Source organism: Phoxinus phoxinus (assembly GCF_949152265.1).
Source record: "Phoxinus phoxinus genome assembly, chromosome: 20".
Taxonomy (NCBI): Eukaryota; Metazoa; Chordata; class Actinopteri; order Cypriniformes; family Leuciscidae; genus Phoxinus; species Phoxinus phoxinus.
Window position 1 is genome coordinate 12832735 of NC_136895.1, and position 143338 is coordinate 12976072.

Consider the following 143338-nt stretch of genomic DNA (forward strand, 5'->3'; position numbering starts at 1 on the left):
GTTTACATGTCAACATCATCAGATATGTCTAAAGTCTATCAAGTAAAACATCAAATTTCATCAAATGTAGTCTAATTGATCTTCCATTTTATTTATTTAGTAGTTATTTATTCTGTAGACTGGTTAAAAATATGAATCTAATATCATTGCCTTATCAGAACATGTGGAAAAATGGCACTTTTTGTTTTCATTAATCTTGGCAAAGTTTAATTTTTGCTGAAGTACTTCCACCAGCTTAATTTGTTTAGACAAAGCCAAACGCTGCTGTTTTGATTGACACATCAAGATATCGTCCTTATGAGCAATTTCTGTTACTATTTATTCAAACAAGCTAAAAATATCAGTCATTTATATAAATCATATTCAAAGATGAAAGCCATAATATTAATGTTGTCCACTAGAGGGAGCCAAAGGATAGCAAATCATTTTAAGATCTCAGTTTAAAGGGGTCATGACATGGTTTTTTTTATTTCATTATTATGTTCCCTTAGGTGCAAATATAGTATTACTATAGTTTTTTTTACCAAAAACTTTAAAAATTTTGTGATTTATGACCTTTTCCCACCCGGTTTCTCATCCTCTGATTCAAACAGTCTGTTTTGGGGGTGTTTCCCCTTTAAGAGTTCAGTGTTAACGCCCACTGTTATGATTGGCTAACGTCAGTGCCTATGCATCAATTATTAACGCCCCCAGCCAGAACGTTTGCGGATTCGGCGTAACTGTTTAATAGCGGGTGATGCATGAGAAGCGATGGCTCTTGCAATGATAAAACCTTATTATGTTTGAGCCAGAATCAGAGGAAAATGAACGATCACCACAACAACGAAGACTGGATCAGCCCGTGTCCACATGGAAAGTGAAACTATTCAGCCCGTGTCCACATGGAAAGTGAAACTATTTTGAATTAATAAAAAAAAATTAACCCGAGACACTTGAAAACAGATTATTGTTGCATAATTATCATATAGCCTAATTTGCTAACAGTTTAACATTATTTAACTAATTCCAATGAAATGATAGGGTGTACCACGGACAAAAATGCATGCACAGGCCATATTTGAAGATGCAGCATTGATAAAGGCAACATTTTTAATTTTCTATCACATGTAGGCCTACTAGAAAGGCGACATATTTTCAAGATTCTCTTATACAAATGTGTTTATATTAGCCATGGTAAAAAGTAAGTTTGCGTCGCCGTTATTGAGCCCATAGTCGGCACGGACTTATCTTTGAGCAACAGTTTTCTGGCAAAGCCAAGCATCATATTGGGATTTTTTCCTCAAAACAGTCATCCTTAAATGTATAGAACAAACGCTTAAACTAACACTGCCGTGACTGAGACGTCCGCAAAAAATAAAGTGCATCCATTTTTTTCCCCTGACGACTGGATCTTTCAGCGTATTTAAAAAGTAGTTTAAAGTTTTAAATACATTACTTACAGTTTGCGTCGTCGATGTTGAGCCCAGAACAGTCGGCACGGACTTATCTTTGAGCAACAGTTTTCTGGCAAAGCTCAAAACAGTCATCCTTCACATGTATAGAACACACGCTTAAACTAACACTGCCGTGACTGAGACGTCTGCAAAAAATAAAGTGCATCCATTTTCCCTGACGACTGGATCTTTCGCAGCGTATTCAAAGATGTTGTTTGTCCACAGCCAGGAACAGCACATCTGCGGCATCGTAATTTCCCTGTACACAGACCCACTCGCTGTCCGTCGACTGAACACTAGTGAGGCGCGCGACAATGATACGAAATGAGCGTAGTTGCCTTGCGCTTTAAGCGTAGTTGTCTTGTGCCGGAGGCGGTCTATATGCAAACGCTGGTACGTCACTTCGTACCGTGACGTCACTTCTTACCATGGATCCAGAACGAGCTGTATTTAGAGCTTGATTAAATAAATGATTCGTTTATAATGGGGAGGAAGTCTTAAGCTATGAAACTTGCAGGACGTTTTAATGGTACAAAGACCTCTTATATACCAAAAGATCAAGGCAAATTTGGTTTCTCATGTCATGACCCCTTTAAAGACAATTTGTTCAATACATTTACTTGTAGTAAAAAAATGCATATCAATTTATTATAGTTTTATAAAGTTTATTAAAGCCCAATATAACTTTGTAAAAACTGTGATCTCAAAAAGACCATTAACTTAATCCTAATGATATTGACAACATATTTGTCAAGTTGCAGACATGACTGAATGTATGTCCAATTAAAGAAGAGACACTAGATTATTTGTCTAATTTAATAGAGTATATATAATAATCCTTGCACAAAGAGTTAAAGATAAGACGTATATTTTATTTGAAAAGAGACATGTCCATTGAATAACTATACCACCTACACAAGCCATTGTGCTTGGACCCCGATGATTGTCTCAAGTTAAACTGCATTGTTTGATTTACCTTCTGTGTCGTTGCCCACAACACTTCGGTGACAGGACTTTGAAATAGCAAACAGGGAAAACAATAAAAATGTATTTGCAAGCTAGCCAACTTCGTCCAATCTCCATGATCCTTGTTTTTTTCTTCTTCATTTGAATGCCTTGTGAAAGGACTTTTTGTAATATAAAAGACTGGTGCTGACCCACCAAAGGCTGTCTGATTAGAGACGAAACGAAGACGCAGCTACTTGTTTTCTCGGAATAAGTAACCCATCTATTGTCACCACTCAACATACTGATTTGTATGGTTGAGGTTGTGTTTGTGAATTATACTTTTTGGTCCCACTTTATATTAAGTGGCTTTAAGTACTATGTACTTACATAGAAAAATAAGTACAATGTACTTATTGTGTTCAAGTTTTATTGTAAAACACTTTGGCTGATATTGTGGTGTGATACGGGTAAGGTTAGGGACAGGTGTGCTGGTATGGTTAAGTTTAAGGGTGGGTTAAGGTGTAAGGGAAGGGTCAACTGTGTAATTACAAATGTAATTACATACATTAATTACAGCTGTAATTACATTCAGGTATTTTAAAAATATAAGTACAATGTAAAAACATGTATGTACACAATAAGTCCATTGTATCAAATTATTAATTTCAATGTAAGTACATAGTACTTAAAGCCACTTAATATTGCATTTACGCACAGCACTCCAAAATGCGATCTATAAACAGTTTATACTGCAGTAACTGCACCGTCTGTCTCCATGTCCCGCTGCAATGAACCAGGTAAGTTAGCTGATTACCATAGATATCGACATCAGTCCATACTGCTGTTAAAGGAACACTCCGCTTTTTTTGGAAATAGGCTCATTTTCCAACTCCCCTAGAGTTAAACAGTTTTACCATTTTCGAATCCATTCAGCCGATCTCCGGGTCTGGCGGTAGCACTTTTAGCATAGCTTAGCATAGATCATTGAATCTGATTAGATCGTTAATTAGCATCTCTCAAAAAAATGACCAAAGAGTTACGATATTTTTCCTATTTAAAACTTGACTCCTCTGTAGTTACATTATGTACTAAGACCGACAGAAAATGAAAAGTTGCGATTTTCTAGGCCAATATGACTAGGAACTATACTCTCATTCCTGCGTAATAATCAAGGAACTTGAAATGTTCACCTGAAATGTTTGTCTTTTCATCCTGAAATGCGAGGCAAATGTTGGATCACAATGATTAGGAACCACAGTTTCCACAAATCCCTTCACTCGAAGGGGATGTTCTCTTTTATTCTGGACGGCAAGGGCAGTTACTGTAACATCGACCGTATTTTGCAGTATTACACGTAAATTTATACCGATTTCATCAGGTTCCAAAATTCTTCAAAATGAACACAAAGAATGTCCTTTTCAGCTGCCATAGTTGCAACTCTTGCGTCATCAGAACAGGGTGTTCAACGCACAACCGTTTCAGTTTAAAAAACGTTTTGCAACTAGTATTCCGGTTTGGTCATGAGATGCGCTCTGTGCCCCGAGGGCAATCTGAAACAAGGCAATCAGAGCTCAGAGTCAAGTCACAAGATTTTCAAAAGTTTGTTGACAACAATTTGTCCGGCGCCCCACACACACAAAACAAACAGAATACAATAAAAAAAAAATTAAGAGGTGCTATGATTACCAGTCGAATATTATGACTATTATGACTATAAATAATGTTATTTCATTATTATTTAGCAATATAAAGTTATCTTATTTTTAACATGTTGAAGTAGCCTTCTTCTCTGGCTAACTTGAAGGGGACGGCACCCCAGCACCCTCTACTGACCGGGCCGCCACTGGTTCTTTCACTTTTTAATACGAGGTGCCAAGCTCATATGCAGTGTTCTGCTGTTGAATACTTTGCAGTTTTTCTTTGTAGGTTGCACTAATAGTTTTTCTTAATTTGTTTAACAAATATTACTTGCATTAACAATTATAATACTGTCCACAGTTCACTCCACGTCTAGTTCCAAAGTTCATCCAATGTTATTTCACCAGTCTTTACATAAAATGTATAAATATGGACTTTAACAAGTTTTTAGATTAAAGGCCAGGGTAACCTAACCCAAAACTGATAGCTAAGATTTGCCTTCAATCCAAGGCTGTTAACCACAATTATTATTTGTATAAAAATGTACAATAATATAAAAAAATAAAATTGTAATATACCCCTGTAAAATATTTTTGTTGCTTCAGCATTATTTTATATGATAGAAAAAAAATCACCTTTTTGAACATAAAAGAGAAATGATCAGCATGATTTCACATGTGGACATTGGCTGATGAATGATGGCAGGCCAGGGTAACCTAACCTTTACTGATATTTATATTCAAAGAAGTTGACATAAGTCTTGTCTTGTGTACAATTTGATATTCCTTTAAAGACATCGCTAATAATTAATTTAAGAATTAGTACTAGGTCAGCAAGAAAATGCTATAAAAGGTCTGTTTCTCTGAGAAAATCTTCACACACCATTAGCCATGAGAGCTGTTGTGCTTGCCCTGACTGTAGCCCTTGTGGGTAAGTAAAAAATATATTTATATATTTTCCCTTCTATCTCTTTTTAGCTCTATAGAAGAACTTGTTTGGAAAATTAAAAACCTCTTGAAAACCAAATTTAAAAAAAAGATTTTCATAGAATGTTCTATCTGTTTCTTTCAGTGAGTCAACAGATCAACCTTGGTAAGTAATAAGATATGGCAAATTATTTTTAAGTGGTAATTTAGACTGCATTATTGCTTAAAAATAATTACCCTAACAATTGACTAAGATCACAAATACTGTACATTTTTCAGTTCCTGAGTTTGCCCCTGATAAGACCTACGTGTACAAGTATGAGGGTCTGCTCTTGGGTGGTCTTCCTCAAGAAGGTCTGGCCAGAGCAGGAATAAAAGTCAGCAGCAAGGTTCACCTTAGTGCCGTGTCACAGAACACCTTCATGATGCAGGTAATGACCATTATGAACTGTAAACTTTGTAGGTTTAACACTATGGAAAAACTAAAACTGCGTTAGCAAGCATTGACTGTTAATAGCAACAATTCCCTTGTTTTAAGAGAAAATATTCCTTTACAGCTCATGGATCCTCAACTCCACGAGTATGCTGGTATTTGGCCCAAGGATCCATTTGTTCCTGCCACTAAGCTCACCTCAGCTCTGGCTACTCAGCTTCAAATTCCCATCAAGTTTGAGTATGCTAATGGTGTGGTCGGAAAGGTATTCGCCCCTGCAGAAGTCTCCCCTACAGTACTGAACCTGCACAGAGGAATCCTCAACATCCTTCAGCTCAACCTCAAGAAGACCCAGAACATCTATGAGCTGCAAGAGGTGAGAAAGTGATCCTAGTACGTTTTTTTTTTTATCTATTTTGAGTTCTGTCAGGACCACTATCGTCAAATACGTTTGACAATTAGCATATAGTTTGGATTGGCGGTATGGTTCCGTTCTGGGCGAGAACTCCCTGCGTATCCATGCAGCCTAGCATGGATAAGAGCAGGGAGAGCAGCAATAACCCCCCTTGGGGTAAACAGAACAGAACCAACATGAATGTATGCAAATATAATTAATTCAAGATTTTAAAGTACAACATAATTCGAGAATTTATTCTGATTCAAGGGGAGTCAGAATGCTAAATCCTGATTGGATGAGAGGTGGAGCTGGGGATGGAGGAGGGTAATTAAATAAAAAATAAATGGACTGCATTTATATAGCGCTTTCACAGACCCAATGGCCACCAAAGCGCTTTACAATATTGCCTCACATTCACCCATTCTCTCACTCATTCATACACCGACGGCGGTGTCAGCCATGCAAGGCGATCCAGCTCGTCGGGAGCAGCTGGGGTTAGGTGTCTTGCTCAAGGACACCTCGACACTTCAGGTGGAACCAGGGATTGAACCACCAACCTTCCAGTTTGTAGACAATCTACATGAACCACTGAGCCACTGCCGCCCCTGAGAATTAGCTCCTGAGAAACGTGATAGCTGCTGATAATACTGAAGGAGCTTATACAGTGATAGGTGTCATATTCCTATAGGTAGATGTGGATCAGCTGAGAGTCAGCTGATGCGAGCTGATGTCAGCTGACTAACGTGACCTGCCAGAACTACGCTACGCTTGATTTCTGCAATCTAATTTTTTTTATTTATCCTTCAAGGATGGAGTTCAGGGAGTTTGCAGGACCCACTACGTCATCAGTGAGGATCCAAAGGCCAACCACATTATTGTCACCAAGTCTAAGGATCTGAACCACTGTCAGGAGAGAATCATGAAGGACGTTGGTTTGGCGTACACTGAGAGTTGTTCTGAATGCACAAAGGTATGATGAAGAAGAATGGAAAGAATTGAAATATTTACTCAATATAATGAAAATGCCATGAATCAAATGCTCACATACCTTTCTCCCAACAGAGGGTCAAGAGTCTGATTGAAACGGCATCTTACAACTACATCATGAAACCATCTGCCGCCGGTGTACTGATCTCTGAAGCAACAGTTCAGGAAGTGCATCAGTTTTCACCCTTCAATGAGATCCATGGTGCTGCCCAGATGGAAGCAAAGTAAGATTGATCCTCTGTGAGATTTCTCTTTAAAATATGAAGTAACAATATTACTAATAAATAAATAAAAATATTTTTTCAGTCAAACCTTGACTTTTGTTGAGATGGAGAAGACGCCTGTTGTTCCAATCAAATCTAATTACTTGGCCCGTGGATCTTTGCAGTATGAGTTTTCAACTGAAATTCTTCAGACCCCCATTCAACTCCTAAAGATCAGTGATGCACCAGCCCAGGTATAATTCATTACTTAACATCTTTAACAGTCTCCTCAAAGCCTTTGATCCATGAAGACGTCATCTGAGTGTTGCCCCCACTCTCTCTAGATTACCGAGGTCTTAAAGCACCTTGTTGAAAACAATGTGGCCATGGTCCATGATGATGCTCCACTTAAGTTTCTTGAGCTTATCCAGCTCCTGCGTGCTGCCACCTTGGAGAATATTGAGGCCATCTGGGCTCAGTTCAAAGACAAACCAGTTTACAGGTACAAGTTCATAGGAATATAGTTCAAGGGCAATTTTTTATTATGAATATATTTTGAAAACCATGAATCTGTTAGGCGCTGGCTTCTGGATGCTCTTCCTGCTGTTGGCACACCAGTCATTGTCAAATTCATCAAGGAGAAGTTTCTGGCTGGTGAACTTACCATTCCTGAGTTCATTCAGGCTCTTGTGGTTGCTCTGCAAATGGTCACTGCTGATTTGGACACCATCCAGTTGACAGCTGTGGGTACATCTTACTATACTCAAAGTGCTGTTCTTCAAATCTTACCTAAATCAAATGAATAATTTCTGAATGTCACTGAACAGAGTTTGGCTATGCACGAGAAAATCGCCACAATCCCTGCTCTTCGTGAAGTCGTCATGCTTGGATATGGTTCCATGATTGCCAAACACTGTGTTGCAGTTCCCACTTGCCCCGCCGAGCTCCTCAAGGTAAACACCTTAAGACCCACATTTCTGTCATCTACCTGAAACGTTTTAATATTTGTCTAAATGTATGCCTAAAACTCCTCAGCCCATCCATGATATTGCTGCAGAGGCTATTTCCAAGAATGACATTCCTGAAATAACTTTGGCTCTGAAAGTTATGGGCAATGCTGGTCACCCTGCTAGTCTTAAAACCATCATGAAGCACCTACCTGGACTGAGCACTGCAGCTACTTCTCTGCCTCTTAGAGTCCAGGTTGATGCCGTCTTGGCCCTGAGGAACATTGCCAAGAAAGAGCACAAACTGGTAAGTGTCAGACATTGTAGAAATAAAATGCTGTAAAAGATTATACACATTTTCTTCCAATAATTTACTAAACTTGTTTCATGCCTCAGGTTCAGCCAGTGGCCCTGCAGCTTGTATTGGACAGGGCTCTCCACCCTGAAGTGCGTATGGTTGCTTGTATTGTGTTGTTTGAGTCCAAGCCCTCAGTGGCTCTCGTCTCCAATCTTGCTGGTGCCTTGAAGACTGAGACTAACATGCATGTTGCGAGCTTTGCCTATTCTCATATGAAGTCCCTGACCAGAATCACTGCTCCAGATATGGCATCTGTGTAAGAACAAATAATTTCTCACATATTTTACTTCATCACATAAAATGAGCACAAGCCAGAGCTAATCATGGTTGTCCATTTCAGTGCGGGTGCAGCTAATGTTGCCATCAAGCTCATGAGTCGCAAACTGAACAGGCTTAGCTTCCGTTTCAGCAGAGCAATTCAGCTGGACTTCTATCATAGTAAGTCTAGACATTTTTTATAATAGAGCTAAACAAATGGTGTCTTTGGGTGTTTCTTAAAATGTAGAAATTTATAAAAAAAAATCTCCTGACATAAAATATAACATTATTTGGATTCTTACCTCTGTCCCGGTGCAGCTCCTCTTATGATTGGAGCTGCTGGTAGTGCCTACATGATCAATGATGCCGCAACTATCCTGCCGAGAGCTGTTGTAGCTAAAGCACGTGCTTACCTGGCTGGAGCTGCTGCTGATGTTCTTGAGGTGGGACAACCAAGACTTAAAAAAAAAATCCGATTCATGGTTTTGAAATGTCTTGATTCATTTTATTTTGATGGTCCCTTTAACACATACTGTTGACTATAAGTAATGTTGCACCTACATATAAACTATCTCTCATCACAATAAAGAGTTAGCAGATATTAAGCAGACAGTCTACTAATACTCTACTGAGAGTAAGTTGACATGTAGTTGCAAAGTTACTTATAGTGAACAGAATGTTCAAAAGTAACCATCAAAATAAAGTGTTACCAAATGTTTTCAGTCTTCACTCAGTTGATTCTCTTATACAGATCGGTGTGAGAACTGAAGGAATCCAGGAGGCTCTTCTGAAATCTCCTGCTGCAGACGAAAGTGTTGACCGTATCACACAGATCAAGCGCACTCTAGGAGCTGTAAGTTTTCATGTCCAGTGTATTATAAAATGGTGTTTTTCTAAGTAATATTATAAGCATGACATAGGCACATGTATATGACTTTTCTGTTTTAACTCCTCAAGCTCGCAAACTGGAAGAACTTGCCAACAAATCAGCCATGGGCTTCAGCCTATATCAAATTACTTGGACAAGAAGTGGCTTATTTCAACATTGACAAGACCCTCATTGAAGAAGCAATACCGGTACTGTGTTGTACTTGATGTCTTCTTTCTCATTAACATATTTGTTTGTGATCTGTCTCAAAAATAGTTCTCACAATTAGAATAAAGTTCTCACAAACACTATCCCCAGATGGTCACTGGACCCAAACCACGTGAACAGTTGAAGCGTGCCCTTAAAGCTTTGCAGGAAGGAGTTGCCTTCCAGTATGCCAAACCTCTGCTTGCATCTGAAGTGCGTCGTATCTTGCCAACAGCAGTTGGTATGCCCATGGAGCTCAGTTTGTACACTTCTGCAGTTGCTGCTGCAAGTCTCAATGGTATGTTTTTTTCTTAGAATTGTTTATCTTTTCTTGGATATGAGGGTGTCACTTCGAAGTTTGATGTTGCTCTGTTCATCCTTCTAGTTAAGGCCACCATTACACCTCCTCTCCCTGAGCAGATTGAGACTATGACATTTGAGCAGCTCAAGAAGACTGATGTTCAACTCCAAGCTGAAGCTAGACCAAGGTAGACCTTTGCAGCTACATTCATGAAGATGAGATATAAATGTACATGACAACTATTTAAAAAAATGTATATTCTTATTTCAGTGTTGCTCTCCAGACCTTTGCTGTGATGGGAGTGAACACTGCCTTGATCCAAGCCTCTGTTATCGCAAGAGGAAAGGTCCGTACAATTGTCCCTGGAAAAGTGGTCGCAAGAGCAGACATTCTCAAGGGCAACTACAAGGTGGAGGCTCTGCCTGTTGAGCTTCCTGAACACATCGCTGATGTGAGGTAATGAAATCAGACCATTGTAGCAAACATTCTGAATTAATTCATAAACAATTCAAAAGGTTTCTGAAAGTGAGATGTGACCCACCTTTTTCTTGTTCCAACAGCTTTGAGACTTTTGCTGTGGTCAGAAACATTGAAGAGCCCAACGCTGAGAGGACTGTTCCCTTAGTACCCGAGTCGGCCATGCAAAATGCCCAGAATCCTTCTGATTCTTCGGTAAATTTTGAACACACATGATAGATATTTGTTTGTATGCAGAGCATTCATTTGCTTAAAGTTTTCAAATTGCAAGGCTTGTTCTAATATTTAATTTTTCTTTTCAGTCCTCTGAAATACCAGATGAGACTCGTGCGAGATCTGCTGCTCCATACCACAAGACTCTCTGTCTTGCTGTCCCATACATTGAAATCAAGGGGTGCGTTGAGGTGCACTCTCACAATGCTGCTTTTATCAGAAATTCTCCTCTCTTCTACATAATTGGACAACACTCAGCCCGTGCTGCACTGACAAGAGGTATTCATTCAGAGAAGATTATTAATTACAGAGAAAATAACTACAAATATTGCAGACAAAATAATAATTGTCATTTTGGCTTTAGCTGAAGGTCCTGCAGTTGAAAGACTGGAGCTTGAAGTCCAAGTTGGTCCTAGAGCTGCTCAGAGGCTCCTTAAGCAAATCAGCCTCATTGATGAGGAGACTCCAGAAGGAAAGGCCTTCCTGTTGAAACTGAGGGAAATCCTGGAGACTGAACACAAAAATGCGACCAGCTCTTCTGAAAGCAGCAGTAGCAGCCGCAGGAGCCGCAGAAGCAGGAGCAGCAGCAGCAGCAGCAGCAGCAGTTCAAGCTCATCCATGTCCAACTCTCGTATGAGTAAGGTGAGGACGTGGAATCTAGTGTGTTGGTTAGGTAGCCAATATTTTTGTCATTAATATTAATTTACACTTAGTCATTTTATATGGATTTTTAGACTGCCACCATCATGGAGCCCTTCAGGAAGTTCCACAAAGACCGGGTAACTATACTAAAAAATAATATTGTTAAAAATCTTGATTCTTTGGATCATCAATTATCATGTCTATAATGCATTTTGCTTGCAGTTCTTGGCACCCCATGGCGCCTCAAAGGCAGTAAGCAGTGGAAGCACTGCATCTAGCTTTGAGACTCTCCAGAAACAGGTGAATCAATTAGTGTCATTAATAACATATAACCCAAGGGTGACATTTTGTAATAAAATCCACTTAAATTGATTATGGTTTATGCTTTCAGGCTAAGTTCCTCGGAAATAATCTTCCACCTGTTTTTGCTGTCATTGCCCGTGCTGTGAGAGTTGACCACAAGCTGCTGGGCTACCAACTTGCTGCTTACTTTGACAAGCCAACAGCAAGAGTGCAGCTCGTTGTTTCCTCCATCGCTGAAAATGACAACATGAAGATCTGTGCTGATGGTGCCCTGCTGAGCAAGCACAAAGTCACTGTAAGACTGGAACTATTATCAAAATTAATTTCTCAAGTGAAATAATTTACATCAATACCATCCTTTGAACACAAATGTCCTTCAGGCCAAGGTTGCTTGGGGTCAAGAATGCCAACAGTATGCAGTCACTGCTAAAGCTGAAGCCGGTGTCCTGGGTGAATTCCCTGCTGCACGTCTAGAGCTGGAATGGGAGAGGCTGCCAATAATTGTCTCCACATACGCCAAAAAGTAATGTTCAGCAACACCGAATGACAAATGTATGGTGTAATGTATTTTTAAAAAGTCAATGATTTAATGGTTATTATTTGTGTATCACGTCCCAATTAGGCTGTCTAAGCACATCCCTATGGCAGCTTTCCAGACGGGCTTTAGACTTGAAGGAGCAAAGAACAGTGAGAAAGAGATTGAACTGACTGCAGCCTTGCCAAATCAGAGATCCTTTAATGTCATTGCTAGGATTCCAGAGGTGAAATATATTTCAGTTAAATCATGACTCTCACAGAGATATAAAAAGAAAACTCAACAAATTATTTTTGTTCCTGCTGCTCTAGATGACACTGTCAAGGATGAATATTCGTCTCCCTGTCGCTGTTCCCATCAATCCAGACGGAACTCTTTCCATTCATATCGATGAGGACATTCTCTCCTGGATCCAGAAACATTTCAAAGAACAATAAGACATGAAGAATTACATTTCACATTTTCTTAAGAAAATGTGAGCAGTGTGGAATTGATCATGTGGATTTGATTGTTCTTAGACAATTTATTTCATTTGAATTTTACCGCTGTTGTAATGCAAGTAACACTAATAAACTGCCTGCAAGTTACTGATGTGTGGATTGTTTTATCCTATAATAATGCCCTTTAACGGGGTCCTATAATAATGCCCTTTTACGAAGTCTTGGTTTTGTTTTTGGGGTGTACTAAAATATGCTTTCATGCTTGATTGTTCAAAAGACACATTATTTTTTCACATATTTTACATTATTGCAGCACCTCTCCCCCTAGTCTGGCTAGAACACACTGTTTATTTCCTGTTTCGATGAAGCCCCTCCTTCCGAAATACAAAATATGCTGTGATTGTTTAGCTGGCCCTGTGTTGTAACTGGCACCACAGACATAATAAATACATAGACGTATTGTATTGGCTGTTTGATCGTACATCAACGGCGCAGCCATATTTCTCCAGGCAACTTGCCGAAACTCTCATAAGTGAACTGAAGAAATGGTGCCTGACTATTTTGAGGTTTTACCAACTGTCGTACGATCCAAACCAGATCTCGGCGAATTACCTTTCACCAGACTGAACAGTTGTTTTTGGTCGTATTTGTTCATTATAACATTATGTTGACAGCTAGGTGGCCACCAAAGTCAAACTATTAGCCTAATAGCTATTAGCCTAAATTTCTGCATTTCCAAGAGACTGTACCTCTTCTGTCTATTATTACTGTACGACTTTTACTTTTATATTATTGTACTATTCATATATACTCAATTGCATTGTGCTCCTCACATGTTACAACACCTATGGGGCATGTTGTCACATTCCAAGTATACACTGTATTAATGAAACAAAACCACCTAACTGTACTAGATGTGTGAAATTAATGTAGGAAAAAATATATACTCGGAAGCCCAAGTGGATTTACACAAGCTGAGAAAGTCAAAAAGTGTTCCCTGCTCTCCCTTACTATGTACAATTACAATAAAGTCTCAATCTAAATTTTTAGACCCCAATAAAACACATTTTTAAATCTTTCTTTAAAACAGGAGACACTTTTATTTATTTTTCACTATATTATACAATTTTTATGAACACATTTATTGTGTACATATGAATAATAAAACAAACTCTTGTGTGTTAAATACTCAACATACTCTTGTTGTGATGGTTCTGAGGGTCTAGGCACATACCCTGGCCTAGGGGGTTGTTCCTTGCTGGGTCACTGTACTGGGTGTGAATGTGCTCCTGTAGTTCTTCTTTGGAGATATCCAGGGTTCCACTTGTTTTCTCCAGAAGGAGCCCGCATGCGTGCCGAAATGGATTCCTGAAGAAGCTTGATCTTTCCTTCTCCTTCCTTTTTCTCCGTCTTCTAATGCGTTCTGCCCTACGGAGGTTAGCAAGGCGTCTTCTGATCTCATCCCAGAGAGCTTTCAGGCCCTCCTTCTCAGACTCATCTGCCTTCCTCCAACGCTTGCGAACCAGCCTTCTGCTTGCTACCAGGTCATCAATCTCTTTCTCCCTCCTTACCTTTGATCTTATTGCGGCTTCTCTGATGGTCACCTCGCCATACCTGTTGCTGCATTCTTCATACAGGATTTCCCCGACCAGATTTAGCTTGGCTACCACTGACCCGCGCAGAGCTTTTTGCAGCAGCCCGCTCAGGCGTTCGTCCAACTTTCTCCACTCCTCAGCTTCGTTGGCCTTTGGCCACTTGATCTTATTCCTTCGGAATGGGTTCTTCAGGTTCCTGGCCCTTTGGCTCGACTCCGTTCTTGAGTCACTCGGGGGTGCTACTGGGTTCACCTCTTGGGGTTCATCAACATCCCCTTCTTCCTCCTCCCTTTCCACCTGCTCTACCTCTGCAACATTGGGCCCGTTGGCACTGTGGTTGTCAACCCAGCCTTGGATCCCATTTGTCTGACCTGCCCTTACCAGGGCAGTGCAAGGTTGCATCAGGCTACCACCACCACACTTCTTCTTTCCCATGTGGATGTGAAGTCCCCTCAAAGTTGTTGTTTTTTCCCAACCGCACCCACACTTCCTTGGGATCTTCTCTTTTGCCGATATCATTGCGTTCGTTACCGTGTGGTCCATCCTTTTTGGCCCTTCTTTCATCCCGCCTCTCGAAGGGCCGTCGGGTTGTTTTCTTTGTTTCTTCGTAGTAGTAGGCTTTGGGTGTCTTGCTCTTGGAAAACTAGAGGGTAGGGTCACTAGCCCGCTGCTCCCGGAGCAGTCTATCCTGCTGCCACCAGTCTCTCCTGGTTGTCCTCCAGTTTTCCCTGGACTCCAACTGCTCTATTCACAATAGCCACTGTCTCCAGAAATACATTCTTCATTACAGCGAGATGGTCTTTCTGCTGGGCCTTAGGCCTGTCGCACCTCCAATGGTGCCTTTGGTGGACTATGCATGGCAGAGGCGTCCTTTTCTCTGAGGCAGGCCTAAACCTGACCGCATACCACACGATTTTGCTGCAGGGTCTTCAGCTGGGAACCACCGCTCATTGACGTTTCGCCCCTTAACCCAGAACGTCTCATGCTCAAACTTCTAATTGGAACTGTTAATAGAAAACACAGCTTCAAATAATAAGACAAACTTACAAGTTGTTGTCCACAAACAGTGGGAACTGCTCCATTTCAGGAGAAGCTTTTCTGCGTAGCCTGCATTATACATTCTTAGGTTCTGGAAGCTGTTCTCCGTAAAAAATGTTCAGGAACAGTGTTCTCTAAGCTCATCAGCCTTAGGAAGGGTCAAACAAATGAGTTTTGGGAACGGGGTGGAAAAAACAATGTCTCTTCGATATAGCGACAACACTTCTTCTCTAATGCAGCTCAACCAGACCTCGCACCTTTTTTCCCCGTATTTCATGGGCGTGGATTATTTAAATGAGTAACACAGTGTCACAAGCACAATTTGTGCTGCTGTTTACATTCCACCAACTGCAAACCCAGAGGCAGCGTGTGACGTCATACATGCTGTTACGGCCAAACTTCAAACAAATCAGCCAAATGCCTTCATAATAATTTCTGGAGATTTTAATTATGTTTCTCTCTCATTAATACTGCCAACCTACCATCAATTTGTGAAGTGTTCAACAAGATATAACAGAACACTAGATCTATTATATGCCAATGTTAAAGAGGCTTATAATTCCACTACCCTCCCCCACTTGGCAGATCTGACCACAGCCTTGTCCTGCTTACACCACATTACAGGCCTATTGTTCAACATCAGCCTGTGACCATAAGGATAGTGAGGAGATGGACTCAGGAGGGGGTGGAGGATCTGCGCGGTGCACTGGATATGGGATGTGCTGTGTGAGTCATATGGGGATGACATCGACAGTATGGTGGTTTGTGTCACTGATTACAAAAAAAACTCGTAAAACTTTGACTAATTGTAAAAACTCGCTGTAGTCCAAACTAGCCGTTCTTGCAGTTCTGTTTAATAAAATTTCTCCATTTGGATTGGACTTTGAGCTTCATAACCTTGCAAAAGTCATCAGACAATGATTTGACTTAACCGGATAACCTCATAATAATGTCGATTAAGAAATAATTTGATGGTAGGAACAGCAATAATACTCTATGCCAAGAATAACCACTTTCAACACATATTAGTTTTTTTAATTGCTTACAATTTTCTTTGCATAGTAACTCTACACACAAACCATCAAATTATTATATATACGTCAAACTACATAAGAATATTAAATGTGTAAAAACCTACATACATCAGGTGACTTGACTTCAGTATTTACAAAATGAACAGAAATGCAAAAGTGAAAAAATTATTGTTATTTATTGTTTCTCAAAATATTACATTTTGATTTCTAAGTGAACAAATTATGTAGCCTAAGCGTTTTAAAATATTGGGTTTATATAATAGGTAAATGATAGTGTGGCATTTAAATGGCAGATTTTAAAAAAAGCTGAAGAACTATGAGAGCCATAAATCGTAACCTACGTTTACCTTACCAAAAAATCAGAAACTCTATAGACTCCTTCGCGAGTTTGCACCATTATCAAATTACTCCATTACAAGTTTTGCACCAACGCACGGTAATTCGATTCAAATGAATCCTTGGCATCAAAGGAAAGGTATTACTTCATCCTTTCATTTTGAAAATGAAAACATAAAATGTAAAAAACATTTAACCAAAAGTAAATTTAAATCCCAACTGACAAGTTACATTTAAATGCTTCAAAACGTGATGTAGGCTAATTTTATTTTTAACATGTTCCATTGCATTGAGACAACAGGAGGTGCAGACCACTTTTGTAGACTATGAATTTGTAATTATTCCACGTTTTTCCACAAGTTACTTTCTTTATTTGAATAAATATTAATTAAAGTATTATGAAACACTGTCTACAGTATTATTCCAGTTTGCCATTTTATATAAACAAAGCATATTCCTTAGTTAATAGCCCATTTAATATCTATACATTAATTTAAGGATCAGCCCCTATTTGTTAGTATGATATATTAAGCACTTTATCCATATGAAACAGGAAAACAAAACTTTGTGGTTTTGGAGGTAATGTAAACAATAATGGTGGTTCACTGATTAACTATAAAAAGTCTAAAAGATCAAATAAATGCAAATGCACAATAAATACAATGGACATAATAAACTACTTGATCTAGATAAGTCAAAATACTTTTTCCTTACAACTTAGATTGAAGGGAATTCACACCATATTCAGTAAAAAAAAGGTTAAAAAAAAGGTGTAACAACACTGTTTAAAATTATGCATAAGATTATCCAAGTACCTACAGGTAAACCATAAAAAAACTATAACTAATACAATTAATTTCTACTAGCAAACCCCAATATGAATAAAATTCTATATGGATTTTCTAAATGAAAATGCAAATTGTTTCAAAAAGTCAACATGGCCATATTTAAAACATTGCTTAATTTTTTCAAAACGTACACAATTCAGAGGCTTATAAGATTCAGCAGGCTTAAGTCTCTGACAATATTATCCAAAATTGACACAATTATGTTAAATACTCATGTCTGGTTGTTGTAAATTCTTCATAAAGATATTGGTGGACTTTAATCACATTCAAACTCATTCATATAGGCTCCGAGTATCTCCTCTGATGTTGGAAGAAAATGTAGCTCCATCTGCAAGCATTTCCATAGGTGGACAGACTAAAGATGAGATTTACTGACTTTACCAGAAATTGAAATGAGTTTCTCCTCATGAGCGGAGTCTGCAAAATCAGAAAACAAATTTCAAGTTTTATTTTGAAGATAAATTAAACTAGTAAAAATAATCACTCACGCTTTGAAAATTCTTCCGCCGTGCGACTTTGTGGTTTCATCTGGTCTGCAAATGATGTGTTCAGAAACTGATGTTTGAGCCACGTTGCACGATCATCCTCAAAAGACTTCCTCTGAAAGAAGAGAACAATGTGGTGAAATCAAGATGAATTAAGAACTGAATTTAGAAGTCCATAAAAAACTGTTCACAGGTCAGAACCTCATGGCCCAATCTGATGGCAGCCTCTGTGAAATTTCTCCTTTCCATTTCAAAGTTTTTCCTCTGTTCTTCAAACACTCTCCACTCTTCTTTCAAGCGTTCCTTCTCTTCCAGCATGTAGGAATCATTCAGAACAGCTGCAGTCTCCTCATCACAGGGTGTGTTGAGCTGTTGCTGTAAAAAAAAAAAAAAAAGCTAGGAAAGCAGCTGTGTTTACAAAAAATACAGTGATCGGGTTGATGGGCACAATTATATGTCACAATCGTTTATTTTTTGACTGTGCCTCTACTTACTTGCAGAAGTTGTTGTTGAGTCTGAATAAACTCTTTGCACTGCTGAATTTCTTGTTTGAGCCTCTCTATCTCCTCTTCATGGAGTTGTTTGGCGATCATCTCTTCACTGTCTCCAGCTTGCACCATTGATGTTGCATAACAAAATATAATAACAGCATCTGTATATTTATTTTACAATAGCTTTGTGTGTCTAAGTCGTGTGTATTGGCTGATAAAGCCACAAAAGAAATAAATCAGAAAAGGCGGTTATGAACAAAAAGGTTCAGACTTAGGGTGTGTTTTGCACTTGTAGTTCTTGGTTCTTTTGGTCCGGACCAAAACGTGAGGCTGATGAAAATGTAATGGAAATGATAAAGATATAGTTCTAAAAATCATTCTAAACTTAAAGTAAAATAATAGCAGAGTCCACACTTCAATATCGTTCAATTCGATATTGTTGGAATCATTTTCAGAACGATAAAAACATTGACAGCCAATCAGAATCCATTCTTTTTTATGAGCTTGAGCATTTAAAGTGGCAAAGTTTGTAGTTATCGATTTTGGTGTGAACGGCCCTTTAGACCTGGTTTGCTTAGCGTTCACATTGTAATTTTTACTACTAAACATGAAACAAAACAAATAACAGCATTTATGATGTATATTTTGCGACAGGCTTTACCAAACATCCAAAACAAGCTGGACTAAATGCGCTCGTTGTATGTGCGTACAAATTATGGTACTTTTACCAGCCGAGAGTTTATCAAATGTGTAAACACACCCTTAATTCTAATCCTCTACCTTGGCTGTCCAGTCTCTCAACATGATGTTTGAGTTTCCTCCACTGCTGACGAATGCTGTTGGTGAGTTTCTCCCGAGCGTGATCACAGGACATCTCAGGATGTCCTTTCAAAGGTTCCTCGTCATCTGAATTTGTCTGCAGAGTCAACTGAAATATGACCAAAAAAACATTTCAATAGCTTAAAAATATGAATGAAAGAAATGGTGTAGCGCCAAATGTATATGGACAGTCCAATGTCACAAAACTTACTGGGCCCTATTTTAACGATCTGAAACGCAAGTATCAAACGCAAAACGCAAGTAACTTTGTGGGCGGACCCCGACGCAAATCTAAAAGGGGTTGGTCTGAAGTAGCTTCATTATTCATAGGTGTGGTTTGGGCGTAACGTGAAATAAACCAATCAGAACGTCATCTCACATTCCCTTTAAGAGCAGGCGCGCTTGTTCCATGGCGGATTGCTATTATAACGACGGGTTTGCCAGCGCACGCCAGGAGCGGTTCACAGCCGAGGAGACCGACGTTCTCGTCAGGGCTGTAAAAGACAGAGAAGTGACATTGTATGAGGATGGGAGAAACCCACCCAAATAAGCTTCGGTTGAACAGGCGTATAATAATTTGGGTAAATGTGTAAGCTAGATTTATGCTTATTTTGTTCACATCTTCACGGACACAACAATGATTTCCCTCGTGTGTTAATATTTTTCCTTGTAATAATGTATGATTTGCAAAAATAAAAACTGCTGCGTCTGTTTAGATTAGAGAATCAAAGTGTATGCGCGTTGTTCACACGCTACATAATGGCCAAGCATGCGCGCTAAAAATAGCATATCACTAACGCGCAACGCGCCACTGTCTTTAGACTAGGTTTTTTCTGGTCAGTGGCGGAATTGCTTTTTGAAACTGCAAAATAGCACCAGGGAATGTTTGCGCCGGAGCACGCCTCCTCTTTGCGCTGAACAGCCCCCGCGAGCACAAGTTCATTCCCTAATTTACCGACGTGCGTCTGTGGAGGGAAAAGCCCGCTGTGCGCGGGTGCAAAATAGGAATAATACATGCGTCGGTGTACAAAGTCAATTGCGCTGGGTGCAAGATAGGGTGAATAATTCAAAAAGAAAAAAAAGGATCTTTACACAACTAATAGGGAAGAGGCTCTCCAACTGTTTGTTTATTATACTTCAACAGAGGCAACAAAAAGACGTGCAAAAAAGGTGCTATAAAGTGCAAAACGTTTGAGAGATCATCTCATCATCTTAAAAATAAAAATAACACGTATACAGCAAGCACATAAAACGTAAAAGTCTTGTCAAACCTGATCCATATTATTGCTTTGTTTCTCTTCCTTTTGGCATGTCTTCTTTGAATTTAAAACCACCACCATTTCTCGTTTCATTTGTTGAAGCACTTTCTTCAGCTCTATGTTCTCCATCATTAGCTCCCTCTGACGGTTATCAAATTCATTGAGAAGAGTTTTGTACATCTCTTCCTCATGTCTGAAAAAACAAAACAAAAAGAATGTTTTTTATATGATATTATACTGAAGGGGAACAATTAAAACGACCAAAAAAAAAAAGATAATGGGCCCTATTTTAACGATCTGAAACGCAAGTGTCAAAGTGCAAAGCGCAAGTAAATTTGTTGGCGGATCCCGGCACTGTTGCTATTTTCCCGGCGGTATAAATGACTCTTGCGCCCGACGCAAATCTAAAAGGGGTTGGTCTGAAGTAGCTTCATTATTCATAGGTGTGGTTTGGGCGTAACGTGAAATAAACCAATCAGAGCGTCCTCTCACATTCCCTTTAAGAGCAGGCGCGCTTGTTCCATGGCGGATTGCTATTATAACGACGGGTTTGCCAGCGCACACCAGGAGCGGTTCACAGCCGAGGAAACCGACGTTCTCGTCAGGGCCGTAAAACACAGAGAAGTGACATTGGGGATGATGGGAGAAACACACCCAAATTAGCTTCGGTTAAACAGGCGTATAATTTGGGTAGTAAATGTGTAGCCTAATCTAGATTTTTTTATTTTTTTTTATCTAGATAGATCTTTTTCACATCTTCACGGACACAACAATGATTTCCCTCGTGTGTTAATATTTTTCCTTGTAATAATGTATGATTTGCAAAAATGAAAACTGCTGCATCTGTTTATATTAGAGAATCAAAGTGGATGCGAGTTAACATTATGGCCAAGCACGCGCCCTTAAAATACCATATCACTAACGTGCAACGCGCCACTGTCTTTAGACTGTTTTTTTCCTCCTCTTTGCGCTGAACCGCCCCCGCGAGCGCAAGTTCATTCCCTAATTTACCGATGTGCGTCTGTGGAGGGAAAAGTCCGCTGTGCGCGGGTGCAAAATAGGAATGATACATGCGTCGGTGTTCAAAGTCAATTGCGCTGGGTGCAAGATAGGGCCCCAAGTATTTTACCTGGATTCAGTTTTTCCAGTTTTCCAAAGACATCTCCTCCCGTCCGACCTTCCAACATAATTCAAAACTTCCATTCCTGGCAAAGTACAGTAGTACAGTAATTGTAATAATATTTCACAATTACTGTTTTTGATCGAATAAATGCCTTGGTGACGCAGCCTTCCTAATATTGTATCTATTATTAAAAATATAGACTATAAATACAGTAATATTATTGGTTGATATATAAGTAATACATATTACCTTGTTTATTTTCCTTTTTGGCAATGAGTAGTTGATTGAGGCGCTCCTTTACTCTGTTGTGCTCCCTTTCTCTTCTTTTGATGTCATGGTTGTATTGTGTGGCACGGCTTGCAATGATACCCTGCAGCCTTTGCACCTATTAAAGTTTTAAAGAGCATATCTTATTTGACAAAAGTCTGAGTATCACCACCACTGTAGAACCAAAAGGAAAAAAACTTTGCAGTTTTTTTCATTCAATTTTCATACCTCTTCTTTTGCATCTTTTAGGCAATTTTGCAAAGTCTTTATATTTGTTTCCAGCTGACGCTCTCTCTCGTGCAAGCGCATGTTTTCCTTTTTCGAAAGATCAAGCTGGTCCTACAAAACAGTGAAAAGTGTTTTTTTGTTTCACTGGAAAAACTATGGAAGCTTGTTTCCGCTAAAAAATAAAATTGTGATTTCTCACAATTCTTGCGTGATACAAACTTGCAATTATTACATTTTTTTCGCAATTGTAACACACAATTCTGCGAAAAAAGTCATAATTGCAAATTTGTATCTCACAACTCTGATTTTACAACTCGCGATTGCGAGTTTATATCACACATTCTGAGAAAAAAGTCAGAATTGCACGTTTATATCACAATTCTGAGGGAAAAAAAGTCAGAATAGCAAGTTTAAAGTCTGAGATTGTGAAAAAAATTAAGAAAAAAGTCTGAATTGTGAGAAAAAAAGTCATAATAATTTAGTCATAAATTAATCATGGAGCTTAATTTCGCGCAACTGCAAGTTTATATTTTCCATCATTTATAACTCGTAATAGTGATAGAAAAAAATTGTGAGAGAAAAAGTTGCGATTATCTTTTTTTTTTTAAATTATTCCATAGCGAAAACAAGCTTCCATAAAAATGTTTTATTAATTTGTTTGTAATGTATGTAGTAACAAAGCCAAACCTTTAGTCTGGAGTTGGTGAGGTGTTGGTAGTGGAGGTCGCTGCTGGACTTAAGCTGCTCCACCTCCATCTCCTCCATCATTCCAACAGCTCGACGGTGTAGCTGAAGCAAGTCATGCATGTTGTTTAGGGCAACCACAGCATCCAGATCACGAATGCCGTCTGAGTTTCGGAAAATTGGCGGAAAGCACAGGGATGACAACTCCTGTGAATGTAAAGAGTGGCAAATGTACTCATGCCATTGCCACGCGAGTCCATTTATAATACGAGATTCAAGTTTGCTCAAGATTCTTCTTCTTCTGAACCCACAAGACAAGCTGCAGACAAATATAAGAGCACCTACCTGATTGATGTACAGAATGCACTCAGAGATATTCTCTTCAGTGCAGAAGTTGCTCGAGAGACTGAAAGAACTTAAAGGCAGAGGAGGCATCACAGATGCTGTGAAGAGTCTTGAAGGAGACATTCTAGTCAATAATGCGTATAAGTTCTGGAAAAGAACAACGTACACATACATAAAATAATCCACAATCAAAAAAACGCACTAATAAGTGTAAAGATTTCTCTCAAGATTACTTGTGCATGCTGTTACGGTTACAACAAGTGAATGTGAATACTGCTCTAAATGAGGTTAGGAGGGGAACATGTCCTTAAAATAACTTTCCACAGTATTTTGAGTCGCCTAATCTTTCCCTTTTCCCACAAGACTTTGGTTATCTGGAGCACGGATGTGAAATCTCTGTTACTAATGTCAATTATGTTCTAAGTAATGCCTTAATATCCCAAATGCAATTGTTTTAAATGAATAGTTTGTCCATTGTCATTATTTACTTGCCTTGGTTCAAGCCATGTCATAATTACCATAAATAAAGAGCTCTGTATGCTTTTGAATTGCTCTCACGGTACTTTGATGTCAAAAATCGATTGGTCTGCACAGCGTCACTTCGTTTGTGCACGAAGGCCCCTCGCAAAACGGATATCGGACAGACTTCTGAGGCAGCGTAACTGTTTAATGGTCTACACAGCAAAATAGAGCGAGGTTTGGTGATAACTAAGCGAATATTTAATTACTACAATAGTATTGTTCTAGCTAGAAATTACATCAAAAGTGGAAAACTTTGGTCAAAAATGTATATTTACACACAAACTGACCACCAACCTCAACTTTCAGACGCCATCTTTATTTTTTAACTGTCACGGAATGGACAGCACAAGATTTTGGGAAATCAAAGGCAGCGAAGGATAGCCTACATCTATGCTGCCTTCAAAAATCGATCAGATGAAGGGATCTCAGGAGACAGGAAGTGAAGCTAACATTGAATTCAGACATTCCTTGATGCCTTCCTACCTTGCAATGCGTCCTCCGAAGGCAGCATTTTTAAGATTTTAATTACACAAGTTCTACAAGCACGTGAAGGAATTACTATTGTAATTACGACATGGCGTGAACGCATCTATGTTACCACATTTGCCAAGCTCAAAAATGGAGAAAAAAATAAATGAAAACACTCTAGATAAAAACTATGACTTGTGCACCATATCCAAAGTCTGAATTATAAACTTAAGCGATAGATTTTTCTAAAAAACAGACTGAAATTTTGGTTAAGAATTAAAAACTTTCCCATCCATTACCAAAGTTCTCAAGTAAAATACTGTATGGTGTCGTAGAAGTCAGGTTTAAGGTCATAACATAGGGTAGCTATGTTTCCACGACGCCGACAACTGAAAACTGAAAACCTTTTATGTGTTTTTTTTTTTTTTTAGCCGTTCATTTTGATGACAGCGTTTTGGGGGACTGAAAACGCAAACTTTTCAAAACAGGTTTCAAAGTGCAAGGTTTTGAAAATGATGCCTCTACCGTCTCCATGTAAACAACAAAAACGTGAATTTGTGAAAACGGTGACGTCATGTGCATGTGTGCTACATGTTCACGTTCACGTATGCATATTACGTGTTGTTCACAGGGTGTTTCTTGACAAAGTTACATCGCCAACTACAGGCCTGTCAGCATAATACAGCCTTTTTAGTCATTTTTGCAGATCAGTGTGAACTGGAACGTTTTGACAACGTTGTTGTCTGTTTTTAGTGCATAGTTGTCGTGTAAACAGTTACAAAGAATGTGAGAACCAATGTGAGGTGATCCATTGAAAAGCATCATATTAAAGCAACCTTATCATGTGGTATTTGGAATATAGCGCACAAGCTATATGAAGTTTTTTAAAGAGCTCCACAGACATGGTTACTATGAACCATTGTGGAAAAGAACTGAGTGACGATCCTGCAAAATTCTCCATTTAAAAGTCTAGAACAATTTGAGTATAAATAATAAAACTGTCATGTTTAAGTAAATTATAACTTTAAATGACCAAACAACGACTTTTTCCATCTATAAGATTCCACCTAATTTTCAGGGACTTTTCTAGTCCTCTTTTGAAAGAAATTGCACTCATAAAGAGCATTTATAACCAATTATATAGTGATTAAAAATCACTATAGCCATTTCCAATATTTTCAAATATAACATACTCTTCCATGCTTGCTATAAAGCTAGGTTATGTAAATATAAAAAACATCCATATATATATATATGTGTGTGTGTGTGTGTGTGTGTGTGTGTGTGTGTGTGTGTGTGTGTGTGTGTGTGTGTGTGTGTGTGTGTGTGTGTACACAGCAATCCATGAGAAGCTCAATATTACTGGATAGTAGGCAACACACCTAAATGACCAGGTCTAAAGTAGGTTAAGGTGAGAAGAAGGATTTCTGCATTAGGACGCTGAATTTACTCAAAATGTACATGATAATGAGACATAAAAGCGATATTTACATCTTTACTATTTAGGAATAACATACAGATGGTTAACAAACGAGGACTTACCGCGTACCTTTTGGCATTCAAGAAGAGCACTCCTGAGGCTTGTCAGCTTCATTTCCCGACATTTGCACAGACTGATACATTTTCCCGGGAAGTTTGCGTTATAAACCGTCTTATTGTGGCACGTTGTTACATTGATGCAGGCGCGTTCTGCACAGGCTCAACCTTGAACGAAAACACAGTCACAAGCAAACGCGTTGCCATGCAACGAATACGAGGGCGTGTCATTGGCTGTAACTCATGTCCTCCCGCGGAATATCGACCAATAGACTTCGTCGCAGTCAATGCAGGTGCTAAAAACTAAAATAGGCTAGTTATCGTAACAATCTACCAAAATGCAATACTAAATATAAGGACATTTACATCAGAAATGCAACTTTTTTGTCTGCCCATTTTATTTCAGCATATCTAACTTTCAAATACAACTATGTACTGATGAAGATAAAATAACCACAAACATTTTTAATGAAAGGTCTCTACAAACATATTTGCCCTTCCTATGACAAATGCAATTTTTAAATATTCTAGACAAAACATATTTTACAATATTCTAGTCAAATATATAATGAAAGCAGCAACATTTCAGCATAGCAGCAATCAAATAATAGGCTACTTTGCACATACATACACATACAGTGTGATAAACTTCACTGAAATCATATTTGCTAAACAATTGTATTTGTTAAAGTTTCGACTGTGCTTATACTGCAGCGCATAAGTTCATTGCTAACAGGAATGGGAAGACCCAAACGTTCGTCTTCCGGGGACAAAGGGTCTCTTTTGGCCTCCAGCCACCAAGTTGTCATTTCGCCTTTGCCCTGTTTAACAAAAAGTCGTAATCAGTAAATCTCCTAAACACAATGCCCCGAAGGACAGCATCATACAAAAGAAAGAAAGAAAGAGGGAAGAGAGCGCGACTGAGCAGAGGTGTGTATTTGCTTGGACATAATGAACACACAAATGAAAACACAAAAGCCAGCTGAGGCCGAGCCCTAATTGAGAGGCACAGCTGAGCTGAGATCAGAGTTCAGCCTCTGGGGACCATATACCATCATCTCAGGAAGAAAACATCAATAGAAGATTGATTTGGTAGAAGGATCTATAATATACCAGAGCTGTGTTTCCTGAAAGCTTCATTAGCCAACTATAGTCACAAGTTTTGTCGAATTGTGTTGGTAATGATGGAACTTGTGACTTTAGTTGCTTCAGGAAACGCAGCCAAGATCAGTTCGTAAAAACTATTATAAATAGTATAAATATTATAAAAAATATCACTCATTATAATAATAATTTCATAATGTATAATAATAATTGTAAAATAATATATGAATTATTATTAATACATTATATAGACAATAATATACAATCAAATAAATATTTAAAAACATTATGAGGATGAGCACATAAATCATTTTGACAAAAATATTTCTTTCTTCATAAGTGTCGTTGAATTGCTTATTTTTTTTAAACATTGTTTATGTAAGCTATTTTGACCTATTTTTAACCGATAATACAGTGTTTTTATTTTTTCCACAACATGCATCAGCACATTAATCATCTTGTCAAGCCCTAATGCTAAGGTAAAGGTATATGAAGAGTGAAGAAAAATTTGATGGGAGAAAAAAAAAAAAAAAACGTTTCTGCGTTAGCATTCTCTTGCAAATGTATTGCTTTCCCCCAAGAAAAATTGCATTCACTCGCAAAACTTTTGCGTTCTCTCACAAAAGTATTGCGTTCCACCGAGAAAGTATTGCGTTCCACCGAGAAACTTTTGCGTTCTCTTGCGAAACTTTTGCGTTCTCTTGCGAAACTTTTGCGTTCTCTTGCGAAACTTTTGCGTTCTCTTGCGAAACTTTTGCGTTCTCTTGCGAAACTTTTGCGTTCTCTTGCGAAACTTTTGCGTTCTCTTGCGAAACTTTTGCGTTCTCTTGCGAAACTTTTGCGTTCTCTTGCGAAACTTTTGCGTTCTCTTGCGAAACTTTTGCGTTCTCTTGCGAAACTTTTGCGTTCTCTTGCGAAACTTTTGCGTTCTCTTGCGAAACTTTTGCGTTCTCTTGCAAAACTTTTGCATTCTCTTGCGAAACTTTTGCTTTCGAGAAACTCGTTCTTTTAAAAACTTTCTTTTGCGTTCTCTTGCAAAACTTTTTCTTGCGAGAAACTCGTTATTTTAAAAACTTTTGCGTTCTCTCACAAATGTATTTTACAATGTGAATCTTACAAAAATTTATGATTGTTAGAAAACAAATTACACATGAAGAACCCTTAAACATACGTAAGCAGATCGTACATATGAAAACATATGAAAGATTGTATGAATTCGTACAAATTAGCCACCAATTTGCCAAAATATAAATTGTAACAAATTGCCGAAATGTCTCATTTCATCACAAAAGATTAATGTTTGAAGACAACATTTCTAGAGGAAACTGAAGTTTTACGAAAGAATGCAAAATCACTGAAATATAATTTTTCCTCCCATCTCATTTTTTCATCACCAAAACCCTTTAGAGGCTGTGTAGTATGCAAAGTTTGCAAGTTAACCATGGCAACCAGGGGGAATGAACAAAATATTTTGCCACTACATTTACGACAGGCAAAATGATAGCTCTGTGGGTGGCTTCTTTGCATACACAAACACGTGCTCTGAACTGACCTTACCTTCACATTGAGAGACCTACGACACATCAGCACGTATCCGCCAAGTGTGTGTAGAAGGTCTGCTGAAGAGCCACTGCACTGGATCTTTAAAGCTATAAGGATCATAACAACAATACGAAATATAAAGGCATGTGGAATGGAAATGACAAGCCAAGTTTTCAAAAAGTTTTATAATGACCCAAAACACTCTAGAGACTTTTGCTAATAATATCACAGTAGCCCTACTTAGACAGCTTCAGCTTTTTTGATCTCCACAGAAGTTTTAAGAAAGGGAAATATTTGGATCCAACCGTAATAAACATTCAGTTTTATCCCTTTAAATCCAATAAAACAGTGCTCAAGACAAATATTTACAAGATTCCATTCGCCCGAAAGTGTCGGACAGGGTCAGTTACTAATTGACGCTGTGTAAACAGCTTTGTTTGCCCAAATACCTTCACTGGTGGACTCCATACGGGACGCGGTGTTTACAGTGCCACCAAATAAGCAGTATCGTGGCATTTTGGTGCCAACCACCCCAGCTACAACGAGGCCTAAGATAACATAAAATCATTCAAAGTCTACTATGTGTTTAAAATGGTAGACAGCTTGACGCTAATTTCAAGGAAAGATGCTTAATGGAAGCCATGCTGACCCGAGTGAACGCCAGCCCGTATCTCCAGCTGTGTGGTGGGCTTGTGTGGGATTTTAAACGCGTGACAGACGCTGATCAAGTCCAGCGCCATGCTGGCAATTTCCCCTGCGTGATTGATCCCGTTCTCTTTCGGGACTCCTGAGACTACCATATCTGCGGAAGGAGGGGGTTTTCATTGATTTTTGTGCAATTTGATGCGAACGTGTGACGAACAAAGGAAGCAGGATCTCTGTAATCGCACTCACAAGCATCTCCTATAGTTTCCACTTTGTACACATCATAGTTGTCGATGATGTCATCAAATGTGGTGTAAAGCTTGTTGAGGAAATCCACAACCTGGTGAGGAGTGCTGGAGCCTGAGAGTTGGGTGAAGCCCACTATGTCACTGCCCCAAAGAAACACAAAATAATCTATATTTAAATTTATTTATTCATTAATTTAACATATAATAATTTATAATATGCTAATGAGTTCAAGAGTTTGGGATCCTATGTTTTTCTAAAGAACTTTTATTCAGCAGGGATCAACAACTCAAGCCAAGGGGTCTATTTGGAGGGCATATGAACATCCGTAGCCTCAGCCCAAAGTCTGAAGAAGTACATCATCTTCTTATTAACTCCAACTTAGATTTTTTGGGTCTGACAGAATCTTGGTTACATAAAAACTCTCCATCTGCTGCATTACATGTACCAGGGTATAATATTTTTAGACGGGATAGATGTGAGGGAAGAGGGGGAGGGGTAATGATTTACATAAAAGATCACATTAACTGTCAGCAGATATGTTGGCCTTTTGACCATGATTTGGAGTGTATTGGGGTGAATATACTGCTCTCACCTGAAATGTCTTTTGTGTTAATTGTTGTATATCGTCCACCCTCCTCTAATAATGATTTCTATATCACTTTTAAAAAGCTACTTCAAGCATGTGATTTTAAAACTGAGGTAATACTGCTTGGTGATCTTAACTGTAACTGGCTTAATAAAACTAATAGGAAATCCCTTAAACAGATTACAGATAGTCTGGATTTTACTCAATTGTTGGAAGGTCCTACTAGAATAACTACATCGTCTCAGACACAGATAGATTTAATATTCAGTAACAAGCCTGAAAGAATTGTAAAAACATTTAATTTTATTACTGGACTGTCTGATCATAATCTGACTCTACTGTCGAGAAAACTTACAAAAAAGCGATTTCATCATTCTAATAAACCCGTGGAGCAACTTAGGATTCCTAAGAAAGAAATGGATAATTTTCAAAAGGCAGTACAGCAGACTAATTGGATAGATATATTTACTGGGATTAACATAGAAGAAGTTAGCAAAATGTTTTCTACCAAGCTACAAAACCTAGTTAAGGAGTTTACTTGAAAGGTAAAAGGAAAGAAAAAAGCAAATGCACTCCCCTGGCTCAATACTGAAATATTTAATTTGATGAAAGAAAGAGACTCCGCTTTAAAAAGATCATTAAAAACAAAATTAAATAGTGATAGGCATAGGTTCACTTCATTACGTAATCAAGTGATTAAAATGATAAGAAAGGCTAAAGCCAATTTTTTTATGACAATTATTAATGAGGGAAAAGGTAACACAAAACTGATCTGGGAACAGATTAAGAATGTGATGGGAATTAGTCATAAGATTAGAAACCAGTTAGAATTGAACCTGAATGGTAAACTAATTCAAGACCCAGCTCAAATAGCTGTAGCTTTTAATGAATATTTTATTAACTCTGTGAATGAAATCGCACAGAATTTTTCCCTAATAACTGGAAATGTTGTCACAATAGATGAAAGCATGCCTTCTTTTAGCATTCAACCTATCTGTGAAGTAAAAACTCAGGCAATTATCAATTCTCTTAAAATATCATCAACAAAAGATATTTATGGAATGGACTCGAAAATGCTTAAATGCCTGAAAGAACATCTATCTTACCCTATCACACAAATTTTTAATCAGTCAGTATTAGAGGGGATATTTCCGACCACCTGGAAAACTGCAATTGTAATTCCCATATTTAAGTCAAATGACCCACGGAACATATCTAACTACCGCCCAATTAGTATTCTTCCAGTAGTCTCTAAGGTTGCTGAAAAATGTGTGTCAGAGCAGCTTGTCTCTTTTCTTAATAATAGTCCCTTCACACTTCATCCGATGCAGTTTGGTTTCCGGGCCCATCACTCCGCAGAAACGGCTAACTGTTACTTTTTAGAGACTGTTAGAGCAATGGTGGACACCTCCCTTGTTGGCGCTGTGTTTTTAGACCTCCGTAAAGCATTTGACACAGTCAACCATCAGGTCCTTATTGCTAAACTCTCTACTTTTAATTTTCCCCCTCTGCAATTAAATGGTTTGAGTCATATTTAACTGGTAGAACTCAATTTGTTTCTGTGAACACCAATCGTTCACTAGCTCTTAATTTATGCACAGGGGTGCCACAAGGATCAATACTTGGCCCGCTTTTGTTTAGTCTATATATTAATGATCTGCCATCAGTTTGCCCTGACATCAATACAATAATGTATGCGGACGATACTGTAATTTATGTGCATGCCAAGACAAAAAATCTGGCTGCCACAAAATTGACTAAAGCCATGGACCAGATCACCAATTGGCTAAATCGTTCATGTCTTCAATTAAACGGATAAAACTGTGGGAATGTTTTTTACAAAAAGACAATAATAGTGTGTCAAACATATCAATTTCGGGTCAAAACATTACTATTGTGCCACAATTTAAATATCTGGGCGTTATTATTGATTCTGGGCGTTATTATTGATTCTAATCTCTCTTTTAAAACACATATTAAGAAAGTCTGCAATAGAGTCAAGTTTAGTTTAGCTAATTTTAGATATATTAGAAGTGCCCTTACTTTTAATGCTGCTAAATTATTTATGGATGCAATGATTATGTCACATCTAACATATTGTCTGACAAGCTGGGGACAAACTAACAGTTCAGCACTTAAGCCACTAGCAACTATTTATAAAAAAAACTCTTAAAATTTTTGACCAGAAGCCCAACAGTTTACACCATTGTATAATCTTAAAAAATATAAACTGCTGAGCTGGGAAAATGTAATTAAATTCAAAAAAATGTGTCTGGTTTACAAAATTTTACATAATACCGCTCCGCCTCCTTTCAATTCATTTATAATCCAACGCAATAACAGCAGTCATAATACCAGAAGCACCACACGTGGCGATCTAGTAATCCCACTCAGAAAAAGTACATTTGGTCAATTATCATTTTCATTTACTGCAATACATAACTGGAACTCATTGCCCATTACAATTAAAAACATACATATGTATTCGACTTTTACTGTACACCTTAAAAATTGGCTAACCGACAATTACACCTGCTGCTGCACACATTAATATGCTATGTGATGTGCTACTAGATGTGACATGATCATGCTTCTGCCACTTGATCTTTGCTGACTGTTTCAATGCTATGTCCTATATGTGTTTCATGTGGCCTTTGCATGATTATCTTTTGTGTCAATTTTCTCTATTTTATTGCTTGACCTGCTTTTATGTCTCTGTAATTTGTGCTTGCTTGTCTGTCTCAATTTTGTACCACCTTGTCTGTTTGTCTAAGCTCTTGCTTAAGCCTTGTTTTAATTGTAATGTATTTATTGATGTATGCCAATTAACAACTGGCTGGGGACTACAGCTGGAAATTAGCCGTAGAGGCTAAAGCTGCTCTTTTCATTAAAAGAGGTTGTCCACATTACTATAAACCAATACAGTAAAGTAAAGTAAAGAATGCATTAAACTGTTCAAAAGTAACAGGTACAAAGGGTAAAAGCTGTTCTGATTGCGTTTAAAAAATAATAAAATAGAAAAGTTATGTTAAATTGGAATAATATTGCTGGATATTACTGTTTTTACTGTAAATGCAGCCTTGGTGAGCATAGAAGAAATGAAATAATCTGAACAAACCTAAACATTTGAACAGTAGTACAGTATATATAACCCAATGTCACTTGTCTTTGTCAAATATTTATTGTTTCAGTCCTTAATAGTTTTCATTCTTACCTGAAATATACAGTGGCGTTGGAGTAACTCTGGGCCTCTGCTGTGCATCCCTGACGAAGATCATCAGCAACTGGTTTTGGTAACATGCCTGACACAAACATAATAATAATATGTATGTTAATATGTATGTTAATAAATGCCCCAAAAATGTCAATCTGTAGAAACAGTCACAGCACAAGTACTTTAAATGTCCAGTAGGTGGAACCATTTGGATATTAATTTTTTCTTGTCTGAAAATATGATTATGGATAATTAACTTTCATCAGCCATAAACACTTCCATACTGTAGAGTAAACGGTCTGTCTTCTGCTTCTCCTGAAGAAGATCCTGTGTTCTCTCGGCTACAATGGTTTCCAAATGTTTACTGTACTTTTCCATCTAGAAAATAAAGGTGAGAGGTGATTTCAAAATAAATAATACTATCAGAAACATTTATGTTAATTCAAATAAAGCTGAAATAGAATAAAAATATAAATGTTATAGTAAAAACTGAAATAAGTACTAATTATTAACTGTAAATAAATAAAAACTAAAATTATAATAAAAAGTAAAAATTAGACCTAAATAGAAGTAAAAATAATAATAAATGAAAAAAAACATAATAAAATTATTAAACATTCAACTGAAAAGTGAAAATATAAAAGTAAAAGCTTATTCGAAAAGTTAATAAAACATATACAGGTGAAACTCGAAAAAAAATTATATCATGCAAATGTTATTTCAGTAATTCAACTTGAAACTAATATATTATATAGGTTCGTTACATGCAAAGTGAGATATTTCAAGCCTTTATTTGTTATAATTTTGATGATTATGGCTTACGAAAACCTTTTCACAATATTCTTATTTTGAATTTGGGGTTTTCATAAGCTGTAAGTCATAATCATCAAAATTATAACAAATAAAGGCTTAAAATATCTCACTTTGCATGAAATGAGTCTATATAATATATTAGTTTCACCTTTTAAGTTGAAATACTGAAATAAATGAACTTTTGCACGATATTAAAATTTTTCGAGTTTAACCTGTATATACTGTATATATATATACATATATATACAGTACTGTGCAAAAGTCTTGGCCACGCAATTATTTTCGGCCCAATAAAATGGTTTAAGCCATTATTTATATATTTTGCTGCAGTGTGTCGATGGGACATATCAGTTTACATTTCCAAAGATTGATTTTGCCATTAATTGTAATAATTCAGTCTATCTGAGATTACATGCAGATGAAGAAAGACTAAATCCAGAAGAACTGTGGCAACGTCTGCAAAGCTACCGACCTGCATGTTGTAAAACCGACCTGCAAAGCCACCTGACAAACTATGTGCAAGTGTACCGAGGATAAAAAAAACATTTTAAACGCAGAGCGGTTCGCATGAAATATTGATTTGATTTAGTTAATAGAAGCTAAATGATAAATCAAATCTATTTATGACATTATTTTTTGAATGGATAAAACTTGAAAGGCTTGACTACAAAAGATACATACCAGGTTCATCATCATATCCACAGGGCTGACCTTGTGCGGGTTCATTTTTTCAAGAATCTTTTTCACCTGCTCGGACGCCGGCCTCATGGCGACATTGTGGGACCAGCATCTCTTTATCAGCTGCGTGAAATTAGACTATGAACACTGAGTGCTTTTCATTTATCTCATCAAGAGCAAATTAGTCATTCGAAACGAGGAAACGGTAAGTATTTACGTATGGTAAGTAAATAGCGTTCAAGTGCAGTGCATCAGTTAGGTCAATACAAACCTCACAGTAATCATCTGGATCTGGGCAATCATTGTCTGATTTCCCAGCCTCTAGTTTGGGAAGCGATGGGCGCCACATAACATCACGCTTCACTGAATCTGCCTGTTCCTGCTCATATGACAATAATTGCACTTCTTATCATCCCCTCTTATCCAAAACACTGTCTAAAACCCCAAAACCTTCCTGATCCTTGTATACTTACTAAAATGAGGTCACTGCGAGTGGCGATTTCCACCAAAATAACAGAGTAGCTTGAGATACGGGAAGAGAAGAAATGTTTGTTTCATGCTTCTGAGAGATTGTGTTTTATTTGAGGACAAATTGCTGCTCTGGGATGCATCTTTAAAATATACAAAGCATTCCCCTGAGTACAAAGATAAAAACAAATTTTTAAAGTTGGGTCATAACTGTTATACAGTACATTTTATAGTCCCCATCATGGCTATTTATTGATTATTAGCTTATTTATATATTTACAATTTTCTTTTCATTCATTTATTTATTAAACAGAGACGTGAATTAGTGAATTTTAAATATGTTCATACTTTTTTTTTTATTAAAACATATTCCAGATTTTTAACCTCACTTAAAGATATTCCAAACATGTTTTTGTTTGATAAATCATTAAACATAAAAATTTTAAAGGATGTTTAAAACAAAAACATTTCTCCTACCTGTACACATCATCTGCGGCTGTGAAGTGCTGATTCTCAGAAGATCTTCAGGGGCGCAGTAAACGTGATAGACGTTTTGATATTGGTAATTGGTGCTCATGTCCTCCTTTCTGTAGGCCATCAGCCCATAATCTGTATAATTAAATATGTCTTAATTCATAATTGAATCGGGTTTTTTTCACATGCGTTGGAATATGTGTAAGAATCATGTACCTGATATTTTGCAGACCCACCGATCGTCAATCACACAGTTATGCGAATGAAGGCGGCCGTGAAACATTTTGTGCTGGTGCAGGTAAGCCATCCCTCGGGCAATATCAGTAGCAAAAGACAATCTGTAGACAAAAGTGTTCATTTGATTAATACAGTTCCATCATGGAGCTTCTAAAGAGCTTTCCCACATGCCACAAGACATATTTACCGAAAACCCTAGTTGATGGGGATGTCCTCGTTCAACAGCACGTCTGCCAGGCTTCCCTTTGGACAGTACTCAGTGATAATGCTCATGAAAGGAACTTCAATGCAGCCTCCAATGAACTTTGAGAGGTTTGGGTGATCAAGCTAGTTAAGTTAAAAATCGAACAAAGGCATTTAAAGGGGTGGTAAAATGCCCTTTTCACAAGAGGTAAAATAAATATCTGATGTCCCCAGAGTGTGTGTGTGAAGTTTTAGCTCAAAATACCTCACAGATATTTTTATATAGCATGTTAAAGTTGTCCATTTTTGAGTGTGAGCAAAAACGCACCGTTTTGTGTCTGGCCCTTTAAATGCAAATTAGCTTGTGTGTGTGTGTTAGCAGCAGCTGCGATTACCTCACGCAGACACACACTAAAATGACAGAAACTGTTCTGCCTTTTATATTTAAACGGAGTCAGACAAAGATGGAGAGACTCAAGAAGAAGTGACAACATGTAGAATGCAACAGGACGTCTCTGAATGGTTAGTTGATGAATTTATGTTGCTGATGTGGAGTTAACTATCTTCAATTATGATATTCTGTCATGGTAATCTATAAATCGCTCGTATAGGAACTGTTGTGAGATGCACACAGAGACTTTCTACTGCATGTGAAAAGACAGATGCTACAGTTTGAGCTGACTCACAAATGTACTCTTACACAACAACTGTTCCTCTTCTCAACATGGACTGCGTGTTCCCGGGGGCGGGGTTTATGTACATTTTAGGGTTGTTAATGTCACTAACCCGTGAGGAATGTCGTGTAGTCCCTACCAGCCGTTTGTTGTAGTCCTTAAAAAAACTATTTCTTTAAAAGCAAATATCTTCCTTTGCTTTGAACATTGTAACTTTGCAGATGTTGTTTATGCTCAAACAGCAACATTACACACTAACTAAAGTTAGACAAGTGAAATCATACTCAACCACCCCTTTAATGATTTGGTCTGGTTTATGTGATTTCTAAGATTTGTTGCTACAGCTACTCACCTGACCTCTTTGACTTCTTTTCTGATTGTTTTAGTCAGGGTGAAGTGTTTCTTCTGGATGTGTTTAACCGCTACAGTCCTTCCATCACTGAAAAAACAAAACAAAATTGATAAAACAAAAGACAACAAACCAGTCGGGAAAGTCAGGAAAATAAAGCAAAGACAACAAAGCAACAAAAAAAGTCAGCAAAACAAAGACAAGACAATACAATAAAACAAAAACAAAACTTTTTTTTTAGTAAATACATGAGTAGAGATACCCAAGAGGCAGTATCACTGGCAAACACTCACTAGATGCCGGCCTGAATGAAGCCCGGTTTGAAGTTGGCGTTCACTGCAGTGCTGACCGTCACATCTGTAACTCTACTCACACTGGAGTTCCTCTTTACTGTCCAAAGACTTGTGGATGTTCAGTGAGAAAAAAAAAATTATTGGCTTGAAATTATGTATTGTTGTCTCATGCTAAATTAATTTTAAAAAAAATTGTACATTTAAATATTTTTTTATATTTGGCAGTAACATATTTAAAGGTAGTGGATGAGTCTAAAAACTCTTACCAAACATGATATTATTGTAGTTGACTATCCAGCTCTCATCCCAAAACATTTTCTGTTTTTGGTACTGCAGCCACTGGGAAAATTTCACAATTTAAAAAATTCATAATGGGTGTAAGGGTTCTTCCATAAAATTTTCAGGAGACATTCATGGAGTCAACAAAGTGTCATTTTATTGACTGCGTCACTCACGTACTGACCACACATTGTGCAGAAAAAAGATAAATAAAGGGGAAAAACAAAACACTGACTAATAAATGGGACATCAGCACATTACTGAGTTCTGGGTCTCAGATATTTCTCAGGGATCCCTCACCAGAACTAACTCAGCCACAGAAAATGAAGCCCTTTTAACAAACTAGACCAAACCATTGGTATAATTACAGGGGTCTCACAAAATGATCCTCAAACTTAAAAAAGAAAAACATACATATACACATCTCAAATGAACATAGAAAATCACATTTACCCTACAGCAATAATGACAATACACTTAAACATGCGCACACATAAAAATAAACATCCTTTAAACACATTCAAATTAACACACAACCCCAACACATATTGTCTCAAACTACATTTCCCATAATTCCCCAAAAGAGATATAAAGGACATCAGGAAAGGCCGCACCCCTTTAATTCCAAACCTTTGGTCCATGCTGCAGTCATGGATCCCGGCGGAACAACGGGTAAGATGTACACATTCAAACAAACTTAAATAAAATGTTAAACCCATATATTGGTCGTGGTTTCATTTACTACTAGCGTGCACTCTAGAAACAAATGGTTATTGGCTTTGTTGCTCTTTGAGGGTTGAAATGCTAAAGAGACAACGTAGCTCCTCAGTTCCAATGTTTGGGCAACTTATATTTAAAGAAACAAAATAATCACATAATGTACAAATAAACAAACAAATTAAACTAAAACCATGCAAGTGATTTGTTCACTCAGTGTGGCCTTAGCCATCACAATGGGACAAAGCAATACATACAGTATGGTTTGTAACAACATAGGCAGAATAATGCATTACTAACACTGAGCGATGACATTGACGCTACAGGGAACGCTCCTGCATGAGCCGGTGTGTCTGAAGCATGTGTGGAAACACACCAATTCTGTTGTTCAACGGCGTGGTCAGGTGACATAGCGTCAGTGCAAAATGGGGTCAATCCAATGAAATAATATCCATGAATGTGTGTGGAAAGGGCCAGCCTGCCACAACACAAACATTTAATAAATCAAATTAATTCCCGAGAGACACACACTCCTTTTCGATGGAGTGGGCTCTGTTACTCATGGATGAGGCTCACTGTGCGTCAGGTAAACTTGAAATACTGAGGGGGCGCATTCTTAGTATACCTTTTCAAGTTTCTTTGCCTATATAATCATCTGCAAGTTATATTGACTGGGTTTTCTAAATGATCAAATATTTGTCAAGCATTGAACCAGCATTCTCACCACCAATGTTAAGAAAAAAACACAGCAGAACAAGGCAACAGGAAGCCCGATGGCCACTTTGAAGGATGTAGGCATAGGACAAACACCACAGTCAGCAGGACACGTCAGACAATTCTCCTCCAGCTCACAGGTATCGTCTCCACACACTGACACACATGCACAAATGAAAGTCCACATAAACATCTATAGACAAATCGTAATTGTTTTCTAATAAGACACAAATGATTTCCTGGAGCATATTAGAATATGTCAACAATTAGCCTTGCTTAATCGAACACTTTCTATAGTACGTGCACTTAAAGTAGCATCAATATCCTTGATGTACCAGTTGTTTAAAGACATTTTCCATAAATGCCTAAAGTGTTTAACAAGTTGTACTAACCTTGAGCGCTGACTACTAGCACTTTGGACTCTAGTGCTGCATGCATCTGTCCCACTTTGATATGAGCAATAACCGATGTAACTCCTAAATGGACCAGCACCACCTGTGTAAAATAATTAAAATCCCCATAAAATATCAAATGCAACTTATAAATAAAACTCTTAATAATAATACAAAATCTTTATATTTATATACCTTTGCTTGTAACCTTTGACGTCCAGAGCAGTTGGTTCATCTTGCCAGCTTTAGATACCGTGTGTGTTACAATTTCGCCATCGTCTGGAATCCAGGGACCACAAACCCCTCCACCTCTCTAAACAGACAAAATGTAATCGCTTGACTGTTTAAAGGTTTAATGATGTGGAGCAATCAAGGCTAATATTGACTGTCAAACATCATGCACAAAAGTTAATAACAGCTTACCACACTGTAATGAATGGCACCAGTTTAAGTAGAACCTGAATAAGTGCTCATCAAGGTTGGCCCACCTCCCATTGATGAGCGTCTACCCCTTCCTCACACACACACACACACCCTCACACGCACACACACGCACGCACGCACGCGCACACACACTATAGACTTCTACTGTTCTTTATATTACCGGTATATAAAGCTTATTCTGTATAAACATACTCTATCCAAATATCCTGAGTCCTGGGACCCAGGAATAGACTTCTGTCTACTGTAGTGGACATTAATATTTTAGTAAATTCCTCTGACACCATAGCCTACATGTCACATGTCACAACCTGGGTGTCCTGTAAAGAGCACATTCGAGATACCAAATGTTTGGAGGTTTCACCATGAAAACAACTTCTCACTGGTCTCCTAAAAATGTCTGACATTAATTTAGTGATCAAATGTAGCACTCTTATGGAAATATGATATTGTAATTATAATTTAAATCGGACTACTTTTCAAATTGTATTTAATAAACCAACATCTCAGGAAAACATTATGGGGTTTCAAATCCAAAAATGACTTTCTGTTACAGAACAGGGCATTGATTTCATACATGTCCACTGTTGAGGACATCATTCAGGACTTAAATCATGTTTATCAGGCATTTTGGGAGACACAACAAGTGAATATGGAAATAAATTATACATCAATATTCCTATGTAATATTATATATTATTATTAAAATGTTGCTAATTATTTCTCCAATTATTACACTTCTTTTTTCATTAAAATGTTGCTCCAATAACACATTAATGTGCAAATTAGATACAGTGTATAGACACATTAAATTGAATGGGAATATTAATTTACGGCCATTTTACCCACATCTTGCATAAAGTAAAATGGTGTATCAATGCATTCCGTTATATCTTTCATAACATAGTTGAGAATCATCCTTATACAAATTTTGGTTAAAAAAAATCCTGAAACCCCAAAAATGTATTGGTGATTGAAAAAAAAATCCCATTGTTTTTGCCTATACATATAATTTCATGTCATTTTATTTTTTTAAACAACTGAGTCCTGGTGTCCACTATAGAATATAGCATAACATTTGAATAAAATATAATTTTTCAAAAAAATGTAATTTTTTCATTTTTTTTCATTTATGTAATAATTCATTCAATTTAATCACTTTTAGATGACAATATGATATATGTAAAAAAAAAAACGCCACAGGGCATTTTTGGCAATGGTAATTGGTCTACATACTGCAATACTATCATTTTGTGGCCTCTGATATCATGCCACAATGTTCCTTGTTTAGTTGACTTTTTATTTGAAAGATTTCAGCGTCAGTGTGACTAAATCGAAGAGAGCTTGCTGTAGGTTTAACGTCGACCATAACGATACGGACCATGAGCGCAAGAGGACAGGAGTGAATGTTGGCATGGTACACGCAGCAGTTGTCTTCATTGGCGTTGTTCCAGTTTGCGGGGCATTCGTGCTCAAGGCAGAATCTTTTGGCCTCAGATGCATTACTGTGGGAGAAAGTGGAGCGTATAGTGTAACATAAGCCAACATTCATTGTTAACATAATATTACATTCAAGGAAACCTCAATGTGCAATGCGACAACAAAAAGTTCAATGGAGTAAAAAAGTGGTTTCTAAACATAATAAAGCACATTTGAGGAGGCCGGCATTGTGAGTCGCGCTCACCTGAACTGGAAAATCTGGTTTTTAACGGCATATTCATAAAAGGAATCTGTGGCAGTGACAGAATAGGTAACGTTGAACTCCTCCCCATCTGTGACCTTTTCTGGCGGACGTTGAACCCAAGCCATTTCTAAGCCTGTGAAAACATGTGGGTATAAAGTGTTTAAGGAAGCTCAAGGAAGATATATATACAAATATTGATCTTCTTGTATGGTATACGGTATACACACAGAGTTGAATCAACTTTCAAATGAACAGCACTTATTTTGTTGGCCTGCTGATTAGAAACTTCCTAAGTTGTTGGTTTGTAAATTTAAGGTCTTGTCTGCAATTCTTAAAGGGACAGTTCATCAAAAAAAAAATTATGAACGAATCATTTAAGCTGTTTTTTGTGAACTTGATCAATGATTCACTGAAAAGATCTGAATCAAAACAATGATTTGTTCAGGAATTGGACCATATTTTTGAATATGTCGGTAGCACACAAGTCATACCGGTTTATATCGGTGTTAAGATGATGACAGATATTTCATTTTTGGGTGAACTGTCTCTTTAAGGAATTACCATCAACAATGAAAGCAATTGAGTAGCTAATTAGACTCGTTATCTTAAAAAGACGCACTTACCACCACAGCTAATCATGTTGTAATCGTTTGGTTCAACTATGGGCCAGCAGTCATATTCAGTGTTGTCCAGGTCATGCCATCCTTCAACAGTCAGAATCTAAAACATTTCATAATTATTGGTGTTTTTATCTAATAACACATGCCAACTCTTATGAACGATGTCTTGGCCAAGTGCACTTGCGTGGGATTTTATTGTTTGGTGAAATCAATACTTTCGAATGTAATATTGCTAAATTTGATACACAATAGTGTCGGCTATGTTAGCATGTTGGGAGATTAAAAATATAAAATATTATTCTGCCAAACTTGTATTTCAGAGCACATTATATCTATTGTAATTATATATAAATAAAATAGAATGAATGAAATGTTCCTGTTAAACTTGTATCTATGATTAATTATATATATATATATATATATATATATATATATATATATATATATATATATATATATATATATATATATATATATATATATATATATATATATATACCATGATGTGCAAAAATATATAACTAACTCATACATTCTTAGTATATTCCCAGGTCTGTCCTTCACCGCCTAATTCTGGCCACAAGTGTTTCTGACACGGCCACAAAAGCCAAGCGTGATAAACTGTCTGATCCAGTCCATTCACTGACAGTTTCTTGGCAGGAAAGCTGATTACATTTATCACTATAAAACATGGTATCTTAACCAACAAATCACCATCATGTTTTCAGACCTGTCAAAGTGATCAAATAATTCCCTGCATCATTACAATATTGATTAACAGTAAAGGCACAAAATCATGCACTTACCATAAGGAAAAGGACAGGGGAGGTTTCCCACAGACCCATATTGTCTTGCTTGCGTCCGTTTGGATGCACCATGTAGACTGACTTAAGAAGGGGCTGCCTCATGTCCTCTATTTTTTCTTTCTTTCTTTTCTTGTGGCCTCAATAGCCCCCTAATTATTCAATCAGTTGGAGAGCTCACGCTAATCACACTCTCCCAAGGAGATCCAACTCACCTTCAGCCTCCACTTGTTGTCAGCACAGATGCAGAAACCATATGTGGAATAGGCATCGGTTATTTTAGTAATCGAGTATTCCGACGATTATTTCATCGATTAATCGGACAAAAATTGTGGTGATAAAAATAGATCAACGTGAACAACAGCCTTTAAAATGACTTGACAAACATAGCAATAATATTGGTTCAAATAAAGTATCAAAGTAAGTAATCATATTGTTTTTATTGAACAAAACTGTTAAAATACCATGTAAAATAAATTATATAGCCTAGGCTAAACAAATATAGGCTAAACATAACTTAGATTACGTATTATAATGCCTGCTGAAGGCATAACGGCTTGGTGTTACATCACGGAATGATCAAATCCTTGTTTAATTGGCCAAACAAGATTTAATTCAAATGTCCACTTAATCTTTGATATGGACACTTCAGTACGATAGAAATGCAACAGCCGCTGTAATATCTCGAACCAGAGCATGTGCCTGTAGGCTATGCAAATTCAGAGCGTTAAACTTTTATTTTGAAATCGTGATGAACAACAATTTGCATATTTAGAAACATATTTATTATTTAGATACATATTTATGTATTCTCCAGTGTTGGCGTAATTTACAAATTAATTACGTTACAAATCTTGTGAAATTGCAAGCACTGTTCACAGTGCAAACGTTAGCAACACAAAGCTGCAAGCATCCATATTTTTAGAAACCTGAGACGCGCTCCACGCACGATAACAGTGCAACTATGAAACACAAACCGCGTCCGACTTTTTACGTTCCCAAATGCACGTTATTGAAAAACCTAAACAAACGAGTAACCCCAGAGTGCAGTCTGGACGATGGGGCGGGGCGACACTTTGGGGCGGGGCTACACGTGTCGCTCCGCCCACCAATAATTTCATTGGTTTATAATACAGCAATCTTATTGGAGTAGGCATGAGCATGCGCATTCCTTTATGTGCGAGTTTATGAATGATCTTCTACGCAGTTTGGCCGTAGGCTACTACGCATGGCGATTTCAGTAACGATCAATTAAATAATGTTTTTATTAACTTAGTAGGCTACGAGTTACAGTTAATACGACTTAATAAGTTAAATGAAGTTACTGTACAACAAACAATCATTTCAAGGCAAACCGCCGTGTAATATAGCCCTGCTAAATCTGGGGAACGAATTCTTCATTCGTGGCCACGATAGCCTAGGTCTATATCATTATCAAGTGAAGTCAAGTCAAGTCAAAACATTTTGTATAGCGCTCAATTCACGTCGTTTTATAGCAGTTTTTCAAAAAGTAATATAGGCCTATATAAGCTTTATATTGAGTCGTTTTAGAGCTGGGCGATATAAAGAAATATGTTGCTGATATAAATCATACGATGTTTTAGATTTAGCTCAATTATATTTATTAATTTACCCAGCAGATAAGTCAATGGCACTTTAAGTGAGCAATGATCATGACTGCATTAAATTACTAGCATTGCAAGGAGAGATAGCCTATTAAGCTGATAGTAATATTTTCCGAATGTCATGCAGTGCTGCGACATTTACATCATTAATTTATGCTTAATTTTTCCATTAGGATTGGTGAATAAAATAAACTTGGGGTTTTACACTACATACTAATTCACTGTATTTCAGTAAGACACAGTTCCGAAAGTGACAAATAAGACAATAATAGGCTACCAAATAATACAAGCCCTGGACATTGTTTTTTTTTTTTTTTTTTGCGTACAATGGGAATTTAAAAACCTGCAGTGCTGAAAAGTGGAACACAAATACTAAAACAGATTTTAATATGTCGCTCTATAGCAAATATTATTTTTTTATGTGCTCAATTTAAGTAAGTATAAATAAGTAACTATTTGAAGTAGGCTGTTAGGCTATAGGCTATACACAGATTTACAGCGGTGATTTTTTTAATAGTTAGGCTGCAGCTGTAGCCTTTGCCAGTGTTAATATTTGAACCTATTTTTAACAGGTAAACAACAAGGAAATATGAGTTTGCCATTAAACATTTTATTTGCACTTTGTGCCAAAAAATGCAAGCATTGGAGAACAAATCTCGTTTAAAAAAATCAACAAAAAACGGTCGTGCTTTAAATAAAAAAAATATATATATAACATTTAAAATCAGCTGCTTGCGTTCGGGTTTGTCCGATGTCTTTCCTTTAATACAGCGATTTATCATAATTTGCGTAAAATCCCGAGTTTGAGATTATCCACTGACCGACCTGATGGAAATATGAAAACAGCTGAGGTGCTGTCACCAAGCGTTCGTTTTTAAACAATAACTTTGTCTATTCTGTGTCTTAACAATAAAACATTAGCCAATAGATCTTAACTAAAATGACCATGGTAAACCGATAATATACGATTAGAGTTAGCATTTAATATTTCGTTAATATGGACAAATCATTCACAAAAATAGTACATAAAGAATGCGCATGCTCAGGCTTGAATCATCTGGGCCAATAAGATTGCTGTATAATAAGCCAATTAAATTGGGGATGGGCGGAGCGACACGTGTAACCCCGCCCCAAAGTGTCGCCCCGCCCCATCGTCCAGACTGCACTCTGGGGTACTACAAACAAACAGCACGCAGAGACTGAGTTTGCGTGGAGCAGCGTTTACTGTAAACGGAGAGGTAGCCTAGTCTACTTTTAACACGCAATCAGCACTCATTACAAATAATTAAAGCGTTGTGCTTCTCTGTGGAAATAGATTTATTTAATTGAATCGCAGCCTTAGTGATTTCACAATAGCATATGCTAAATTGTTATTTTAAATGGTTTTAGTGTATCGCGTAGCCTAAACATAATGCGGTTCATGGATTCTCGTCGGTGGAACGCGCCACTTCCGGTAAATTTCAATAGAGGATTTCAGCAGGTGGAACGACATAAAACATAGCCTACAAACTATCAGCCAGGAATTATGTGCTTTAAATGTTTAAAAATGTATTAATGAATAACTACACAGGAACAAATGAAAAACACTTTTAACATTCTAGCCTAGGAAGTAGGCTAGTGCTCACCTCTAATTCACTTCAGATCTTAAAAAGCAAATGGTCATAAAGTGAGATAAGATGCAAGTAGCTAAACTAAACATGTCATAATTGACAGCTGTTTTAAGATAGAAATGTTAAATGACCAACAAAAATAATCAGGCAAATTAATAAACTCTTGACTAATTTCACCATTTTGAATTGAAAATATAGGCCAATACAATTTACGTACATTCCTGTATGTAATGAATTTAAGTAACTGTAAATATGAGAGGACAAGATACCTTAATGAAACCATTATTTATCATATTGGACATACGATTAATTATATGAATGTGACTGTGTGCATATTGTGAATGAATTTAATACATTTAGTTAGATTTCCTGGTAGCCTTCAGTAAATTAACTTGTCAGAAAATGAAAATGACATAACAATATCAGTTGACCTTTTTGATCAGTTTGCTTTCTACAATGCCCCAGACAAAAATGAAAATACTATCAGTCAAAGCTCATCTTTAGGAGGGGAAGAGGACAAGATAAAGAGACTGAGAGAAAAAGAATGACTGATGGAGATGAGGAGAGAGCAGGTATTGACAAATAATCTACTGGTTTTATAGCTAGTTCTTATAATTTTCTTTGGCCTTTAAAAGTCTTAAAATGCGCATATGTAGGTCAGAGAAAAATGTTGTCATTTTTTTAAGGGGTCCGTGTTACTGTGTAATATTATAGCCTACTGAGTAATAATAATTAACTACAAGTACTTACTAGGGTGTGGTTGAGGCTATTTGCTTGTACTTAAGCACAATTTATAGTAAGTAACTGCATGTAACATGTGTAACAGACACTGTAAAATAAAATGTTACCTAAATGTATTACAAGCTCTACGATGAAGTGAATGCTTTTTACAGGTTATATAAAACATGGCGTGAATGCATCTTTATCCATCTTGTAGTGCAGTGCGCTTGCTAAATTATTGTGTCATTTGGATGTATTACATTCACCATGTTGTCGTTGTCATGTGACCCACCAGCGTCAGTTGTGTCGCTTCACAACTCCTCTCCCTCCCGTGGACTTATGGGATAGTAAAGTGTCCATCGTATGCACACTTTATAATCTCGCCTGAAGTAGTAGGTCATCTGGGTACTTTTTGACTACTCTTTTATGAGCTCTGTGAATTAGGACACTTCTTTTGTCACATTCTGTTTTTCGCCTATGGAAGAATGCGAATTTGGACGCAGCCTGAGTGTTACAAGCCACTAAAACAAAAGCCACTATGATAGACGATGTGCACTTTCCTGTTTACAGCAGTGAAGTGACATGATTCCAATGTGGTTTATCTTTATGGAATCAGTGCCCTCACCGGAAGAATGAACCGTCCTGTTTGGGCTTGAATACGTGAGTCTCTAAGGACCTGCAGGTGGTCATTGAGAACGTTTTTGTCCAAGTGTCAACAGGAAAAGCTTGTTTCCCAGGATTCACAAACTGAAGCACGGTGGTTTCGTCATGTTGTAATTAGCCTGTGGCGCAACTCCAGGATCTCGACTGTGGAGCTCAGGTGAGACGATGTGCGGCAGCTTGTTGCATCAGAATTGCGTAAGAGAGGGAATATCTGGCTGTTTCAAAGCATTAAGGAAGGAGACCGGTTTATTCTTTACCCCTGACCTAGCAGTTTGTATTTCAGCCTATCATCTTAACGCACAATTGGGAGTGGTTAAGATGAAAACTTCGATAAGAACCCAACAATGTTAACCATTTACTTCATTTTTAAACCCAGTAATAAATTGTTCATATTACGTTTCCACTTCAGAATAAGAGTCAAAATAAAAATGAAGGGGATATTTTATATTTAAGTTTTCATTTTCAATGTAGTTAAAAATTTTAGCAATTTTGATTAATTTAATGTTGTTAATTTTGGTATTTATTTTTATTTCAGATGTAATACTTTCATTTAGTTGACAATGCAACATTTTAAATTTTCATTTAAGTAAAAATACATTATCTACTATTTATTTTATTTCAACTTTATTTAAATTACATTTGGATTCATAACTGCAGGAAAATCTGTATGACAAATTATTAATGTTTTTCATAATTAGAGAACTTAATACTTTCTTTCTCCCACTGAAAGGGAGTCTTCTGTGAGTTTCCGTAAAAAAAAGACTCTTTAAGACTCTCATGAGCACTTTAACAGCTCCAATATAACCACGACTTTACTTTGAACATTTGTTATAAAAGACATTTATCTTTTACACATGAAACCACAGATACAAATTAGCAGTACCGCTATGTATTTACATTGGCATAATTGACCACTTAATCATGTAGGACCACAAAATCATGATAGTAATCGACAATATACAGTACAGACCTTTAAATAGTCATTCTTACACACGAAGACTGTGAAATGCAAATGAAATCACTCAGATGCTTACATTAATATCTACAACATCTACATATGATCTGCGTACATCATTTTAAGATAAAAAAAGAAAGTAAGTCAAGACTCCTTTTAAACAGTACAGTACACTTGAAGTAATCGACAGATTTTACACCAGTACTGTTTCTGATTCTGAAAAACCGTTGTCAAAAGCTGAATTAATGAGCATTGCTATTGTAGATGTGGCCTGGTGGGTAGTGCACATGCTCGGACATGTTTCACGGAGGCGCTTATGTGGGTGACTATCAATGAAAGTTGCACAAGTAAGTGCATTGCTTTGTACTGTCATTAAATTCTCTTTGAGTTCTGGTCTAACTTCTCATCTCTGACAGCAGTCTGCAGGAGCATTTCCGAGCAATGGCAAGCCACGTTGCTAGGAATGGTTTTCGTGGAGTCAAAAAACGAGACTTCACCTTCAGGACTTCAGCATCTCCTGTGTGGAGACTTTGCTGTCCTCTGCCGTGTTCTCTTTCAGGCTGCTGCTCGTCTCCCGACCCGAGCCACGTTGAATGTTGGCTTTGGACGACCTCTGTCGCCTGGTCCCGCCGCGAACGCAGCACATCAGGTTCTTGATGGTGGTCCACATTTCCTCGTCTCTGTAGGAGTAGATGATCGGGTTTATGACGGAGTTGAGGACGGCGAGGAGAAGCAGCCAGCGCTTGAATTGCAGGACTTTGCATCCGTCGCACTTGAGGCCATCAAGGAGCAGAACCACAAGTCCAGGGGTCCAACAGATCACAAAGGCTCCTAAAAAGACATTTTTTAAAAAATGTTAACACACACATATACTTATATATAAAACAGGGTTGACTTTTTACTGGTTTTACATTTATTGGTTAACTTACACTATTGTGTTGTTAAACATCAAGGTACTTTTTTTTTAGGGAAATAAAAACAGTGAAAGTTGTCATTAGTGCAAGCAGGTTGCACAATTTCTCATAAAAAGTATAGCTTTGCTGCACCCCTAAGATAAACCTTTAACACAAATTGCATCTTGCACTGCTGTAGACACTGCAGTGATTTTTCTCATTTGTTTTAATTTAGAGAATGCGTTTCTGCCCCAACATGTTCAATAACCCTTTTCCGAGCATCAATATGGTGACTCACAGCAACAAACCTGCCTTTAGTAAGTTACCATGAAATCCTCCCTGCGCCACAAAACAAGCATAGACAAACAAGACGGCTCTCAGGTGAAGAGCATGTAGCGGCACGTTAGGTCAGAAAACACTCGTGTGACTAAAATGAACAAAAGAGATGGTTGTTTTCAGATGGCAGAGCTTCTCCTGAAAACCCAACTCCGGTTTTACAGAAAAGTCGTTTTCCTAATCAGTATTTTGTAAAAATATTGAAAGATTCTTATATATATATATATATATATATATATAAATTAGGTAATAACGAAAGTATTGGGATAAAAGTTTAGTCTGGTTAACTAAACCAATTTAAACCAAACTAATTTGTTACTCTTCAAATAAAGATTGTATATGTTGGTTACACTTTAGAATACCGTTCCATCATTAAAGACTATCACGGTAACGGTAACAAGAAACTCAGATTAACGAGTTAGTAAATGTAGCGCTCAGTTGATTGTGGTAGTTCACTATTATAGTTGATCAATAACTACTATTTTTTTCATACTTCCCAGAGGACAACTAATAACTACTATACAGGGTCATAATTAATGTGGATAATGTATAATTAGTTCTAAAGTGAAGATCATGGTAACTCAGTAATGACTCAAGTATTAGCACATTTAGCACAGGAATTATAAATTATTTGGATCGGTATTCCAAACCTATTCTAAAGGTTTTTGTAAGGTTGAATTACTCGAGTGTTACATCCTTCTAAAGAAATGACTAATTGTTTGAATCAGTGTTCTAAAGTGAAGATCATGTTAACACATTAGTAATGACTCAAGTGTTACCAAATCCATTGGATGGAATTACTATAAAAAAAAAAACTTGGAATGGCCTCAGTCATTACTAGGGCGTTATCATGATTTTCACTTTAGAATACTGATTTAATCAATTAGTAGATCCCTTTGAAGGATGTAGTAAAGCTCAAGCCATTACTAGTGGGTTACCAGTACCTTCACTTTATAATCAATGATATATTATGCATTATTCAAGTTCATTATGAACCTGTGTATAGTAGTTATTAGTAGTCCTTTGGGAGGTATGAAAAAAAAAAAGAGTTATTGATTAGCTAATATTGAATAGCCCCGCCTTACTTTTGGTACGTTCCATGATCCGCACACACACACACACACACACACACACACACACACACACACACACACACACACACACACACACAGTACTGGGCAAAAGTCTTGGGCACGTTAGTATTTTCATCCTAAAATAAATGGTTAAGCCAGTTATTTATATATTTTGCTGTAGTAGGTCAATAGGAAATATCAGTTAACCTTTTCAAACATTAATTTTGCCATTTATTGTAATAATCCAGTGAAATTTTGATATGCACAAGGAGGAACTAAAGGACTAAATCCAGAAGAACTGTGGCAACGTCTCCAAGACTCTTGAATAAACATTCCTGCATATATGTATATAGATGTTTGCAAACAAGAAATTAATCAATATAAAGATATATTTTTGGAGATAAGCAAAGTTTTTTTTCCCAGGAAAAAAATATCTAAACTTCCTTAAAACACAGATTAAAAGTTTTTGCAAGGTTAAAAGTGTGATAAATGTGCTTATTTGGCTCCAGAAACGCTTACTAGAGAAGGACATGCAGAGGTTATGACAAAACCTCATCAAATGGGGGCTCCTCTGTGGTTTCTAGTAAGTTCCCCATTTAAGGGAACACTCTTTCTCTGTAATCATATTAAACAGCATCTGGAGGAGAACGACATACCACGTTTGTTGCAGATGTGCACAGTGTTATAAGCGGTCTTTGTAATTGCATGCATGAATTTATTACACGGCATGTTTTCTAAGCATAATGAACAGCAGTGGTGAAAGGGCCGGGTACCGCGGGGCCACAGAATCTCAAAGGGGCCACAACTATTTCAAAAGAAGACTTTGAACGTGTGTGAAAACCCCTATGGCAGCACTACAGTCACAGTTACATAACATTATGAAATGTTATAGAAAGTATTTAGCAACAAAAAACCTAAACAATCCTAAACAAAAACTTGTTTGATTATTCATGAACTTTGCTTAATATTTATGCTTTAACACTTCGGCAGCATCCCAAATCACACATTTGGATTCACAGTATTCATCACAAAACAGTAGGATGACCTACTACGTCCGGCGAGATTCTGAAGTGCCCACAAGACGGACACTTTACTATCCCGTGAGGCCACGGGAGAGGATTAGTGAATGGCAGGTGAGCGATGCAACTGATGCTGACAGGTCACATGATAATGAGGATTATAGCCCGTCCTGACTACATTCATAATACACACATATAGAACATTCTTTTGTAATAATCGCAAAATAAGCAACAAGGGACATGGTGTTGGAAAAAATATGAGATGTGAGGATATTTAAATTAGGGATGTACGATATATCGGCCACCATATCGTATCGGTAGATATATGTTCATTTTTAATGTTATCATTATCGGCCCGATAAGAAAATTTGGCCGATATATTAAAGCCGATAAATAATGGGTTATTTCCTTCAGCTGAGACACTTCAGATGCACACTGTTTGCCAAGATGGTTTTTAATTGCTTGAAATATGATTGGAATCACTTCAAAATAGGTATAGGCTACAGTTAAGAGCAACATGTGCAGCGCAAGTCTATATAACATTAAAATTGTGTGATTGGAACATGGCTTTTAATGGTAGGACTTTTGGTTTTGTAATCAGGCTCTCAAAAACGATATAAAAATTTTGATTTTGATTTATCGGACAATATGTCGGTTTCCAGTATCGGCCAACATTTTCATATTTTCAAGACAGGCATCCCTAATTTCAATGCTTTTGCGTTCTCTCACAAATGTTTTGCATTTTCACGAGTTTTGCCGAGAAAATTTGCTAGCAACGTTCTCATGGGAACGCAAAGGTTTTGCGAGCGAACGCAAAGTTTTTCGGGGGAGAGCAAATTGCAATATTTAGATTTTCTCCTCCATCACCATGTTGCTTTAAGGGCACTGGGTTGCCCCGCCCACTATGAAATCTCATTGGTCCAGAATCCTGCTCCTCATAACTGTACATTAAGCATCAAATATTTTCTGATTGGCTGTGATAGTGTCACGTCACTCAGCAGTTTCACGTTCAGTGTGCACAGACTGAAAAGTGGTTGGTGTTTTCAAGAAATGATCCTGTAATGCTTGCAATTTTAATGTCTATACAAGCTGAAGAACAAAACATCTCAAACGGTCAACATTTGCACCGAATGTAAGCAAATATAGCTATGATTAAGTTAATATTTACAAGAAGAAAGTGTTTCACTGGTATGCTTTCTTTTTAAACAAAGAATTTTCTCCCTTTTCAAAAGAAGAGCCATGCAACAGATTAATGTAACCTTTACCTCCAAACATGCCACAAAACAACTAAAGCAAGAATGTAGCGTGCTTCTGAAAGGCAGGCGTCTGTTTTTATAAGCAGTTCGTTCAAGAAAATAACTGATGAGTAACGGACTGTGAATCTTCACATATCTTCATTATACAAAGTCTCCCAGACACGTTTTCTAAACCTTCAAAGCAAACTCGTCTGACCAAAAAACAGGGTTTCACACATGCGAGCAATTGCTTTGAAAGAGAGACACGCATCTACTATGAGGTTCACGTTCTTTCTCTCCAAGGCCACAGGCCACTCGCGCTGGTGGTTTGATTCAGATGCCAGGCAGTGTAAAGAGCGACCTTGTGCAAGATAATTATACAGGCCTGGAGGAAGCCTGTTGTGCTGGGAAGAGACGGCTCCTCCACTTTGGCCCTATCTACAATTTGCACCAGTAAGAGATACTCCTAAAACCTGTCTAAAACCAGCTTTTCTTCTTTGCAACAAGCAAAGATTTAGTTCCGAACATAATTTCTGAATTTCTCAAAAAAGATCAGCTTAGACCAGCATTAACCAACTTTCTGGTTTTGGTGCTGGTCTAATGGTTTTAACCAGGGTCTATAAACAGCCATTCTTACCAGATATGTTTGGGTCAATTACATTTTGGTCCAGATCTATTATATTATTAAAAAAATACAATGAACTTGAATATTATATGAAGAGCATGTTTGTAATGATAGTAATAATAAAAATATTATTGTGTGTGTGTGTGGTAATATTTCAATACAAAATATTTATAACTACGATTATTGGATTATATTAAATGTATTATACTATTTATGTATTATATGTAATGTATTATATTTTAAATATTTTTAATTAATATATTAAATTAGCATGAACTGCCATAAAAATGGCAGGAGGGGGGGGGGGGGTGTCAAAGTAAATAGTGCATTAAAAGAAATAAAAAAATAATGAAAAAATTAAGTTTGGTACAACCTTTTAATATAAATAAATAAATTATATATATATATATATATATATATATATATATATATTGTTTGACTTTCAAATCAAAGTCAAGGTTCATTCAGGTTGTAAAATGTCATGAGGTGCAACTCCACAAAAACAATATTTATGATATTAGAATAAAATGCAAGGTTGTGTCATGAAACTCTAGATGGCACAGGCTGAAAGGTCCGTAACTCAATCTGCTTGTATCATTATCTACAGGGCACAGCTGATTGGCTCCTGCTGTATCAGTAGCGAATGAGCTCGATGCTCAACCTTCAAATACTCGGTTAGCATTTGCCTTAGCAGTTCAGCGCTTTCAGAAACCCTCCACCTTCCCCAGCTCCACCTGTATAGATCTGCTAAAGGTAATTCATGTGTGCTATATTGTACAGCAGCAGTTTGTCTTACTTTCTCACAGCAGCATGTTGTGTATGTATTGGCAGTAGCAAGTCCCGTACTTGCTCTGAAGGAGCAGCAGCGTAGCAGATCTTTTCCGCCAAGATTAAACATATTAACATTGTTCGCAGACAAGACGTCTGGTTGATTGTTTGAACATGAGATTCATAATGAAAGAAAGAAAAACAAAAGGCAAAAGAAACACAACCTTTGAACTTCAGATAGCAACCAGCTAATGCAAGGGTGGGAGGTTTCGTGTTTTGTGTCTCATTGTAAACACTTGCGTCTCGTTGTACGTTAACTCTTCAGTTTCTCGTGTACATCTCATCGAGTTCTCAAATTCTTAAAAGCAAGATGTATTATGTATACATATACTTGATGTCTGCCTGTGGTTAACAGGATATGAGCACATCCTTCCAATCTAAATATTTGCCATGGCTGTAAAAATTCACTAAAATATTTACCCACCCAGTCCCACATCACCCAAAGTTGGGTGGGTTACGAGTTTCTTAAGAAATGTTTCAGACCTCAGTCGCAGGCCTATGTTGTGAGCTAAATTAACATATGCAGCAGTCTGGGAGCGTTTATCATGCTTACAAACCAAAGGCGTGGACTTTGGACAGCTCATCAGAGCTATGAAGGCTTCGGGAAAACTATAAACCAACATATACTGTAATTGCCATTGAACTTTGAGTGACTGAGGAGTGATGGTGCATTCTGACTGATACATATCACAGCTTGGAAAGCATGCGGTGCATCAACATGCTGCAATGACTTCCCATTTTGTCAGGCTGCTTGTATTATATAGTATTGCTATACTACTGGATAGATCACCCATGAAAAAAATCAGTTATTTCCTCAACATCATGTCGTTTTCCCTGAAACACTGAAACCAAAATTTTTATTTAGCTGAAAACCAAAATTAAATCTACAGATTGGCTAATTAAATGTTGGTAGTTGGGTACACTGTAAAAAAAAATTGCTGCGATTATTTGGCACAACTTAAAATCCAACATTGTTTCAACTTTAAAAAGTATGTGTTCAAGCTTGACTTAAAATATTAAGTTTAGTTAACTTAAGTTTAGTTTGGTTAAGTTGGATATTTAAGTTATCTCAACAAATTTTAACTAATCGCAGCCACATTTTTTACAGTGTAGTTTAACTCTTTATGCGGTTCTGGGTGTATAATAAAACCAGTTAAAGTCCTTCGGCTAAGAGTCGTCTCTGGATATTTATTTTACATATTGCTAATCTAACATTATTTGTGTTCACAATGCTGACATGTTCATCTCCTGTAGCTCATCCTCACTTTGTGCAAAAAATAGATGCCGAAATGGTCAAAAAATTATTTATTTTTAAATGATTTCAGCCAAAACTGACAATTAATAAAAAAAATTGCTGTAATTTGCACTGAAATTTCAGTTCATCATTACAAACCAGTATGCATTTTGTTTTTCTATGGAACACAGATATTTTTCATATATATTATATATATATATATATATATATATATATATATATATATATAAATTGTATGAATTTTTCAACTGTTTTGACAATAAAATGAAAGTCAAGGGGTCCAAAACCACAAATTGGACTCCACTGACTTTCAAAATAAATTATTTTGTTTTACAGAAGAAAGTCAGTCATACAGGTTTGGTACGACAGTTGAACTATCCCCTTTCTCAAAAACAAATCTAAAGGAACATCTCTAGTACGTACCAAATCATTTTCCCACAGAATTTTTAATTTAGCTGAAAACCAAAACTAAAAATTAAGTTTGGGTAATTCAACTCTTTATGCTGTTCAGGGTGTATAAAAAAATCATTGTAGTACAGGTCTTTGGCAACGAGTCGCCTCGTTTAAATATTGCTACTCTGGCATAATTTTTGGTCATGGTAAATTGTGCTCACATTGCTGACATTACCTGCTGTAGCGTATCCATGTTGTGTGCGCAAAATGAGTCATCAGAGAATTAGTCTGCCTTCCAAAACTATTAAGGCCAAAAATGACTAAATATCTGCGGTTGATGGAATTTCAGTGCATTAACACAAACTGGTATACAGAAAGATCCAAAAGAAGATATTTTGATAAATGTTTTAACGGTGAAAAAAAATATACCGGTATATATCAAAAACAATTATTTTGTGTTACACGGAAGAAAGAAAAGCATACAGCTTTGGTACGACATGAGTTTTTAGTGACACTTTATTTTACAGTGTCCATGTTACTTACTGTAGTAATAACAGCAAATTATGCATAATTACATGCAACTAACCCTAAACCAAACCCTAATTCTTAACCTATCATACATGTAGTTAATTATTATTACTCAGTTCTTAAATGTATAATTACACTGTAACAGGGACACTTTAAAATAGTGCAAATTTTCATTTTTGGATGTACTATCCCTTTCGGAAGACCAAATCTAAAAGGAACATCTCTAGAACTTACCTAGTACGGTCATCACAGTTTTGATGAGTTTGACTGGTGTCCTCTTACGATTTATAGATCCAGAAGTGTGCGACTTCATGCCGGCAGTCTTTTTCATCACATAGATGTATATCCTCAAATATATGCACACCATAATAAGGAAGAGCACCAGGTTGGACACGGACCAGAAGATCAGGTAGCTCCGGCTAAAGATGGGAGCCAGTATGGAGCACAGGTCAAGACTACAGATACAGTTCCAGCCCAAACTAGGTACGGCCCCCATGAATATCGATACACCCCACACAAAGGCGATCAACAGGGTCACTCGACGTTTGGTGAGGTTACTGTGGACCTTCCAGTTCATGATGGAGATGTAGCGTTCGAGAGCGATCACCAGGAGGTTGGTCAGGGATGCGGAGAGACTCGCATCCAGCAAACCCTGCCGAAAGAAGTAGGCTTGAACGGTCAGATCACGAGATATTTTCCCTGTATTGAACATGAGATACACATAAGCGATCGCGGCGAGAAAGTCTGAGGCGGCGAGATTGGCGAGGAGATAGTAGAAGGGATAGTGAAACCTTCTGTTTGTCACCACCGCTGCAATGATCATGGCGTTGGCCACTAGGATGAAGCAACAGCAGATGGATCCAGCACACTGAACCAGGATGAGCTGCGTTCGGTCCCATTCATCTGAGGTTATGTTGCTGTTGTTGTAGAAAAAGCCCATGGGCTTGTCATAGTTGCAAATGTTATTCTTCGCCATCTTTAGACACAAACCACTATGACTGGAAGGAAAACAACAACATAAGTGTATTGTCTGGAATTATAATGCCTCAATTATTTCAGTTAGTTTTTCATGACTCATTTATAGGAAAACCCATGATTCAAAGACAAAACGCCATCAGGGTAACAGACATGGCATGACAAACACTCAAATGTACAGGATTGATCACCGATAGACTAACTTTTTTCAATAAAATCCAAGTAAATGTGATTATGATGGCCCTTTCTATGGAAGCTTGATTACGCCATGGAATAAAACAATTTTATTTGTTTTACTTTCTCTCACAATTATTGGTATTTATGCTTCCATTTCCACACAAAAAAATTAATGTAAAATAAATAAAATTACATTTTACCATAAAAGTATCTGTATTGCATTATTAAATAAACGTAGGAAGGGTTTAAAAAGTATAACATTTAAGTTCATATAATATTTCATTGTGTTTTTAACATGTTTAAGGTGCTTTATTTTATCGCCATTTTAATCACATTTTGTTTTCACACGTTTGTTTTAAATGGAAATCTAGTCTCTCAATTAGAACAAGCTCAAGAAATGCTGTTTCAAATAGTTTTACATAGCCTACATGTTCCACCTCAGTACACAACCAAAACAAATCAAATCAATCCAAAATTCACGTGAAATCAAGTTTCAGCAGTATTATATCCTTAAAAGCATAACCAAATGTATAAAACTCGACCAATAATGTGCAGTGATAGACAAATCTCTCTTACCTAGACAGACTCGTCAGGTTCTCAGTTCACTCTCCATTAGTAGTCCAAAGTATCGCTCAAATCCGGCGTGACTCCACTAACACTGGGCGACTCTCTCGGTGAAGTATCTGCTGAAGTTTGATCTCGAGAGTTTTAGGGAGGAGAGCGGGAGTCTTGTCTCTGAGGGCGTGGTCAGAGAACACTGACTGCTTTCAATTGTGAAAAAAAACACAACACATTATGAAGTTTTCTTAAAGCGCAATTAGGCGACATTTGCATGTCATCTTATCATGAGCCGAAGAACTGTAGTCATTGTTAGTGTTTGAATAGAAAAAGCTTAATCGTTTTTTTAAAGTTCAAGCGAAGTCAGATTGTAGATATGACGCGTTTATGAGTCTTCTGTGTAAGCGTTTATTGCGTAATGTTGAAGTGTGAATTAAAGGAGAGTCTACATCACTTAACATCTGTAATTTGGTCAAAACAGTCTTTCAGTTTTTAAGATAGCCTATTGATAAAGACTTCATTTATTCTGATACTCAATCTTGGGCTTAATTCTTGAATATTTAATATTTAAACTCAATGACAGTGAAGATCACAAGAAAATATGCATTTTCTAATAGATATGAACATTGATCAAAATCCTATAGCCTATCTATTTATTATTTATAGTCAACTAGTAATTTTTATTTTATTTTGGTGCCATTTTTCAGCGGCTTAATGCTTCATTGCAATTGTAAAATCGATCATGTTCTTCAAAAAAAAAAAAAAAAAAAGTAAATAAAAAGTATAGGCTACAATAAAGTAAATCAGCATCCAGGTAGACCAAGTAAATAACAGATTCCCTGAGTTTCATTTCTTATCGAAAGATGAAGTGAAGCCATCATCCTAGAAACCAAGCATTTCTGATTTAATTGGTTTCTGAGGCAAAAAAATAAATAAAAAATGGGGGAAAACACTGACCATCTATAAATTGATGAAAGGTTGTTCAACCCTTAATACATTGATAACACTTTATTTCAGGGTGCATTTCCCTTGTTGCAGTCCAGAATACATTTAAAGGAGAACTCCGGTGCAAAATGAACCTTTGGTCTAATTACACATTGTTACCTAGTCAACCGTTATCTGAGATTTGTTTTCATGATTATCGAATGTAAATAGTTTTATCTCTAAAAACAGTTTAGCCTATAACGCTAGTATAACGCTAGTATATGGGGCGTAGAGTAATGACAAATAAAAATCGCTTGTTAATACCACTAACAAGGCTCAAAATAGCCCCACACTAACACGGTAGCATAATGAAGGTCCCTACCTTCAAACCGAAGCATTGAGAACTTTGACAGTGTCCAGACAGTTTAATAAGAAGATATTTTATACATACAGTCAACTTCACGTATACAAGCAGAATCCATCTTGGAAAAACAGTCTCTATCAATCGATCTACGAACCACCGATCCAAATGCGCTGAACTGTGTAGAATCTCATATGGTCCAGCGCATTTGGATCGGTGGTTCGTAGATCGATTGATAGAGACTGTTTTTCCAAGATGGATTCTGCTTGTATACGTGAAGTTGACTGTATGTATAAAATATCTTCTTATTAAACTGTTTGGACACTGTCAAAGTTCTCAATGCTTCGGTTTGCATGTAGGGACCCTCATTATGCTACCGTGTTAGTGTGGGGCTATTTTGAGCCTTGTTAGTGGTATTAACAAGCGATTTTTATTTGTCATTACTCCATGCCCCATATACTAGCGTTATACTAGCGTTATAGGCTAAACTGTTTTTAGAGATAAAACTATTTACATTCGATAATCATGAAAACAAATCTCAGATAACGGTTGACTAGGTGACAATGTGTAATTAGACCAAAGGTTCATTTTGCACCGGAGTTCTCCTTTAAGAACTAATATAGATATAATAATGTACTAATATCAATGTTGGGGAAACTTTAAAAAAATAACGTTTTAATTAAACATTTTTAAAAATGCTTTGTTTTAATAAAAAACAGTTCTATTTGGCAAATGTAAAGGTCCTTTTAAAACAAATAAGCCTCAGGTTGAAGAACATATAAATCCATACCTGTACAATAGAGGGCGCACCTCAAACAAACCTTTCAGCTGTGCTGCCGTTCTGGATTGCAGAAGAAGACAGTTTAACACTCTTACTTCAGCAATAAAAACAAAAGAAACACAAATGTGATGTTTATAAGTCATTTTTGGTATGGTTGAATTGGATAATCAAAAGGTCAGCAGCAAAGACATTTGATAATAAAGTGAGATTAAATACACAAAGGCCCGGTTTCACAGACAGGACTTAGATTAAGCCAGGATTAGATCTTAGTTTAATTAGGACATTTAAGTCGCTTTTATAAACGTGCATTAGAAGAAAAAAAAAAACTGGTGTGCATCTTGAGGCTAAACAATTGCTTTCAAGTTGCTTTCAGTTAAACCAGCTCGAACATGCATTTTAGTCTGGGATAGGCTTAAGCCTTGTCTGTGAAACCGGGGGTAAGTATATTTGTGTTATTTAACATTTAATTATTGTATGTCTGTGTTATATTCTAAGTTTCCATTTGTGAGAAGTAAATGCCTGCTCACATTTAGTTTAAATCATGTCACACACAACGCCTCTGCACTTACTCACGATTTCTTTCAACATGGGGACAGGAGGGATGTCAGTCAATGGGAAACAAAGCAACTTGGGTTTGAAAATGTAACCTGGAGATTTTGTTGTAAATTTAAAAGTAGTGTTACTTTACTAGTTACAAGAAAAAAAGTAATCGGATTATGTTAGGGTTAGTTTCATGTAACTTTGCATAATTGACCTATGAACAAAGACAATGTAAAATAAAGGGTTACCATTTACCCGGTCACTCAATATCCTGGACTTAATTGTTGAACATTTAATATTTAATCAAGAAAAGATGCCTTTTCTAATGTATTGTGCTTATGAACATTTATCAAAAAAACAATCTATTGTTTATAGTCAACTACATCCAGTCCACTGTAAATGATTGTAAACAATGTTCTGCGAAAAAGTGTAATTAAATGTATAAATAAAAGACAGTGCATGGTATCTAGGCAGACAGATCAGGTAAATTACAGATGTGTCTGGTTTGCATTTGAGTTTCATTTCCTATAAAAAGAAGAAGCAGCCATCATCCGAGAAACCGAGCGCTTCTGTGAATTGGTTTTTGAGGTCAAAAAGCACCTTGTGCAAAAAACATGTCGCCATGTTTCTATGTTGCATTCTAGCATGATGTAATATCAAATATACTAAGCCAACAATGAAACCCAAACAAGAAAACTGCACACACATAAAGGGCCTCTTTAAGTTTGCAAATACAAAATATTATTTTATTATCCTTCATTCCCTCACCCCAGGCCCTTCTCCCAGTGAGCAACTGCTTACTAAGCAAGTCACGTAGAAACTTGTCTGCCTTCCCTGTTAATTGTGGGATGACGGGCATAATGAGATGTAATTCACAGCATAAAGTAAAATTATTTCCACAAATACAAAAAAAAGTTACCTCAGCTATGAGTGAACAATGCATTCTTAGTACTCCAGTGTTGCACTTTGTACTCCTTACCCACTTTCACATATTTGATGCACAATATTAAAAGACTTTATCGTCAAACTATTTCGCTGCAAATGTTCTAAGTGCCTTTGAGGAATCATGCCAGAACGGGTTGATATAAAAACAAACACAAATGTAATTTGAGGTGATTCTCTAATGTAAAACATGGGTAGACAATCCAGATGACGCATAAATAATATCATAAAAAGATATTTCCTCCGGTTTACAACATTTAACGGGGATAATTTTACAGATTGCACATCAAGATGCATCAAACATCTTCCATGCTTTCCATTTGACCCTCTTTTTTCACTCCTAATTGCATTGTAGTGCACTTTGGCAGATTTTTTACGGCATTTACCCGTTTGCTAATGCAGGTCTTACCGGTTTCTAATGAAATTGGCATGTGAACTAAGCTCTTGCTTCCAGTGCAGTACATGAACCATGTACATGGAGCGGTAAACATGTTCACACAATCTTTCCCTGATTAAGCTGCAAATCCATTGCAGTTTTCAGTAGATTCAACGTCGAATCATTCGCTGCGATCAGATCAGCTGATGAGAATGATGGAGTCGTCTTTGGGAATCCTGCAATAGGACACAAATTAAGTATTTTGTATAGTAGAACTTTACATTAAAAATGTAATTAAAATTCTATATAATAAAAGCAAGTATCAATCTCAAATTAGCGTTAAGAATTTTGAATTTATTTCCAAAATAATAACTAAAGGCAGTTACAATTTAAACAATGTTTTATTTGTGAACTGATGTTCATATTTTTAAAATAGTAAAATATTTTCGGATCATCTGTCATGCTCGGTAAACACTGGGCCACAGACACGAAGATCCATCTTTAATTTCTCCTTAAATTTCTAAGCTGATTGCTTACTAAAAAGTCATCATGTTTTCGGTCACCATGTTTTCAGGCCATGTCAAGTTTGATTTTGATGTGACAAAGCGGTTGATGTATTTAAGTGGCTGAGCTGTTTACTTACTTTTTAATTACTCTTCCCATTAACGTCATAATCTTGTTTATTCAGACCGATTCGAGGATGCGCACGAAAACAAGAAGCGGGATTTATCGCGTGAACCAATCATAGCCAGTCATAGCACGATGGAGGCATTGCCTCCTCTCACGTGACTTTACCCCATTCAACTTAAAACTAAGACTTTCTGGTGTCGCTGTTGGACAGTTTAGAAAAACGTGTGATTTGTACACTTTAAATTTCAAAAAAATTTGTAATATTTTCTCATCCAGTTTTTTGAGGAGGCACTGCCCCCTTTGCCTCCTCTGAGGAAACTATTCCCTATATTGGCAGGTAGATGCTCTGAAACGGTCTTTAAAACGGGTTCTGTCATCTTTGAACCAACTTAAAGTACGGTTTTTAGTTCTCATGTTTTTTCAGTGAAGATTGGTCTTCTACCTTTATGTAAATGTGTCCGGTCGCAGTTTCCAAAGGAAGTGAAAGTAAAGATTCCTCAAGAAACTCGAAGAGAGATTTGCAGGTTAGTTTCATGTCAAATTAGGTAAATTCTTTAGGTAAAGTCCCTGTAGGACTTCAAAAAGTTGGTTTGTTAATACTTTTATTTAGAAATAACTTTAAATGGATGTTAATGGAATAACATTAAATGGATCAAAAGTGACGGTACAAAAGATTTTCATTTCAAATAAAATGCCGTTCTTTTGATTAACTTTCTATTCATCAAAGAATTCTGAAAAATATGTATCATGGTTTCCACAATAAATATTAAGCAGCACAACCGTTTCAACATTAATAATAAATGTTTCATGAACAGCAAATCAGCATATTAGAATGATTTCTAAAGGATCATGTGACACTGAAGACTGAAGTAATGATGCTGAAAATTCAGCTTTAATCACAGGAATAAATTACATTTGAATATATATTCAAATAGAAAAAAGTCATTTTAAATTGTAATAATATTTGTGTAAGAGTTAAAAGTGTAGCACGTTATATTAAAAGATTAATGCTGACGTTTACTCTATTTTTTTATCATATAAATGCCTTGGTGAGCATAACAAATTAAAAAGATGTGGCCTATTTAAACATGACATTTATAATAGGGGTGATAAAAGATGGCAATATAGCCAACTGAGGATAACAAGTTTTCCTATTTCCGAGATGAAAAGATATGGAAATATAATTCTGGTCCACTTGTAGAGCAGGAACACCAGTTGATCTAATCTAAAGAGATCATAGTAAAACCCAATTGAATCCCAATGTACTGTAATGTCCATGCTAAAATCCACTCAGTGCAGCATAAGTGCTTTAACCTGATATCAAGCATCAAATTATAGCCGGCATCCCTTCGCATCTGACACTCAAGCAAACAATGAATGCTCCTTGTGGAGTCAGTTTCCAGTTCTTGCATTGCAACCCAAAACAGCTAGATACTAACAAGACAAAAGGCTCGAGCAAAAAGGAAAAGAAGCGCATGGAGAGTTTCTAAACTCTCGTTTGTTTATCGTTCCTGCAAGGCAAGGGGAAGCCTCCTCGGTTTTTTTCCCCCCACAGAGAACATTTCTCTGTAATCAGCACTTTGCTGGGTGTGTCCGTCTTTCTCTCCCACCACTAATTCCATTTCTCATGCCATAGTGGGCTGATCTCAGCTCTGGAGGAAACACTGCTGCCCTGCAGCTGATGTCTGGGATTATATACTGTACCTTTTGCAGCAACACAGCATAACAGAAGGGTGGACGTTCTCGAGTTCGCCGCACTCCTGCCGCTGGAGGGGGAAGCCCTCCTTCTGGCCCATCAGAAACCGCTGGAGCTCTGTCATGGGGAAGCCGGTCGATTGGTAACCCTGGGCAAAATGGAGAAGTTGATATGAAGCGCTACAAACAAGTATAGCACGGCTTTGTTTGTTGAATTTGACTGTGTAATTCAATACGGAAAAACGTTTAACACAAATGATAAATATACACAGAATACATTCAATTAAAGGAAAGTTCATCTAAAAACTTACATAAAACGGACAACATCAGAATGAGTAAATGGTGACATTTTTTTTCTTTGGTGAAACACTAAACCACAAATTCTGGGGGTATAAAAGCAAAACAAAAACCAAACAAAAAAGCAAAGCAAAGCAAAGCAAAACCAAACAAAAAGGTAAAGCAAAACCAAACAAAAAGGTAAAGCAAAACCAAACAAAAAGCAACACAAAACAAAAAGCAAAGCAAAACCAAACAAAAAGGTAAAGCAAAACCAAACAAAAAAGTAAAGCAAAACCAAACAAAAAAGTAAAGTAAAGCAAAACCAAACAAAAAGCAACGAAAAACAAAAAGCAAAGCAAAACCAAACAAAAAGGTAAAGCAAAACCAAACAAAAAGCAACGCAAAACAAAACCAAACCAAACAAAAAAGTAAAGCAAAACAAAAAGCAAAGCAAAGTAAAACCAAACAAAAAGGTAAAGCAAAACCAAACAAAAAGGTAAAGCAAACCCAAACAAAAAGGTAAAGCAAAACCAAACAAAAAGCAACGCAAAACAAAACCAAACCAAACAAAAAAGTAAAGCAAAACAAAAAGCAAAGCAAAGCAAAACCAAACAAAAAGCAACGCAAAACAAAACCAAACCAAACAAAAAAGCAACGCAAAACAAAAAGCAAAGCAATGTAAAACACCACCAAAAAAATAAAACACCAAAGAAAATAAATATACTGCCCTTATATGGAGAAGCTAGGATGTTTTTGTATAAGAAAGAATAAAACGGGGTTGAAAAGATAGGATCAAAAAAATTTGTTTCCGTTTCTTCGTTATTTAAATAAAATAATTTAAATATAAATATTATAAAAGTAATAACTTTTTTGCATTAGAAAAAAAATAAAATGAGGTGGGGAAAATGCGAGTAAACGATAACAGTTATCATTTTTACGTCAACTAACATATATTTTTTAATTTGATATACTATTTTATTACTTAACAAGGCCTCTTCCTTCAACCCCTAAATTCAATTTTTTTTTTATAACTAAAGTTGTGTCCGAAATGATGCACTATACAATATATGCACATACTCAACCTCTATGTAGTTATGAATTTTATAAGGTTATTTTGTCATTCGACGTCAGAGTCTGATTCCCCTCCCCCTTCGCTAGTGCATGAAGTGTCCAACACTTGGTTTTTTTTTTTTTTTTGGTTAATCGAGAGCATAATATATGGATAGTGTAAAGGGACTAGGATATAATAGGATGAAGAGGGGTAATGAGATTAGGAAATATTGCCAGCTTGATTCAAACACACAATGTGCTGGAGCATTCGAGCTAAACACTAAGCCATGCAAAATCCTAGAAACTAGTCCCATTATCTATCAATCAAAACCTTTTATCAAGTTGATGGTACCTTGATGGTGTCGTAAGCATCTGTGATGAGGGCGATGAAGAGACTGAGCACCATGTAGATGAAGAGGGAGATGAACGAGTAGAGATAGGCTCGGCTGAACAGCCACACTATTGTGTTTTTTTGCCCAAACTCTGCAAACGTAGGAAACATGTCGTCCCCATTGACTAGAGAGAAGAGACACTCGGCCACACGACTCAGACCTTCAAACTGACGGAGAGATGGGAGGAAAGACATCCATTCATCAATGAAACGCATATACATGTATATTACTACACGCACGCATATATAGTAACATCTTGATGTACTGTAAACATAACTGTTTATAACGATTATATTATATCATTTTATATTAATAGATGGCTCCTTAGATACAAGTTAACATGTACTGCCATCTACTGATCGTATGAAATGCTACAAATCTCAAATCAAGGAAACAATTTCATTTAATTTATTAATTAAAAGTATGTTTATACTACAGTGCATTTATAATAAATGTATGATGTAATTCTATTCAGGGGGTTGAATAATTTTGATGCGGAAGTCATTAAAAGTTGCATTTTCGGTTAAATAACATGCATAAGATAAGTAACATACATAAGATACATAAGACACATAAGATACATAACATGCATTCATGTGAAAAAGAAAAGACATCCTCTTTGAATTATATGGTAGATACAACCTCAGATGTATAACACATGACATATTAAACTGTCGTTATTTACTTAACAAAAACTGGGCCAAATTGGAAAAGTGTGTGATAAACTAAGTGCACCCTTACTGCTTCCACAGGAATTAAAAGGGAAAGTGACTGTCAGGTGCTTCTAATCAAAAGCTCTTCATTATTTGAGCATCTGGCCATTTCCAAACAATTTGAAGTCCATTATTCTACAGTAAGGAAGATTATTCACAAGTGGAAAACTTTCAAGACAATTGCCAGTCTTCCCAGGAGTGGACGTCCCAGCAAATTCACCCCCAAGGTCCGACGACAGTGCAATGCTCAGAGAAACTGCAAAACACCCAAGTGCTACATCTCAGACTCTACAGGCCTCAGTTAACATGTTAAATGTTAAAGTTGGACCAAGACAGGACGAGTATGGCATGTTTGGAAGGGTTGAAAGCTTCTTCTCTCTAAAAAGAACACGACAGCATGACTTGAGTTTTGTTCAGATGTAACTTTGCAAACCTAAGACTTGGAACAATGTCCTTTGAGCAGACGAGACCAAAGTGGCAAAACCGGCATTTCAGCACAAACAACTCATACCAACTGTCCATCACGCTGATGGAAGGTTGAGGACTGTTTTGTTTTGCAGCTTGCAGTCATTGAGTCGACCATGAACTCCTCTTTATACCAAAGTATTCCAGAGTCAAATGTGTGGCCATCTGTCCGACAGCTAAAACTTGGCTGATATTGGGTCATGCAACAGGATCCCAAGAACACCAGAAAATCTAGAAACAGAATGGCTGAAAAAGAAAATAATCAAGTGTTGCCCAGTCAAAGTCCAGACCTCAACCTGACTGAAACCTCAATGAAATGAAGCTGTTCTACAGAATAGTGGGCTAGAATTCCTCCAGAACGATGTGAGAGACTGATACGGTCATACAGAGAACGATTCTTTCAACTTATTTCAACTGCTTTTTTTTTTATACATGGCTTCTTCATTTTGTCTTTTTTTTTTTTGTTAAATAAATAACGACACCATGTAATATGTCATGTGTCGATGTTCATCTGAGGTTGTATTAACCTAAACCATAGAATTCAAAAGGGTGTCTTTTTTTCTTCTTCACATGACTGTACATACAGTATACATACACACACACTAATATACATACATATATATATATATATATATATATATATATATGTATATATATATATATATATATATATATATATATATAGAGAGAGAGAGAGAGAGAGAGAGAGATACATACACACACATATATATGTATATATGTCACATATATGTGTGTGTGTGCGTGTGACATATACATACACACACACATATATACATGCGCGCACACACACACACGTGTATATATATATAAATATATATGTGTGTGTGTGTGTGTGTGTGTGTGTGTGTGTGTAAATATTTCAATACAAAATATTTATAACTACGATTATATTTAATTTATTATACTATTTATGTATTATATGTAATGTATTATATTTAAAATATTTTGAATTAATATATTAAATTAGCATGAACTGCCATACAATTCCAAATCAAGAAAACATGTATACATTTAAACATCCTACTATTTAATAAATCATGTTAAGATGTACTGCCATCTACTGTTCATAAGAAAGACTACAAATCTCAAACCAAGGAAACAGTTAAATTTTTTTTATAAATAACATTAATATAATCCAAAAACTGTTTATAACTACTATTGTATCAAATAATTATATATATATATATATATATATATATATATTAAAATAGATGGCTCTTTAAATATATAAGACAACATGTACTGCCATTTACCGTTCATAAGAAAGACTGCAAATCTCAATACAAACTTATAATTACAGAATGGGTATATTTATTTATTTGATAGACTTTATGTTGGTACCTTCTCATGGTAGGGCCCTAGAACAATCCATCCACAGAAGGTGTAGCCAAGGTAGATCATTCCTGCACAGCAGCAGAAGCGCAAGACCTTTGGTAAGGCTGCTCGCATAGTGAGGATAAGCACCTGTGTTATCACAAAAAAATAAAAAAATAAACATTTTAGGGCCTTAATCAATTATTGGTCTTCAGCAATCAGCACTGTTATACAACTTGGTCAATAAAACATACTGTAGTCTGGCAACCTTGCTAGTATTACTTTACATTGGTGTTCTTAATGTGATTTTGTGCAGTTTGACTTACATTGTATTTTTCGAAGTATGCCAGATATCTTATGACACCCACCCAGACCATTAGAGTTGATGTTCCCAGGAAGATACTGCACACATCATAGTTGGTCAGACTCTGGAAGAAAAAATTAACGGGATTAGCGTAAATGAGGGCCAAACTTGCGCTTCCATGCAAGTACAAAGTGAACATTACATGAACATTTTTTAACTACCATGAATTAAAATCGCCCTACAGCACAGTCTAGACCCAAAGTCTTAAGACTAAGTGTGTCTCTCAAGAACTCAAATTTCAAGAACTGCAACATTTGTGCTGTTTTTAGAGGAATATGATTTTTTTTAAATATATTTTTTTAAAGTTTCCAACTAATAAAGAAATGCAAATCAAATTACTTTGATTATGAAAAATAAGCAAATTCCCCCCTAACCCAAAATTTTAATTACGGTACAAAATAAATCAATAAACAATTTTTTTTTTTTATAATAATATTATTTCACAAACAAAATTGGGAACTTACTTGGGAAAGAACAATTTTAAGTAAATAGGCTAATAAAAAAAAAATAAAAAAAAATCTAATATTTCAGGCCAAAAATCCATTTATTTTCATGAAAAATAAGCACATTTTCTCTCCAAACTAAATTTTTTACCTAAATAAATTAATAATAAAAATAATAAATATACTAACATTTCATACCTAACTCCATATGATTTTTAATGAAAATTAAGCACATTTCCCCTGCAAATGTACCTTGCAAAAAAGAAGTTAAAATAAAACTACCGTAATATAAAAACATAACATTTTAAAGTGTTTACAAAGGGATTTTTTTATACCAGTCAACAAAACTCAAATCAAAATATTTTCATGAAAAGTAAGCACATTTCCCTTCTAAATTTAAATGACCTTATTAAAACAATCTCATTAAATAATACCATTTAAAATAAATAAATGAAAATATAAATGACTGGAAATACTAATATTTCACCCAAAAACAATTTCCCCTCCAAATATCTATATTTTTTTTTACAAAACAATATTTTAAATAAATAAATAAAATATCTTATAAAGCGTTTAATACAGGCCTTTAATATAATATGTTGTAAAAAAAAAAAGTACTGTATTGACGCAAGTAATGACAATCCTCATTTTAAAAAAAACTTCAGGGGGGGGGGGAGAGAAGTATTTTTAATTTGATTCTGGGGGTTAGGGGATAAATTCCCCCATAGATGCAATCATAACATCTATTACAGTCAGCATTTTTGAATTTAGGGAACTACAATATTCTCTGCAACATTTCAGATTATGTGGTAATCAAATGCATCCGCAAAAAACAATAAAAAAAAGTTTTCTTAAAAAGAAAAGCACCTTAGCCTGTATTTCCATTTTTAGTATCGATCCAATGATGGCCATGACATCACTGGTGATCACCAAGATGTACCAGCCGTTTAAGAACTCCCTCTGGTCATCTTCACACACTTTATAATGATAATTCTCAAGGCAGAAGCTAGAAAACCGCTGCAGAGGGAGGAAGTGACACATGAAGGAAACACTGACAGGGCACACACAAATCAGAACAGCATGAGTTCACTTTGAGTCACAACTTCAAAAATAACTATAATGTTGATGTATCAGACCGTATTCAGTAATATACAGATTTACTGGCAGGTTTACCTGGAGTAACTTCACGGCGAGTATAATAGATCGTGTGCAGAGCACTGCCGAGATCAGACAGATTACAATAACAAAGCCATCAAAGATCAGGAGGTAGTGTGTGCTCTTCTGAGCTGAAAAACACAAGAGCAAACCATCTGAAGTCCACATGCCCATGTCATAACATTAAAAACGTCTTACAATTATTCATTGACCTATTCACTGTAGTTGATTTTTCACATACCAGTTCCCGAAATCTTCCAGTTTTTGCACACGCTGCTAGCATCATCAAAATCAAGAGTCAATTTCACCTTCCCGCTATGGCAACTGTTATCAAAGACAATCTGCAAAGAACCAAAATGAATTTATTCAGATAAAATGGATGATATTTTTTTAAAGATGACCTATTATGCCCTTTTACAAAGTCTTGATTGTGTTTCTGGGATCTAGGTTTTCATCCTTGAATGTTCCAAAATCACTTTTTTCCACATATTTGACATTGTTGCAGCAACTCTCTTCCCAGTCTGCCAGTAACGCTCGGTTTAGTTCCTGTCATCATAAAGCCCCTCCTTCTGAAAAGCACAGTGTGCTCTGATTGGTCACCTGGAACGGTGTGTTGTGATTGGTCAACTGCTTCGAGCAGGCTTCTGAAATATCACGCCTCTTTTCCATAACCGTAAGGTTCCACACACCAACTCAATCAGGAGGCCTTGTCCCATTTTGGTGTATGTTTTAGGCGGGAATAATTTAAATGAGGAATATTGTGACGTGTTCGTTTCTGGAAGAAAACTCAAGACTACAATGGAGGTGTAGAGAAAAACTCTCTATGGATTAACTTTGTGCTTCGTAACTTTGCAGACATTTTTCATGCTCAAACAGCAACATTACACACTAAAGAAAGCTGACCATGTAAAAAAAAAAAAAAAACATTTTTAAGATCCCAAATTTGACCTTACCTTCACAAAAAATGTGTAACAGTCAGGCTGCTCATGCGAACGAACAGTTTGCAAATTGATTCCTTTGAGCGCAAAAGTGATCTCAATCTCAACAAGCCTGTATTTCAAACAAAACCAATAAGCCAACGAAACCATCACGTGATAAATTAGAGTATTGCTTACATGTTTCGATTATATAATTTAGGTTTACCAACCTATAAAATTCCAACTCAAAAAAGGAAGTGTTGTTCATTCTCCATGTTGCAGCAGACTCTGGATCAAGAGCCAAGCAAACTGGAAAAGACAAGAATGTGCAGTTTAGGCACAAAATATGATTTATAAGCAACAATATTTGTACATTTTCTGTCAAATGTGTAACCTGTTTCAAGCTGGGCGTCAATATCATAGGATTCCTCGAGCGGTTCCACGCTGCCTCTCATGTAGCTCTTCTTGCAGATAATCATGTGCAGAAACTTTTCATTCTCCTCAGCATAACTAACGGGTCCTACAGACAGGTTTCGTAACTGGGAATACTGTTGAAGACATGGATAAATGTTATTTGAGTCATTTTAACTCAATAGTTGCCGCACATACAGAAATGAATAGCACTTTTGATAAATATGTTTAAAATTGCGTGCACTTCTTACATGAGATGGGAAGACTCATAAACACCATTTTATTTTACATGGAGAGGGTACCTCATGGGGGCAGACATTTTGAAATCACATGACCAGTGAAATACTATTTTAATATTTAGGGTTACCCTAATCTTTCCATCATCAGACACTTCCTATCATGGTAGACTGATCTGGTTCTTTCTTCTTATTTTTTTATAAAGATGACAAACCATTTGCTTTCATGTGATGCTTCATCCAAACCATTAGGTATCAGTATAATACTGCATTCACACAATGTCGTAATTAGCATAATTACTAAATGAAAACACGCATTACTGTGTATTACTATGGTAACACTATCAACACCAAAATGATTCTGCAATGGTCAGGTGGTACAGCGGTCACTTGGTTCAAGTCAGAGCTCTAAGAAGAGTTTACGCATTACGGACATGAATGCTTTTTACAAGTCGGAATCTCGTGATTACGGTAATTCCGACATGGCGTGAACGCACCTTAAAGGATAATTCCGGTATTTAACACCTTGAGTCTATATTGTAGTTTGTTTTGGATGAACAAGAGTGGTGGACAACATTTTTTTGACAATGGTTCCTCTCTCTAGTTTTTGACTATAATAGAATTAGCCATGGACCCATTTAACATTAGAGTCAATGGGCATGTCCGAAAATGTCATTAAAGGAACACTCCGACTTTTTGGGACTTTAGGCTATTCAACTTATTTCCCAGAGTTAGATAAGTCCATACATACCTTTTTCATCTCCGTGCGTGCTATAAGTCTGTTTGACGCACCCACCGCTAGCCTAGCTTAGCACAAAGACTGGATGTAAATGGTTGCAGCTAGCATACTAATCCAAATAAGTGACAAAATAACGCAAACATTTTCCTATTTACATGTTGTGATTTGTATAGTCACAGAGTGTACAAAAAACAAAGTCACATGAGAGACAGACATATTTTAACCGTATAAATACTGGGAACTATATCCCCTGAATATAGGGCGGAGTGATAACCGCAGCGCACCTGAGACGCGCTCTGAACGAACTCTCTGCTCCTCACCACGGCGCGTCTCAGGTGCTGTGGTTATCACTCCGCCCAAGTAGCAGTGCTTCGCCTTCAGAGAATATAGTTCCCAGTATTTATACGGTTAAAATATGTCTGTGTCTCATGTGACTTTGTTTTTTGTACACTCTGTGACTATACAAATCACAACATGTTAGTTGTTAGTTGATGTTCCAGAAACAAAAAGTGTTGCGAAATACAGTTTCTGTCGTGTTTTATTCGTCATTTTGTAAAATCCCATTGAATTCTGTTGAAGGACTGAGTGCTCGTTAATATAAATGCGCTACCGGAAACGGAAAGGGGGCTGTTTACATTTGGTCGATGTAGTCTTTTTGCTCGCTTACGTTTCTCATAAGGCTAGCGAGCAGAGCAACTGTGCTCCGGGAGAGTAAGCGGAATAAACAAACAAAACCTTAAAAATATTGAAAGACGTGACCACTGACCAGTGCAATATGAAGTTGAACTCGACTGTGACCGTGAGTGTCCCGCGAGACATAAACATCAGTTATCGCCATCAAGTGGTCGGGAGTGTGCTAACGCTTTAGATTCAAATATTGAGCGGAAGTTACACGGTTGTGAAGTGTCTGAAAAAATAGTTCCACTATAGCAAAATAAACGGATTGGAATCATATATTGCGACGATATATTGTTTCTAATCATCAACGAACACCACTTACCACTCGGTGAGTTTAACAGTTTTGTAAACGAACATTATTGGCTGTTTTAATGACATTTTCGGACATGCCCATTGACTCCAATGTTAAATGGGTCCATGGCCAATTCTATTATAGTCAAAAACTCGAGAGAGGAACCATTGTCAAAAAATGTTGTCCACCACTCTTGTTCATCCAAAACAAACTACAATATAGACTCAAGGTGTTAAATACCGGAATTATCCTTTAAAGTGACAGTTCACCAAAAAAATTATATTCTGTCATCATTTACTCACCCTCAAGTTGTTCCAAACCAAACAGTTGATGGGACACATTGACATTTTTAACATTTCTTTTTTTTTCATACTATATGGAAGTCAATGCTTCCCCACCAACTGTTTGTTTCCCGCCATTCTTCAAAATATATTTTAATGTTCAGCAGAAGTGAAACTCATACTGGTTTGGAACAACATGAGGTTCACCATTCATTTTTGTGTGCACTATCCCTTTAAGCCAAAGAAAAACTGACCAGCGCAACAAACAAAGTTGCATTTAACATAACTAATGCTATGCGATGGAAGGGAAAATAAACATGTGGCGAAAGCAGCCAGATGGATGAAAAGCAAATACATACCTGATCTATGACATAGTATAAACTATCATATACATTCTGTTTGGTGTAGACAGCAATACTGTAGTCATCCTCATCCACACCACTGTAGCCCCTAAGAAACAGATTCTTAAAGGCCATCAGGTTCTCCTCCTTGTAGGACACCACAAGCTGGTTATTCAGTCCAAACAGTATGAGCTTTGAAATAAACAGATGAGGAGATGTTTTCATTCTGGTGGAACATTACAGATTTGTAAGGAACTTTAAGGAAATTACGTTAAATGGTCATTTACAAAGACAAAACTACCCATGTTTAATCACATAATGACAAATCTCAAAAGTTCAGAGAATGTTTACATTGAAAGCTGAAGTGTGTAATTTCTACACCCCTAGCTTCAGCAAATGGAACTGACCCTTCGCAGGGAGCTTGATTGACAGGTGATCTGGCCAATCATACTTTGCCATCCGCCATTTTGTCCGACAAAGCAGTCAGGAGAGTTAGTAGATTAACATGGGAGGATTTGAACTTGAGAAACGGAGTGTACTGACGTCTTTCCACGGTTAAAACAACATTCCTTCTTATTTTCAGTCATGTTTATTTGATGCTATAAATTAACTAGAAGGAAGAGATGATCGGTTCACGAGCAGCTTTAACTGATGCTCTAGTCTACAGCGATCTGTCACGACACATTAAAGAGCCACAAAACGGTATTTATTGTTTAAATTTCTTTTAAAAAATGACCAAATTTGAAAGGTGAGACTGTTTAATATGTTTAATTACAAAAGTAACCAAAAAGTAACCTGGTCTGTCCTCTCTGTTCCGCAATGTATTTTTCATTGCGTGAGAACATGGTGTGGCGTGAGAGCAGCGTAGCTTGTCGGACATAGTGACAGCAGAGCCCGTCTACGGAGAGCCTGTTCACTCCCTATTAAGTCCTATTGTACCGAATTTTGGTTGTAGTTCCACCAGAGTTCCACTGGGGGCGATCACCCCCGAGTGCAAAATGAATGGGAGTCTATGGAGCTAGACGGCTAAATTTGTCCCTTTCAGTCGATTGCCGTTGAGGAATCTCAGATTTGATTGTAGGTTTGGCAAGTTCAACATGGGTTATAGGTCGAAAATTGAATGAACGAGTACTTATGTCCTTTCGATTTCTTACAGGTTGAGTTGTTGTTGCCCATAACACGCTAGCATTATGCTAATGAACGCTGATTGGTCAGTGAAGGACTGGTTACGACCAGAGATACCGCTTGATGGCATCATGGCATCCGAAGCGGGAACAGAATGTCTTCAAGCAAAAACTCTTCTAGCACGTGTGTTTACCTGTGTCAGCTGTGCTGGCGATGCCTCGAGAGAAAATAAAGTGCAGAGCGCGAAAGCACCACAGTGACTGAAGGATAGCCGTAAAGCAGTATCTCTGGTCGTACGATGTGTATGACGTCATTGACATTTTGAAAGACTTTTTAAAGCAAATAAGTGACTCTAAAAAATCTAACACCCAGCAATGTGCAATTTCTTTGCATCTCCTTTCGAATACAACATTCAAATTACTAGACAAAAAATTATATCTTGAGAAAAGTGGATTTTGAGGGGTATAGCTCCATAGACCTCCATTCATTCTGCACTCGTCCTGTGAGCGCCCTCATATGGAATCAGAGTGGAACTGCAACCAGTCAGAAGCCGGAAGTGTAGCGAGAGTGAACCTTCTCCCCTTATTAGACATTCTCTGGTGACAGTAACTAAGGGGGGCGGGTCTTTGCAAACAGTCAATTGCAAACATAGTGACTGTGTTCAAAAATGTTTCTAACCACTCCCCCTGCTTTCCATTGGTCGAACAAACATATAGCCACGCCCTAATTTACACAATTGGTTAAGCCATTGTTGCTATGCTAGGGGTGCCTTTTTCCCAAAAGCATGGTAAGCCAACTATTGCCGATATTGTTGGTAACGACGGAACTAGCGGCCATAGTTGCTTTTGGGAAATGCACCCCTGTTTGGGATTTGCAAACAAACAGAAATGTGTTTTGATTTGAATTGGGTTGGTTTCAGCATATCAAACCTTTTTTTTTTTTGCGTTTTTTTAAAGAACACACATTTACACATTTTAGCTTAAGCAAGCAGGCAATAACCCTATAAATACCTGGAGTGTAATCATGAATATTTTCAAAATTTGCACTGCTAGTTTCCATGGTAGCTGTCGCCGTGTTCTGTACTTCTCACAAGGGCTCATGAAGTAAAACCTCAGGTCATCTCTCAGTGTCTCTTCTGTCATGGGATCAGTGGACATGGATGTAGAGACGCTATATTAAAATATACAATTTGATTGAAGATAAATCTGCAGAATTTTTTTTTTAAATGTATGAAATAAATGGTTAAGGAAAAGCAGCTTTAATCTGTGTTATTTAGTAGTTTTAATTACTTCAATATTATTCTAAATAGTAAAAAAAAAAAAATTATATATAGGCCTATATATATATATGATGTGTCCAAAAGTTTGTTAATACAAATAATATTCAGAATTAAATGAGCCTATACACTTCTTATTCAGATGTGTGGATAACATTGCATGGACATACAGTTTGATAAGTGTGATTTGTTGCAAAACATTTTTTTAAAGCACAAGCAGATGATAAATCAACTTTGTGACACATTACGCATGTGACAGAGTTCGGTTTGGGATGAGGAAGATGGAAGGGGACAATGAACAAAAACGGAAGAGGAGAGAAATGAGTTGCTCAATATGCCTCTTACATTTTAACTGAGCCTTTATAAATAACTGCTAAAACGTTGCACCACATTTACACTACCAACGCAAGGGTTTAAGTCCAAGCGTCCGCTCAATGGCACTGACAGTGAAGTTACTGACATGGCGCAGCTGACTTCAAGAGTAAAACACAAGAAAGTTATTTTTTAAATATTTTCTTTGCAAAAACACAGAACATTCAAGTTCTGAAGTGTCATGTATTTTATTAAGACCTAAATTAAAACAATGGGACTTGAATTTATAGCCTAGTTGTTTATTTCTCATGCCAAATTCTAGCTAAGATTCCAATAAAACTTTTGTCAAACTTACCTTGACATGTCAACCCTGACGCCTTGGCAGTAACTATCAGACATTTCCATGCCACCTGTTATCTCGGGACAAAACGTGTTTCCCAGCCACAAGCGTTCTTTGATCACTAAATTACTAAATAACCTCGCGTTTGACGTCACAGCTGCTACACATTGAACAGCGCCCATCCACCAATCAGAAGCGAGGAGGTTTCCCGATGGGCGTGAGTGAGCTCATTCTACCAAATAGAACGTTCTTTCAGTTGCTCACTGACTTGAGAAACGTCACAAAGGTTCGATTGAAGAACACAAACAGACCATACGCTGTTTTTAATAAGTTAAGTGAACAAAGTAAGGTAAAAATGTCCTTTTTAGTTTTTACCAATGTTTCCAAGCTTGAAATTATTTCTGAGGTCACGAGGTGCATTCAGTTTTACAAAGAACTTTTGAGAAATATCACTTATTTCTCAAAAGTTGACGAAAACCACAAGTCGTCGAGAAAAAGTTGTATTCTACATGGAGCGGGTCGCCCTCATATGGGTGTTGACTGTTGAGATCACATGGCCATATTTGTCATCGAATTCACTTACTTGATGATGATGATGATAATAATTCATGTTTACGTTATACAGTGCTTTCAGCCAGTGCTCAAGGCACGTTACAAAACATAATCATAAAAGTACATGTAAACATAATATTAGAACAAACCAATACATTACTGGCACTAAATAACAATGAAGCCCGAGTCAACATCATTGAATGAGTATAACGTGTCTGTTCTCTGCTGGGGGTGATGTAAGAAATCCTAACAGCTCAAATCACCTGCAAATAGCACACAAAAAAAATTGAGATTTAATCCAAGAATGTTCATTATGAATGTATGTGATGGATGAGATGAAGAAAGACAGTAAAACAATACAAAATAGTAAAACAAAATATAAACAGTTTTCGTGTGAAGCGGCAGCAGAGAGTGAACAGATTTCATACATCATGGCCAGTATATGCCAGTATAATGTCCAAAACCAGTAATACTATTGGGATTAAAATAAGAGGCAGTTTATTGTTGGAAAAAAAAATTTTTTAATGATAGTTTAGGACATTTACTTGATTAAAATTAAAACTATACACATAAGTAAAAAGTAATTTTATTCCCCTGATTCTTGGACTGGTTTCCTAAAGCTTGAACAGCCTTCCTCTCCAGCTGCTAACTCTGCTGATGCCCCCTGCACAAACAAAACACAGATTTCTTGTCAAAATTAAACAGGAACAACATAGACATTACATATATAGTGGGGCATATGAGTTTAGTAGTGAGATATTAAGTATTTAATAAGTTGTGTGTCCCTTTATTGCTTCAGGTTTGATATACAATCACAATGTAATATTGCACATGTACATGCACTATTGACCTAACATAAAAGAAAAGAAACACAAATACAACAGAATCACAGGTCATTCAATATAACATAATTTATCACATGGTCAAAGAATCATAATTTCAACTGTAATGACAGATATACGATGATAAATTTGTGAAACTTAACCTGAAGCTTGAGGTAATTTCAAGCAGCCCATATCCTTTTAGTGCACGTAAAGTGCTGCAATGTTTGAATTAAAGGAACATAAAAATAATGTAAGAAATGTTTATAACATTTGTGTGTGTATAATATATATTATACACTATATGGAGAAAAGTTAAGGAACACCTGACCAATTGAACAAACAGAGACTGTAATGACATTGCATTCTTCTAAATACACAAAAAATAACATGTCGGTCCCCCTCTCCAGCTATAACAACTTCCACTCTTCGGTGAAGACTTTTGGACTGTCTCTGTGGGAATTGTTGCCCATTCATCCAGGTCAGGCACTGATGTTGGATGAGAAGGCCAGACTCGCAATGTTTTTAACGCCATGCCAGCTTCTGTGGCTATTTTCATGGCGAGAATGGTCTATTCTGCAACGGGGATAAACAATCTGCTCCCACTGATTCTTCCAATATTGGGGCTGCTGATTTCATGAAGTTTGTTCATAGTATATAAATCCAATTCTGTTTGCCATTTGTTGTTAATATAGAAGTGAATTATTGGTTTTAGATCCATATGAGGTACTGTGCCAATTTTGATGTCTGCTGATAATGCATCTTTTGCGGCAGAGTCTGCTTCCTCGTTTCCTTTGATTCCACACTATCTAACAAAACCAGATATCAAACCGATGAGCCTCTAGTTCAAGCAGTTAATAAAGAATAATTTACAAGTGCTGGGTGATCATTTTAAAGCGATGACATTGCTTTGAGCCATGACTTCTAATCTATGATTAGAAGAACATTTCTCTGTTGCATAGTTTTTATGTAGTCCAATGCCAAAATAATGACATTTTGCTTCTATACTTCCATTACCTCAAGTGTGAGCGTATTAGCGTCTTGTAGAGATTTAAAAGCACTAAACTCTCAGTCTGCACCCCATTTTGTTTTTGCTAAAACCTTTAAAATGGTAATGTTTGAGATTTACCTTTTTTTTTTTTGTGAGGAATAAAACTCAATTTATTATCAAGGGTTATTCCAAGAAATTTGTTTTCCTTGACAACCATGTTTTCCATCCATGAATGTCTCTGGCAAAAATGCATGCAAACCTAAAGTCTTTGAACATTTAAAACCCTTTGATACTGACCAGACCTGCATTCAGTTCATTATCAGCTGAATTTTCTGTCCAACACTTTTCATGCATTTGCCTCAGTTGCAGATACCGATGTCATCAACATACAGACTGCAATGGACGTCTGACCCAATAGCTTTTGCAATGCCATTGATTTTGATACTAAAAAGAGTAACTGACAAGATGCTTCCTTGTGGAACTCCAAGTTCTTGTTTATGTGGGTCAGATAGGATATTACCTACTCTGACTTTAAAATACTTCCAGGTGGTGTCATACGCTTTCTCCGGGTCGAAGAAAACACCCACTGCATGTTCTTTTTTTGATAAAACCATTGCGTATATAGCTTCCAAGTCCAATGAGATGATACATTGTGCTTCTTCCTTTTCTAAAGCCACATTGAACTTTACTTATGAAAATGTGTGATTCCAAGATCCATACCAGACATTCATTTAATCATCCTTTCCATGGTTTTGCATAAACTTGTCAGGGCTATTGGGCGGTAGTTGATAGGTTCATGATCATGATGCTTTTGGGATGGGAATGATTTTCGCTTCTTTCCAAGAAAGTGAAATATTCCCTGATATCCACATATAGTTAAAGAGATTTGAGAATGGATGAGGCAATAAAGAAAAAAGAAAAAAAACTGTCTGATAATGAATATCATCTGGTCCAACTGCTGTGTCATGAGATCTGTTTTTAGCTTTTGTTAATTCTTCCACTGTGTACGGTTGATTGTAAGGTTCCTTATTATTAGATGAAAAATGTATATAGGTCTTCTCTTCTTGTGCTTGAATATCTTTAAAAGGCTCCATTTTCAATAGAGGAGTTATTTTCAAATATTTCTACTAGTATATTTGCAATCTCTTGTTTTGTAGATAAAATAAAATCTTAATATTCGATGTGCTGTATTTGAGTACCAACATTCCTACCTCTCATCCTTCGGATCAGATTCCAGACCTTTTTGGTTGAGGTACTTGATGTCAAACCAGCTTCAACGGGCTTTAAACGATACCAGACGATGAATAGGGGTCTTATCTAGCGAAACGCTCTGTCATTTCAAAAATAAATAAAGTTTAAGTTTTATAAGCACAAACGCTCGCCTTGCTCTGTTCTGTGATGTGCGTTCGTGACGTCACGTAATACGCAATTACGTTGAAAAGGTCACGCTTCTATGAAAAGTAAAACATTTCTATCCAGACGAAAAAAAATGTTCAGGCTTTTTAATATTACAACACCCAGGATACGCACACGCAATGGGCATTTTAAACGATAAACTGACACAAAGACATTTGAATATGTGTATATGGTCCTCCTTCCGCACATTTGTAAACACTGACTCGGTGAAGCGTGACCTTTTCAACGTAATTGCGTATTACGTGACGTCACGAACGCGCATCACAGAACAGACAAGGCGAGCATTTGTGCTTATAAAACTTAAACTTTTTTATTTATTTTTTAAATGATCGAGCGTTTTGCTAGATAAGACCCTTATTCATCGTTTGGTATCGTTTAAAGCCCGTTGAAGCGGCGCTGACACTGTCATTTGGACCTTGAACCGTTTGGTCCCCAGTGAAGTCCATTATATGGAGAAATGTTTTCATCAAAAACCTTCATTTCTTTTCGACTGAAGAAAGAAAGACAAAGACATCTTGGATGACATGGGGGTGAGTAAATTATCAGCAAAAGTTTTTAAACTAATCCTTTAATATTCTTCAAGCTTTTGCCCTAGTTACTTTAACCTTGATAAGTTTTTCACTTGTTGGTTATATGAAGAATAATCTTTCTGCTTTCTTCCGCTCTTTATAGTGTTCGATGGAGTTGAGTTCTTCCACGTCAAACTCATCCAAACCATGTCTTTGTGCCCCAGTACACAAAGCAAGGTGCAAAGTCATGTTGGATTAAAAGAGACTTCCCCAAACTGTTCCCACAAAGTTGGAACAATAGCATTGTCTGAAATGTCTTGTTATGCTGAAGCCTTCAAGGAACACTCCACTTTTTTTGGAAATAGGCTCATTTTCCAACTCCTCTAGAGTTAAACAGTTGAGTTTTACCGTTTTCGAATCCATTCAGCCGATCTCCGGGTCTGGCGGTAGCACTTTTAGCATAGCTTAGCATAGATCATTGAATCTGATTAGACCGTTAGCATCTCTCTCAAAAAAAAATGGCCTAAGAGTTTAGATTTTTTTTTCCCAGACTCGTCCATCAGCCTGTCAAACAGAGAAGTGTGATTCGTCACTCCATGAAAACCTATTCCATTAAGTTCCCGCCGCACAGGTTTTGTGCTGATATTAATGCCAGTGGAAGTTTGAAACTCTTCAGTGATGGAATCAGCAGAGCATTGGTGACTTTCACACATCATGTGCCTCAGCACTCGGTGATCCATATGTGGTCTTCCGCTTTGTGCTCGAGTTGCTGCTGTTCCTAAACTCTTTCACTTTCCAATAAACAAGTGTTGAACAGTTGACCGTAGGAACATATAGCAGGGATTACATTTCATTGACTGACTTATTAAAAGTGGCATCCAATCACAGAACCACGCTTAAATTCTTTTAAGTTCTTCAGAACGACCTGAATTCAACAATTAAGAGGTGTGTTCCAATACTTTTGTCCATATAGTATATGCAATATAGACTATTGTTCAAAAGTTTGGGGTCAGTATGATTAACAAAATATATATATATATTAATAATTAATACTTTTATTTAGCGAGGGCACAGTACTTGCATTTATAATGTTACAAAGTATTTATATTTCAAATAAATGCTTTTCTTTTTATCTTTTTACTAAATTAAAGAATCCTGGGAAAAAAATGTATCATGGTTTCCACAAAAATACTGAGCAACAAAACTGTTTTGTGAGATTCTTGTATTGACGATAGTCAGAGATATGATGCCTTTGACGATATCAAGACATTAATTAGTTTTCCCAATAATGTATTAAACTATTAATATTATTATTATTATCAGGCTAGTGCTATCAAATTAATATTAGGACCTACAATTAATTTGCCTTTCCTAATTCCATAACAACATCAACACACTTGCGACACAGACATGAGTGTATGAGGATTGCGGACTTCTCAAAGAAAATGTTTGACTACAAAACTATATCCCACATCAAAATTGAATTGTAAGATGATCTATTCACAAATTGTCAAGAGTGCTTGTTATAAAAGAGACGCATCATTCTTATACAGGTGTTGTTTGACCCATGGTGAAAATTGCATCGTTTTATCGTCAGCATTTTGTTTCCATAGCATATTAACAAAACATTTTAGTGACACTAATAACAATACAATTACAAATTAATAATAGTACAAAAATCAGGATTGCCAAAAGCTCAGGGAGTATTTGTTTTCACTTTCGCTTTCAGGAAATAATTGACTGTGGTTTGAGACTCCTTCACGGGCGTAACTCTTATGCAGTTTGTAAAATAACGTGTGATATTATTGACTCGCCTTTTGGGTGACATTTCTATGTGGAGTGATTTTTCTTTATCACCAACTCCATCTTTGCTCGCAAAATGGTAGAAAAAGATTTCACGCGATAATGAAACAAAGTCAATAATTAAATGAATGAGTAAATTATTGATGCAATAAGTAAACTAAGAGACTTCTTTCAAAGAACATACTCAAACTTTTGAACAGTAGTATTCATGTATTTATTAGGGTGAACTAACCATCTAAATAAGGATTGAAATTCAAATGATACTTGCCTCATTCCCTTGATTAGCTCCGAGTGTTTTCACATCTATCTGAGGCGGCACATTGGTTACAGGCTCACTTCCATCTGGACTCTGTGTGTCTTTCTGCTCCTTTTTGTCCACGGTAGATGCATCTTTCTTCTTTTCCTCAACTTTCACTTCAGGCTCTGCATTTTCCTGTGTACTAGGGTCCACCTCCTGTGTCCGCTGTTGAAAATCAGTCTCATCATCCCTGGACGTGTTACCTGCAGCACGTACAGTCTCTACCCGGACCCTCTGGGTCCCTCTGGGCAAGCCGGCAAATTCCTGTCGGAGCTCCATGCTTCTGTCCTCCACGTCCACCTGTCTATTTTGTTGGTTTCCTGCTTGATTCACCCTGTTGCCATTGCCCTGGCGTATTTGTAGTGGCTGTGGGGCGTCGCCCCCTTCCCAGACGTCCTCATGCTCCCTTAGTGGAGGAGCTTGGCGCTGTCCTACCGCAGGAGGCGGCGGGTCCCCTCTCCAGCCCATCCGGGGCAAGCGTACTGCTTGATGTATAGCTGCCTGACCACCTCCATACATAAACGCCTGAAAAAAGCAAAGATGACTTAGTATGTTTTTTTAACAAATAAGAGATTTAACAAGTTTTCTGTTCCCAGCTCTTACAATGATGGCTAATGCAATAGTAAGCAGCACAGGTATCTGGAGAGTGACTGGTAGATCCTTCAACAGCGCTCTCAGGAACTCACCGATGCCCTCCCCAATTTGCTTCAAGGGATCTGTGATGAAGCTGGTTATGGTGACAGTGATAGCCTGAAATATAAACCCCACAAAATTTGCATTAATGCATTTCATTTTCATCTCTTATAACAGCTCCGATAACCGCTTTTGGAACAAACCGATATCCGCAAGAATAAATAATATAACAATTTATTGAAAATGTCCTCTCTATTGCAGATAAAGTACTGCTCAAATCAGCACAGACATTATTACAATGTAAAATTTGTAATAAAAGTGTTGTATTTGAACATAAGCAAAGCTGAGATTTCAGCATCATTACTCCAGTCTTCAGTGTCACATGATCCTTCAGATTCCATTCTAAAATGATGATTTGCTGCTCAAAATATATATTTTTTAAGAATTGTTTGATGAATAGAAACAAAAAACAACAACTTTAACTTGGAATAGAAATCATTTGTAATAGAAATGTCTTTACTGTCTGATCAATTGAATGCATCTTTGCTGAATTTAAAAAACAACACCACAAACTTTTTTAAAGATAGTTTATGTACTGTAAATATTTTCCGATTTTATTTTCTGTCTATGGCACATCGCCTACATAACAAAATTCCCAGGTGTTCATTTTGAATTCATGTTATTTGAAGTATTATTCTACTTAATGCTCCTAATGTGTGTGCACCAACTTGGATGGGTTTAAAGCAGAGGACAAAATCCGATTTGGGTTCCCATTCTTGGCCTCTACATGTCACTTTCACTTTATTATTGTCACAATACCAGGATTGTGCGTGACACACAGACAGACAAAGATTCAGAGGATAATTCCGATTACAAAGTTGAATTCAAACAGGCAATGATCCAACACAGGCCAGAGACACACATCTGACGTGAACGAGACCGAACAGAGAATGAATGTGAGGGTACAACTTAAGTAGGAGCACAAATGAGACAGTAAACAAACGAGAAGCGGGAAAACTGAACAAAGGAAGACATGTGACTAATGAAAACAAACAGAAAGTACATGAAAACACGAAACTAACTATATGTAACATGACAATTTTTTAGTTCAGGGTGGAGGCATCTATTTTAGATTTATAGTACTATTTTTTGCAATTACACAGATTTTACACTGAATATTTAAATTTAATTTTGATAGCTTCAAAAATGATCATCTGATTAGTCAGAAATCAACAATAACAATATTTTTTCGATACCAACAATATCCATTATAGTCTCTTATCAAATTCAAGTTTCTGTCATTGGAAATGAAAAGATTCAAACCTTTGTTGGAGGCACAAGCAAAATGGGGTTCACCACTAGGACCTCGTAATATTTTTTGCAAGGATCATCTTGAAGAGTCCATGTCCGTCTGAACCACTCTGAATCAACAAGGAGTTACAACAGTTCATCCCTATTTGTCATTATTTACTCAACTTCATGTCATTTAAAATCTGTAGGTTTTTATTACATAGTGCATTTTTGAAGCATGAAAAGCATAAAAATGTTCCATATCAAACGAATTTGGAATGACAAAAGTGAATAAATAATTTTTGGGGGAACATATTCCTTTAATAGTAAACAAATCACCTGATAAACTGTCCTTCCAGGCCAGTTCCTTCACCCCCGTACATTTGCCATTGAAGCTCTCCACTTCCACAATGTTCTTCTTGTGGTCCGCAAAGGCAACCTAGCCAAACGGAAATGTTTTTTAACTCTTGCACACACACACACACATTTTATTTCCTTCAATAGCTATGTTTCCATCCAAAGTAGTGAATTTAACTACAGCCGCTGCCGGAAGCTAGTTATTTTAGTCGATAAAGTTTTAAATATAGATATTTTTCTTACACGAGCATCGCTTCACTTCAGAAGGCCTTTATTAACCCCCCAGAGCCGTGTTGAGCACTTTTATGATGGATAGATGCACTTTGAAGGACTTTCACACACACAAAAAAGTTCACTGCCATTATAAAGCTTGGAAGAGCCAGGACACTTTAATATAACTCCGATTGTATTCGTCTGAAAGAAAAATGTCATATTCACCTAGGATGGCTTTAGGGTGAGTAAATCATGGGCTAATTTTCATTTTTGGATGAACTATACCTTTAAGTTCGGTCATTTTAGAATTATCAAACCAACATTTGAGATGATGTGCGATGAAACTGATCCGCTGGTTAGTTCACTTCTCCAATCACATCCACTGTTGAGGCAAAGTCACAAGAGTTTTTTTTATTGGGCATCGAGGGATTTATTCTGTAAATGTATTTCCATCGCAGTTTATGCCCATGTCTTCTTATCAAATAAAAAATATATCAACGGCTCAATTGAGCGCATGTTTTAGATTTGAGGCGCCTCTTGGCGTTTGCATCCAATGTTTTTTTTTTTATGCCATATTCCGAAATGTGCATAAAAAATAGGTGGATGGAAACATAGCTATTGTCAACTTTTGAATACCGGTTTAGTAAAAATGTCACTCAACAGTATTTTGTGCAAAAATGATTACCATATAAAGATGGAACCAGTTCCAGATCAAGCTAATAAAAAAGCAAACAGCAAACATTCTCCTAAACTGGACAAACCAGGACACCCCAGACCAGAGTTCAGTGCAGATAACGGCTACGACAATCAGAACAATCAAAGAAACCTGTAGAAAAAAAACAGCACATATTCATTTATTAATATTAATACAATTATTTCGCTCATGTCTGAAAAGCTTAGACAAAAACTGACCCTCAGGACTGTATCAGCATCCACATAAAACGTGTCTTCGAAACGCCATTTCCAGGCTTGATGGTTGTGGGGTTTGAATTTGACCAGAATTTGACTGAGCGCGTCATCCATGGCTCCAGTGGTCCAGTCGTTCTCTTCGTTCAAAAGCTTCTGGATCTCTGCCACCGATTGCTTGGACAGCTTCACCATGGCGTCATAGTGCACGGCTGTTTTTACATCATCGGGCTAAAGATTTCAAAACAGCAAAAGTTGTAAAACCTTAACCAATGCAGAGTAATTTTGTAATGAAAACACAGTCACATACCAGGCCAAGTTTTGAAGTTTCTTTAAGGAGCTTGGAAAGGAATCGCTTGAATACTGGAAGACAAACTGGCTTTGAAGAGGTGGCGGTCCCCTTCTTTTTGTGTTCATCAAACTAAAACAGAGGTAGCAGCAAGAAATAATATTTTTCAGGCATTCAAAAAAAAAGTGTTGAATGACAATTAGTACCATGGTACAGTAATAGCCTTCATACTTAAGTCAAGTCATCTTCATTTATATAGCGCTTTTAACAATAATCAACTTAACAAATATCATGATAAAACCATTGTGTACCATGTCTAAACAATATGGCAGAACCATTTTGTTAGCGAGGTCTAAATGATTAAATGTACTAAACACAGGTGTATTTCGATATTTGTCACCTCTTTCTGCAAAATCTCTAGTTTATTGATGCACTCAGATGAATCAGACTGTGGCACATCACAGGACTCTGAACTGAATCCCCTTCTCTTGGTTGGCACATTCTGGTAACTGGCAGACTGTCAAACATTTAAAAAAAAAATCACTCTGTAAATCAAACTGTTTATAAGACATGATTTAATCAAATAACCGAGGTACAGTCACATTAACAGTTTGCAGCTAATTTGTTGTGGATTTCACAAAGGGTTCAAGTTGCTCAGGGGAATGTCACATTGCCTAACAGAAAGCTGCTTGGTTAGGAAGTAATTTATCTTAAAGTAGTCTCTAGTAGGTTTACTTAAAGTTATGAACAAACGTTCTTCCGAATGTTCACTCTTGTCGTAAGGTCCCCTAACGTTAGCACAAAAGCATTAGTTATTGTTCAAGGAAGGTTTTTTTTCACAACAAAAAGTTGTGATGTGAATGTTAGCTTACTTGTTTCAGAACATTCAAAACATTCCCATGTTTGCAAAAGGATCAAATTAAATAAAAAAAAAAAAGCTGGACGTTTCAAACATTCATAGTTCGTTAAAACGTTATTTTATTTAAATATTTATTTAATATTTTGTTAGCTGGGTAAAAAATGAAATTTCACTTTTGGGCAAATAACGTTAACGTTACCGCTTTAAATTTTTAAATCAACTTCATAAAATCTTAAAATATGAAGCACACTTTACGGGTGATATTAACAATATTTACAACGTTTGAATTGAGTGGAAAAATGTGAAGGAGGATTTAAATGTCCTGCAAGCACTTTGCACTGAAATACGTTAATAAACTCTCAGTTTTTTTTACCTCTGTGGGTTTTCTCATGCGCTTTGTTGTTGGGTCGTAGTTGAGCATGTCATATGGATCGATCCATGCATCATCATCATCATATTCCTGATGGATATTTGCATTTGCACTAATAAACAGACTAACGTTACAGCAAATAAAGAAACTCCAGAATATAAACGACGAACAGTTTGGCAACGTCATAATCCCCACTGGAACAGACCATGAGAAAACAAAGACTTAAATTACACGTAAAACTACTAGTCGATTCAAATTAAAGTTCAGATTAAGCTTTCTTTGACATTTTATTTACTATATGTTATCCAGATCACCTGTTTAACCAACGTTATTCTAAATGTACTAAATGCATCTATCGGCCGCCTAAAAGTTACACACTGAGGGCTAAATAAAACAAACAATAGTTTAATTGTAGAAAAAAAAACATCCGCACTAGCCTAGGAAGCAAACATTTCCTTACATGTTGGAAGATAACTGTCACTGCCACATAGAAAACCCCCATAGATTCATAACCTCAATTGATCAAAAGTTCAAATACGGATTCTATATACGCATTTCTATGTGCAGTTCTTCTTCTTACTATTTTATGGAGGTTGGCATCCATCTTATTGGTGCATTTCCGCCACCTTCTGTTCCGGAGTGTGAATCAGAAAATAGGTTTACAGACTAAATCATCCACCCTCCTTCCTTCTCCCCCACGCACACATACCCACACACACCTCATCCCAGTCCTTCTACATAATAATAATAACAAAAACAATAATATTTTTAACCCTCCTCTATACTAGCCTACTTTTCTTCATATCCTATAAAAAAAAAAAACGTTTCTCTTAAGAAAGTCATAAGATAGTCTGCCCTATCTCTGCTCAATAACCCTTTTAATGTGATGTTCTGAACCCCTGTCTCCCTCAGCTTATTCCTCATCACCTCTCTCTGTGCTCCATATCCTACATCTTGAAAGTCTTTAAAAACAGCAGTTTTTATTTTTGAACTTTCAAGTTGCTATTTTACTGTCCGATTGAAAGAGCTCTTCTCATGTTATTGAACAAACTGCTATGCTATTATTTGGCATTTTTCTTTGATTTCATATTCTTATTTTGCAATGTACACACGCTTTGAAATGTTGCTGTTTGAGCATAAACAACATCTGCAAAGTTACAACGCTCAAAGATCAAAGCAAAGGAAGATATTTGCTTTTACAGAAAAGGACTACAAACGGCTGGTAGGGACTACACGGCATTCCTCCCGGGTTAGTGACATCACCAACCCTAAAATGTACATAAGCCCCGCCCCCGGGAACACGCAGTCCATGTTGAGAAGAGGACAAGTTGTTGTATAAGAGTACATTTGTGAGTCAGCTCAAACTTTAGCATTCACCTTTTCACATGCAACTAACCATTCAGAGACGTCCTGTTGCATTCTACATGTTGTCACTTCTTCTTGAGTCTCTCCATCTTTGTCTGACTCAGTTTAAACATTAAAGGCAGAACAGTTTTTTTTATAGGCTTATGTCTGCATGAGGTAGTCGCAGCTGCTAACACACACAAGCTCTTGAAACCCCGCCCTCTGCAGCAGCTCATTTGCATTTAAAGGGCCAGGCACAAAACGGTGCGTTTTTGTAAATCCTCAAAAAGTGAGAACTTTAAAGCTACACTGTGTAACTTTTTTAGATTATTCTTAGCTAAAAACACTTAGTTCTTTCAAAAATATATGTGCTCATTAATGTATATTTACTTCGTTCAAGTAATATATTATTCTCGTGAGTGTATAATATGCCATTGAAAATACATACGGGTGAGGTACCTTGGCATTATAATCAATAAATGTCCACATGAAAGAGCTGAAAATAATTTCTCTACATGTTTACATAAAGCAAAACTGGTTTTTAATTGCTGGTCTCAGAGAAACCTGTCTATCCATGGACGTGTTCTGCTTTCTAAGGCTGAGGGAATTTCGAGGCTGGTATATCCGGCTCTCTCTTTGTATGTTAACTCTAAAATGTGCACAGATATTGACAGGGCCATATTTAAGTTCATTTGGAAAAACAGGACTGAATATATAAAGCGAAAAACGATTATTAGAACTCCCTCAGAGGGTGGGCTTAATGTTCTTGATTTCAGTGCACTTAATACCATTTTTAAAATTAACAGGTTAAAACATTGCTTGGCCCATAATAATTCTATATGGTTTTATATCCCCAATTTGTTTTTTGAAAAGTGTGGTGGGTTAAACTTTTTAATATCATGTGACTTCAAATGTAGTAAACTTCCCATCAAATTATCTAATTTTCACAAGCAATCACTAGATGCATGGAAAATTGCCTTTAAACACAATTTCTCCCCACACACATGTACAATATGGAATAACCAACATGTATTATCTTAAAGGAAAAGTATATATAAAAAAGAATGGTTTGATAAGGGAATTATTTTTATTTCCGACTTATTAAATTGTAATGGTGAGATTTACACTTATCAACAATTTCTTGCTATCTCAGGGATTTAATCTTCATGCAGAGATTACCATGTGGTTGTTAAAAACATCTCCATTAAATTGCTTCAGCTTGAGAAAGCTCATCTCAGTTACAACTCAGTGTTACGGCAGACCCCTAAACTTGTTATTGGAGGTGTTCATATTTTGGATAAGAAATGTAATAACTCTTACATCAGAAAGTGTCTTAATCAAGATATCAGCTGTTACCCAAAAGCAATTCTGAAATGGAAACAATTTTTTTCTTCTATACCTTCAATTGAGATAATTTGGTCAGCAAGTAATACATTTTTACTGCCAAATAAGGTTAAGGAAGAGGCCATGATCTTCTTCTTGGACTGTAATACTGGCTCAGATATAATTGATAACACATTAAAGGTAATAATTCTTCTTGGGAAGTTTCATATACATAAAGCTAAAGTAATGTCTATAACACCCTCTTTTAATTTTTTCTGTAAAGATCTTAAAATATTCCATGACTCATTGAACACAATTACTAGAAATAAGAAATGCATAAAAACATCTCTTTTGTTGAAAAAGCTAATTTGTAGAATTTAATGCTTTACTCTGTATAAGGTTTGTTTTAAGTTTTATGTTAAATGTCATTGTAAACTTTCAAAGTTGAATAAATAAAAAAATAAAAAAAACATACGGGTGAGGGGTTCGAATGCATAGACAGTATATAAACGGTTCGAAAGCCGGTGTGGTGAAGTGTTGGGTCCGGTGTGGTGAAGTGTTGGGTCTGGATGAAGTGTTGAGTCCGGGCTAAGGACCCTTTAGTATGCCAGTAGTATGCCTGATCTAAATCTGTTCTCGCGATAACTTGTAGCTAAATTTAAAAATACTACTATTACGGTATATTGTGTCACGAAATGTAGTTTTTATAGTTTTTCAGTCAACAATGTAGTTGTTTAAAGAGCAAATATGTTGTTTATTTATACAGTTAGCGCATATTTTAAATTTTGATCTGACGTTTTCGGAGTTGTGAAAAATACTACCGTTATTGTGTCACGAAATGTAGTTTTTATAGTTTTTCATTCAACAATGTAGTTGTTTAAAGCGCAAATATGTTGTTTATTTATACAGATAGAGCCTATTTTAAATTTTGATCTGACGTTTTCGGAGTTGTGAGATCCAGGCGATCACCGGCCGCTCAGCGCTCATGTTACCCCGCCTAGAACAGCCTTACCTCGGCTAGTCCTTCTGATGTTTGCCGCTGGCTGATGTCTCTAGTCTAGTGGTTAAACATGAGATAATATTCGTCTTGTGTAGGCTATATCTAACGGGCGATATTTGATCTTATTAATCTTTAATTTGTTCCCCGACAAATCGTTTTGGTTGAGGGCAAAGTTTAGTTTCATAACTTTATGATTTAGGCTATTTAACGTTGTAGCCTGCAGACTTATGTTTGACTGAATCGTTTAACTTACTTTATTTTTTGACTTGTATAGCTTCTTATGCCTTTTAGGCTACTTATACTTTTATAATGTCTATTATTGATCAATAAAACTGAAATGTAACAAAAAGAGACAGGGTTGTGTCATTTTATTCGATATAGCCTATGTAAGAATATTTTAATATATAAACCGTTAGCAGAAATAAGTTACATTTAACTAAGTTAAAAATTACAATAAAGAACAATAGACTGTTTTTGATTCATGTGTATTATTCTAGATAATTAATGAAGTAGCTACAGTTACATGCTAGTGTGCATATACATTTAACTATATGAGGGGCTAAAATGGAAATGGATGATTCTTTCTCTTTCTTTCAGAAATGTGTGAGAGTGAAGAGAGCCAGAGAGATATGCCACGATGGCATATTGTGCACCCACCCAATGTCCCAGAAGTAATAGTTTTCTTCTGCTATTTATTGTACAACATTAAACTTTTAACAGATTTGTTTTGTACAACTAAGGCGAGGTAATAATGTATTTTTATATAACTGTGTGTTAATAGTGCTGTTATCCCTTTTCTCTATAGCCTACATTTCTCACTATTACAATGTGTTTTTTCATCTAACAACAGTCTGGATCATTGGAGACTCTACGTCCGGCGTGGGGCTGAGAGAGCGGCAAAGAACATGGGGAATGGCCTTGGCATTGAGGATGTCTACATTTCTTGGTTCGGCTTGGCTGGTTTGCGGTGGAAGAGCCTTCTCCCTTGATTTTTTTGAATACACATCAGAAAACATCCAAAAAATAAGCTGTAATTGGACACAATCCCACCTGCAATCTATTGCATATGGCTTTAGACCGTTTGTTTGGTAGACGTTTTAATTAAAGTTCCTGTCATGATAAAAAAACTATTTTACTGCACTCAACAGGCCCCCCAGACTCAGAGTCCGTAACACTAAGTTGCATCCCAAAATTCCACTATTTTGTATAATGGAATAAACTTCTGATCTTGAATCTGATAAACTTTTTAGACCTAAAATATCTATAAGTAGTGTAGTACTAGCTAGGGCTTATAGATTTTTTGGGTCTAAAAATAAAGTTATATGGAGATCCCACGCAGCATTTATTCCATTGTACAAAATATTTGAATTTTGGGATGCAACTTAGTGTTACGGACTCTGGGGAGCCTGCGAGGGTGATCGCAAAAGACCTGAGTAACCATTAAATAACAGGCATATGTCATTATGCGTCCAATGGCAGCTATTTGTATGGGCGCTTGTTCACAAACCTCCTATACTTCTTATATTATTAAACAACATTTTTATGGTAACCTACTATTTCTTTTAGATTCTTGACACAAGGATCGCACAGCTCTGTAAAGCACATGGTGGAACTGCATTACAGGTGCACACATTTGTTCTCTGGTGGTGATGAAACACGAAACATGTGGATGACAGTCACATTTCTTGTCTGAAGGTAAATTAAAATCTATAAATTAAATCTCAGGGGCAGAGGGGACACATTCCAGCACCAATTATTTACTTACAAATATTTTAAAGGACCTTGATGACAATGACATGGTCCTTATTCCAAGAATTGTTGGTGGACAGAGCCCTGAAAAGGGAAATCACTTCATTTTGTGGGTATGTGTGGAAAAAAAAATATATACATTTTTGCTCAACAGTTGTTACTCTTTGTGGTTAAAGCAGTTAATTTTTGTTTTGTAAAGGTCTTGGATGGTTTGAGGAATCATATTCGAGTGTACGACCCCATTGGCAACTACAAGTCCATTTCTGAGATGGACCTGGCTATACTATGGTATTTTGTGCATTGTAAATGGCACAATTTTTATCTTCATTTACTAATGTACATTTCTTAATTTCTTTTTTCTTTTGTACAAAAGCAATGCATTCCGAAATACTTGGGACGTGGGAAAATGGACTGTTGAGTACCCAGAACAGTGGAGGCTGTCTGACTCTAACAACTGTGGGGTTTTGGTCTGTACAGTAAGTTAAATAAATGCTTTTATTTTTATATTTTTTGTGTATTACATCTACATTACTGCAACAACTGTGTTAATTGCATTAGATGGCAGAAATGGAGGTGAGGGACAAATGGACCTCTATGAAAAACGAGGTGATACAGGGAGAAGATCTGTGGTATCTGAGAAGATATCATGCATCATCAATGGCAGCATATGCTGTTCAGCATATGAAGTATACAAGGTATGTGTAAAATGTGTGTCCTCATTCATATAAACCAACTTAAAAGTTTAAGAATTCAAGTAAATCGATGTTTTTTTAAAATATAGGACAGTTGAGGAGGTGGGGAAAAAGGGAATTTGTTCTATTGTCAGTGACACTGAAATCCAGGTACATTTAAGATTTTACGAAATAAAAAATTTCTAGATATTGTTTGCTATACTAAATTTTTTTTTCAGGACTTGTTCCAAGGAATTGTGAAAGGCTCACTGAAACCCACGTGGAACAAATGGTGGCAAACGAAGACTGGTAAAATGGCAAAACCAAAGAGTTTTCATCCAGCCTTGTCAGCACAAGCTCCATCCACAAAAAAATTGAATCAGCCTTTTTTTAAGCCACTTCATCAAAACCTCTCATAATGAGGGTGGGGGAACGGATTCCGACAGCTAGTTTTTTGCCGTCGGATTCTGTTCCCCCCCTCACATTTTTCTTAGCAGTGAGGTTCAAATACTCAACAAACGTTTGTTTTGCACTTGTCCCCTATAGCCTAGTGGTCTAAGCACTGACATTTAACTCTTTGGGATTTTGACGACCAGAGTTCAAGTCCCGGGTCATCGTTATTTTTTTTAATTTTTTTTCATACTTTTGAGATTTTGACGACAGGTCCCGGGTCATCGTTTTTTTTTTTTTTTCATACTTTCCTATCATGGTTAAAAGGCAAAATGTATTCTTTAAACTGATGGCAGTTAAGCTCCATCCACAAAAAAATTGAATCAGCCTTTTTTTAAGCCACTTCATCAAAACCTCTCATAATGAGGGTGGGGGAACGGATTCCGACAGCTAGTTTTTTGCCGTCGGATTCTGTTCCCCCCCCCTCACATTTTTCTTAGCAATGAGGTTCAAATACTCAACAAACATTTGTTTTGCACTTGTCCCCTATAGCCTAGTGGTCTAAGCACTGACATTTAACTCTTTTGGGATTTTGACGACCAGAGTTCAAGTCCCGGGTCATCGTTTTTTGTTTTGTTTTTTTTTCATATTTTTGGGATTTTGACGACAGGTCCCGGGTCATCGTTTTTTTTTTTTTTTTTTTTTTTTCATACTTTCCTATCATGGTTAAAAGGCAACATATATTCTTTAAACTGATGGCAGTTAAGCTCTATCCACAAAAAAATTGAATCAGCCTTTTTTTAAGCCACTTCATCAAAACCTCTCATAATGAGGGTGGGGGAACGGATTCCGACAGCTAGTTTTTTGCCGTCGGATTCTGTTCCCCCCCTCACATTTTTCTTAGCAGTGAGGTTCAAATACTCAACAAACGTTTGTTTTTGTACTTGTTCCCTATAGCCTAGTGGTCTAAGCACTGACATTTAACACTTTTGGGATTTTGACGACCAGAGTTCAAGTCCCGGGTCATCGTTATTTATTAAAAAAAAATTCATACTTTTGAGATTTTGACGACAGGTCCCGGGTCATCGTTTTTTTTTTTTTTATCTTTCCTATCATGGTTAAAAGGCAAAAGATATTCTTTAAACTGATGGCAGTGAAGCTCCATCCACAAAAAAATTGAATCAGCCTTTTTTTAAGCCACTTCATCAAAACCTCTCATAATGAGGGTGGGGGAACGGATTCCGACAGCTAGTTTTTTGCCGTCGGATTCTATTCCCCCCCTCTCATTTTTCTTAGCAGTGAGGTTCAAATACTCAACAAACTTTTGTTTTGCACTTGTCCCCTCTAGCCTAGTGGTCTAAGTAAGGAATAATTGATGACAGGCCGTTGAATTATTATAAAAATAATGCACACCCGAGGTGGTAATGGATTCCGACAGCTAGTTTTTTGCCGTCGGATTCTGTTCCCCCCCTCTCATTTTTCTTAGCAGTGAGGTTCAAATACGTAGCACAATTTGTGTGTATACGTTATTATAAAATAATCTGTATAGTGGATGTAATGTCCGTCTGTAATGCTCGAACCATGATGCAGTATCTGTCTGCTTACTCGAGCACATACGGATGTGTAATGTCACACACTGTAGCATACTTTTACGTTTAAACAGTGCATGAAAAAAACAAACTCCATATCTAATGTTTAAGAAAGAAATAACATATAATCGTGGTCGGAGATAGCAACAATCCATTTTAGTTTAAAATTACCCTCTAAAATGCTGATTGGCCAGGTTTGCTGACGTCAAGGCATGTGACGCAACACGGACGTTCCTGATTGGCTGGAGGAAATGGATAAGTCTACGTAGAACTCAGTAGACCGTTCACTATCAGGAAGTCTTGGAAAAACAACCAACAATGACCAACAACAGCAACCATCGAGCTTCACATTCTCAAAAAGTAAGTGAAATACGTCACAGTTTCATGGTTGTAATGCAAGGGTTTGGGGTTTAACTTTAAGCCGTCTTTCTCGTGGGGCTTTGTTATATTGCGGTACTGCGCATGTTCATGACTGTTCTGGGTCCTGTAGCCATGGTATTATCTTATGATACAGCCGAGGGATGTAACGTTATGTAATGTTATGTAGCCTATGCTGTAAAGCCTTTTACATGGATGTAACGTTAACGTCATTAATGGTAGTGTTTCCCAAAACTGCCGGGGCTATTGGTTCAAGGTATAATGGAGCTAGGTAGCGAACGTTAACTTAATAATAACCACTGTTTGGTCAGGCGTGTAAATGTACTATAGTTTGTGCATGAAATAATTTCGTTGCCTTTATTGTTGTTTGTTTATTGTAAAGCGCCCTTGAGCCCTGGAAAGGCGCTATATAAATAAAACAATTTTATGCAGTCCATTTAAAGCGTTACTCTCGACAAAACTGGAAAACATGCGCGTTCATGAGCTTGTCTCTCGTGTCTCTTACATCCAAGGTAAACATAACTTAGCGAACTCATGAACTCTGCGTTTCATTGTCTAAAATATTCACTAATGTTGTTCCTGGTCGTTTACATGCTTATTTAAATAAACGATGGATATATTTAGACAACCAAGGAGATGCAATCTTTGTCGCTCTACTAGCTAGTAAAGTCAGGTTAGCCTGCAGTTTCGTGAACCGAGCTTCTCTTAATACAACATACAATATTACAATACATAATACATTACAATATATCCGTTATAGGCTTTACAGCATACAACCCTCGGATGTATCGTAAGATAAGTGTTAAACCCTAACGTTAAACCCACATCGGCTCTTAGGGACATATAAGATATTAAAGCAAACCTGTACGCACTGAATTGACTGTGATATGAACGATGTAAATTCTGAGTGAGTGATAGATTCCTGAAGTGGAGTGTGTTTTTATGATGTGACTGAAGTAATGATTTTATGTATTATTCTGTATATATTATTCTAATGTTTTTTCTGTGCATTGTCCCTGATCAAATAAAAAATAAACTTAAACTTAATTGACAAAGAAAGCAGACAATTGTGCTTTGCATATATATATATATTACGCTTTGCGTATATATTGGGATTTGTTTGAGTCTTTGTTTCATTTCACCAGGAACTCCTAGGTTACATTCAATTTGTATACAATGAGTTCAAGGACAGAGCGGCAGGCCTACACAAAGCGATGGAAGAGGGCACGACGAGAACAAGCACGACTGGTAAAGACGGAGCAAGAATTGGCACGCCTTCGCCAACATCAAGAACCACAGCTACAATTGCAAGATGAGTGTGAAGAGGAGCCAGAGCTCATGGCAATGCCAGCAAATTCTATCAGCAGCTCTGAGGAGGACAGCAGCAGTGTTGCTTCTGCAACTTGGCAGTGTTTTTCAGACCTGGAAATGTGGGACACGCCCATGGACAAACCTATGGATGAGACCAGTGACTCCTGCAGTGAGGAACACAACCCACAAGGTTCACTCAGGAACTTCTTACAACACTGGGCCTTACAACACCAGATTCAACACTCTGCTCTTGATGATCTTCTTGTGGGACTGAAAGCAAATGGACATCCAGAGTTACCGTCAACAGCCAGAACCCTTCTATCAACCCCGAGAGATATCAGGTCAACCACAGTATCGGGAATGGAGTATGTCCACTTTGGTTTAAGGAGAACTCTGGAAGGACAACTCAACCAGTACCCAGGGGAGGCGCTGAAAAAAATAAACACACTGGAGTTGTCTCTCAACATTGACGGACTTCCGCTATTCAAAAGTAGCAAGATCAGTCTGTGGCCTGTCTTGTGTGCCATCCATCTGACTCCAACTTGTATTTTTCCTGTAACTCTAACTTCTGGTCCTTCAAAACCTGGTTGCAGAAGTGCAGGATCTGCTTGTAAATGGAATTCAAGGAAAGAAGGTTTTGATGCGTTGTGTTGTATGTGATGCTCCAGCCAAGGCAATGGTCAAAGCAATCAAACTGTGCACTGGATACAATTGATGTGACAAATGCACACAGAAAGGGCTATGGGTGGATGGCCGTGTAACATACCCTGAGGTTCAAAACACCCTGCGAACCAATGAGATGTTTAGAAGAGAGATGGCTGCTAAGGAAACAGAGGGGCTTACAGTTTCCCCGTTTCTGCAACTTCCCATTGATATGATCAAAATGTTTTCCATTGACTACATGCACCAAGCTTGTTTAGGTGTAATGAGGAAACTGCTGGTGGAATGGGTGAGGGGGAACAGGCAGGTCAGACTGTCTGCTGGACAAGTTCAAGAAGTCAGCAGAAGATTAGCTTGTTTGAGAAAATCTATTCCAAGTTGCTTTACCAGGAAGCCACAGGACTTGGAAGAAGTGGACCGATGGAAGGCTACAGAGCTGCGTCCGTTTGCACTGTACACAGGAAAAATTGTGCTCAAGGACATTCTGTCAAGCCCGCTGTATAAGTATTTCATGACTTTCAGCGTGTCACTGAATATTTTGGTTTCACCCAATCTGGCACGCAAACACGCCGACTACAGCAGAAGTCTGATGGTGTACTTTGTGTCAAAGACAGCAGAGCTGTATGGCAGGCACTTCATGGTGTATAATGTTCATGCTCCATTTAACAGATGAGGCAGAAACTTTTGGATGCCTGGATGCATGCAGTGCCTTTCGGTTTGAGAACTACTTAGGACAACTGAAACGTCTGGTCCGATCGGGAAGAAGACCACTAATTCAAGTGGCAAAAAGGCTCTCGGAGATTGAACAGTGTCAGAGCCGCACCATTCCAGCACAAAGAAGGAAAATCTCAAGACCAAACAATGCATACATCTTGGAAGGTGACACATGCTGTGAGGTCATTGAGGAGAGGAAGGACATGGTTTTGTGCAATGTGTTTGAGAAGCTGGAGCCTCTGTTCACAGATCCTTGTGATTCAAGAATCACTGGGTGCTTCAGGGTGAAAAAGAGGGACTGTTTTGTGAAGCTGGTGCCAGCATGTGAACTCACAAGACAGGCTATTATGATTGAGGAGCCACAGACCAACATTTTCTTGACAGTCCTGCATGATTTTTAGGACATATGCAAACAACTTTAGCCCCATATCTGTCTACAGCACAACCATGAACCATGACAGGGTACATAATGTACATTCATATCTCTCTATATGCTTCATACCACTGATCTATATAGAATGACTGGATAGCTCATGATGTCATAAACAGTGAAGCCACCGCGCCGCCATATTGGGATTCCCTAGTGAGCCCTAGAGGTGAGGTTCTATTGAATCAATAGGATTTTTTATGATTTGACTGAGAAAACATTGCCTAACGAGACACCGTTTTTAAATCTAAAGTCTCCCTGTACATTCTTACAACGCAAACATCCTAAGCATTTAAATGGGTATTTGTTTATAGTCGGAAATGTTTCCTGCTTATTAAAAATTGCTTTTAAAAGCTGGGTCTGTCTAGGCTAACAGCAGGTGGCAGTAATGAAAGTGTTTTATTTTGTGATTTGCCGTTTGAAAGGAAAATAAGAAGCTTACCTCCTCGTTAACATACACGTTAAAAATTTAATATTTATTTTTTAAGTGTCCAGTGTTCGTTATTCACTTATGGGACTTCCGTGTAGCTTAAGATCAGTGGTATAGCTAGTTAAAACCCCAAAAACGTTAACTAAAACGGCAATTTATTTGCAAAAGGAACAAATAAGTCGTCGTAACAATGAATTATTTAGATAAGTGGACAGTGCGCATATGAACGAGCAGAGACAGAGGAGCCCCGGTCGCGCGCGCGCGCTCTCACCGTCTTCAAACACGAGCGCAATGCTCTCTCTCCCTCACGCATACGATAATAAAAGGTAGGAAGACCGATTGCGTTTTATAGATCAGTAGTTTGTTCAAATAAAGTGTTTGATTAGTTAGCAAGTACATGTTCAAGAAAGGCATAACAAATTGTATGGGTAACGTACGGTAAACGGACTGCACGAAGCTCTTTTGAAGCTGTCAAATTGTGTTGCTATTGGACTCGCTGCTCACAGGTTTCTTATAGGCTACTGTTAACTGTTTTATCGTTTTTGTTTTTTTTAAGAAGCTCTTGCCTCGGCGAGAACAACACGGGAATAGCGACAATTGTGCATATAAATAAGTACTTATAGGGCTTGTATTACAACCTGTCAGCAATTGTCTACATCCTTTTGTGAACGTCGTTTTACACTTGTATGCTGCCTATGTATGCTGCACAGCGGGTCATCTTAAAAGTGCCATCGGAGCTACCGATCTCGGTCGTCGGTGCCATAGACATGTATAAAGGCTAGATGGCTCAAGGCGGAGTCAGCTGTGTCGTCAACTTGGCGGCCATCTTAGGTCAGGAGACTGCGCTGCTGCTCCCTGCTGCTGTGGACGGAAGGTGAGTGACAAATGCTCGTAACTTGCTGAATTCTTGACGGATTTACAAACGGTTTGGTTTATTACAAACCTTATTAACGTGGCTATGATTTGTGCTGATGCCGATGTTTAAATTGTAGCTTCACGTTTTGAATGTATGCAGTATGCAGTTAAATAGCCGCATCCCTGACGTTTATGACACACCAAGCCGTTTGAAAATCGGTTGAAAATTGAGCAAGATATAGTTATTTCAGCACTACATGCACAATAGACTTTAATGTTATAACTGGACGAGCGGACCTGTCCTAAAATGGCCGCCGTGTGACGTCGTCGGGTCCCATTGGCTCTCAGCGCCGGTAAGCCATCTAGCCTTTATACATGTCTATGGTCAGTGCCCTCTGCTGGTAGGGAATCGTAAGATGGCCGCTCGAACACTTCCGGTGGCTTCACTGCCTGGTGGCAGTTTAGAACGTCATGAGCTATCCAGTCATTATATAGATCAGTGGTTCATACTGAATATTCTTATATTTCTGTTTTTCTAATATTACTGTTCACTGAAATTATTTTTTTTTTCATTGTGTGTATTTGCTGTATACACTTGAAATTGCAATCTATGTTGTTCTCTTTGCCATGCCAATAATGCTGTTGTCTCTTAACAGATGAAGAACTTCACGATTGTTGAGTTTTCAGACAGTGCTATGGAGGTTGTGCCATCTTCATGGGTGGACAGATCTACAGGGGTATGGAGTTGTTGTGTAGATTTCTTTTTCTTCATAATTTCTTTTACCATTCTAAATGTTCTCCTCACCACATTGTAAGAAATTATCTGAAATAAAGTAAATTTTTCCAAAAGGCCATCCTCTGCTACTGGACTGCACATAATGTGAGGGCCCAAGTCAGCGCCTGCCATTTGCCCAACAAAAGCTGGGCCAAATATGCAGTCAAGAAAATCTGGCTGTGTACAGGTGACTTATTGGTGCTATACTATATATAAATAAATACGTTTTCTCTGTATGGAAATACTGCTTTGTGCGGCTACTGTCTCACAAAAACTTTGTTCTCTTAATGTAGATTCCTACGACAAAGCCATGAATAAAATGTCGGCGACTGATGGACACTTCCAGCATTGAGACGGAAGACGATGCGAGTGTCCACAAAAGGCAGTGTAAACGCCCAAGGAGGTTCATGACGGATTATTCAAGTGATGGTAAAACCTTAAGTACAGACATTATTTACACAATTAAAATTTTCTTTTAGCAATCTGTACACATTTTTTGGTCTTTTATTTCAGATGAATCTGTTCCACAAATGAGAGAGTGTGAGAACGGAGTGTGTGTCTGGAAGCCCTGTCCGTAAGTTAACATTTAAGAAACCTGAGTCATATTTCCTACCATGGAACTACTGACATTCAACCTAGTGCATAGCATGTGACTATTCTGATGTGTTTGTCTCTTCCTGCCTGTTTTCAGGTCCGCAGCTGCCTCCACCACCTGCATGTAAGTTTTTTTTTTGTTTTTTTTCTTTTTTTTTCTTCCTCCATTTGCAAGAAACCTACCATAAATGAAGTGACCAATATTCATATCTACTTTCTTTTTAGATGAGTCAACACCACACAGAAAACCAGCCGGTCGCCCAGAATTGGATGGGTCTATTATGACGCAAGCTGAGGGTACAGTGGCTTTGCATTTTCCATTTCCAATTAAATACTATTTCATGACAAGGAACTTGAGAGTAACTTGACTTTTTTGTTGTTGTAAACAGCAGAACTCATCACACAGAGGGAGGTGAGACATCACACAGAGGGAGGTGGCTCAGCCATGGAGACGGAAATGAGAGGTAAGAAGACTCACTTAATGGAACACTCCGACTTTTTGGGACTTTAGCTTATTCACCGTATCCCCCAGAGTTAGATAAGTCCATACATACCCTCTTCATCTCTGTGCGTGCCGTAACTCTGTCTGACGCTCCCATCGCTAGCCTAGCTTAGCACAAATACTGGAAGTAAATAGTTCCAGCTAGCATACTGCTCCCTATAAGTGACAAATAATGGCAACATTTTCCTAATTACATGTTGTGATTTGTATAGTCACAGCGTGTACAAATAACAAGGTCACATGTGAGACAGCCATCTTCTAATCATATACATACTCTGAACTATATTCTCAGAAGGCCGAAGCACTGCTACTTCTGCGGAGTGATTTACTCCAACTCTGAGCGAACTCTCTGCTCCTCACCACGGGGCTTCTCAGGGGCTACAAGCAAATCACTCCCCAGAAGTAGCAGTGCTTCGCCTTCTGAGAATATAGAATATAGACTTATCTAACTCTGGGGGATACGGTGAATAAGCTAAAGTCCCAAAAAGTCGGCGTGTTCCTTAAGTTGTTCACATATTCAAGTAATGTATAACAACTAAAACTAACATAATTATTTTTTCTATAGCCATGTGGACATCCATTACCCGTATGGCACAGCGAATGGAAAAGATGGAGCAGAGACTGGATGAGGTGCTCATGCTCTTAAGGAGCTCCCAGTCCCAGTCACCTCCCTCTGCTCCTGTCGATGATATGTTGCTGTCGCCCTGCTCGACAGTCACAGAGCTGGAGGAGTTTGACAGGAGTCTCGGTCAACAGGAGAGGAGGGAAAAAATGGTAATTACGTTGCCATAGTCCTGCCCTAAGATTAACACTATATAATTGCATAACTTCAAATATCATTATAACTGAACTGACGGCTCTTACAAAATGAGATTGTACAAGCTCTCCACTTTGTTCTACATGTATAATTTGTATTTCTATGTTTTACAGCAACTTTTTCTGACAACTCTTGGAGGTTCGACCAGAGGTACTGCCATCCGTCACATGCTACGGCGAGTGGCAACCAATGACGTCCTCAAACAGTTTAGTCTGCGGGGCAGAAAGGCAAAGAAGGCCTTCCAGGACCTGACAATCTGCAGGGTTATAACAGGCAGGTGTTATTTTATTGTTCACATCAGTATTATGCTTAGCTTGGAGGTTTTAATTTGACTTGTAACTTTACTTCATTTTGACTTATACTCTAGCGGCCTTCCAGAAAAACTTCCAGGTAGTGACTGCAGCAGAGACGGAGGACTTGATTGGGCAAGTGCTGAAGTTTGCCCCACACAGACGGTAAATTCGAATACTTCTATGTGATGTTCATAATTATCAAAGGAATGGGAAAACTATCAATATTTGTCATAATAAAAAAAACAGGGTTGTTAGTAAGGCAATTTGTCTTGCGTTTGTCAATGTGTTCATTTTCAGTATGACATATCAAACTTTTGTTTATTTTTTTGGCCAGCTGAGAAGGACTGAGAAGGGCTGATCGGTCAAGACAATGGAGCTCTTTTTTTATTTTTATTTTATTAAACAATTGTATTTTTGCCACTTTGGCCATTCACTTTATTGTCCCTTTTCAATGTGAAATTTGTCTTGGACTCAAAGCTGCATTTATACACAACATGTATACATACACACAACAACATATGCACAACAACAAATGCACATTACATTATCATTCCAATATGCATCTTGCACACTACATTTGCACTCTTCATCACACTCTTTGTACTTAAATTTCTGTTTTATTTGTATAGTTGTAAAACTGATTCTATTCTTGTATTATTTTTTTAGGCCTTTTATATTTTTTGTATTTTGTAATTTTATATTGTCTATATTAAAGTTTTAAATCCCATCAAGTTTGCCTGTTCATTCATTCCTGCTAACATATAAATTCATTTCTGCTTGTATAATAATTAATTCCTGCTTATGCACAGACAGTTTAAAGTAATAATAAAATTGGTACCATTGTTAGATTTTTAAAGGTTAGTGGAATGTAAAAAATAACCTTAGGGGAACGTTCTAGAAACGTTACCTAAAGGTTGCAACGTTAGTGGAACGTTCTAGGAAGGTTCCCTAAAGGTTGCAACGTTAGGGGAACGTTCCCTAAAGGTTGAACGTTCCAAAAACGAACGTTCCTGGAACGTTAAGAAAACTTTCCATGGGAACCAAAACCTAACCTTAAGGGAACGCTCCCGCAACCAAAAACGAACGTTCCCAGAACGTTCTGGGAACCATTGTTACCTGGGTGTAAGGTTAAATATTTTGAGAGAAAGGTTTATCCTGGATTGACTAATGAAAGACAAATAGATGCAGTGTCTTTTGCTGTATGTAAATTCAAATCTTTAGTTTGAAGTAATTCATGTTGTATGTGCAGTCAATTCTTTGTGGAACCATCCTAAGGCCTAGATGATGCAGTTGAGATGTGTCGAGGCACCATTTCCCCATTGGCATGATGGGTCGTGACTGAGATGGGCAAACTCAAGCAGGTGGAGTTACCTCGGTGAACCCTGTCGTCATTTGGTGGACGAGGAGGCTGGACAGGCTGAGGAACTCTGCAAAAACATACAAAAATGCTGTAACACGTTAATTTGTACACGCGCAAAGCCTGCTATGCTATGTACGTCACTCACTGTTTTTACTGAGATGAGAACTCAAAGGTGCAGCTCAGCAGGCGGAGTTAGCTCGCTGGCTGAACCCTGTCGTCATTTCCCTTTGCCATGATGGGGTCATGACTTGGTGGACGACCATTGTCTTGGTGGACAATAAATAGCAAAAGAAAAGTAACTATTACTTCTGGGGCATTGGGTGAGTGCACAATATGCCATTGTGGCATATCTCTTTGGCTCTCTTCACTCTCACACATTTCTGAAAGAAAGAGAAAGAATCAATCATTTCCATTTTAGCCCCTCATAGTTAAATATATATGCACACTAGCATGTAACTAGGCTACTTCATTAATTATCTAGAATAATACACATGAATCAAAAACAGTCTATTGTTAAATTAACTTATTTCTGCTAACGGTTTATATATTAAAATAACATAGGCTCTATCGAAATGACACACTCTTTTTGTTACATTTCAGTTTTATTGATCAATAATAGCCATTATAAAAGTATAAGTACCCTAAAAGGCATAAGAAGCTATATACAAGTCAAGAAATAAAGTACGATTCAGTCAAACATAAGTCTGCAGGCTACAACGTTAAAGATAAATAGCCTAAATAATTTATATAAAGTTATGAAACTAAACTTTGCCCTCAACCAAAACGATTTGCCTGGGAACAAATTAAAGATTACCGGTAATGAGATCAAATATCGCCCGTTAGGACCCATCTCTTCACCACATCGGCTTTGCCGACAGGCGACACAGGCGGCCGCCTGGGCCGCCATCTGCTGGACTGGGCGCAAAATTGCAGAATAAAAAAAAAGAAAAGTTAATTAAATATAGGCTATATCGTATTATGAAAGCTGCGCACACGCTGTACACTTTTACTGTGCACTGTCCACACACTGCTTGTATTTGTCCATTTCTTTTACTAGATTATACAATCCTAAAAAACGACTGTGTCACCAAATAACCTAGAGCCGGTGTTCTGACGGAACACCATACCCATCAGAATGGGATACCTTCGGTTAATGCGCATGCGCAGCAGTGGAATTAGTGGAATTGCGCATGCGTTAAATTTAAACCATCATTTCAGCATACCAGATTACAAGTGGTAAGTGTTGGTGTATTATATCGCATATTATATACACATTACCTAATTGCATTTGTATTAAACCAGGGGCCATCAAAACAGCATACCCCTTTATAAACTGTATTTTTTATTAATATACCCCTTTATAAACTGTATTTGTCACAATCTCAGACTCTACGAGATCCCTCGCTGACCACCAGAGGGCACTCTCACCCGAGTATTGACTTCCTCTCACATCATTCCTGGACTGATTACTCATGCACCTGTCATCACTGATTACTCACGCACCTGCATCTTGTTATCAACCTTCATATAAGCCTCACTCACATCACAAACAGTGCGAAGTCTCGTTTCCTCTGTGAACATTCTGAGCGTTATTCCTGTATTCTGACTGCCTGTGTTTGACCTCCCCTGATTTGATTATTCCGTTGTCTGCTGCCAGCCTCTCGACCCTCTGCTTCGTCCCTGGATTTACTTCTGCTCGCTGCCAGCCCTGACTCTCCGCCTGGACTCGACAAGTGTGAGCCTGTTCCCTGCTGTTGATCTTGCCGGTGCTTGACCCCTTTTCCTGTTTGACTCTTCTCCTTTAATAAAACGTTGCAAATGGACCTGACTGCCTCCGGTGATTCCTTACAGTATTTGTATTAAGCCAGGGGCCATCAAAACAGCATACCCTTTTATAAACTGTATTTTTATTAATATACCCCTTTATAAACTGTATTATTATTAAACCAGGGGCCATCAAAGAAGCATACCCTTCACAAACACTGGTATGCAGTTTTGACAAAGTAGGCTAAATTGACAGACCCCGCTATAAAACTCAACTTCCGGTATGCTATTCTGACAAAGTATGCTACATCGACAGAACACCGGAACTCCACAGTTGTTTTGTGCTATTTTTAAAGACTCTTTTTTATACTCTCTGGATGATCTTAGTGACCACAGTGTGGATGAATGCATAGCAATGTTTGATTCTCTCTGTATTTTAGATTCAATTGCACCCATGACTTTAAAGCGCATAAAGCCACAGAAGGAGCCCTGGCTGAATGAGTCCACTCGTACGCTCAGGCGCACATGTAGACAGGCGGAGAGAAAATGGAAAAAGGACAATCTTCAAATTTCTAGGGAACTCCTTCAGGACTTATTAATTATCAGCAGGCTGTAAAAACTGCATAAACTGAATATTTCTCCTCACTTGTGTCAAAAAATGCTCATAAGCCTCAGGTTCTTTTTAATGTATTTGATTCACTGGCAGGCACGTGCAGGGGGGGTTTGGGTGCTCGAGCCCCTGCCCTTTTTCAAAATTAATCAAAAGTGCCCTTCTCAAACAAATATCATTGATAATATTGTGGTCAATAAAACAAAATGCATTTGCTTATAATTTACATGACAATGTGTACAAGACTAAAGTAGCCTAAATTCACGTTTATTTTTACATTTCTGTCAGTCTGAGGTGTCGTTGCTATAACGCGTTGCTATGGGTTGCGTCACTTGCGTCAAGTTGTGCGTGTGTCTTGCTTCGGTCTTGACTCCGGAGTAGTGTGTGGGCGGCAGGCATAACCATAGCAAAAGTTATGCGTTTTAAAATGAAAATGTATTAGTGTACACGTAGGTATCCCACACAGTCTGCTTGGGAACCGATGCTCTCGAGCGTCTTTCAGTGAGTATGGCAAAAAAAAAAAAAAAAACTTTTTTTTTTTTTATATAAAAGGTTGTGTGTCGATTCAATTAAAAATCCACATAACACATATTTTAAAATATTACTTAATTCGCTGAAGCCTGTTTGTCATGCATAATACACCGAACAATCGTCATCTGGCACAAGAAGTTAAAATATCATTAGACGGTTATTTATAAATAAATCATTTGAAAATCACATGGACAGACGAATTTACATTGAAGTGATCTGAATCTCCGTCGTTGACCTAATGGATGTTAATTGACTACAAACCAGCACCAAAAGTAGCATTAATGGTAAGTATAGTATTCAAGTCACTTGAAGTCTATTGATACACCGTTTACATTATGAAACTATCATAGTTTGTTAAATGAAGCCCAGGCCTACTGCAGGCCTATTATGTGAAGTGTAGGCTCGGCTGCCTGACAACAACATGCGAAATGGTGACTTTATTATTTTAACATTTTTGCACACACACATTACTATTTTTTTTTTTGAAGAAGTCCCTTATGCGCTTTAAGCCTGCATTTATTTGATCAAAAATACAGATTTTTTTTTTTAATAATGGTTTTCTATTTTAATATACTTTAAAAAATATAATTTATTTCTGTGATGCAAAGCACATATATATTTATATATATATGCCCCTTTTTATATTTGAGCCCCTGCCCCTGAGGAACTCTCTGCACGTCCCTGTTCACTGGTGAACTCTGGTGATGCTGTCTGTATGGAGCCTTCTTTTAGCTTGTGTGAGGCTTTTCTGCAGTTTTTTTACAGATAAGATCTCTGCTATTAGAATCCCACTCTCTCGGTCTGCTCGGGTCCCCTTAGCTCCTTTAGCAAGGACAGCTTTGAACCGGTCTCTCTCTCTGAACTGAATGAGATAGTTGCACATTTACGCCCTGCTAACTGTCAAACAGATAGTATTCCATCATGTCTGTTTAAGGAGGTCTTCTATAAAAGTCTTTTATTTTGAAATTTATCAATTTGTGTCTTAGTTCTGGCTGCGTTCCATCCTCTAAACATGCCATAGTTCAGCCTCTTCTGAAGAAGAAGAACTTAGACCCTCTGGTTCTGTCAAATTTTAGACCCATTTCTAAGCTCCCTTTTATTTCAAAGGTTTTAGAAAGAGCTGTGTTAATTCAGGTCCAAGAATTTTTAAAAACAGCTGATGTTTGTGAACAGTTTCAGTCTGGTTTTAGGGCTCGTCACAGCACGGAGACTGCTCTATTAAAAGTTTTTAACAATCTGTTCTTACATCTTGATACTGGCAATTGTGCCATTCTAATTCTGCTTGATTTGACTGCAGCCTTCGACACAGTTGATCATAAAATTCTTCTGTGGCGCTTAGAGCACTGTGTTGGCTTAAAAGGCACTGTCCTAAAGTGGTTTGAGTCGTATTTAACAGACAGATCAATTTCTGTACAAATGGGACAGTTTTCCTCCTCAGTGGCTCCTCTGACCTGTGGGGTTCCGCAGGGGTCAGTTCTGGGTCCACTCCTATTCACCCTGTATATGCTACCATTGGGATCCATTTTCAGGAAGCATGGCATCTCCTTCCACTGCTTCGCTGATGATGTGCAGGTGTATCTACCGCTAAAGGTTCCAGCTAAAGAATCTTTGCAGGCCGTGATAAACTGCATGAGCGATATTAAGACATGGATGGACCTAAACTTTTTAAAACTTAATGAGAATAAAACAGAGGTTGTCTTGTTTGGTCGTCCAGAGTTGGTTCAGGTTCTTACCAGTTCCCTTGGCCAACTAGCACCTCACTTAAGATCCCATGCCAGGAATCTTGGAGTGATTGTTGACAGTGCTTTTAAACTGGATAAACAGGTCAGTGCTGTGGTTAAGGCTAGCTTTTTTCAGCTTAGACTGATTGTTAAAGTCAAACCGTATCTGAGACAAGCTGACCTAGAAAAAGTTATTCATGTTTTTATTACCTCTCGCCTGGATTACTGTAACTCCTTGTATACAGGCATTGGGAAGTCTGAGCTCTATCGTCTGCAGCTTGTACAGAATGCAGCAGCTCGTCTTTTAGGTGGCAAGAAGAAGCGGGGGCACATTACTCCAGTGCTCGCATTACTTCACTGGCTTCCAGTAAAGTATCGGATTGATTTTAAGGTTATTTTATTTGTTTTTAAATGTATCAATGGGCTAGCACCAGAGTACCTTACATACCTTGTCAGATTGCATAGGCCCTCCAGAGACCTCCGTTCAGCCAGTCTGATGGTCCTAGATCGAAACGGAGATCCAGTGGTGATCGAGCCTTCTCAGTGGCAGCTCCCACTCTCTGAAACTCACTGCCTGTAGATGTGCGGACTGCTAGTAGCCTGTCCACTTTTAAATCATTGCTGAAGACTCATTTGTTTGAAAAAGCTTTTGGCACAGGGGAGCCGCCTTGATGAATGTCGTGTTGTATGTGTACCTTTTATTCTTAGTATTTTGTTATTTCATTGTTTTTATTGTATCAGTCTGTGACTAATATTTTTGTGCATTTTTTACTGTGAAGTACTTTGGTAGGCCCTGGCCTTGTAAATGTGCTATATAAATAAACGTGACATTGACATTTACTGAAGTGCTGTCAGGGATTCTTTTTTTTTTTTTTTTTTTTTTTTTGATTATTTATTCATTAATTTATGTGTCATTACTAATATTGTAAGTAAAGGTTATGTAACAGTGTTTTGATAAAATAAAAAAGTTCAATAAATACAGTTTTTTAAAAAAAAGAATTGTACTTGCAAGGATATGTGTACATGAAAGCCTTATTACTATTATTAGTGACAGACAGTGCCATATCCTTCCTCTCAAAGCTTCTCTCTGGTTCAATGAAAAAGCTGACTAAATTGACCAAAAAATTATTCATTGGAGTGCGATATTGACAAAAAATGATCTATATTTTCTGGGATTTTATCGATAACAATAATTACACAATATTTTGCTGAGTGTGTTATTGTGCTGGTACCTTGGCAGGTTTAGGACTGCTGTGGACAGCTGACTCTTAATAGTTTTTAGTATTCTTCATATTGTGTGGTGGTCAGTTCACAGCAGTTACGGAAATAATAAATATTTTACAGAATTTTTTTTTTTTCCAATAAGTTTAAATTTTTTTTTTTTAACCTTTTATTGGCATTTTTACCTTTATAATTTTAATTAAGACACAATAGGGCTGTTACCAATCAAATTAAATAAGAATCAACAAAATCTTTGCAATGGAGAGGAAACAGAAGCTGCGTTTGAAATGGCATTTAGATGCTTTTACACAGACAAAATTATATTTTGACGTTTTAAACATAAACATAAAACGTTGAATAATGATATTTGAAATGGTTTAAAACATGAAAAGATACTTTAAATGTTAAATTAAAACCGCCAGTAGGTGGCAGCAAGTCCCTGTTAATGAGCGAGTCATTGATATTCAACTGATTCATTCAAAAAGCTGATTCATGAAACACCTCGGTGTGTTTCTCAGAGACGCAGATACAGTGCTGTGGCTTAGTTTTCAACTATTTTCGATGGGGAAATAGAGCTAAAACAGGCAATATGGTGTCTAAAATGTAAGTCACTTAATATTAACTTCTTGTTTATTAAACTTGTATCAAATCACATTTGTTATCATGCTAATATCTGGAGAAAACGGCACTCTTTGTGTGATATTAGATTGGATTAACTATATTAAATTATATAAACCGACTAAATCAAACAGTGAAAGCATGAAAATCTAACTGTGCACCCGCACTAGTCTAACGTTAATCTAAAAGACTACATCGCGTAACGTTACGTGCGTAACGTTACACGATATGGGTGTGTGTGACAGTGTGAGGCATAGCCTATAACGTTAGCTACTACGGTGTTAAACAAGCTTGGTAAACGCATAGAACTGTATAAGGATTAACGATATAATCGCTAACATAGCGGACATCGGTGACCAAAAAAATGTTTTGTCATGATTTATTAATGACTCGGCATCATCTTTATTAAAGAGAAAATAATCACTTCATCCGATGTTTAAAGTGAATAAAATAGCCTTGACTTACTGGAGTTCCACAATACTGTAAAAAAAATATTGTTCTCTCCCACGTGTCTATCCACCTTTTTCCTGGTTAGCGAATTTACCCATGACGCATAGCGGATTTGAACCGGAAGCCGGTTGTCCTTTTCCGGTTCGAAGCTTGTGTACGTTTGATAGCTTGTAGCTTACTAGCTTGTTTGCTGTAAACGCCGGTGTTTCTCCATGGATGAAGCACAGATGGACAAAAAACGGAGGTGGATTCACACCAGGGATGTTTTAACTAGTCGCGACGACAGTACCGTAACAGTCCCTCATCCATCCCTTATGACGGAGTGGCTAGATGACATGAAGCAATGGCCCGATGTTAGCTACATCGACGTTGTTAATTACCTTTTATTTTCTGAAGGGGTTGATGGCGAAGAATTGCGGAATTACAAAAGCACAGAAGCATATACTTACTTGCACAGTAACAAAATAGGTACAGTATTGTTGAAGAAGCACAGCGGCTTTATATTTTTGAAAGCAGCAGTAGAGCCCAGTCAGAGTGTCAATAATGCTAAACATACAGCATGGGTAATGCTGAGGGAAAATGGAGTCATTGAGACAGTCGGGTGCTCTTGTATTGCCGGGTTAGGGAAGTCATGTAGCCATGCAGCAGCTATTCTATGGAAGGTAAAAATAATCTACATATGCACAGCACTTGTAATATACTTTTACACTTGTAATTTAATAAACTGCTTTCATGCTAACATGCTTACTGTCTTTGTTAATAGCAATGTTAATAGTAAGTGGATAAATAACCAAGACAGTGTTGATGCCATCATTTGCAGGTGCAAAATGCAGTGATTGGTGGAAAGGCTTGCGTGTACAGATGAGCAGCGCAGGTGGAATGCAGGGACATCAAAGAACCTTGAGCCTAAACGTCTGAGTCAGATTAACTTCAGGCACCACAAAGCAGAACAGCAATACAGTGTTAACTGTAGGGTTGTAGCTAGTCAACGACTCCCAAATACACCACATCATGTGTCACACAAAGACTTCAGAGACAGTGTGGACAAATCCACTCTCCACCCACTTTTTGTCCTGAAGAACACATTATTAGGGAAGTGTTATAATGCCTCACCATCAGCAGAACAACCTAGCACTAGTTACAGTGCAGTTGATGACACGATTCTTCAGCCACATCAGATACACAATAATGAGCTTAGCTGTAACCCATGCAAGGCATTCTACCAGGCATATGTTGAAGTTAGTGATAATCAAGCAGCTCAATTAGAATTAGAAACCAGAGAGCAAAGTGCCTCTGATTTGTGGCACAATTGTAGAAAAATTAGACTTACAGCAAGTTCTGCAAAAAAGGTTCCCGTCCATGCAACCACAAGCAGTGACAAATTTCTATGTGAGCACATATACCCCTCATTTCGTGGTAACTATGCGACTAACTATGGAAAAGCAAATGAATATAGAGCTTGCCAAGAGCTAAAAGAAGAGGGCATGAGCATTACGCATAGGGGCACTGTTGTACGTGTCCAAGAACCATGGCTCTCTGCCAGTCCTGATGGGGTCATTGACTCATGTGTGCTACTGGAAGTAAAATGTCCAGTGCCAACCCAGCCCTCACTTACTGTACAGCTTACTCAGAAATGCAGTGATATCAAACTAGTAGATGGAGGGCTGCAATTGCAGAAAACTGGCAGTAGGGGATATTACATGCAAATACAGCTTACAATGTTTTGCACAGGTCTAAAATCTGCTAAACTTTTGATCTGGACACCCAAAGAGCATGTTTCCCTTACAGTGCAGTACGATGAGGCATTTGTGACGGAGCAAGTCAATCGATTGCGAGGTTTTTATTTCTCACGTATGCTACCTCGGCTTGTAGATGAATATGCTGCAGGACGGTTTAAGCTAAATAAAAGATACATTGAGGTAATGGACAAGGTTCAGTGAACATCTGCACATGACCATAAATGTGTGCCATACATTAAGAGAATCTGAGATAATTGGGACACACCTTTAGACTGTGTGAAGTAAACATTCTTTCAGTGTTAAGCAAAAACATGCTGCCAGTCTTAATTTTTGTATAAAAAAATACGCAATGTGATTCCAACCATATACAAGTAGTTTAATATATATATATATATATATATATATATATATATATATATATATATATATATATATATATATATACAGTATAATACAAGTTTGTATGTTAAAAAATGCACACATATTCACATGCCATACAACACAAATGTTCACATACACTTTACACGTTTTGTAGTGTTTTTGTATCATCTCATTTCACGTTTTTGTATCATTTCAGTTGATGTCATATATATATATATAATATTGTATATACATGGATAACATATTTAATTATTAAGCTTTGTTAGGCTTATATACAGATCAGTTTCAGGTTGACACTTGTAGTTCTAAAAGTTAAGTTGCACAACTTACTCACCCTCTAGTTGTTTCAAACCTGTATGCATTTCTGTCTTCTGCTGAACACAAAGGAAGATATTTTGAAGAATGTCAGTAACCAGACAGTTAACTGGAACCATTGACTTCCATAGTAGGAAAAAAAAAATACTATGGAAGTCAATGGTTCCAGTTAACTGTTTGGTTACTGACATTCTTCAAAATATCTTCCTTTGTGTTCAGCAGAAGAAAGAAATGCATACAGGTTTGAAACAACATGAGGGTGAGTAAACGATGACAGAATTTTCATTTTAAAGTGAACTATCCCTTGAAGGTAATGTTTATGTATGTTTAATGTATGCCGTAGTTTGAAGTTGTTTTTGAATTTTGTGTTTTCTTTAAAAACAATGTAATATGGCACTAAAAATGTTTAGTTTTTGAGCGATATTGTAAGCAATAAAAATTTTACTATTTCAGAAAATTAAACTAGCAATAAAACAAAAGTAACTCTTATCTGATTACTAAATCGATAGCTGCAGCCCTAATTTCGAATAAGATCCTCCCTCAGATTAACAAGAGCAGCACACACTCTTAGAATCTTGTCAATCTTAGGAGCCATAGTGATCGGAACAACCTGGGACAGTATTTTGTAAACTTTCAAACGGCGAATTGCTCTTTCAACATGAATTCTCACATGTGCAATTCGTCTAGTACTTGTCACCTGTTCCTCTGTTAGCTGTCCACGCTTTTTTGTGAAAGAAGGCATTACCAACTTCACCTTTCTCTCAAACAGCAAGTCTTTTATGGTAAAGCCTCTATCTGCCATGACCTCATCTCCAGGCATTAAGTAGTCCAATATGCCTGAATCCATAGTGATAAATTTGTCACTGCATCGCCCTCCATATGCTGAAGAAATGAACATAATTAGTCCACATGGGGCAACAGCTACCAGGTATTTCACAGTGTTATGTGAATAATAATGGCTGTATGTTTCTCCTCTGGAATCAAGGTTTTTGGGTTTCTGTAAAAGGCTTTCACTGCAGTCTATAACACATGTTGTACCTGGGAAATTCCTCTTGAAGGCTGCAGGCATGGTTGCCTGAATAGTTTCTCTTGGAAGCCATGGAATTAGAGGTCGGAAAACTTCCTCCAGTTTGTCAATCCAATATGAGATTATCTTGCTAGCCATGCTCAGTGATACATGAAACTGTCTGCTTAGATCACCTATTACACGGTTTGTTTTTAATTTCATAAGTGTTATGAGAACTTGATCTCGAACAGGCATTGTAAATGAATTACTGGCATGTCCTTCCAGTGATGATACAAGAATGTCAAATGTTTCTAGATTCAGACCAGTGTAGAGCAAAGCATCCGCATTACTTTGAAGCAAAAAGTAGGCAATGTCATCACACTGAGTCATCTTATCCTGCACATCTTTTCTGCTGGCTGCCTTGCAGTAATCATGATCTTGTCGGGCAGGGTCCTCCCACTGTGTATGGACTGAGTGCAACTGTTGGTGAATGGGAGTTGCAGAACTTGAGTTGCTGATCTGGTCTGAAGCAGCTGAGGACTGGCCTGCTGAGCAGTCTAACCAAAACAAAAGTATTGCCAAAGTTACACAGTAGTAAAGTAAACACTAGAAGTACAACATGTCATAATTGAACAGTAAATGTATGCTTTGTATTAATTATCTAAAACTGAAAAGGTAACTATAGCAAATAAAGCTCTCAAATAATTGTAGTGGCTTACAAGTAGGCTATAATATTTGCCTTTTGAAATGTAGTGGAGTAGAAGAACGTATAGGGATGATCTGATAATGAGTGAAACACATGACGAATGAAACAGCAAATTTCTCTGAGCTCATACACGTTAAGTTAAAAGTAAGGTTTGGCTTAACGTTACGTCATTTCAGTTTCCAGCCCAACGTTACATAACCAGTATTTATATAACTTGCTGCATAAAACATGGAATAACTGTAAAGCTACAGTTTAACTTACTGCCTTCGAAGTCTTCGTTGCTGCTGCTAGCCGTTTCCGACACATTTAGCCGGACTAGCTTTCTCCTCGTCTTCGGAGGTGGTCGGTCGTAGCCCAGAAAAAGTTCCGGATCAGGATGCAGTTCGGTTGGCTTTTTTTGTAAGAAATGAAAAGAGCAAACATACACTCTCTTTGGAGGGTTTTTTAGTTTCAAAGCTGCAAGCCACGCTGTTTTACGTTCCTCATTCCTTGACATGGAGTGCAAAGCATAGGGCGATGGACACGGACACTTTCTTCGAAGTTGCTGATGTTCGAAGCAAGACGTTTCCAACAAAATATTCAATTTTCTTGAATTGTTATGGCAGCCAACAACGGCACACGTTGATCCTGAGCTCATGTTAACAACATTTAAACAACTTATTCTGATATTAATGGCACTAACAACTTAGTTTGTTATCAAGTTCGAACGCTAGCACGTAGAGGTTAGCCGCTGAACAGGAAACACAATACCGGAAAGCGGAAGTAGGTAATCGCCCATTGGTTGCTGGAGAAAGAGGTGGATAGATGAGGTAAAAACAGTGGACCAAAGCACTGTGAGGCAAGGGAGGGGGACTCAATGGCCCTCATTTATCAATCTTGCGTCGAAACGGGCGTATATGTTAGCGTAAGATTATGCTTACACACTCCTCTCACCGCCTGATTTATGAAGCTGTGCGTACCTTTGAAATTCAGGTGTACGCAATACCTGCCTCTTGATAAATGCCGCGGCTGAAAACGATCGTCATTAGATTAACACGCCCCTATATATTCACGTCTCCGCCTCCCCCACACCCTCATTTTACGCCATGGACACACGGAAGACGGCAAAGAGGAGAAACTTCTCCGTGGAAATCCAGTTTAAATTGCTGGTTGGTTGAGCAAATTACATATCACAATGCATTATTTTACAGCACGTGTTTTGGTTTTGAAACTATTAGCGTTGAATTTCACATGACGTCACATGTAATGGGGTGTAAAATAGTGATGATGATGTGAATAATTGCATGACAATTTGTAATATTCTTCTTACAGTTTTTTGGGATTGCTTAAGCACGATTTTCAAAACAGGGCCCGTGTTTTCAAAACACTACACACAATTAGCACAACCACAAACCCAATTAGCAAAACACTACAGATCCTTTGCATAATTAAACACACTTGTAAAAACTATACACTTCTGTTTAAAAACCACACTTTGTTACCATATGAAACACACACGTTTCACATTGCTATACTCTGTTTGCACGAGTTACACTCTGCTGTGATAAACCTAAAACACTTTTAGCACTTCTACTTCCCTATGATTAGAGTAGGCTACCATCAACAAAGTACAAATATAATGTAAATTCACCAAACACTACACAAGACCAATGTTGCAGACTGAAGAAACTAATTTATTTCTCAACACGCCCAAAATGTTGACATGGAGATTCATAATACTGTAACAAAATGTCCCTTTACGTATTGTACTGTAAGTTTACTGTAAAAAAATAAAATAAACTAGACATTGTCTCTTCGCCTATAGCTGGATCTGGCCAGAGAATTTCATCGCAAGCAATGTTGCAATGTTGTCATTAGCAAGACACCTTGGAAAGACACATCTTGAATGACGAATCCATCCTTGCATTGCTGCTACCTCCATCTGGTCACAGGCCTCCTCCATGGCTTGGATGAGCGGTACCTCAGCCTGGAGACGGAGATCATACACCTTCCACCGCCATGCCGAGAAAAACTCTTCTATAGGGTTGAGGAATGGAGAGGATGGTGGAAGATATAGGACGGTGAAATGTGGATGTTGCTGAAACCCGTTCTGAACCAGAGCAGAGCGGTGGAAAGACACATTGTCCCAGACAACAATGTATTGCATATGAACTCTGCATATGATCGATTTGATTTGCTGCTGTTAACGTTGTGCAATTGGTCCAAGAATGTAAGTATGAGTGCTGTGTTGTAAGGGCCCATAAGGGCATGGCGGTGGAGGACCCCATTCTGTGTAATGGCTGCACAGTGTTATATTACCCCCACGTTGCCCTGGGACATTGACTATAGCCCTGTGGCCAATGATGTTTCTTCCCCTCCTTCGTGTTCTCGTCAGGTTGAACCCAGCCTCATCTACGTAAATGAACTCATGCTGGATCTCCTCTCCATCCATTCGTAAAACTCTCTGAAGAACAGTGTCAGGCAAAATTGTGCAGTTCAGTGTAGATCTAGTACCTATTTTCCAATCGAAATGTTCTTATCACACTAGCCATTGTGTATCGGCTTAGATTTGGCTGTACTCGCAGTCCAGCCTCCCTCAGCGTCAGGCCGTGGTTGACAACGTGGTCAACCAGTGTTGCGCGGATCTCATTTGTCAGATTCGGTCCTCATTGAGCACCTTCTTGTCTTCCTCTTCCTCTACCTCCAGCATGGCCTCCATATCTTCCTCTTCCTCTGTTGATTCCTCTTCCTTCTCTTCCTCCCCTTCCTCCTCCTTGTTCTCCTCATTCTCATTCTCCTCCTCGTCTTACTCTTTCTCTGACTCTTTCCATTGTACTTGAAGACCGATGAACTCACCTGCTGCTTTTTATAGTGCTTATACCTGATTGCTGTGTCTACAATTAAGCAGACAAGTGTTTGCACACCTGATGACTGTGTTGAACCAATTGGTTGGACGGTGCGGTAATTTGACAGTCAGTGCTTTGGTATTGCAAGGAAGTGACTTCATGATAGATTTTTGTGTGTAATGTATGTTAAGTGTGCTTAGTGTTTTGCAAATCACTGTGTGTAGAGTTTTGCAACAAGTGTGAGGTTGACAATGTGCTTATAGTTGTGCAAATATGGGCTGATGTTTTGCTTCTTGAGTGTAAGGTTTTGCTAATAGTGTACTACTTTTAATTTTAGTGTGTAAGCAATCCAAAAAAACTGTAATAGTATTTTGATTAGGCTATTAATGACACATATTGTTATTTAGAAGAAGAATGTCTTTGTTATTATTATTATTATTAGTATTTGTATTATTATTATTATTTAAAAGAAGAAGAATGTCATTTTAATTAGGCTATTTTGTCAGTCTGAATAATTTTTTGGTCATTGAAAGCCTTTCATTTCTGAACCCAGTCCGTGCGCACCTGCCGGGCTTAACTCACAAAAATAAACACTGAAGTTTATCATTTCTATGTTGTTGTTGTTTTTTACAGTGGGTCATAATATATCATATCTTTAGTTTGTCAGTGCATTTTGTGGTGTTAGGAATTGTTTTTCTGCGCATTTCAGCACTAACTCAAAACGTGCGGACATGTACACCACCTCCTGAGCTGGCGTACGCCAACGTCCATATTGATAAATCGCAAAGTCACCGTGGTTTTGGGTGTACGCTGGAAATTTGGTGTACGCACTTTTCATAAATGAGGGCCAATATGTTTAAAACGTTTTTTTGTTGTTGCCCCGTTTGCATTTGCATTGTTTTACTACTTACACAATTATTTTAAGTATATATCATTATTTTATGTACAATACACATATTTTTAGGGAGGGACAACGCTCAGATCGAGCCCCCCGTGATTTCCGCCTATGGTGGGCACCCACTGCTGAACTCAGCCCTGGTCTGTCCTCAGGGATTGAGGCGGAGTGCCTCTGTCGCAACATCTCATCCATGAGTACAAACCAGGGCCAAGTTTCAGCAGTGGGTGCCCACTCACACCCTCACCTGTCCCAGGACACTTTCAATCCTAAAGCAGAGCAATTTAACCATGGGTTGTTAACAACAACAGCACAATAAATTTCAGCAAAGATGTGTGTATTAACTTTCTTACTTTGTATTTTTTTTTAAGTTGTCCCATTATTGATTTTTTGCCTGTATGTGAGTTACCTTCCCCAGCAGACCCATTTTCTCCAGAATTGCTCTAAAAAAGCAGAAAAGGGTAAATGGCTAAATTTTAATGGCTTGTTGTCAATGTTGTTTTTAGATCAACACCTGCAAGTGACCACTACGTGTCACCGTTGAGACGGGTGTCAGATTGTTTCGAAGCCTTGACACAATATGGCACATTAGCTTCAACTGTTTCATTGTTTCACAAAACCTCGATCTGCCCACCACTACTTTTCAAACCTTACAATCGAGGGAAGTTACTCTGCTCAACCCTGGACCTACAGAGTGCTATCTTTTTCAAAGCACTGTGGAGGCTGGGTACTCTACCTAGGGTCCCTACTCCACTAAGGGACGACACTCTTAGAACGAAGGAGCACCTAATAGCCTAATAAAATGTATCTACTAGAGGTCTCATGAGAGTCTTTTCACCTTCTAACCAGACTTCGGGAGCGGAGTACTCTATAGAACAACCATCTCAAATGAGGGGAGTATTACCAAGCTCAACTGAGCAAAGCATCGTACAAGCTCCAAGCAATAACAGAGAGGCTCCATAAGGGCTTTCAACATGATCTAATTCTAGGGAGCTAGGACACAGATTTAGCTGAAAGTGCTAAACAACCTAGCTCGACCCGGAGGATAGCCTTCAAGGTGGCCAACTACTTGGTGTGAATCTAGAACTCTAGGGCTAATGTCAGGGAGGCTCATGTGAGGCCTACAACCCAACCTCAGTCTGCGCCATTCCAGGGAGTCAGGCTACTCATTAGCTAGCATGCTAACCGCCTAGCTCCACCTGAAGGATTGCTTTCAAGGTGGCCTGTGAGGGCCAACTACTTGGTAGCACATCAATTTCTAGCAGAACTAGCCACCGGAGGTCTGCTAGGCTTGGGATACATGCTCACACTGCCAACACAAGCGATGTACTCAGCTTAGCGCCTTTTACCCTTAAAGCAAGGGGGAGCATATGGTCTCATGGAACCGGACTGTTGAGGAGGCCCCCAAATGCAGGGCCTACTACTCCAGAATAACATGGGCATGCGCTTGGGGCAAGTGTTTGAGCTCTTAGTACTCTGGTTGTTACTCTTTGTACTCAACACCATCCTAAATAGGAGGGAGTACTAAATCGGCTCGAACGGAGTACCATTGGTGCAGGGCACAGGTAGCTTCAGAGCTCTGGGAGCAAAGTTCTGGAGGAGCAGAGGCTTCAGCAGAAAGAAATTCCGCAAAAGAGACCTAACCTCTCAACCTGGCGACTTGATGGGTAAAACCAAGTATAGGGTCCTATAAAATCCGTTTTATTTTTTCCCAAATTCCGTTTTTTCCGTTTTAATTTTTGCAAATTCCGTTTTTTTACGTTTTAATTTTGGGGAATTCAGTTTTTTTTACACATTACTGTTATTTTAGTCGTAAAAAGAGTGTGCTTTTAATGTAAATTATTCAAATGTACACACATAAAATAGGAAAATAGCCCATCTTTCAATTTAATTGTATAACTTAATTTAGACAGAATCTTGTATAAAAATTTAAAAAGACATGCATAAGAATACATATGTTTTTACAACACCCACGGGCAGAAATTAAGCAAAAAAGTGTACCTATTCTAAGCTAGACTCCCAAAAACCACCCTTTTCCCAAAGAACGCGTCATATGACATAACGAAAGGCAAACATAGGCGCTGCTGCCCTGGTTCTCAGTGTGGGTTTACCATATACTGTAAAAAAATATGGACATAGTGTCCGTGACGTCACCCGTAGGTTTCTGAAGAGCATTTTTGAAGCCTAAAGTGGGCGGAGCCAGCCATCGCCATCTTGGCTCCGCGTCACCGCTCGTCAATCCCGGATAACAGAATATGGGCAAAGAGGCGGAGCTGAGGAGCCTGGCTATCTGAAACCACGCCCACCTAGCTCGACGTTATGGAGTTAGCTCAGGCTTGGGAGCTAATGTGCTATATGCTACTCACAGTACCAAGTCTGCGACTGCACAGGGCCTCGCGCTAAAATGACAGTTGATGATTAAAATCTGAATGCCGATTAAAAGGTCCTGTTTTTGCCTTCGAAATATTATAATAGTTAAAAGACAGCTAAGTGAGACTGTGTATCGTGATTCTGTACAGCTATTCTGCTAGTTGAAAATGTATTATGCAGTAACTTTATATTACTCTGAGAGTGTGTGTGACCGTGATTTATGTGCATACATGTCAGTCACTCTTTTATTACGGTCTATCCGTCAGCGCGGCATCGCTCGTCAAGTTCGTAGAGAGATTTATTATTCAGTCCATTTTAAATTCTTATTTTGGCTGCATCTCAAATGAGTCAAACCATAGATATGTTACCTATGAAGTTCAAGTAAATGCGAGAAAATCCGCGCTCATTCAAGGATGTGCATTTATTGCATGGACGGAGAAACACACCTGCAGGATTTCATCTGACGGTACATAAGCATGTTATAATCTGTTCCAGAGCAACGGCACCGCAGAACGAGTTTAGCCTTTATATCTATAGACGTTTTTAAATCTGAAAACTCCAAAAAGCAACGAAATCGTCAGACATCCATTAGTGCATGTTCACAGAGGAAAACAACTGAAATACAGCGCTGGTTGTTCTCTCGAACGATACTCGACGACAACGACGGAATCCAAAGGCGTGGGCGAAGTAATGGGTGTATTAAATTATATTAAATAATCCCGAAAAAAAAAGCACAAACACGGCAGAGATGGCAAGTTCAGCAGCTGGAATTTGCCGAGGTGAAGTGACGGCTAACCGGCTAGCATTGACATCAGTGGGAATCCACCTGTCACTCAAAAGTAGACACACCCTTAATATGCAGAACTTTAAATATGATAATAATAACTAAACGGACGAGTTCTAAAAAAAATTCACCCCCCTCACAGTTGTTATGAAGGGCAAAATTAGCTGTATAGACCAAAGCCACAGAGAGAACCAGGCTGTAACCATGTTTTGTTCTGCTGTAAAGTTGGGCATTTTAACATGCGGGAGATACAGATTTGACTCTCTTCTGCAGCCAGCCTCAAGCGGCCAGTCGATGAATTGCCGTTTAATTCACTTCCGTGTTGGTTTCAAGAGAGAGACCGGGAGGTTGCCGCTTGGGGTTTACGTAGTCTGAGAGGTGGTAATAGAAAAGAGAGCTTGTCGTTATTGCTATAGTTGTTTGAGTTGTATCTCTCACGGAGGAGCGGAAGCATAAAAGGAGGAGAGACGACAGTGAGAGATACGAGACCGGTGCGTCGCGCAGGTGTTGTTCATCATTAATCACGCCACCGGTCTCGCGCCGCTCTCTCACGTCCCTCGACCTCGTCCTGCTCGCCACAACTATAATATAGTGATTCATTTCAGAATGAAAATGTTGCTGGTTTAAAAATGAGTAACAAGTAGATTTGTAGAAGACAGTGAATTAGGCTAAATCCCATAGTCGAAAACTGTTTATTTCCATGTTCAAATAAATTAGCAAGACATACTTTATACAACAAATGATTGAGAGTCCTATAATTGTCCTCTGCTGCGTCAATAGAAAAAGGTGCTGAATTGATGTGCAAAAGTGATGCATATAAATATATGCATTAGGAAAATGACAATCCAAAATAAAAGCATTCCTAAAATGCACGAAACCGTTTCAACAACACTGAGGAGGATGACTTTCACAAAACATTTATCCTCAGCATTTACGGGCTGTTGATTTATTCACATTTATTTAAATGAAGAGATGAATATTCATGCTGCATCAACAGTGTTGGCATGATGTTCATAGTGCAATGTGCTATACAATGGTCTTATGCCTTGATTAGCATTTAGGCCTATACAAAAGCATATTTACAAGACATTCAGTTGAATAAGTGTAACTACAGAGAACATCATCAAGGCACAATTCAGATCACATTTCCAGGACTTTTTCATTCACTCTAAATAGCAAAATACAGAAGCAATGCTACGAGTGGAATTTTCCGTGTTTGTAAGTGAAAAAACGTGTGGGGTTTTTTCTGAATTGTAATACATTTGATAATAAAGCTGCTTCTTCCAATAGACGTGCAATTCCAAATGTAGACATGACTAGGGCTGAGAACGAACAGTCGGTTTGGAGGAGATACAAACAGACACACACTGATAAACTTTGACTCTTAACGGATCAGTGTTTCTGTGGATCAAGGCTGATACGCCCAGAGTGTGACAGTCTTATCAGCTGAAGAGGACAGGAAGGAAAGGTCTCTGGTGTGCCATCGGCACTGGATCACTTTATCAGCGTGTTCAGCGACCACAGTAACCGGCAGGGTTTTGGTGAGATCACCTGGAGAAAAGCAGCGGAAATTCAATTCCATAAAAATGCCAATTTTACTTCCATAATGTGACATTAAAAAAAAGTACAGTAGGATTTTATTATTATTGAATACATATTACAATTCAAAATCAATTAATTAAAAACAATTATTATTATTTATTTAGTTATTGTTTTTTTATATTGAAATTAATAATAATGATAATAAAACTAAAAATGAAACATTGAAAAAAAATATGAAATGGCATTCAAGTCAAGCGTTGCTTCTTTTATGCACCAAAGGAACATTGGCATTTCATTTTATTAATAGTAATACGTAATAACAATATTACAATTCTAAACCAATTAATTAAAAACAATAGAATAAAAAGATTATTTATTATTATTACTAATAGTAAATTCAAAGCTAATTCAGTGAAAAGACAATATTAATTGAATTGTTATTGAATTTTAATGATAGAATATAGTAATTAATAAGAATCACAATAATAATAGATTTATAGGAGAAAACAGATATGAAATGGCATTAACAAGCCATACTTCTGCAATGTGGCAAAAAACGGTGGAATTTAATTTTAGAATTAATACTAATAATAATAATCAATACAAATACTAAAATTCAAAACCAATTCATTAAACAACAATTATATATATATACATACATACAAACATACAAATTTTCAAAATTCAAAGCAAAATTAAGTGAAAAGAACTGACATTATTTATTTATTGACTTGGTTTTGAATTTTAATATAGTAAATAATAGTAATAATCAAAACATGACATTCACAAGCCATATTACTTCTGCAATGTGGCAAAAAAATCTAATTTAATTTGTATTATTATTATTAATAATATTATTAGGATTAAAAATCAATTCAATAAATAATTTAAATAATAATAAGAATATATTGTTATAATATATACAGTATATATATATATATATATATATATACACATACATACATACACACACTTATTAAATGCTATGAAATACTAATATTAAACTGATCTGAAATGTCACCCAGAAAGCCATATTACTGATTAGATCCAGAAGCGTCAGGATCATTTTTATGACAGGTTGTTGGAGAGAGGGTTGAAAAATAAGAAATAATGATGATGTGACGATATTTACATCGTTTGTAGCACAACCTACCTTGAAGATCAGTGATCATGACTTTGTTGTCATAGGACCCGGTGAGCAGATAGTGAGCACCAGGAGAAAAGCGCACAGAACGAACGTCGCTGGTGTGCGGGCGATACGCCTGGACGCTGCGCCCGCCTCTGATGTCATACAGCATGCAGCGACAGTCCTCCAATCCGGTGGCCATGAGCCGCCCACTGGGGTCCACTGCCACTGAGGCCACAGCACTTCCTGTCACATGACACAACAATACAGATGATCCATAATCATTACTGTTATTATCATATGATCAGATTTTATATCATTGTTGTAGTGTTTTATAATTTTTATTGTGATTATTATTATTTTGTTGGTTTTCATTGAATTACAGATACTAATAATTTAGTAGTAATTTAGTTAGTATAACTATTATCATCACCATCATATGATATTTTATAATTATGATGAAAATTTTCTTTCTTAGTTTGCCACTGAATTGGTATTGAATTTTAATATTGTGTTTAATAATAATTCTCAATATTATTGTTGTTATTACTATTATTTTTATTCTTGAATATTTTTTGCATTGGCTGCCACTGAATTAGTTTTTTATATATTGTTCTTAATAACAACAATAATAATAATAATATTTTTTATTATGGTTATTTTCATATAATATTTTTATTGTTATTAGCATTATTGCTGTTGTTATTGGTTTTGTTGTTGTAGTTATTATTATTATGATATTGTACATTTAATATTTTTGGCTGGTTGTCACTGAATTACTGATACGAATACTAATAATTACTGAAATACTAATAATTTAGAAGTAGTTTAGTATTATTATTGTTTGCATTGGTTGCCACTGAATTGGCTTTGAATTTTAATATGGTTTTTTAATAATAATAATTATGATTATTTTCATATAATGTGTTGTATTATTATTGTTGTTGTGGTTTTAGTTGTTGTCATTTTCATTTAATGTTGTGTATTTTTTGTGTTGGTTGCTTTCACAAATGTAATATTGTGTTTAATAATAATACTTTTTTAGTATCACATAGTATTTTATTATTATAATTATTATTATTAAGGACACAATTTTACATTTTAAAACTAATTCAGTAAAAATAACTTTATTTTTGATTCGATTTTTTTGCATCAGTTATTTGCAATGAATCGGTCAAACTGATTTACAACCTTATCTGACTGATTCATTCACAAACCACACTGAATTTGGTTTAAAATAATTCTAGAACGTTCATCCCGTAAATTGCAAACAGTTGGAGACATCATGAAAAAAAACGGTGGCAATTCATTAGTCAAAAAGGTATGTGAACCCTGATGTCCTAAATAAAGGCTCGTAAATGAGCTGAGAGGAAACACACACCTGTTCCATGCACAGCCGTCCCAACCACCTTCACACAGCTGGGCACGCGCAGATCCCAAAACCTCACCGTCTTATCCTGAGATCCGGAGGCAATCATCCACCCGCCCCACGTGTACAGAGACAGGATGTGCCCTGCGTATCGGAGAACACAGGGATATAACGTCCAGTTAGACACTGAGGGTGTGTATGAAGAGGAGGGTCAGCGTGCGAGCGCACCTGTGTGGCCGCTGAGCGCGTGCAGGCCCTGTCCTCTCTGGCAGTCAGTGGTGTAGATGTTACAGTCTCCCGCCCCGGCGCTGATGAGGATGGCACCTCCGCTCTCGGGACCCTCCATGAACGCCAGGTCTCTGATGGTGCCGTCATGCATGCTGAACTCTAGATCCGGCCCTGCAGTCCAATGCACACACACTACCCGGTTAATATTCATATATTTCCTTCCAAGAGCTTTTATAAAAAAAGTATATATATAGGCTATATATAGGCTACATATTATTATAATATATATATATACATTTTAAATAATGCAAATTTATGTAAGAATATATATATATATATATATATATATTCTAAATATTCATATATGTTATATAATAAATACTTGTTTAATATTTTATATATTATAAATTCTAGATATTATTGTACACTGGTTGTTGCCGTCAATATGTGCAATAAATGATTGTTGCACATTAAGTGCAATAAATAAAAATATATAAAAGGTAAGTATGAGATAAGATATTCAATAATATATCAATTAAAAAGAAATTCACAAGATGTAAGATATAGATTCACAGACTTTCTAAATAAAATGTATAAATATGTATGATTTTATATATTGTATATAAATGTAATATATATTAAGATTTTAAAAAGTAATAAATGAATATCATATTTATTCAGAAAGGATGCGTTAAACGGATTAAAATGTATAGAATTTAGTTTTTTTAATGTTGCAGAAATTTTTGCTTTCCTTTTGAACTTTCTATTCATCAATAAATCCCAGAAATTTCCTGAAAACGTGTGATATACTATAATAGAATATAATATTTTTTGTTGGATAATAATAATAAATGTTTCTTGAGCATCAAATCAGCATCTTATAATGATTTTGAAGGATCATTATAATATGCAAGGCTGGAGTAATGATGCTGAAAATTCAGCTTTGATCACAGGAATAAATGACATTTTACAGCAATTCAAGTACAAAACAGTTATTTTAAATTGTAAAAATATTATTTGATCAAATAAATGTAGCCTTGTTGAACATAAGAGACTTTTAAAAACATTATAAAATCTGAACAACCCCAAACTTATGAAAAGCAGTGTGTTGTTGCTATAGAAATATAGTCTGTTTTCACACAATTCATAATTCATGTGCATTTAATTTTTGTGCAATTAGCTGTGAAATAACAATGTACAGCCAATAACGTTCGGTCAATTACATACAATTACTTTCAGTGCACGTTATGATTTAGTAGTAAAACATTGTGTATTTACACTACAAATGATGTATTTGATGTGACATTATTAGGCACATTACCTGTGGCGTTGCAGGTGTCTGCGTTGAAAGGAAGAACTTTGACATACTTGTCATTGGAGCCCGTGGCCAGAAGCTGCCCGCAGGGACTCCAGGCCACACAGTAAATAGAGCCTTTATGGTGTTTAATACGCTTGAAGCAGATGTCAGGCTGCTTTGGTGGAGCTTCAGTGCTACACAAGAAGAACAGACAGAGGGCGTTACAATTCCTCAGGCCTGTTTAGATTATAAAAGCATAAGAGGCTTTCGCACCGGAGGAACCTTTTCATGCACGCGAAACATCAACACCCGCCATTTTTTAAAAAGCGGTGTAAACACACAGATTAGAGCCTATATATTTACTCCACAAACTAACTCTACGAACATGGAAAACAGTGATAGATGGACCTCTCAACCTTTACACTGAGGAGAAAACTCAACGCAACTTTGAGGGGTCCAAGCGAAACATGATTGTGTTTCTGCTCAGCTAGCAACACTGGACATCAACCACACGGCATACGCTAATACCTTTTCATTACTGTCTACTTTCTATAACAGTTCTATCAAATAACGTATCCACGTCGAGCCTGGCCACTCCCTATTAAGTCCTATTGTACCGAATTTTGGTTGTAGTTCCACCAGAGTTCCACTGGGGGGCGATCACCCATGAGTGCAAAATGAATGGGAGTCTATGGAGCTAGACGGCTAAATTTGTCTCTTTCACCCGATTGCCGTGGAGAAATCTCAGATTTGATTGTAGGTTTGGCAAGTTCAACATGGGTTATAGGTTGAAAGTTGAATGAACGAGTACTTATGTCCTTTCGATTTCTTACAGGTTGAGTTGTTGTTGCCCATAACACGCTAGCATTCTGCTAATGAACGCTGATTGGTCAGTGAAGGACTGATTACAACCAGAGATACCGCTTGATGGCATCGTGGCATCCGAAGCGGGACCAGAATGTCTTCAAGCTAAAACTCTTCTAGCACGTGTATTTACCCGTGTCGGCCGTGTTGTCGATGCCTCGAGAGAAAAGAAAGTGCAGAGCGCGAAAGCACCAAAGTGACCGAAGGATTGCCGTAAATCAGTATCTCTGGTCGTACATTATTTATGACATTTTAAAAGACTTTTTAAAGCAAATAAGTAACTCTAAAAAATCTAACACCCAGCAATGTGGAATTTCTTTGCATCTCCTTTCGAATACAACATTCAAATTACTAGACAAAAAATTATATCCTGAGAAAAGTGGATTTTGAGGGGTATAGCTCCATAGACCTCCATTCATTCTGCACTCGTCCTGTGAGCGCCCTCATGTGGAACCGGAGTGGAACTGCAACCAGTTCAGAAGCCGGAAGTGTAGCGAGAGTAGCAGTTCTCCACTTATTAGACATTCTCTGGAATTAGACAGGACTGTTAGACAGATTGTAAACTTGAACACTGAGAATGCAAGCGCTGTTTGTTTGCTCAGGCTCTGTCGTTCTCAGTGCCGTCAAAATAAAAGTCACAACAACAAGGCCGGCTTACGTCACTTCAGAGTTCCTACTGCTGCTTGAATGCAACAGGAAAATGCTCCTAAGGGAACCATTAGTTCTCGTGAAACCATCCTGCTATATATGGCATGATATATTGAAAAATTGTTGACAGTTATCTTCCGGGAATGAACACGTCACAATATTCCTCGTTTAAATAACTCTCGCCCAAGGCATGTAAAGAGATGAGGCCTGGGTTAAACCTCACGGTTATGGAAAGGGGCGTGATGTTTCCCAAACACACTGGTCCAGCCGACCAATCAGAGCAAGCTTTTCAGAAGGAGGGGCTTCTGAAAAAGCCAGAACTAAAAGCGTTACTGGCAGACTAGGAAAAGAGGTGCTGCAACAATGTCAAATATGGGGGGGGAATGTGTTTTTTGAACCTTAAAGCATGAAAACCTATTCTAGTAAACCCGCCCCAAAAATAGAAATAGGACATAATACAGCCTCTTTAAAAGTCTGTTCACTTTATGGTTTGGGTTCTGCAAAACCATCTGGTGAAACTTCCTGAATTTTTTATATCGGAATATATGATCACAGATGTATGTCAGTTTTTTCCAATATTGTGCAGCCCTAAAAGCGTGTTAAATACGGAGCACATGCCTGTTTTTGAGGGACTGTGGGTAAGTGCAGACACGCAGTGTTTTGGAGTTGGAGCCGATTGCATAGAGAGTCCCAGACGGGTGGAAGGCGACCGCGCGCACAGCCTGCGTGTCCTCCAGCGTCTCTACTGCAACGAATGGGGATATGGGCTTCTCGTCCTGAAACACACTGTCATGATATCTCAGCATTAAAACAAGATCACAAAGCAGAGTTACTTCAGCTTGGTAGGATTGAGAGCTTTGAGAAACCTCTGGTTGACCAGCACCGGGGACTCGTCCAGAGACGGCACTCCCCGGCCTCCTTCTTTCTGAGGGGTGCTGCTGATCACCGGCGTCTTGTCCCGGCCCGAGCCGCTCTCTGGGGTCTGTTTACCGGCTCCGCTCGCTGCCGTACCGTTACACTGCTCAGCCAAAGCCTGGACGTCTTCTCCCAGATCTTCCATTCCCACATTCAGTTCCTCCAGTTTCTGAATGGACCTACACAAATCATCAAGACAACGATGGCTGATGGTGATATCCAGAGAGCAGGGTGGCGATGCCTGATATAATGATACTTAATGACAATTTATATGATATTATATATGACAATTTAATGACAGCTACATGTATGACAATTTAATGACAGTTTATATTTATAAAATATAATGTGAAAAAAAAATCTAAAAATTATATACTTTTTCACAATGTGTAAATATATTAATAATTATATTTAATTAATAAATGGCAAAATATACATAATATAATTTAATGAAAGAAAAAAGATCTGAAAAGCAATCAACAAAAAAGGAAAGAAATATGTATGCATATATATATATATTAGGGCTGCAACAACGAATCGATAAAATCGATAAAAATCGATTATTAAAATAGTTGGCAACGAATTTCATTATCGATTCGTTGTGTCGCGCGACACGGAGATGTAAAAAAAAATTGTGCTTATATTCTGTGCTATTGTTAAGCCCCACAAAAGGGACAAAAACATTATAAAGCATCATAAAGTTGTCGTGCACTATATTATAAGTGTTCTGAAGCCATTATATAGTATAATGTGAGATAGAAATTAATATTTAAGTCATTAAATTCAAGATCACGTACACGTTTCCCTCCGCTGCGGCTGTCAGTCAATCTCCATTCAGCATCAAACAGCGTCGCGTTCGGTACGACAGTCAACACGATGAACAACTCTCTCCAAGATGATTCAATGTTACTATAATTATACTTGATCTGTAGATAAAGGTCTATGGTTTTGCATTAAACAACTTTATCTTGCTGGACTTTATTGCTGTACCTTAACTACTTTCTACCGGGTGTCTCTCATACACACTGCAGTAGAGTCAGAGCATTATAATTGTTCTTCACGCGCACAGTAACTGACATTTAAAACTGTTAAAAGAAAATGCTCAATAAACTATTGCATAGATAGATAGATATTGTATAATACACTACGCATCAATATGTCTTTCCTTTGTGATTTGAACTTTTCAACGCGGACTCGACGCGCTGCGCGCTGTGACTCGTGTTGCTTCAAGCACATCATTCTGCGCTCGGGATGCGCATAAGCGCTGTGTGCCGCACTGTACTGGGGCCTTTCATATCATAATACAGCGACGCAATGAACGATTATTAATAGCCTTTCTAGTTCTGTACTATCCGTCATGTAGCTGCCTCATTAAACCGATGTGCTATACATTTAAAACATGTCTCAATTTTATTGTAGGCTATAAAAGAATTAATCTTTTTGATTTTTGTTATCTTGTTTTTCATGAATGTATTTTACAACAATACAAAGAGCAATGTGTAACGTTTTACCAAATTTAGTGTTACACTTATTCTAATATTTGTTCCTCACTAAAAGTTTTTTCATGTTCAGATTTAATACAATTATTGTGCACTTGTGATTTTTCTAGACTAAATTGTATGCTTAATTATCCACTATTCTAGTTTATAATAGCATTTATGGTCTTTGGTCTTTTTTTCTTTTTTTTTGTAATGAAGTTGTCTGTATTAAGTAGAATGTGTTTAAGACACAAAATAGTGATTATCAGTTCAACACACATTTATAGAAATTCTACTTGATTTAAAAAAAAACTGCCCTGGTATCGGATTGGTATCGGTATCGGTCGATACTCAGAATTTTTGGTATCGGATCGGGTCTGAAAAAATGGTATCGGTGCATCCCTATCAAGGAGCGACCTGTTTGTGCACTTTCTGAAGATTTTTTTGCACTGTGAATTTGCACTGTCAGTTCTGTTTTTGAATAAAGGGTTGGGAATGAATGCTTTTTTTTATTGTATTTTTATCCGATTAATCGAAAAAATAATCGACAGATTAATCGATTATTAAAATAATTGTTAGTTGCAGCCCTAATATATATGTGTGTGTGTGTGTGTGTGTGTGTGTGTGTGTGTGCGCGTGTACACAATGTGGAATATGAACATTATTACATTATTATTAAAATAAAATTATGCAAAAAAATATGTTCACCAAGCTGCTAAGAAGAAAGTAAGATCTCAAAATGTACAAATATTACCAGATAATGGTAACCATAACTATATTATGTCAGAAAACTCTCAGTATCATCAGAATATGGATGGATGGATGGATGGATGGATGGATGGATGGATGGATGGATGGATGGATGGATGGATAAGAGTCTAAAATATAAATAATAAAATATAAATATATAGTGTAAAAATATATACTATTCAGTTATATGTAATTAATAATTTAATTAATAATGCCAACATATACATAATTTAATGACAGCAAATAAGATGCTTACAAAATTGCTGAAAAGCCAAGAAAAAGTGGTATAAATGTAATATTATAAAGTGCTGATAATCTCACATTTAGATGTATCACTAGGAATATATGACAAATAATAATAATAAATGATTATAAGATTAATAATATTATATAATATAACAAAGCACATGCTATTCATATTATCCCTGCTAAAAAGTAATGGCGCATCAATAAATCAAGTGAAACAAATGAGAGTCTGTGGCAAGAGGCTACTCTTACTTAAGTATTTAGGTTACTAAATACTAACAATCATCCTGACCAACAGAAGCCACATAAGCATTCAACAACACTGCGGTTCCAGCACATCTGGATGTCCATGTACACGAGCATGCACCTGGATCTGACCTGTTCAGGAACTTCTGTGTGAGACTGTGCTGTGCTGCGTCTGTGGGCTGGTCTGGAGGATGAACTCCACCTTCCAGCAGCATCTGATGGTACAGCTGTCTCTGCTGCTGCTTCTGCTCAAGATGCTGTTGCACTCGCAGACGCTGGCGCTGGAACTCCTGCAGCTGCTCCTACACACACACAGTCATATAGGTTTTGTATGACACGAAGGTGAGTAAATGATGACATAATTGTCACTTCTTTAAAGGGATAGTTCACCCAAAAATACTGTCGTCATTCACTCACCCTCAAGTCGTTCCAAACCCATAAATCTTTAGTTCATCTTCGAAACACAAATGAAGATATTTTCTTACAGAAATCTGAGAGATTTATATTATTGCAATAGTAAGATAATTCTTTATTAATTTAATAATAAAAAAAATGAAGGGAGGGGAGGGTAAATAGATTCCGGTTTTCCTTATTTTTTTTGTCTTTAGCAGACCACATGTCTGGCTCACTTAAGTGACTGCATTTTTTTAGGTTTTTGATTTAGCTTATTTACTAAATATTTTAAGTATTTATGTTCTAATTATTGTTGAGCTGCAGGTTTAGGCTCACTTAAGTGACTGCATTTATTTTATCTAAGAATAATTAAATTATTTATTTTATTATTTATCCTGAGATATATGTTTACTACTGTTCCAAATATTCTATATGTTGCTTAAAAAATAAAATATATTGTGTTCAATGGAAAAGTTTTTTACCCAGATATTTTAAAATAACACATTTTAGAGCTGTAATCGCAATACGGTAAAACCGTGATATTTTTGCTTCAGGTTATCATAACGTTAAAATCTCTAGGCCCATGCCTAGTTTATTAAAGTTTATTAATCATATAAAGCGATCGTGTCTTAAAGATGTGGATTAAACTGCTTGATTCATATGGATTTATCTTACGATCCCTTTATGAACGTTTTGGGTGAATACACTCAAATCTCTCAGATTTCTTTAAAAAAAAAATTGTGTTTCGAAAATGAACGAAATTCTTACGGGTTTGGGGGTGAGTAAATTATCTCTGGGTCCAGACAGCATTGTAGTGTCGGCCCAGATCCGGCCCACATCTGGGCCGTGTGAAATCCACGCCAGATGTGGGCCGGATCTGGGCCGACACCATGTTGCAGTCGGGGAACCCTTTCAGGTCCTGGGCATGTACTGGAATTATGTTTCTGGTTTAAAGAGGAACTAATACATCACCTCTGGTGTTTCGGCTGAACCCATGACTCCACCATCCCTGCCGGGAGTCAGTGGAGGACGCAGAGAGTTGGTTTCTCCGGAGCCGTTGATCCTCTCGGCCTGGGCTTGTGCTCTGGAGGAACAGGACAACGCCAGTCAACATCTTAATAACTAAGGATGCACAGATATTAAATTCAGGCTGATACAATAAACTGATAATTCATTTTACGCTATGACCAATCAGAATATTACTATTATCCACTGTTCTCTCGAAACACACTGAAAATAGAATAATAATCTGTTGTAGTTAATAGCAATTAAAAATGTAAAAAATAGAGGAAATAAGCATGAACGAACAAATAAATATACAATAAAAAGTTTGAGGTCTGTAACATTTTTTATTGATTTTGAAATAAGTATCTTGTTCACCAAGGCTAGATTTATTTGATAAAAAATATAGTAAAAACTCTAATGTTGTGCAGTATTATTATTATTTAAAATATCTGTTTTCTATTTGAATTTATATTCAAATGTAATTTATTCCTGTGATCAAAGCTTCATTTTCAGCATCATTACTCCAGTCTTCAGTGTCACATGATCCTTCAGAAATCATTCTGATATTAGGATTTGCTGCTCAAGAAAACATTTCTGATTATTATCAATGATGAAAACAGTTGTGCTGCTTCATATTTTTGTGGAAACCGTAATACTTTTTTCCAGGATTCTTTGATGAATAGTAAAAACAAAAGATTTCTATTTCAAATACTGTTCTATTGAACTTTCTGTTACTTTTGATCAATTTAATGCATCCTTGATTCCTTGCTGAATAAAATTATACATTTTCTTAGAAAAACTGAAAAACTAGATTTATTACAAAATCAATATTAATATATCTATCTTTTGCTAAAACCTGTGACACTGATATTATGATTTCTGATCTACTTATCTAGTATACAACACATTTTTAAAGTATATTGACTGGCATAGAAGTTTGTTTTGGACTTAACTAGTAAAGCTTCCCGCGTCTATTTATGTGGGTTTAACTGGATTAGAAGAGTTAAGCTTGACCACCATATGTTTTACCAGTCATATCATAGTAACGCCTGACTAGAGTAACCACGCTCCATCTAGGACATAAATGTCAGACTAGATTTTACCATTTCATACTTTAAAGTGACGTGTGTAATTGTTTATGACTAATACTTCTGACTTTCTTTTTTCCGTGGAACACAAACAAAGATTTATGTCCATACAATGAAAGCCAATGGGGTCCAATCAATGTAGTCCAACATTGGACCCCATTGACTTTCATTGTATAGACAAAATAACACAGAGACTGAGGGAAAAAAATCTTCCGTTATGTTCCACGGGAAGTCATACAGGTTTATATTGACATGAGTGTCAGCAGTGTCATTTTTGTATGAACTATCCCTTTCAGTGAGGAACACGAGCCCACCTGTCTGGCGATTCACTGCCCTCCACTGCGTTTTTGCTCCCAGGATACCCAAAGTTGGCGAAAGACTGCGACATGGCCGTTGCTTTTCCGTTGCCTTCGGTGCTTTTCTTTTCCCTTCCCACCAAGCCGTGCGACAGACCGTCCAGGGCGGGATTGAGAGAGCGCGACATGTAAGTATCCGCCGATTGGGGTCGGCGTAGTGGCGATGCCGGGCAGGGCGAGAGTTTGGTGAGCAGAGGCGTGAGAAGGTCCGCGTGACCCGTCCGGGCCGGTTTGATGAGCCGGTCCACGTGGATGCTGAGGGTCTTCTGCTCAAACGCACAAGCGAAGACCGATGGCGAGAGGTTTTGCAGCCAGGAAAGCAAACTCAAGTCCAGTTCCTCGCAACCGTTCCCGCACAGAACGTCGACAGCTAGGAGAACTTCCTCCTCGCTGATCTCCTCTCCAGTCGCTTTGCTCTGGCAGAATTCGACACAACATTCGTAGAGTATTCCTTTGATGAGGAGCTGGAAGAGACGGTCTCCGCTGGCTTTGAATCCCACTTCGCTCAGTTTGCGGTCCGCGGGGATGAATTCGGCCACCATGGAGCAGGCTTCCTCGAAGCAGTGGACGCGGGCCGTACTGGGGTTCCAGTCCTTGAATTCGGCATGGTTGGTGAGGCGCGGGAGCGTGAGGAGCAGACAGAGTTTGCTGTAGTCATCTTTAGTCGGGCAGAACTCTTCCAGGGAATGCAGGGACTTCACCGCGTCCTGCATGGTCAGCTCCAGCTGGAGGAGGGAAAGAGAGAGAGAGGTCATCATGGGACGCTTCCTGAATAAAACCTTCTTTTGGGCACATTCTGAGTCAAGATGCAAGAGGTTTAATGTGAGATGGCTCAAAATATTTTTTAATTCAATCTTTTCTTTTCCTTTTTTTTATCAGTATTAAATGCTACTTTAATGTTACAGTTGATAATAAATTGAATTAAACTTCTTCTATTGTTCATAAATGTTATGAATAGTAATAATAGTAGTAGTAAACAATTAAGTTTGCATAAAAGACATGCGTTATTTATTTATCTATTTAAAGGGTATTTTCGTGGTACCAATAATAATAATAATAATTAAAATTCTTCTATTTTGCATAAAAGACCAGTTATTCATTTATTTAAATGGATAATTTCAAGGTACCAATAATAATAATAATAAAAACAAAGCAATATTCAATACTAATAAAGAAATTAAATTAAATAAATAATGCTAGTCTTTTATGCAAAATGGAAGTTTAATTCTACATTATTATTATTATTATTATTCATGGTACAAAAAATAACAATAATAATAATAATGTACAATTAAACATCGATAATTTTGTATAAAACATGAGCATGGTTTATTTATCAGTATTAAAGGCTATTTTATGGGACAAATATTATTATTAGTATTATTACTGATAAATAAATAAAAAATGCTTCTCTGCTTTTATGCAAAATGAAATAAGTTTACTTTTATATAATAATAATATTAATAAAAACAATTACAGTTTTTCTTCTGTTTTGCAAAAAAAAAATTTTTATCAGTATTTAGGCTATTTCTGGTGAAAACTTATGATAATACAATATAGAATTAACATCTTCCATTTTACATAAAAAACAAGCAAAATGGATCTTTTTTTTAGAACAGCATGATGGCATTTTGTCCACACACAAAGACTCACATTCTCAGGGTCATCTGACGCAGATATGGCGTTGTTTACGCACAGAGCTTCCAGAAATTTCTGTTTTATGATGATATATCGAAACCTGAAAGAATAAATCAATAAAAAAAACCACTGAAACAAGCAAAACGTGCTTGGGTGTCGGCAAAAAGATCCCAAACCGACGTCGCTCACCTCTTCCTGTCAAATTTATCCAGGCACTCCAAAGGCTGAATGAACTGCAAAACCTCCTCCCATTGCCCGTCTAGAACAAGTTGCCTTAGAAACAAATCGAAAAAAGGCCAAAAATTAGTTCACCTACCCAGTTAAAGAAGTGATGTTAAAGAGTGATGCCACTGCAAAAAAAGGCAAGTGTACTCAATACTTCAGCAACTGAAAAACACACTGTTTTGCTTAGTCCACACTTCACAACCATTTCTTAATGACGACAGTGTTTTCTTAAAGTAAATGGCTGCTAAAATGGCCGTCGTGGGTAGAATATGGAAAATAATTTTGCAATATATAACAAGAATACTATAAAAATAGTTTCAGAAAGCTATACCTATAAACTGATTCCATGCTTTTGAACACTAATGTATTAGAACCATACATTTGTTGTTTGGGTTTTCAAAGACTCACCTCAGGAAGAGCATATCATCTGAATAGAGTCCATTAATGATGCCGCTCTCCTTTTCCAGCGCCAGCATACTGATGTGTAGCTTTCTGGAGTTCAGGAAGTCCAGGATCAGCTTGATGATCTCCGCTTCTTTAATGTTTATAATCTCCTCTGCAGTCATGGTGTCAGATTCCTGAAGGGACAGAGGGAGAAGGTTATCTGTGAGCAAGAGCGGTGTGTGTGTGTGTGTCTTTGACCCACTATCCCTAGAATGATAATAAATCCTCTACAACGTGGGACAGCAAACATACACAATTAAAATCTATTAACAAAGAAACAAATAAACATATAAATAAATAAATAAATAAATAAACTCTGTGGTGGTTAGGTTTAAGGGAAATCAATTTGAATATACAGTCAAAACAAACAAATTAATAAATATGAAAGTTAGGTTTAAGGGCAAGAAAATATCAATATATTAAACCAAATAAATAATAAATGTAATAAATATATTTATTTGAAGTGAAATAAAATAGTAAGATTTGAGTTTAGGGGGTAGAAACATATTTTTTTCAGTATGTTAAAACAAATAAATAATAAATGAAAGCATTTCATAAAAAAAATATAATATTACAAATAGGGATGAGCGAGTACAGCATTATCTGTATCTGTATCTGTATCTGTTAACCATATGAATTATCTGTATCTGTATCTGTACTCGGACTGGGCGGGGCCTAACCAGGAAGTGGGTCGGGTTGTCTTGAAATGTCTGTGTTTGTGTGTTTAGCTTAATTTGTAATATTATTTATACCACAACTACCTTTATTTTTTTTATAAAATACAGCAAGAAAGTGTCAGACACTCAGTGCGTGAAGTCAAAAAACTGGTTAGAGCCAGCAGACGGTTAAAACAAAAGTGTGTGTGTGTAGCTAGCTAATTAATTTGTAATATAGTTTTATACCACTACTTACTTTATTTTTTTATGAAAAACAGCAAGAAAGTGTAAGACACTTGTAAAGCCAGCTGACAGTAAAAAAAAAAAAAAAAATCTCCGACAGGCAGAGACGCAAGTCGCATTCTACCAAGCACCACGTCTGAACAAACCCCACATTTACCAGAACTCTACTGGTTAATAAGTAAGTACTACAAACCGAAGTAAAAAAAACAAACCTGAAGCTGAAGAAACCCTAAACGTTAACGGAAAAGACCCACGAACCTGAGTGACTGAGGGAGAGACAGAGAGAGAGAGAGAGAGCTGTTCTGTGTGTGAGTGAGCAGAGCGGGACACAGAAACACAATTAAAATCTGTATGTGTAGGGGAGGGGCGCTGTGACTAGCCTATCACAGAACGCAGACACAGTCAGCTACCCAATGAGGATTTTTATTTATTTAATCCGAGCACAGATATTGACTCGTATTACTCGTGTAATACTTGTACTCGGCAAAAGTGCTTTATCCGTACCGGATACTCGTTTCAGCCGAGTATCCGGCTCAACTCTAATTACAAACAAATAAATAAATACAGTGAGGGTTAGGTTGAAGGTAAATACACATAAATATCTCAGCATATTAAACAAAATAAATAATAAATACATGCATTTAATAAATACATTTAAACATTTAAAATAAATAAAGTAAGTGAGTAGTCTAAGTGAGGGTTAGGAATAGATTACAGGATGGGTTAACATTAGCTCGGTTTATTAAACCAAACAAATACTAACTATCTAACTAACTAAATACAAATATTTATAAGGAGTTTATAGTTAGTCTGTAGTAGGCTAATTATGATTAACTATATAAAAAACAAACACAATATCAATATATAGTATAGTATGACCCCATTATGATAAGTAAATTATTCAGCGTTCAAGTAAATCACGCGTAGGCCTAGGCATTAGCTACATCATTTAAGTAAACCATGTGACCCAGAGAAAATAAAAGTCTGGATTTAAATGCAAATAGTTGCATGCAAGTACTGCGACAACTTGAGCCATATGCAGTACTGTCAGCAAAGAGAAGCTTGCGTTTGAATGTGGAGACAGCATTGGGTATATTTAGATGATTGATCTCACCTTTTTATTCACTGACCCATTTAACTCTGAATGCATCCTCGAACCTGTCATTTTCGCTAACACTTACATATATAAACAGTATGCATGCCCTGTCTGGCCCCCAAAGCAACGCAGTGAAGCTTTAACTCTCTGCGTGCTTGCAAGACACCATTAAAAAGATTCATGCAGCATTTCCAAAATCTTACCTAAAATCAAGCCTCGGCCAAGCCCGAATTGTTTAGTCAATCTTCTCCTGCGCGTTCCTTCCAACGCGGATTAGCGCGAGCTCAGCGTTCCGTCGCCCGAGCGTGAGGTGCGTTTATCCCGACAATGGCTCAGATGTCCCCACCCACCTTCCGCCTGTCTCACTCTCCATCAGCAGCGGCGGAGAGACGCGTCGCGCCGCGGTCACACCCACCGAGAGCGCTCCGCTTCATTGTTCTTCACTGGTTGAGGTTAATTATGAGTTTGTTGATCGTAAATATGATATGATGCGGATTCAAAATTATTTGGGTTGGAATACAATGGACAAAAACAAATATTTAACATAGCCTACATTACAATTGTGACACCCAACACTGTAAAAAAAAAAAGGTAACCTCTCCAAGTCAAAATATTCTAGTGACTGGTCACATCTAAATTTTTAAATTAGCCCAAGTGAAATTCTGTAAAATAAATTGAATTAATTGTTGCAATAGTCTGTTAGCATTGGCTCAATGAGAAATAATATGTCAGACTAAGTGAAAAATTTTGACGTTATCAGTCACTAGAAAATTTTGACTTGGGGATGTTTTTTTTTTTTTTACAGTGAAGAAATAACATTGTTTAATGTTATTTTTTTAATATATACATTTATTTTATAGGCTACTTTTAATTTTGATATTTAATGTTTATTGCTAGAAAGCAGACAAGCCTGTTGTTGTGTTATATGAACACCTGATGGCACTATGCCATCACAGGACAGATCCGAAATATGGGCCTGTCGAAATACACACACTTGCGGTCTTTGCACTTGTTCTTGACTTTATTAGTTACTTCATTCTTTATTTTTTGATGTTCAATACTTTGCATTTTTTAATAAACTTCTAGATGTCTGTTCAGCAGTCCCTATGACAAAATTTAGTAATTGTGGTACTTAATTAGGCCTAAGTGATAAAAATTAGTAGCAAATGTTGCACAAAATACACAGGCTACTCATCTTTGCACTTATAAAATGTGCAAAACTTTGTTTGACCACCAAATCGTATTAATGCAACTTACAGTGGAATTTTTCTTCTAATGAATTAAGGGCATATACGTGAGTTCCTGAACATGATCCATGATGGGATGTTTACATTTATGCATTTGGCAGACGCTTTTATCCAAAGCGACTTACATTGCATTTCAAGGTCCACATTTACATTCTTATCAGTTCTTGCTTTCCCTGGGAAATGAACCCATGACCTTGGCGT

General features: G+C 37.3%; 9 protein-coding genes and 3 long non-coding RNA genes across 23 annotated transcripts; 5 read left to right on the plus strand and 7 right to left on the minus strand.

The window, feature by feature from the left end:
* The first annotated feature begins 4901 nt into the window (after positions 1 to 4901).
* On the plus strand, positions 4902 to 12660 carry LOC306988849 (vitellogenin-like). The gene is made up of 28 exons (XM_079594018.1): positions 4902 to 4949; positions 5091 to 5111; positions 5225 to 5376; positions 5503 to 5754; positions 6584 to 6745; positions 6838 to 6986; positions 7069 to 7219; positions 7310 to 7467; positions 7543 to 7708; positions 7793 to 7918; positions 8001 to 8219; positions 8309 to 8526; positions 8611 to 8708; positions 8847 to 8971; positions 9280 to 9381; positions 9486 to 9605; positions 9715 to 9901; positions 9989 to 10091; positions 10175 to 10360; positions 10465 to 10576; positions 10684 to 10873; positions 10959 to 11236; positions 11329 to 11373; positions 11459 to 11536; positions 11628 to 11834; positions 11920 to 12062; positions 12162 to 12300; positions 12386 to 12660. Exons 1-28 carry the CDS (start codon positions 4910 to 4912, stop codon positions 12509 to 12511), a joined length of 4053 nt encoding a protein of 1350 aa, XP_079450144.1. The 5' UTR covers positions 4902 to 4909; the 3' UTR covers positions 12512 to 12660.
* A 3556-nt stretch (positions 12661 to 16216) lies between these two features.
* Positions 16217 to 25802, minus strand: LOC306987834 (afadin- and alpha-actinin-binding protein-like). 2 transcript variants are annotated; one of them, XM_079592417.1, is made up of 12 exons: positions 25599 to 25802; positions 23067 to 23213; positions 22725 to 22928; positions 22038 to 22148; positions 21792 to 21927; positions 21549 to 21624; positions 20432 to 20612; positions 19122 to 19269; positions 18345 to 18460; positions 18052 to 18225; positions 17854 to 17965; positions 16217 to 17782 (listed from the first exon to the last, which is right to left on the minus strand). In XM_079592417.1, exons 2-12 carry the CDS (start codon positions 23187 to 23189, stop codon positions 17721 to 17723), a joined length of 1443 nt encoding a protein of 480 aa, XP_079448543.1. In that variant the 5' UTR covers positions 23190 to 23213; positions 25599 to 25802; the 3' UTR covers positions 16217 to 17720. The 2 variants fall into 2 exon arrangements, with proteins under 2 accessions (XP_079448543.1, XP_079448542.1); XM_079592416.1 differs by having other exon boundaries at positions 25606 to 25796.
* A 447-nt stretch (positions 25803 to 26249) lies between these two features.
* LOC306987836 (atrial natriuretic peptide receptor 2-like) lies at positions 26250 to 35070 on the minus strand. Of its 2 annotated transcripts, none has more exons than XM_079592419.1 (10): positions 34897 to 35070; positions 34695 to 34802; positions 34427 to 34546; positions 33217 to 33310; positions 32933 to 33020; positions 29133 to 29272; positions 28888 to 29040; positions 28688 to 28786; positions 28254 to 28345; positions 26250 to 26413 (listed from the first exon to the last, which is right to left on the minus strand). In XM_079592419.1, the coding sequence occupies exons 2-10, from the start codon at positions 34770 to 34772 to the stop codon at positions 26261 to 26263; spliced, it is 1017 nt and encodes a 338-aa protein (XP_079448545.1). In that variant the 5' UTR covers positions 34773 to 34802; positions 34897 to 35070; the 3' UTR covers positions 26250 to 26260. The 2 variants fall into 2 exon arrangements, with proteins under 2 accessions (XP_079448545.1, XP_079448546.1); XM_079592420.1 differs by having other exon boundaries at positions 32933 to 32977; positions 33216 to 33310.
* Positions 35071 to 35393: 323 nt separating this feature from the next.
* On the minus strand, positions 35394 to 42896 carry LOC306987838 (uncharacterized protein). 2 transcript variants are annotated; one of them, XM_079592422.1, is made up of 10 exons: positions 42755 to 42896; positions 41952 to 42048; positions 41329 to 41461; positions 39399 to 41149; positions 39204 to 39306; positions 38822 to 38967; positions 37368 to 37440; positions 37102 to 37209; positions 35582 to 35703; positions 35394 to 35500 (listed from the first exon to the last, which is right to left on the minus strand). In XM_079592422.1, the coding sequence occupies exons 1-4, from the start codon at positions 42854 to 42856 to the stop codon at positions 40891 to 40893; spliced, it is 591 nt and encodes a 196-aa protein (XP_079448548.1). In that variant the 5' UTR covers positions 42857 to 42896; the 3' UTR covers positions 35394 to 35500; positions 35582 to 35703; positions 37102 to 37209; positions 37368 to 37440; positions 38822 to 38967; positions 39204 to 39306; positions 39399 to 40890. The 2 variants fall into 2 exon arrangements, with proteins under 2 accessions (XP_079448548.1, XP_079448549.1); XM_079592423.1 differs by lacking the exons at positions 35394 to 35500; positions 35582 to 35703 and adding an exon at positions 36779 to 36898.
* A 5253-nt stretch (positions 42897 to 48149) lies between these two features.
* lpar3 (lysophosphatidic acid receptor 3) lies at positions 48150 to 58374 on the minus strand. The gene is made up of 3 exons (XM_079592418.1): positions 58238 to 58374; positions 56744 to 57507; positions 48150 to 49155 (listed from the first exon to the last, which is right to left on the minus strand). The coding sequence occupies exons 2-3, from the start codon at positions 57483 to 57485 to the stop codon at positions 48824 to 48826; spliced, it is 1074 nt and encodes a 357-aa protein (XP_079448544.1). The 5' UTR covers positions 57486 to 57507; positions 58238 to 58374; the 3' UTR covers positions 48150 to 48823.
* Positions 58292 to 78394, minus strand: mcoln2 (mucolipin TRP cation channel 2). 4 transcript variants are annotated; one of them, XR_013795261.1, is made up of 15 exons: positions 77628 to 78394; positions 76695 to 76854; positions 74578 to 74751; positions 71976 to 72129; positions 71812 to 71890; positions 71618 to 71714; positions 70906 to 71005; positions 70683 to 70795; positions 70377 to 70526; positions 69029 to 69130; positions 68730 to 68852; positions 66150 to 66356; positions 64478 to 64617; positions 60315 to 62379; positions 58292 to 58422 (listed from the first exon to the last, which is right to left on the minus strand). XR_013795261.1 is itself a non-coding variant. In XM_079592412.1 (14 exons), exons 1-14 carry the CDS (start codon positions 77792 to 77794, stop codon positions 62343 to 62345), a joined length of 1803 nt encoding a protein of 600 aa, XP_079448538.1. In that variant the 5' UTR covers positions 77795 to 78394; the 3' UTR covers positions 60162 to 62342. The 4 variants fall into 4 exon arrangements, 2 of the variants coding, with proteins under 2 accessions (XP_079448538.1, XP_079448539.1); XR_013795262.1 differs by having other exon boundaries at positions 58310 to 58422; positions 60326 to 62379; XM_079592412.1 differs by lacking the exon at positions 58292 to 58422 and having other exon boundaries at positions 60162 to 62379.
* A 129-nt stretch (positions 78395 to 78523) lies between these two features.
* clcc1 (chloride channel CLIC-like 1) lies at positions 78524 to 89482 on the minus strand. 2 transcript variants are annotated; one of them, XM_079592414.1, is made up of 11 exons: positions 89380 to 89482; positions 88923 to 89113; positions 88091 to 88207; positions 87712 to 87822; positions 87408 to 87632; positions 87181 to 87321; positions 86265 to 86364; positions 85959 to 86056; positions 84606 to 84752; positions 83973 to 84527; positions 78524 to 78828 (listed from the first exon to the last, which is right to left on the minus strand). In XM_079592414.1, exons 2-11 carry the CDS (start codon positions 89103 to 89105, stop codon positions 78751 to 78753), a joined length of 1755 nt encoding a protein of 584 aa, XP_079448540.1. In that variant the 5' UTR covers positions 89106 to 89113; positions 89380 to 89482; the 3' UTR covers positions 78524 to 78750. The 2 variants fall into 2 exon arrangements, with proteins under 2 accessions (XP_079448540.1, XP_079448541.1); XM_079592415.1 differs by having other exon boundaries at positions 88923 to 89031; positions 89380 to 89439.
* Positions 89483 to 92135: 2653 nt separating this feature from the next.
* LOC306988533 lies at positions 92136 to 93863 on the plus strand. The gene is made up of 3 exons (XR_013795421.1): positions 92136 to 92264; positions 93184 to 93331; positions 93437 to 93863. It is a non-coding gene; the product is annotated as an uncharacterized lncRNA (long non-coding RNA).
* A 384-nt stretch (positions 93864 to 94247) lies between these two features.
* Positions 94248 to 95425, plus strand: LOC306988213 (uncharacterized protein; the record flags this gene model as incomplete). The annotated part of the gene is made up of 7 exons (XM_079593016.1): positions 94248 to 94281; positions 94365 to 94448; positions 94535 to 94623; positions 94709 to 94811; positions 94894 to 95030; positions 95117 to 95177; positions 95246 to 95425. The coding sequence occupies exons 2-7, from the start codon at positions 94383 to 94385 to the stop codon at positions 95423 to 95425; spliced, it is 636 nt and encodes a 211-aa protein (XP_079449142.1). The 5' UTR covers positions 94248 to 94281; positions 94365 to 94382.
* Positions 95426 to 102369: 6944 nt separating this feature from the next.
* On the plus strand, positions 102370 to 102849 carry LOC306988537. The gene is made up of 3 exons (XR_013795422.1): positions 102370 to 102497; positions 102611 to 102722; positions 102829 to 102849. It is a non-coding gene; the product is annotated as an uncharacterized lncRNA (long non-coding RNA).
* A 200-nt stretch (positions 102850 to 103049) lies between these two features.
* LOC306988709 lies at positions 103050 to 104270 on the plus strand. The gene is made up of 5 exons (XR_013795481.1): positions 103050 to 103109; positions 103227 to 103253; positions 103355 to 103426; positions 103519 to 103593; positions 104197 to 104270. It is a non-coding gene; the product is annotated as an uncharacterized lncRNA (long non-coding RNA).
* Positions 104271 to 124640: 20370 nt separating this feature from the next.
* Positions 124641 to 142341, minus strand: wdr47b (WD repeat domain 47b). Of its 5 annotated transcripts, none has more exons than XM_079592324.1 (14): positions 142094 to 142341; positions 139860 to 140029; positions 139416 to 139499; positions 139242 to 139326; positions 137547 to 138313; positions 136112 to 136223; positions 134879 to 135048; positions 131978 to 132205; positions 131730 to 131897; positions 129624 to 129793; positions 128303 to 128473; positions 128087 to 128218; positions 126733 to 126951; positions 124641 to 125588 (listed from the first exon to the last, which is right to left on the minus strand). In XM_079592324.1, the coding sequence occupies exons 2-14, from the start codon at positions 140015 to 140017 to the stop codon at positions 125446 to 125448; spliced, it is 2607 nt and encodes an 868-aa protein (XP_079448450.1). In that variant the 5' UTR covers positions 140018 to 140029; positions 142094 to 142341; the 3' UTR covers positions 124641 to 125445. The 5 variants fall into 5 exon arrangements, with proteins under 5 accessions (XP_079448450.1, XP_079448452.1, XP_079448453.1 ...); XM_079592326.1 differs by having other exon boundaries at positions 124685 to 125588; positions 134879 to 135042; positions 142094 to 142322; XM_079592327.1 differs by lacking the exon at positions 142094 to 142341 and adding an exon at positions 141053 to 141145 and having other exon boundaries at positions 124685 to 125588; positions 134879 to 135042.
* Between the last annotated feature and the right edge of the window lie 997 nt (positions 142342 to 143338).

Bases quoted from the DNA above. Each gene is read 5' to 3' on its own strand.
- wdr47b (XM_079592324.1), bottom strand. From the start codon at position 140,017: ATGACTGCAGAGGAGATTATAAACATTAAAGAAGCGGAGATCATCAAG. The intron at 138,314-139,241 runs GTGAGTCTTTGT...TCCCTCCTCCAG, and splicing joins CGTCAGATGACCCTGAGAAT to CTGGAGCTGACCATGCAGGA. The intron at 128,474-129,623 runs GTAATGTGCCTA...ATTGGACTGCAG, and splicing joins AGACACCTGCAACGCCACAG to GGCCGGATCTAGAGTTCAGC.
- mcoln2 (XM_079592412.1), bottom strand. From the start codon at position 77,794: ATGGGCGCTGTTCAATGTGTAGCAGCTGTGACGTCAAACGCGAGGTTA. The intron at 69,131-70,376 runs GTGCTTTTCTTT...TTTTTCTTCCAG, and splicing joins AAATGGAAATACAGGCTAAG to AGTCTGACCAACTATGATGT. The intron at 66,357-68,729 runs GTACCAACATAA...TCTCTCCGTCAG, and splicing joins TAGGGCCCTACCATGAGAAG to TTTGAAGGTCTGAGTCGTGT.
- LOC306988849 (XM_079594018.1), top strand. From the start codon at position 4,910: ATGAGAGCTGTTGTGCTTGCCCTGACTGTAGCCCTTGTGG. The intron at 6,987-7,068 runs GTAAGATTGATC...ATATTTTTTCAG, and splicing joins GCTGCCCAGATGGAAGCAAA to TCAAACCTTGACTTTTGTTG. The intron at 12,301-12,385 runs GTGAAATATATT...CTGCTGCTCTAG, and splicing joins TCATTGCTAGGATTCCAGAG to ATGACACTGTCAAGGATGAA.
- LOC306987834 (XM_079592416.1), bottom strand. From the start codon at position 25,650: ATGAAGCTGACAAGCCTCAGGAGTGCTCTTCTTGAATGCCAAAAG. The intron at 19,270-20,431 runs GTTTGACAAGAC...GTCATATTTCAG, and splicing joins AAAGCAATAATATGGATCAG to TTGACTCTGCAGACAAATTC. The intron at 17,966-18,051 runs GTTCTGACCTGT...CTCTTCTTTCAG, and splicing joins CCATCAGATTGGGCCATGAG to AGGAAGTCTTTTGAGGATGA.
- LOC306987836 (XM_079592419.1), bottom strand. From the start codon at position 34,772: ATGTGGCGCCCATCGCTTCCCAAACTAGAGGCTGGGAAATCAGACAAT. The intron at 33,311-34,426 runs GTATGTATCTTT...TTTATTTTCTAG, and splicing joins TGGATATGATGATGAACCTG to ATGGAAAAGTACAGTAAACA. The intron at 28,787-28,887 runs GTCAGCATGGCT...ATGTTATCTTAG, and splicing joins ACGGGCTGGCGTTCACTCGG to GCCTCGTTGTAGCTGGGGTG.
- clcc1 (XM_079592414.1), bottom strand. From the start codon at position 89,105: ATGACGTTGCCAAACTGTTCGTCGTTTATATTCTGGAGTTTCTTTATT. The intron at 87,322-87,407 runs GTCAGTTTTTGT...TTTTTTCTACAG, and splicing joins ATGCTGATACAGTCCTGAGG to GTTTCTTTGATTGTTCTGAT. The intron at 86,365-87,180 runs GTAATCATTTTT...CCGTTTGGCTAG, and splicing joins ACTGGTTCCATCTTTATATG to GTTGCCTTTGCGGACCACAA.
- lpar3 (XM_079592418.1), bottom strand. From the start codon at position 57,485: ATGGCGAAGAATAACATTTGCAACTATGACAAGCCCATGGGCTTTTTC. The intron at 49,156-56,743 runs GTAAGTTCTAGA...ATGTCTTTTTAG, and splicing joins AACTGTGATGACCGTACTAG to GAGCCTTTGTGATCTGTTGG.
- LOC306987838 (XM_079592422.1), bottom strand. From the start codon at position 42,856: ATGAGGCAGCCCCTTCTTAAGTCAGTCTACATGGTGCATCCAAACGGA. The intron at 42,049-42,754 runs GTAAGTGCATGA...GAAATGTTTTAG, and splicing joins CCCCTGTCCTTTTCCTTATG to ATTCTGACTGTTGAAGGATG. The intron at 41,462-41,951 runs GTAAGTGCGTCT...ATGTTTTCACAG, and splicing joins CAACATGATTAGCTGTGGTG to GCTTAGAAATGGCTTGGGTT.